A 144179-nucleotide genomic window follows, 5' to 3' on the forward strand; every position below is an offset into this window, starting at 1 on the left:
GCGTCTCAGTGGCGGGTCAGCCAGAGCGGTGCCTAGGACAAAAGTCGATACAAATGAGGTTTACAAACCATGGACGAGGTTTTATCTCAGCACTCATTCCTCAGGAGCAGTCTTACTTCCTATGTGATTGGAAAAATCGATTGTGATAGTGTAATGACAAAAGTAAATTACAACAGGGATCTAACTATATATCCTGAATTAGTCATGACCTCAAGGCACTCATCGAGTGCTCTATTATCACGATTCTACCTTCAGATTAGCCGTGCCGCTTTGCACAATAATCATGTTTTTAATCTACGCTACTTCTCTGCTGCATGATTTGTTCTCTGCTGCTCTATTTTATGCTGCTTCTCGCATCAAAGCTTTGCACTGTCTAGCAGCTAGAAGACTTGCACTGGTGCACAGAGCACTTTTGGTGTATGTTTTTTAAGAAATTTGAATTTTCCTTTATGGTCAAGGGCTGTGTATTAAAGGCGCTGATGGGTCAAACGTGTTAATAACATTCTTTTATAGCAGTAAGCACCTTGTTTATCTATCACTACACAAGCATTGGCGAGGGGTTCAAAATCTCTGGAAAGTCGGAGCACTATGCTATATCTGCTACAATATTACACTTTCAATATATTTTTATTATTTCTATGACATGGACATCGAGGGGCAGATTTACAAGGAACTGACGCATCTGCATGGATGCGCCAGTTTCCCTGCGCCAGTGCCAAATGTTATGTTATGTTATAAAGTTTTTGTATAGCGCCTATCACCGCCGGTCTCTAAGCACGTAAACAGAAAGAACATAACATGCTGTCACCCCAAAACCCTCTGCCATCTCTGATTAGGCCGGAAGTATTGCCTTTTTAAATAGTTACGTCTTCAATTTCTTCCTGAAGGAAAGTCGCTGTGAATCTTCCTTCTTCCTTCCTGGCCGGTAGCTCATTCCAAAGTTGCGGAAGAATCACCGAGAAAGCTCTGCCTCCTTTAGTTTTTAGTTTAAATCTGGTTTTTAGGGCTCGGGCGGAGCTCCAAGATCCTATTGTTAAAGAAAAAAAAAAAAAAGTTTCTTTAGGGCTCGGGAAAGACACATTCCTTAGTGCGCAAGTTTTTTTGTATTATCTGAATGGTGATTGGTCCTCGCGGTGATGTATTTTTAGTAGTCTTGATGCGATTGGGCAGATGTAATTGTCGGGCGCCATTTTGGGCATTTTCTGTGCGGTTACGTACTCGGCAGTGCATTAATTTTAATTAGGAGCTGTCAGGGTGCCTGTGTAATGCATTCCAGATGGTGTGCGCGCGTTCACCATAGAGCAGTGCGTTTGTCGGGCACGCGTCCTCCTCACGTGCACACAGGCATAGCGAATCAGTGTCTCAAACACTCTTGATTTAACCAGGGGACTCATGATCTCTTTATAGTCAAAATTATTTTATTTTGTCTTTCTCCTTGTTAAATCTCTCCACTCAATACATGTTAAGAAATTAAATTGCCTCGATGTTATTTACCACATTTCAAAGGTTATCATTTATGAATTTCTTTTCATCTGGTGTTTTCGTAAAGCACTACACATACCTCCCAACAGTGTCCTCAGGCGATGTCTGCATTGCTGCTGCTGGTGGTGTTTTTTGGAAGGGGAAATAGCGAAATATAGACATTTTGGGATCGCTTGCTGAAAGAGTTGTAATCTGAGTGTGATGGTTTCCTTTTCTTATTGACTTTTTATGGCGGGAGCCAAAAAAGGTATCATTAAATACAGAAAAACAATGGGGCAGATTTATGTTAACTGGCGCATCCCCAGGGATGCGCCAGTTAATGTGCGCCACAGTGCGCCACAGCTCCGCCACCCATGGTGCGCCGCATTTACAATGCGGCGCACCATGGGGCAAAAACGGCACAGATGCGTGACGCATCTGTGCCGTAAAGGTGGCGCATTGCTGGAGTTGCGTCGCAAGCGCGACGCAGCTCCAGCAAGACTGGGGGGTGCCCCATCTTAACAATGCTGCGTCAAGACCTACGCCTGCTTCAAGCAGGCGCAGGCTTTTGACGCAGCATTGGCCTGAAAGTGACTGAGTGAAATCTTATAGATTTCACTCAGCCACTTTTGCGAGGCGCACCTGCCCCGGAACGCCCACCCTGCGCCGGAACGCCCACAAACGGCGCAGGGCTTTACAACGTGACGCATCTGCCTAGATGCGTCACGTTGTAAATCGTTCGTAGGGATGCGCCACGTTTACGCCGCCTTGCGTGACGCAACAGCGGCGTAAACGTGGCGCAAGGGCCTCATAAATCTGCCCCAATATATCAAGGCGCGCAAAATGTGCACCTCTGGAGACCCCAGCTTGTTCTCAAACCCCCAATATTTATTCAGTATATTGTGCACAGCCCCAGCTCTGTGTGGCACACGTCTCCCAGTCTCCGCAGGCGCTGGGACTTCCTTTTGTTATGAACTCGCTTTCCAATACATCCGGCTGCTAGCCCGAGGCGCTCCTGCGCGAGAGTCACCTGTCAGACAAAATTGCGGCTCAGCTTGTATTTCCAAATGAAAATTATTGGGAACACCTTTATATTAAGGTTTCGGGAAGGAAAGCAAGAACCGGTTTAACATTAATTGCAAACCTTCCCACCCCACTGACCCCGGCCCCCGGCAATGCCCGCACAAACACGATGACATTGGGGCGCGCACACACATGAAATATCGGCACACAGGTACATGCACACATTTTTTTTCGTTTCATATCCCAAATAAATGTAGCTCACCGTTTTCACCCCAACACAGTGGGTCCCTCAAAACATCCCATTTTAAAAATAGATTTTCTCAGATTGACAGGGAACAAAGAGGTCCCTGGGATTTTGCCTCGCGTGGTCAAGTCAAGACATTGTGTTGGAAAGCGCTGTTACTCGGTACCACACAACAATGTGAGTGCAGAGTGAGTGTGCAGAGTAGTGAGTAGTGAGTGCAGAGTAGTGAGTGCAGAGTAGTGAGTGCAGAGTAGTGAGTAGTGAGTGCAGAGTAGTGAGTAGAGTAGTGAGTAGTGAGTGCAGAGTAGTGAGTAGAGTAGTGAGTAGAGTAGTGAGTGCAGATTAGTGAGTAGTGAGTGCAGAGTAGTGAGTAATGAGTAGAGTAGTGAGTAGTGAGTGCAGAGTAGTGAGTAGTGAGTGCAGAGTAGTGAGTAGAGTAGTGAGTAGAGTAGTGAGTAGTGAGTAGAGTAGTGAGTAGAGTAGTGAGTAGTGAGTAGAGTAGTGAGTAGAAAGTAGTGAGTAGAGTAGTGAGTAGTGAGTAGAGTAGTGAGTAGTGAGTAGAGTAGTGAGTGGAGAGTAGTGAGTAGAGTAGTGAGTAGTGAGCAGAGTAGTGAGTAGTGAGTGCAGAGTAGTGAGTAGTGAGTGCAGAGTAGTGAGTAGTGAGTAGAGAGTAGAGTAGTGAGTAGAGTAGTGAGTAGTGAGTAGTGAGTAGTGAGTAGAGTAGTGAGTAGAGTAGTGAGGTGAGTAGTGAGTAGTGAGTGCAGAGTAGTGAGTAGTGAGTAGAGTAGTGAGTAGAGTAGTGAGTAGAGTAGTGAGTAGAGTAGTGAGGTGAGTAGAGTAGTGAGTAGTGAGTAGAGTAGTGAGGTGAGTAGAGTAGTGAGTAAAGTAGTGAGTGCAGAGTAGTGAGTAGTGAGTAGAGTAGTGAGTAGTGAGTATAGTAGTGAGTAGAAAGTAGTGAGTAGTGAGTAGTGAGCAGAGTAGTGAGTAGTGAGTGCAGAGTAGTGAGTAGTGAGTAGAGTAGTGAGTAGTGAGTAGAGTAGTGAGTAGTGAGTAGAGTAGTGAGTAGTGAGTAGAGTAGTGAGTAGTGAGTAGTGAGTAGTGAGTAGAATAGTGAGTAGTGAGTAGAGTAGTGAGTAGAAAGTAGTGAGTAGTGAGTAGTGAGCAGAGTAGTGAGTAGTGAGTGCAGAGTAGTGAGTAGTGAGTAGAGTAGTGAGTAGAGTAGTGAGTAGTGAGTAGAGTAGTGAGTAGTGAGTAGAGTAGTGAGTAGAGTAGTGAGTAGTGAGTAGAGTAGTGAGTAGAAAGTAGTGAGTAGTGAGTAGAGTAGTGGGTGGAGAGTAGTGAGTAGAGTAGTGAGTAGTGAGCAGAGTAGTGAGTGCAGAGTAGTGAGTAGTGAGTAGAGTAGTGAGTAGAGTAGTGAGTAGAGTAGTGAGTAGAGTAGTGAGTAGTGAGTAGAGTAGTGAGTAGTGAGTAGTGAGTAGAGTAGTGAGTAGTGAGTGCAGAGTAGTGAGTAGTGAGTAGAGTAGTGAGTAGAGTAGTGAGTAGAGTAGTGAGGTGAGTAGAGAGTGCAGAGTAGTGAGTAGTGAGTAGAGTAGTGAGTAGTGAGTAGAGTAGTGAGTAGAGTAGTGAGTAGAGTAGTGAGGTGAGTAGAGTAGTGAGTAAATTAGTGAGTGCAGAGTAGTGAGTAGTGAGTAGTGAGTAGAGTAGTGAGTAGTGAGTAGAAAGTAGTGAGTAGTGAGTAGAGTAGTGAGTAGTGAGCAGAGTAGTGAGTAGTGAGTGCAGAGTAGTGAGTAGTGAGTAGAGTAGTGAGTAGAGTAGTGAGTAGTGAGTAGAGTAGTGAGTAGAGTAGTGAGTAGTGAGTAGTGAGTAGAGTAGTGAGTAGAGTAGTGAGTAGAGTAGTGAGTAGTGAGTAGAGTAGTGAGTAGAGTAGTGAGTAGAGTAGTGAGTAGTGAGTAGTGAGTGCAGAGTAGTGAGTAGTGAGTAGTGAGTAGAGTAGTGAGTAAAGTAGTGAGTAGAGTAGTGAGTAAAATAGTGAGTAGTGAGTGCAGAGTAGTGAGTAGAGTAGTGAGTAGAGTAGAGTAGTGAGTAGTGAGTAGAGTAGTGAGTAGAGTAGTGAGTAGTGAGTAGTGAGTAGAGTAGAGTAGTGAGTAGTGAGTGCAGAGTAGTGAGTAGAGTAGTGAGTAGTGAGTAGAGTAGTGAGTAGTGAGTAGAGTAGTGAGTAGAGTAGTGAGGTGAGTAGAGTAGAGTAGTGAGTAAAGTAGTGAGTGCAGAGTAGTGAGTAGAGAAGTGAGTAGAGTAGTGAGTAGTGAGTAGAGTAGTGAGTAGAGTAGTGAGTAGAAAGTAGTGAGTAGAGTAGTGAGTAGTGAGTGCAGAGTAGTGAATAGTGAGGAGAGTAGTAAGTAGTGAGTGCAGAGTAGTGAGTAGTGAGTGAGTAGTGAGTAGAGTAGTGAGTAGTGAGTAGAGTAGTGAGTAGTGAGTAGAGTAGTGAGTAGTGAGTGCAGAGTAGTGAGTAGTGAGTGCAGAGTAGTGAGTAGAGTAGTGAGTAGAGTAGTGAGTAGTGAGTAGAGTAGTGAGTAGAGTAGTGAGTAGTGAGTAGAGTAGTGAGTAGAAAGTAGTGAGTAGAGTAGTGAGTAGTGAGTAGAGTAGTGAGTAGTGAGTAGAGTAGTGAGTGGAGAGTAGTGAGTAGAGTAGTGAGTAGTGAGCAGAGTAGTGAGTAGTGAGTGCAGAGTAGTGAGTAGTGAGTGCAGAGTAGTGAGTAGTGAGTAGAGAGTAGAGTAGAGTAGTGAGTAGTGAGTAGTGAGTAGTGAGTAGAGTAGTGAGTAGAGTAGTGAGGTGAGTAGTGAGTAGTGAGTGCAGAGTAGTGAGTAGTGAGTAGAGTAGTGAGTAGAGTAGTGAGTAGAGTAGTGAGTAGAGTAGTAAGGTGAGTAGAGTAGTGAGTAGTGAGTAGAGTAGTGAGGTGAGTAGAGTAGTGAGTAAAGTAGTGAGTGCAGAGTGGTGAGTAGTGAGTAGAGTAGTGAGTAGTGAGTATAGTAGTGAGTAGAAAGTAGTGAGTAGTGAGTAGTGAGCAGAGTAGTGAGTAGTGAGTGCAGAGTAGTGAGTAGTGAGTAGAGTAGTGAGTAGTGAGTAGAGTAGTGAGTAGTGAGTAGAGTAGTGAGTAGTGAGTAGTGAGTAGTGAGTAGAGTAGTGAGTAGTGAGTAGAGTAGTGAGTAGAAAGTAGTGAGTAGTGAGTAGTGAGCAGAGTAGTGAGTAGTGAGTGCAGAGTAGTGAGTAGTGAGTAGAGTAGTGAGTAGAGTAGTGAGTAGTGAGTAGAGTAGTGAGTAGTGAGTAGAGTAGTGAGTAGAGTAGTGAGTAGTGAGTAGAGTAGTGAGTAGTGAGTAGAGTAGTGAGTAGAAAGTAGTGAGTAGTGAGTAGAGTAGTGGGTGGAGAGTAGTGAGTAGAGTAGTGAGTAGTGAGCAGAGTAGTGAGTGCAGAGTAGTGAGTAGTGAGTAGAGTAGTGAGTAGAGTAGTGAGTAGAGTAGTGAGTAGAGTAGTGAGTAGTGAGTAGAGTAGTGAGTAGTGAGTAGTGAGTAGAGTAGTGAGTAGTGAGTGCAGAGTAGTGAGTAGTGAGTAGAGTAGTGAGTAGAGTAGTGAGTAGAGTAGTGAGGTGAGTAGAGAGTGCAGAGTAGTGAGTAGTGAGTAGTGTAGTGAGTAGTGAGTAGAGTAGTGAGTAGAGTAGTGAGTAGAGTAGTGAGGTGAGTAGAGTAGTGAGTAAATTAGTGAGTGCAGAGTAGTGAGTAGTGAGTAGTGAGTAGAGTAGTGAGTAGTGAGTAGTGAGTAGAAAGTAGTGAGTAGTGAGTAGAGTAGTGAGTAGTGAGCAGAGTAGTGAGTAGTGAGTGCAGAGTAGTGAGTAGTGAGTAGAGTAGTGAGTAGAGTAGTGAGTAGTGAGTAGAGTAGTGAGTAGTGAGTAGAGTAGTGAGTAGTGAGTAGTGAGTAGAGTAGTGAGTAGAGTAGTGAGTAGAGTAGTGAGTAGTGAGTAGAGTAGTGAGTAGAGTAGTGAGTAGAGTAGTGAGTAGTGAGTAGTGAGTGCAGAGTAGTGAGTAGTGAGTCGAGTAGTGAGTAAAGTAGTGAGTAGAGTAGTGAGTAAAATAGTGAGTAGTGAGTGCAGAGTAGTGAGTAGAGTAGTGAGTAGAGTAGTGAGTAGTGAGTAGAGTAGTGAGTAGAGTAGTGAGTAGTGAGTAGAGTAGTGAGTAGTGAGTGCAGAGTAGTGAGTAGAGTAGTGAGTAGTGAGTAGAGTAGTGAGTAGTGAGTAGAGTAGTGAGTAGAGTAGTGAGGTGAGTACAGTAGAGTAGTGAGTAAAGTAGTGAGTGCAGAGTAGTGAGTAGAGAAGTGAGTAGAGTAGTGAGTAGTGAGTAGAGTAGTGAGTAGAGTAGTGAGTAGAAAGTAGTGAGTAGAGTAGTGAGTAGTGAGTGCAGAGTAGTGAATAGTGAGGAGAGTAGTAAGTAGTGAGTGCAGAGTAGTGAGTAGTGAGTGAGTAGTGAGTAGAGTAGTGAGTAGTGAGTAGAGTAGTGAGTAGTGAGTAGAGTAGTGAGTAGTGAGTAGAGTAGTGAGTAGAGTAGTGAGTAGAAAGTAGTGAGTAGAGTAGTGAGTAGTGAGTGGAGTAGTGAATAGTGAGTAGAGTAGTGAGTAGTGAGTGCAGAGTAGTGAGTAGTGAGTAGAGTAGTGAGTAGTGAGTAGAGTAGTGAGTAGTGAGTAGAGTAGTGAGTAGTGAGTAGAGTAGTGAGTAGAGTAGTGAGGTGAGTAGAGTAGAGTAGTGAGTAAAGTAGTGAGTGCAGAGTAGTGAGTAGAGAAGTGAGTAGTGAGTAGAGTAGTGAGTAGTGAGTAGAGTAGTGAGTAGTGAGTAGAGTAGTGAGTAGTGAGTAGAGTAGTGAGTAGAAAGTAGTGAGTAGTGAGTGCAGAGTAGTGAGTAGAGTAGTGAGTAGAGTAGTGAGTAGTGAGTAGAGTAGTGAGTAGTGAGTAGAGTAGTGAGTAGTGAGTAGTGAGTAGAGTAGTGAGTAGAGTAGTGAGTAGAGTAGTGAGTAGAGTAGTGAGTAGTGAGTAGAGTAGTGAGTAGTGAGTAGAGTAGTGAGTAGAAAGTAGTGAGTAGAGTAGTGAGTGGAGAGTAGTGAGTAGTGAGTAGAGTAGTGAGTAGTGAGCAGAGTAGTGAGTAGTGAGTGCAGAGTAGTGAGTAGTGAGTAGAGTAGTGAGTAGAGTAGTGAGTAGAGTAGTGAGTAGCGAGAAGAGTAGTGAGTAGTGAGTAGAGTAGTGAGTAGTGAGTAGAGTAGTGAGTAGTGAGTGCAGAGTAGTGAGTAGTGAGTAGAGTAGTGAGGTGAGTAGTGAGTAGTGAGTGCAGAGTAGTGAGTAGAGTAGTGAGTAGTGAGTAGAGTAGTGAGTAGAGTAGTGAGGTGAGTAGAGTAGTGAGTAAAGTAGTGAGTGCAGAGTAGTGAGTAGTGAGTAGTGAGTAGAGTAGTGAGTAGAGTAGTGAGTAGAAAGTAGTGAGTAGTGAGCAGAGTAGTGAGTAGTGAGCAGAGTAGTGAGTACAGAGTAGTGAGTAGTGAATAGAGTAGTGAGTAGAGTAGTGAGTAGTGAGTAGAGTATTGAGTAGTGAGTAGAGTAGTGAGTAGTGAGTAGAGTAGTGAGTAGAGTAGTGAGTAGAGTAGTGAGTAGTGAGTAGAGTAGTGAGTAGAGTAGTGAGTAGAGTAGTGAGTAGTGAGTAGTGAGTGCAGAGTAGTGATTAGTGAGTAGAGTAGTGAGTAAAGTAGTGAGTAGAGTAGTGAGTAGAGTAGTGAGTAGTGAGTGCAGAGTAGTGAGTAGAGTAGTGAGTAGAGTAGTGAGTAGTGAGTAGAGTAGAGTAGTGAGTAGTGAGTGCAGAGTAGTGAGTAGTGAGTAGAGTAGTGAGTAGTGAGTAGAGTAGTGAGTAGTGAGTAGAGTAGTGAGTAGAGTAGTGAGGTGAGTAGAGTAGAGTAGTGAGTAAAGTAGTGAGTGCAGAGTAGTGAGTAGAGAAGTGAGTAGTGAGTAGAGTAGTGAGTAGTGAGTAGAGTAGTGAGTAGAGTAGTGTGTAGAAAGTAGTGAGTAGAGTAGTGAGTAGTGAGTGCAGAGTAGTGAATAGTGAGTAGAGTAGTGAGTAGTGAGTGCGGAGTAGTGAGTAGTGAGTGAGTAGTGAGTAGAGTAGTGAGTAGTGAGTAGAGTAGTGAGTAGTGAGTAGAGTAGTGAGTAGTGAGTAGAGTAGTGAGTAGAAAGTAGTGAGTAGAGTAGTGAGTGGAGTAGTGAATAGTGAGTAGAGTAGTGAGTAGTGAGTGCAGAGTAGTGAGTAGAGTAGTGAGTAGTGAGTAGAGTAGTGAGTAGTGAGTAGAGTAGTGAGTAGAGTAGTGAGGTGAGTAGAGTAGAGTAGTGAGTAAAGTAGTGAGTGCAGAGTAGTGAGTAGAGAAGTGAGTAGAGTAGTGAGTAGTGAGTAGAGTAGTGAGTAGTGAGTAGAGTAGTGAGTAGAGAGTAGTGAGTAGAAAGTAGTGAGTAGAGTAGTGAGTAGTGAGTGCAGAGTAGTGAATAGTGAGTAGAGTAGTGAGTAGTGAGTGCAGAGTAGTGAGTGAGTAGTGAGTAGAGTAGTGAGTAGTGAGTAAAGTAGTGAGTAGTGAGTAGAGTAGTGAGTAGTGAGTAGAGTAGTGAGTAGAGTAGTGAGTAGTGGGTGCAGAGTAGTGAGTAGTGAGTAGAGTAGTGAGTAGTGAGTGCAGAGTAGTGAGTAGAGTAGTGAGTAGTGAGTAGAGTAGTGAGTAGAGTAGTGAGGTGAGTAGAGTAGAGTAGTGAGTAAAGTAGTGAGTGCAGAGTAGTGAGTGGAGAAGTGAGTAGAGTAGTGAGTAGTGAGTAGAGTAGTGAGTAGTGAGTAGAGTAGTGAGTAGAAAGTAGTGAGTAGAGTAGTGAGTAGAGTAGTGAGTGGAGAGTAGTGAGTAGTGAGTAGAGTAGTGAGTAGTGAGCAGAGTAGTGAGTAGTGAGTGCAGAGTAGTGAGTAGTGAGTAGAGTCGTGAGTAGTGAGTAGAGTAGTGAGTAGTGAATAGAGTAGTGAGTAGTAAGTGCAGAGTAGTGAGTAGAGTAGTGAGTAGTGAGTAGAGTAGTGAGTAGAGTAGTGAGGTGAGTAGAGTAGAGTAGTGAGTAAAGTAGTGAGTGCAGAGTAGTGAGTAGTGAGTAGAGTAGTGAGTAGTGAGTAGAGTAGTGAGTAGTGAGTAGAGTAGTGAGTAGAAAGTAGTGAGTAGAGTAGTGAGTAGTGAGTAGAGTAGTGAATGGAGAGTAGTGAGTAGTGAGTAGAGTAGTGAGTAGTGAGCAGAGTAGTGAGTAGTGAGTGCAGAGTAGTGAGTAGTGAGTAGAGTAGTGAGTAGAGTAGTGAGTAGTGAGTAGAGTAGTGAGTAGTGAGTAGAGTAGTGAGTAGTGAGTAGAGTAGTGAGTAGAGTAGTGAGTAGTGAGTAGTGAGTAGAGTAGTGAGTAGTGAGTGCAGAGTAGTGAGTAGTGAGTAGAGTAGTGAGTAGAGTAGTGAGTAGTGAGTGCAGAGTAGTGAGTAGAGTAGTGAGTAGAGTAGTGAGTAGAGTAGTGAGTAGTGAGTGCAGAGTAGTGAGTATAGTAGTGAGTAGAGTAGAGTAGTGAGTAGGACATCACAGGCAGCAGCTGTGCAAGCTTCTTACACTCACAAGGAGACCACAGGCAGCTGAGGTGCAATCTTCTCCCACTCACAAGAACTACATCACAGGCAGCAGCAGTGCAAGCTTCTTACACTCACAAGGAGACCACAGGCAGCAGAGGTGCAAGCTTCTCACACTCACAAGAAGGACATCACAGGCAGTAACGGTGCAATATTCTCACACTCACAAGGAGATCACTGGCAGTACACACCACATGAACACACTCCATAACACATAGCAACAATACATTGGCATTTACAATGCCATTAGCTCAAACTCAAATAAATCCGAGCCCGATTGCATTTCTAATGCTTGTTAGTTTAAATGTCTTTGTGCCACCATGGATGCGCTGTATTTACAATACAGTGCTCCATGGCACAAGGGTTAACAGATGCGTCAGAAATACTGAAGCATCTGTTGGCACAAAAGTGATGCATCGCTGGAGTTGCTTGTGAAAGTGACACAACTCCAGCAATGTGCCGCAACAGATAGGTGAGTCCCATACAACAAGCCCTGTATCATTCCTTACGCCTGGTCTGAGCAGGCGTAGGGATTTTTACGCAGTGAAGGCGTAGAGTGACGCAGTGAAATGTAAATTTTACTGCATCAGTTCTACATGGATTTTTGCGTGGGAACACCTAGACTGCATACATTATACCTGGCGCAGGTATAATGTGACGCAGGGCTTTACAACGTGACGCGTCTCCCTAGATGCGCCACATTTTAAATTGTCCGCATAGTTTGTGCCGCCGTTGCGTCAAAAAAGTGACGCAATGGCGGCGTAAGGAGGCGCAAGGGCTTTTAAATCTGCCCCGGAGTTCTTAACTCAACTCCCTTAGGGATCAAGTCTACATTTTTGGATCCCTTTAGGAACTGATAGCTGCATACTATGGGAGTAATTTAAAATATATAGGAAATGTAAATTATTGGATGTCTATGGGGGTTGAGCTGAGAGCTCCATGTCATAGGAGTAATAAAAACTATTTGGGACAGGTAAATAATTGGACCCCAGGGCAGCTGAGCTGAGAGCTTCATGTCATGGTAGTGATGAAAATTGCTAGGAAGGTGTAATGTGTCAGCGGTTGCACCTTGCTTATCAACAGAATCTATCACTTACTCTCATTTGTGGGTGGTGACTGATCCGCGGGCTAGGTGAAGTCAGTCCTTGCGCCTTTACCACCAGGTTGCAGATGGGTTTTTCTTCTGAGAGCTTATATTATGGCTGGGCTTCGGGTACACCAGCTTCCTCCTGGTATACATCTCTAAGATTTGTGATTGGTACTGGGTTGTTGCATGTGAAATAATTTTTACGTGTATATATTTACAAAAGGACTGAATGTGGCAATGGTATGTGATTTTCAAGCTGCACCCTATATTGTGGTCTGTTCACTTAAAGGAAGTGGTGGCTTTTGTTGCTTTTGGCCACCTGCAGCTTCCCTCCAATGGGCTGAAAGGTACATTGATGAGTTAAAAGTTCTAAGGCAGGTCAGACAGAATGGCTCCTGGTGGCATCAATTACTTTTCTAGAATTACTTGAATAATGTAATTTCCAGGTAAAGCTATGTGGCAGATTTATTACAAAGTAGTACTGCGCAGCAACCAAAGTTATACTAGGTGAACAGCGCAGAGCCGTACCTACTGAGATAATGTGTGGCTACTTTCTTCCGTAACACTGACACACATAAAGGCAACCTAGCACTATACGTACAAATGTACACCATAGTGCTGCTAAGGTGTGTGCATGATGTCTAGCATATGGTATGTACTGAAAGGGTACAAACAGAAACAATTGTACACCTTTAGCATTGTCTTACCGTTTCACACATTGGCTGTTGACTGTATCGTGCAGCATACACTCAATGATTGTAATGTTTAGAGATTTCCGTCCCACAATTCAAAATTCTTTAATAAAGAAATGTTATATGAAAAAAAAGAAATGTTTAGAGAAATGTAAACATTTCTCCTATCTAACACCTGTTTTAAGGACGTGTTATTATTTTTGACGCAAAGTCAGGTCTATCAATATCTGGCCTTGAAATCAAGAACCGTGGGTGGTAGTGTGGCAACACCCAAGTACCACCCATGGAGCGCTCCCGTGACTTAATGTAATGCAAAAGTGTACAAACCACAAAAAGCGCTATTCGCTCTACTTTAAGGGCAACTTTCCAATGCAAACAAAGTTTTTCACAGGAAGTCAAATACTTTATAAGCAATTTACACTGCTTTGTGTCACTTTGTGGCATCACAAAGTGTTGATAAATCTGCCCCAATGTGTTTACTCCAAGTAATGACACAGCAGATATTTCTACAATGAGTGTGAGTGCTTTCCATGAACAGACATAATGGGGGTGGGGGTTGAATGTAACAATAGCTACATATTTGAACTAATATTTTTCTAGTGTTGGGTTTTAGGAAACTATGCATCAAAAAGAGGAGGGAGTATTCAAGAACAAATTAATGGGTGCAATTGTGCTGAGCGCAACAGGAATTCTTTTCATGGTACAATTGACGATTGTGAGTATATGTCAGGTTCTTGACCAGAAATAAGTTGAAGATCAGAGCTTACCAGACTTTGTGCAATTTTGTATTGGAAGCTACATGCTGCTGCATGCCATACCATGGTGAGAGCTGGACCTTCTGATCGATGGAGTCGATCTGTCTCCTCCGCAGTGGCGGGGAATCAGAGGGGTGTTATATGGGTAGAGGAGGGCACAGAGAGCAGTCATTGTGGTCCTCCTTCTGAAAGTTGTATGGTGTGTGAAATTTCAAAGTTGGGCTTCATCCTGGAACCACAAAAGTTTTTGAACAAGGGCTGAGTTTGGGCAACCCAACCAAAGATAGTGGTCTCTCCACTGGAAGTATTTGGAACCTCTCAATCCAAGATGTGGCAGAGTCTCATCCAATGAGGTCAGCTGCTGATTACGCTGCGTACAAAAGGCAGCATCAATAAAGGCAAGATTGCATTTTAGTTCTCTTCGCCCCATTGCTACACATTTTGTCAGTGATTTTTCTCAGCAAATTGATTTATTTTTTTGGATCTATCTTCTTTCATCTGTTGACTTCCATAGCTTATTTTGCCACTGTTGCCATTTTCCTCCAGGAGTTTGGATCTTTCTTGTGGGTCTACTGGATTTGGACTTGTTTCTTGTTCGTCTCCTCTCTCTTTCCTGACGTCAGAGGGAGTTTGATACCTCGTTAGTTTCACCAAGGTAGTCTACATCTTTGTGCTAGAACTGCGTAGATTGTCAAAGATGTTTTTTTCCATTTGTGGGCTTTTACCTCTATCTGTGACCATCTAACAGAGACACGTCACCTCTTCATGTATAATATTCTGTGCAGTGTGGCACCATCACTACTGGGAGGGATCACATTTTCCTAAGTGAGTTACAGGTAAGTATTAAAGTATAAGGATAGTGGTAACTAACGTTAATAAATAATAAGGCTCAAGTTAAGGTAAGATAGGGTTAAGTGTAGAGTGTAATGTTAAAGGAAAAGAGGCATTCAAGGGTTTCCCTTTAAATAAATTAATTAGTAGCTCACTGCTGGAGCAAAAATAATGCAAAAATAAGTACTCCGGCATTATTCTCCCCAGGATTAACAACCCAAATTTAATCTCAAATGCGTATTGACCCCAAAAATTACAAAGAGCACTGGATGGGTATTATATTTTATACTGCGCACATTCAGCCATTGTGTGGTAACCTGAAAGCCTTAGGTTCCATCTGTAGGTAAATAGTAAAGAACTTTGATGGCTTCTCTCCTAATCTCTTGATTTCTCCCTTTCTCTCCTTAACTCTGATTCTGGCTACAGTTCTCTCTCTGAACTCCTAATCTTCCATAATTGCAAAACAAAATTTCTTTTTTTTAAAAAAGGCATCTTTGGGAAAATGGTCTTTGGGCAAGACAAGTCCAAGGAGAACCTGAAGACCAATGTCAGATTCAGATTTCATGACATCCAGAATCTGTTGAAACAAGTGGTCTACCACTTGATCCCATTGTTCAGCCAAGGATTCTTATTGATGGAGGCACAAGCCAGCTTACTAGTATCCTCTACCATCTTTACTCTAATTTGGTAAAAGGACTGAAAGAAGTCCTACCAAGCTGAAATTTCCAACCAGGTTATTGTAAGTGAGAAATATGGATCCAACGGGCAGAAAAGAGAGATTTTATTTGACAGCAAACCATACACGGGCTTCCTGCTTTACAACTGAGTTTTACAATTGTCACCCTTAAAACCTTTGTGTCAGGATCTCTTATTGAAGAAAATGAACTATTATCTATAAAGATATTTTTCATTTATATGAGGTTTTTTATAGAGCTAGTAGGTCTAGTCTTGCAGCCCTTTCAGAGTACTAGGATGTTACACTGTCGGACCACACCCATGGTTCTTCAGGTTGCATTGGATAGGCAAAAGGCTGTGTTCTACTGGTGTTGGTCACCTGCGAAGGATTGGGCACAGGGACTGGCTAGAAGCCAGGCCTTGCGTCAAACCCCCAAAGTGCTTGGCTGTAGACTTTGTGCAGCTGGGGTGGGCTGCCCTAAAATGTTCATCCTGGCACTGCAGCCAACCCCCTTCGAGCACAGCCAAAAGGCCATGGTCTGTGTCTGTTGGCCACACATAAAGAGTTAAAAGCATAGGCTGGCCAGTGGTCAGGGCCTATGGCAACCCATAGCTGCGCTTAGCTGAAGGCCTAGCACAACAGGAGTTATTCTTCAGAAGAGTGTTGGCCGTAGGGCCACTCAGCAGTGCACACGCTCAAAGGTATGTGCTGCAGATATTGGAAACTTATGGAGAGCTTGAGCCCTGAAGGCAATTTTGCTACACCAGCCATACACAGTGGGTTTGGCCACTTACAGAGTTGTGGGCACAGGGCTTGGACAGGGGCCATGGCCTGTGGCCCACGTTTACTTCTTATAGCCAAAGGCTATGCACTGTGGGTGTTGGACAGTTGGGCACAGGGGATGGGCAGAGGCCAGCTCTCTGGCCAGGCCTGGGTCCAACCCTGTGGTGCAATGCCTAAGGCGGTGCCCTGCGGGTGTTGCCTGCTTGCAATGAGTTGGAGTAGGGGCTGGCCGGAGGCCTCTCTCCGATGTCTAACCCACTGAACATGGCTGTTTTTGGCTGTCTCCAGAGGTGGAACATAGGACCTTAAGGCCAGGTCCTGTGGCCAATTCCGCTGCACTGTAGTGCACAACAAGGCTTGGACACCCATGGAGTATTGGGCATAGACCTGACCTCTGGACAACCTTCTGGCCAATCCCCCTGTTGGTAGACTGTGGAGGGTTGGACACAGCACCAGCAGGAGGCCAACCACTTACGGCACCAGCCAAAAGCACCAACCATGCGCAGTTGAGGATGGTAACCTGTGTAGTACAAATACAATGGGGTGACCCTGTGTCCCTCAGAACCTGGGTATTCATCAGAAAAGCTACAGCAGTTCTGTTGGGTAAAAGAATGATTTCTTCACAAAGACACAAACAATTTCAATGATATCATTTAATTTTGATACCGATGGAACACAAACCAAAGCCAAAAATTATGCAAAAAATTCACTTCATACAATGTCAGTTTCCCTTTTTAATGAAAAATGCAATCAGAATGTTTATTTTAACGTTTAAGGCTGTCAAGACAAATAGTGACATATATTACAGTGAAATGAGTGCTCAATGACTGTGGTGATGTGAACGCATTGTATACAGGTGTAAGCGTAAAATACTTACAAATTATCAGATTGGATTTACAATTGAGGAAAAATGGTCAGAACACAATAAATCAATGTCTCAGGTAGATGGCAAGCCTGCTCATTAAACCAAGAGACTTATTGTAGCTGTAGCTTTTCTGGTAATCTGTGTAGGGCTGGCCACAAGGAACTTTTGGATGTTGTACCTAAGCAAAAAGCTCCAATAATTCACTGAAAAACAAACAAACGTTAAAGGAATGTTATGGTTTGCATTAGTTATAACACCGTATGGTTAGAAATTAAAAGCAAACAACAGAAGTTCCCAAGTTTCGCTCAGGACTATAATCCATAACTTGCACAACAGCCATGCAAATAATCACTCACAAATGCAATGTTTATGATCTCACAATACACCAATAAATAAAACCTAATAGCAACATTTAATAGAATAACAGCACATAATCAAAACAATGGATTATACTACATTTATAGTCATCTATGTCAAAGTAGTAAGCTAATGTGTGTTCCTGCGGATACCTATATTTTAATCTGTAATATGATTTAAAACATTTGTAATTTCATCAGATTGATTAAGGGTGAGGTCATAAGAATTGAATTTGGTTTGTGAGTTATGGTTTGCATGACTGTTTGTGCTATTAGGTATGGATTGTGCTCCTAGTCATAACATGCATATTTCAGTTTTAATTCACAGCCAAAGTAGCTGTGTTGCAAAAAAGTGGGAGGGCAGAAGAGTACCATATATACAAAAATATGACACTCTTTCACTCCCATCCACACCCTTCCATTACAAAATACTATGCTATGACACAGTTTAACAGTTTTAATATGTGACTGTTATACACAGTACAGCACATATGCATTGATGGTAAAGTTAGTAGAAACGAAAACATTTCTCCTTTTTAACGCATGCATCAAAGAGGCATTCTTTTTTTGGTGCAATACCTTGTGTACCATTTTTAGTAGATAGGACTCTGCATCAAAGCCTATGGGTGGTAGCGGGAAACAACCTTTACAACGCAACTTTTACCATGCAGTGCCTTTACGACGCAACTTTTACAACGCAAACCATTACAACGCATTGCGCTGGGGGGCGCTCTAGGATAGGGAATACGTTTAATTTACTATCCAACACCTTCCCTAGTGCCCACGGGGACTAGAGTTGGAATAGTAAATTAAACTATTCACTATCCAGCACCCCAAAGCGCTATGCATTGTAAAGGTTTGCGTTGTAAAAACCGCGTTGTAAAGGCATGCGATGTAAAAGCATGCGTTGTAATGTCATACATCCGTGGTAGCACATGAAATCCAAAGTACTACCCATGGGGTGCTGCCTTGACCCAGAGAACTTCAAAGCAGTTCTAGTGCTACTCTGCATTATTTTAGGGCTACTATCCAGCACAAATAAAGTTGTATGCTGGGAAGTAAATCCTAAATCAACAGTGTGCATCAGTTTGGTCACTTTTGTGAGGGATACCCAGCACAAATTGTTAGTAACTCTGCCCCTAAATGTAAGCGTTTTTTTAACCATCCATGTGTAAAATTAATGCATTGGTTTACTTGTGAAGTGACAGTCAGCAAGTTTTGACTTCTTAGCCAACAAAGCTTTGCAGGTGTGGTAGTTTTGTTTTTATCAATCTGTATCTGCTTAAAAATCTCAACATGCAAAATGTTGCTGGCCAAGCACAACGCTCTGGCTGATCATACGGCACCAACTGGCAAGCTGTAGAAGTGTGCAATGGTGCCTATATACGATGCATCTATATGTCCTTCACGTGTATTTTATGTGAACGTGTATGCAGCTTATGAGTGTGTTTGTCTATACATGTGTTGGATATGTACTAGGGTGCTTGTATCATCAATGTGGTGTGTGCTTGTGCATGTGTGTTCATTCCCTTGGATGCCTGCATGTGTTAACCATGTGCATGAGTCTATGTACATGTGTGGCCATGTGTATGGGTGTTGTACCTATGGTTTTGTGCAACAGCCCCCCTGTGTCTTTTGCTCTTTATACCTGGGGGCCTTGTTACATAGCTTAGTCAGTGAGATTAAGGGAGTGGGTAGGTCTGAGATTTACAGAGTGCTGGTATACGAATTTTAAAAAGATTGTGCATAGAGTAATGGTAAATAGGTTGACTGACAAACCAATTGGAGTGGGAAGCTTCAGCTCATAGGGGTGCCAATGGGAGGGATTGGGATAGTCTGAAAAGTGATCATCATTTTTCTTGAAGCTCTTGATCTGATGATTGGGGGTTTTGTAAGAAGTAAGAATAGCTTGATGACAGTAGAGCAGATGCATCAATTGCACATTTTTGCATCTGATCCCAGTGAAATAGTTCACAAGGTTGCGTGTCTGCTCCAGTGATCTGTGATTCCAGTGTATGTCACACAAGATGGTTATTCTTATTTTTGTAAGGTATGTCAAAGTCAAAAAAGGCTTTATTTCGACATATAACAATATCTTAAAAAGCATACATACAGTAAGAAAAAATACTTTTCAGTACATTTAAAATAAACCGTAACTTTCTGCTATCAGAAAATGGTTCTGTAGGTTTTAAAATAAGCATTTAGTTTAAAACAGACCATGGTAAAAAGTGTAATTAAACAATTTGCCTAAGTCTTTTTGACCGGATTCGCCATGCCCACCCAAGGTACTTCGAGGTGGCACATGCGTAAAAAGTACGGGTGTCCGAATAGAGAATCCTTAAGGCCACGTTGCAATGCCTAGTGCCCAGAGTACGACACATAGGCTTAAGCCATTTTGACCGTGGAACTATGTATGCAGGACACTCAAATAAAAAGTGGGGGACAGATTCTCTGCGCTGTGGGCAGAAGGGACACCACGGAGCAGTCTGGTATGGGATTTTCCAATGACAAGTAAATTCCATTACAGGGAGAAGACCAGTTCTAAATTTAAAATACAAGGACCTTTCCCAAGGGGCTGAGATGGTGTCCAGATACAGTTCTCTATAGGGGGTATCTTTGGACTCCATGAAGTTTCTAGTCGACTTGCATATCGAGGTGGAGGAATTCCTTCTGTTTGTTACCCAATTCCAATAAAGTTGTTTAATTGTGGATTTGGGAGGGGCTGACTGTTGATGCCATGCTTCTTCCAGCCCCAAATTGGTAAGTAAGGCTTTAATGTCCGTTAGCCACTTTATTTTCGCCCACCCTGTCGATCTTAGTATCTCCCGTAGACCATCCGCATAACTTGAGAGTTCAGGAACTCTCCAGATGCGAGCCCACAGAAGCAAAGGGCGTAACTTCGCTAGGTCTTCTATGGCCCGACAGCCCATGTCCAATTGCAGAGGCAAGATGGGGACAGACGGGCCAAGGGACATCAGGCTTCTCAAGAAGGAATTCTCAGCTCGAGTAAGGTCTTTCAAGTTCGACATTCCCCATAATTCCGCCCCATACAAGGCAGCACTTACTCCTCTGGCCGCGTAGATGTCCAATACTGCAGCTATGGGTTTAGTTGAGGCTGCTCTCTGCTCTTTTAGCAGGGTCCCGGTTATTCTTTTTAGGTTTAACAACATTTTAAGCAGATGCTGGTCCCATTTCATGGAATCCACCAACCTGATGCCCAGATAATCGAAGGTTTTTGTCCTGTCCAATGCCACAGAGCCCAATGTTGGCGGAGGGCCCAGTTTTTGCGGAGGGTTCAAAATAAGGTACTTTGTTTTGTCTGTATTTATACAGAGTCCTCTTTGTTTACAAAAATCGTCAAAGCCTGAGAGAAGCTGTTGTAGGCCCATTGGCGATTTTGACAAGAGCAAAGTATCGTCCGCAAAAAGCAGGGTGGGAATAAAGCGACCTGCCAGACGAGGGGCATCTGCTGGAATCCTTAACAAGTGGTCCACCACCCCATTAACATAGAGCGAAAAGAGTGTTGGGGCAAGGACACACCCTTGCCGCACTCCTCTGTTCACATCTATTCTTCGGGTTTTTTGGCCATTGGGACCCCAGCGAATTTGGGCGTAGTTGTTTTCATGAAACTTCATGACCAGGTGGAGCAGGTAAGGTGGCAGGCCAAGATCATTAAGAACCTTCCATAGATTATTTCTGGGGACCAAATCGAAGGCCGTCCGGAGGTCGATGAAGGCCAAGTATAATGTACCCTTCCCAATTGTGACGACCTTCCAGTGGATCATAAGAAGCCTTAGTGATTGTTCAATTGTTCCAGTGCCAGCACGGAACCCTGCCTGAAAATCCGAGAGGATCCTGTTCTCATCTGCCCATTGTTGTATTCTTGTTAAAAGAACCTTGCCTGCGACTTTTTGTGAGCAGTCGATCAGGCTGATTGGCCTGTAGTTCCCTGGGTCATCTCTCGAACCTTTTTTGTGAAGGGGAACCACAATGCATTGGTTTACTTGTGAAGTGACAGTCAGCAAGTTTTGACTTCTTAGCCAACAAAGCTTTGCAGGTGTGGTAGTTTTGTTTTTATCAATCTGTATCTGCTTAAAAATCTCAACATGCAAAATGTTGCTGGCCAAGCACAACGCTCTGGCTGATCATACGGCACCAACTGGCAAGCTGTAGAAGTGTGCAATGGTGCCTATATACGATGCATCTATATGTCCTTCACGTGTATTTTATGTGAACGTGTATGCAGCTTATGAGTGTGTTTGTCTATACATGTGTTGGATATGTACTAGGGTGCTTGTATCATCAATGTGGTGTGTGCTTGTGCATGTGTGTTCATTCCCTTGGATGCCTGCATGTGTTAACCATGTGCATGAGTCTATGTACATGTGTGGCCATGTGTATGGGTGTTGTACCTATGGTTTTGTGCAACAGCCCCCCTGTGTCTTTTGCTCTTTATACCTGGGGGCCTTGTTACATAGCTTAGTCAGTGAGATTAAGGGAGTGGGTAGGTCTGAGATTTACAGAGTGCTGGTATACGAATTTTAAAAAGATTGTGCATAGAGTAATGGTAAATAGGTTGACTGACAAACCAATTGGAGTGGGAAGCTTCAGCTCATAGGGGTGCCAATGGGAGGGATTGGGATAGTCTGAAAAGTGATCATCATTTTTCTTGAAGCTCTTGATCTGATGATTGGGGGTTTTGTAAGAAGTAAGAATAGCTTGATGACAGTAGAGCAGATGCATCAATTGCACATTTTTGCATCTGATCCCAGTGAAATAGTTCACAAGGTTGCGTGTCTGCTCCAGTGATCTGTGATTCCAGTGTATGTCACACAAGATGGTTATTCTTATTTTTGTAAGGTATGTGATATAGACCATATTTGTGAGATCTTTCACCAGGGTTCTGAGGTGCTTATTTTACACTGAGGGCCCGATTCACAAAGGTAAACCTAGACCAGAAGTCTAAGTTTGGTATTCACAAAGGGACTTTCGAGTAGTATCTTTACAACTGCGGAGATTCCACTCAATGTGTGGAACCTTTGCCCCAAATGTAATTGTAACATTTATAGAGCGCATTAAACCAGGAGGCATCTAAGCACTAAACCCGAATTGAACCATGTGAAAGGTGAGGATACAAAGCAGAGACAACCTCAAAAACCTGGCCATTCTACGAGAGGGCAAATTAAAAAATAAATATGTTTTCCCCTGCTTACGAAAGATCAGGTAAGCGTTTAAACTCCTAATGTGTTCCGGGAGGAAGTTAACCTTGCAGCCGCCACTGTGAAGGCCGGCTCCCCACACCTGGCTTTCCTACAGCTAGGTACCACCACCTTACTACATCCAGCTGATCTCAGAGGTCTTGTAGGAACATACCAATTAAGCCCATTCTAAGACAAGTTGACCCCTATAGATGGAGAGCCTTATGAGCCAAGCAAAGGGCTTTAAAAGACACCCGCTTCTGCACTGGCTACCAGTGCAGGGATCTCAATCGTTCCCAGACTGATAAGTGTTTTGGTAGTCCTATGACCAAACATGATGCCGCAATTTGGACAATTTGGAGCTTATTTAGGGAGTACTGGTTGACATTTAGATAAAGGGCATTGCAGTAGTCCAAGTGAGAAGTAACAAGTGCGATGACGAACGACAAGTGTATGAATTGAGTGAGGAACCTCCGCAGGCATAAAGATACTACTCGTAAGTCCCTTTGTGAAACAGTGGTGTAACAAAACTTGAGTGGGCACCCCTGCAAAGTACATGGAGGCCCCTCCTTCCACCTGGACCCAGTCAGGAGCTCTAAAGCCCATGCACAGCGCTGAGGTGCCCCCCTGGAGAATGCCCCCCGCACCGTGGGCGCTAATGTTACGCCACTGTTGTGAATACCAAACTTAGACTTCAGGTCTTAGTTTACCTTTGTGAATCAGGCCCTCAATAACTTTGATATCCATTCAGTGCTTTACTTTAGAAATCTAAAATACTTTTATTAATATGTGAGTAAGAAGTTGTGATAACCAAATTCAGAAGGTTCTTGTGTCTTGTGGGCCTATGTTACATCCCCAAACAGCTCTGTTCTTAGGCTCACAACACGTTAGACCTAATTTTCTGGTTCTCATAATGGCCTAATGGCCAAAATTACCACATGTGGAATGGTTCTGGTCTATTGGCTCATACATAGATGTTGGGTGTTTGATAAATGTTGGGTGACAGTTACCCATATTTACTCTGATGTAGCCAAGTTGATACCGAAGGACAGTCAAGAATAAAAGGTGGTACTCTAAAAATAGACTAATTATTTGGACTTAATGTTTTGCTCAAAACCCAACCTGCAGGCAGTCTTGAGTTCTCTCAGAATACCCAGATGGCATGTATCCAGCCGCTTGTGACTACAAGGACCACAGTCCGTTCACTGGAGTTGAGAGATCAGATAAGTGCCCACCTTGTCCCTTTTCTTTTTGTAGGAATGTTACAAAAATTGTGGGCTTATACCCACTATAGCTCTCATTATGTGTTCCTGGCCGAATCAGGTTTCCAGTTTGTGCAGCAGTTCCACACCCTGTGAACTTTCCAAGGGCAGATTACACCAGGTTAAACTTGGCAGAAAATGTACATTGATGAAACATAAGCTAGAGGGTAAAACATGCAGAGTTTAGTGTGGAAAAATGATTTTCATGTATATTCCTCATTCTCATGGGTCAAACCAGTTAATGTGTGGTAATACCATCTCTGTGGAACTTATGGACCCCTTCTGAAGATAACCACCTTGAAGTGGTGGGGGGCATTGTGGTTCTCAGTGACCTGGAGAGGTATGCAGATGTGAGCTTAAGCTTCCGGAAGGATTGCCCATGGCGGATAGTTCAAAGGGTAGGGAAAAGACAATGCACAATCCACTCGTCCTCCAGGTTGGGGGTTGGGCACAAGGCTAACACACTTAACCCATTAAAAAAATAGTAGTTGTTACAGAAACAGCAGCAAGAACCACTGAATCTTGAATACGGAAGCGACATCATAATGACAGAAGTGCTAAGTGTCAAGTGCAAGACCAGAAACGGATTCTTGAACATGCAGTCTGTGTATGATACAGGAAAGCTGGCTCAAGTAACATCTGAGATGAGGCCAAAGAACACATGGAGGCAAACTGTGGCAACAGAAATGAAGGCTCTACACTGCAGCTGGGGAACATACAGAAACATGCTCACGACAAACAGAAGTGGAGGTCCTTTCCTAGTGCCCTACATCCCAGCTGGCATAATGGGCAATAGTAGTAATAGTAGTAATTATTGTATGCAGTAATAGTGCAAATAGAGTTCATATGAGAATTCACTGGTTCTCATAAGGGTCCATTTGTCCCAAAGGAATGCTGACATCTTCAGATGCTTCAGTTCCTACTGGCCATGGTAAAGGTATTGCAGTTTCCGAGTATTCAAAAGGATGCATCACCCACAGCAGTCCAGGGATGCACAGGGAATCACTGGCCAGATGTAAATTAAATGATACTGCATCTTTAACCCCTTCCATGCTCATGACGAGCTCAGCTCGTCATGCAGTACACTGCTCGTGTGCTCATGACGAGCTCAGCTCGTCATGAAAATGGAAATATGAAGAGTTCAGCACCAGGGGAGAATAGCTTTAGCATTGAAGGTGTTAACCAGTAATAACTCTGAAAACAGAAGGTTTAGAATAATGAGTGATCAGTTATGGAATGAGCTATGCCTCCTCTGGTCCAGTGTATCCAACATCAGGGTTGTGCAAATCAGTTGCCTTCTGGTCCCTACAGGGCTGCGGAAAGGGGGGTAGAGGTGACACTGTGGCTTGAGATGGTGCATGTGCACCCTCCTTGGTTTCAGAAAATAAAGGAGCAGCTCTACAACATATATGATGTGTTTTCCCCCGCTGCAACTGGAGTAGGGTTACCTCGTGGTCCATTGGAAGTCTCAGTTTGTTGAGCTGTCCTCTCAGTCAGGTGGGTCTTGGGCTGCATTCTGGTGGAGAAGGCAACACTTTTCTAACACAGTCCAGCTCCTCACACAGTCAGGTGAGCCCTCTGTCTTTGCTATGGTGAAGGAGTAAGGCCCCTCCACAGGCATTATCAGACCTAGTCTAACCTGGAACTCAGTACAGGTTCCACTCCCGACACTGGCATTCCTCATTCCTTTCTTAAAAAGGTTTGTAAGACTCCGCGGTATCTGGTCAATGAAGATTAACTAAGCACCCTCTGAAGGCCATAATTATATTAGTTTGGCAGCCAGATGGGCTGCCTAAGCCAACCAAGGGGTATGCTACTTTTGAAAGTTGAAAGGCTACTCCAATCGAAATTTAAAGATTTCCTGCTGTTACTACTCAGATTTAGTGGACTCCCTGTCCAGTGTAGACCCTAAGACGGGCTTGAGCTGGCTCAACAGTGATGTTTATTAGCCATTATATGTAAAGCAGATGCAAGGGTAGACAGCCAGAACACAGAAAAGATGGAGGGTGAGTTTCACATAATCAGGGGAAACCTAAACTACTGACAAAGTGAGAGGCATCGAGATCTTCCCCACCCACCAGGTAAACAGGTTTTGGAGAAGGGAAAGAGGAATAGACATGGAATCTGAGAAGTTGACAGAGAAATAGACATGGATTCTGGGATGTCCATAATGGACACCCCTGGCCCCGCAATCAACCCAGCACCCACCAGTCCATTCACAACTTACACAGTCCCAACCATACAACAAGCATCCTGCATACAATTCCCACATTTGAAGAAGGCAAAGGGTCCCGCTTACGTGGACTGGATGAATCTTTCAAAGAGGAAAGCCAGGAGAAAGTTTCCTCAGAGGGGACCATTAGAAAGGCTTGTATCTCTGGCTAGACGTGATGCCGTCGCTGTCTGTGCCACGACAGCCTGAGTTAAAAGGTAGGTAGCAACTCTCACTCAAAATGTATGTGCATTTTTGAACATTGGCAACCATACTTTGGAAAAATACAGAATTGAATCCAAAAACGTACAAGGGCACTGAAGCACAGCATAAATCAATCAATCATTTGTACAGCGCACTAATCACCCGTGAGGGTCTCAAGGCATCACAAAGCCACGCCGAGCCCCAAGTACTAGAACACAAAATATGTATACAAGTGAAAATATCAGACATTAGAGCAGAAAGGGAAAGGAGCGTAGCTTTAAATATTACATTTTTTCCTTCATCAGAAAGTTTAAGAGCCATGAAATCACAACATGCACTAAGTGCCCTAATTGTTTATACCAGCCATGTGGTGCACAGTGTTGTGTGCCAGGGCCACTCGTGGCCATACCTGGTAGATTTCCCTAACCCTAAGTCAGGACCGGTGCTTCGGACTACCATTTGGAGCATGTAAAACAGACAGGGGTGTCCAATGAACCACTCCAAACATACCTGAAGGACATCCACATTAGGATTATATACCACCTACAAGAAACACAGGTGTTTTAGTAGGGCGCCTCCAACCCTTCCTCTAAAAAAGCACACTAAAGAAATTGGGACTAGCCTTTTATAAGGCTTTAATTAGAAGCCACCCAAGTGCGGAATGTGTTCAAGCGAACAATAGCAAATATTACAAGAATTTTAGCGGGCTAGAATGAACAGAAAGTGAACTATATATACTAGCCGACCTATTATTTCAGCTAATTCTCTTTCCTATGAAGTCTTTTTAGATCTGGAAAGCCTTTTTGCTGGGGCTAATACAGCTATGTACATGTTTGGCATAGGCAGGTCTGCATAGCCAGTCTCTGTCCCTGTGAGCCCAGTTTGTTATCATTTACTGGCCTTGACTTTAGAGAAACGAAGAAACTCACTGGGATATAGATGTACCTGTCTGTCTTAAGAATTGAACATGCTGTATTTAAATGTTTTCATATACTACAAAGAGAAATCAAGCTTGTGATTAGTGTTGTAGTGTGAAAAGAATCTCCTGGGCATGTCTACCTATTATTCATGTAGGTAACAGCCAGGCTTAAATTAACCATGACATATCATATGAAATATATGAAGGGGAAGCATGTTACAATAATTCATGAAACCTACACAGCACACTGTTCTACATGAATAAGCATGGATGCAGAGAAAGCACGCAGAGTTAAAAATTAATTTGAAAAAAAGAATTGAGGTCCTCTGGCCACATAAATGTATGCAGCTCTGTGGAATAGTGAGCACCGAGGCAAGCAATGTATAGACGCATGAAGCAGAACCAATGTGTAAACCAGCACTTCACAGACGTGAATAGACATGTGCGTTTGTGTGCATGGGAGGAGGCAGTCACTGCCGGCATGGCTCGCGGGTGGGGAGGTCACACATGGGGTAATTTAATAATAAAAAATAATAATTTAACTTACCTTTCTGCCAGCCAGGTCCGACGTCTTCGCTGCTCCTGCTCACAGGAAGCAGACAGCCAGGCTCCCTCCCCTAAGCCAATCACAACGCTGCAAGCAGCGCTATGATTGGCGGGACGCTGCCCAGCAAGCAGCTTATGGGGAGGGCATCTTCTCCATGCAGGCTGCAATGAGGCTTACATGGAGAAGGGCAGAGTGCATATGATTGGTTTGGACGGCACCAGGGGGGCGACCAAACAGTCTTTGCGCACTCAGGAGTGGGAAGGCACACCACTCCCCCCCTGCCTGCCCGCAGAGCAGCCCCTCCCACCCGACCGCAACCAAACATAAAATGGTAATAACTGAAAATTATTAACATTTTGTTTTAGCTTCTTGCACTTCGAGAAAGCAGTAGGTGAGGCTCCTCCGGGGTAGGAGAGGAGCTGCCCCTGGAAGGAGGAAGCTGTCTTGCTCTGTCTGTTCCTGTTTTCCTTGCACCTCATAAGACACTATTGCGCCGCCGGTTACGTTACGTGGCTTTTCATGGGCTTATAAATATGAGCCCCTTTCACACAGAAAAAATGTGTGAAAGGGGTGTTCCATGGGTGTTGCTAGGAGCGTTCCCAGTAACATACATGGCTTTTTGACACTGCCCCAGATTTACAAGAAATTGTAGGTCTAAGGCAGTGCCAAAAACGTACACCTCCGCAGGGAAGGCGTAAGCGAGGCACAATGAGGAGAAATATCTTCATTTCTCCTCTTTCTATGTGTGCTGCAATCTACAGCGCACATAGAAAGAGGAAAAAGACTCTTGTGACTGTTTTAGAGCAGAAGGGTTTCAGCCGCGGCCCATGCCCCTATTAAATTTTTCCTTCGGGTCGTTTGTCGAAGCCCCCCCTCAACCAGGCCCCACCGTTCTTGCCTGCACGGGCCACACCTAGAAGGTTTCTCTCCCTGCACAAAAATAATCATCCCCACCACACCGACACCCTTGCACTATGCTGCAAAGGTGCCTGCGATGGCGCCTGGCAGCCCGTTGAGCGCCGGCACATGGGAAAAGGACAGGAATGCGCCATATCGAATATATACAAGTCTAATAGATACGGGGCATTCCTTCCCTTTTCTTTTGTAGTGGGGCAACGCAGCAGCAAGGTCTGTGGCTCTGCCCTATGGCAAAAACCCCACAAATGAGGCACACGGTATACACAAAAAAACTCTGTTGGCTTTATCAGTGTTCTGCTCGGATTTGCCACTTAAGACCTGCAGATCTAGAAATAAAGCGACAAACCGCTAGTAGTGTAACCATTTTTATTAATTGAAACAATAGAATGTATATCACTAGTAGTAACCCTAATCGAAATTAATTCACTGTATAATGTAAATACAGTTTATGTCACGAGACTGACTGGGTGAGGTGGCGACGTGTTCCGCAGGAGCCACTTCAGATCTGCATGGAGACGTGACCACAAATTTAATCCGCATCACGGCGACAAGACATTAGTTTCAAGAGATGTTTCAATTAACTGCCATTCTTGTCCCTCGATCTGAAGCATGCTTGCTTGATTCCAATCTTCACAGTAAACCTGCAAATAAATCTCTGCAAAAACACCCGTCCGTCTCTGAAGGGCGGTGCCTTCTCTGACGTCATGGGCACGAGAGAAGCCCGGGGCGTCTCGTGCTGCGCGCATGGAAGGTGTTCTGGAAGTTTTCCACTGACGCCACGTGCAGTGCAGCAGCGTGCGTACGTGCCCTTTTACGTCCAATCAGAGCCCAGGCGGAGTGATTAGAAAGGGCGGAGAGGGAGCGGTTACTCACTAATTAGGCTGTCACCATTCAATTGATAGGCCGGGTGAGTTATGGCTGGAGGCTCTTTGAAACATAACCTTTAAAAAGCCTACACAGCAGAATCCATATTCCCCTTTGGGTCATAACACTTTTTTTTCGCGTTCTTAGATGACTGTGCGGCCGTCCCCCACATGTCGCATCGAAGCAGTGAGAAGGCACAGAATCCTAACAGGGTTTGCTAGTAAACTCCTTTCCATATATCATAAAGTCAGCACTCTAATGTGGCCTGAATTTGATACAAGTTATCAAAATACAGCATGGAAGATAGAAACACTGGTGGTCTCTCTTTGGCCTTGATTATGAGTTCATCATGGTGTTAATTAGCACATGCAAGAGTAAATATCACATTAATTTACCAACTCGTCTGATCATCAGTTAAAAAACACATATGGTATTTATCACATATGATAGATACTGCATGTTTGTGGCCCATACGTTTCAGTTACTGCATATAACATTTATCACAAGCAAAAAACAGGGCAGATTTACAATAACTGGCGCATCCCTGCATATTAGCAGGGATGTGCCAGTTATTTTGCGCGACTCAAACTACCCATGGCGCAAGGTTAGACAGATGCGTGACGCATCTGTCGGCATAAGGGTGAAGCAGTGCTGGAGTTGCACTGCTCTGGGGAGCCCTATACCTAATATGCTGTGTCACTCCTTACGCCTGCTTCAAGCAGGCATAAGGATCATCACTTTTACGGGGCTTCCTTGCGACGGAACGCCTACCCTGCATACATTATACCTGACGCAGGTATAATGTAACGCAGGGCTTTACAACGTGATGCATCTAACTAGATGCGTCACGTTGTAAATATGTCGCATAGTGGCGCATTGTTTACGCTGCCGCTGCGTCACAATAGTGTTGCAAGGGGCTTGTAAATCTGCCCAAAAGTGTCTCGTAAATAACACCCTATTATTGGTATGAGAGGTCTTTAAAAAACCAGTGAATACCAACTTAAAATACCTCCAGTGAAAAGCAGATGCTAAAAATTGCGGAAAATAGAAGAAATCGCAGTACAGTTGCAAAACAATGCAAAAAATAAAGATTAAAAGAATAACGCAAAAAGAAAAAAACAGTACATGTGCTGTTGAGCTAAAAAATAAAACCACCACCACCTCCATGGACAGATGAAGATTCACAGGTTGATTGCCATAGCTGCCAAGGTTCACATTGCTTATGTGTGACATTCCCATAATTTCAGTGTAATTACGAGTGACATTCAACAACTATGATTGACATTTTCTCGTGAACAGTGTAGTCACCCACTCTTAGTAGTAGCATGGCACAGCCAAAGCGTAGGTTGGACACCTGTTGCCCGGCGGGTAGCAGAGGAACCATAAATTAAACAGGGATTCCATGCATTTGCCAGCAGGCCCGGACTGGCCGTTGCTGGCACCGGGCAATCCCCCGGTGGGCCGCATGGGTGGGGGCCGATTTTGGGCCCCTGGGGGCCGTTTTTGTTACAGGGCCGTTTTTGCAGCATAGCTGCAAAAACGGCCCTGTAACAAAATCTGCCGAAAACCAGCCCCGGCAAAGTGCGCGGTCGCACTCCCAACCCCCCGGGGGGCGGCCGAGCACTGTGCCAGGGCCGGTTTTGGTTCCCAGTCCGGCCCTGTTTGCCAGCCTGCCCCGGACCGGGCCTCTTGGCTCCTCTGTGGCTGGCAATCAAGCAAATTAAAGGCATGCATAGGTGCCATAGTTTCAGCGTACTTATAAGTGACATTCATTGTCTAAATGTGTGACACTTAGACATTTTCCTGCAACCAAATCCATGCAATGAAGTCCATGGAAACAGACAAACATCAGAAATGACACCCATTTGAGCAACGAGAAACAGGAACTCTGCAGCAGGTGCCTTTAAACCTAATATTTCTAAATAGTCAGCACCCTCCACCCCAACCTCAGCTCCAGGTGCAGCTAAATCACAAGTAACAAAGGGATCCCTGTTATAAAAGCAGTAACCCACTGAGCTATCCACACAAAATACAGTTCTGTAATATGCTGGCATTTTTTTTTTTGCAGTAGCGGTCTTGAGAACTCTGCGTTTTAAAGACACTAAGGGGCATATTCTTAAGAAATTATTGCCGATTTGTTGGCACTTTAGCACCGCAAAAGTGGTGATAGATTTATCGCCCTATTCTCAAGCTGGTGCAAACTGTCGATATCGCCAGTTTTCCAGCGAAAGCTGTTGCAAAAAACATCGCCATGGATGAGAGCGACAACTAGCGCTAATGATATGCAGAGTAGGAATTCCCGTGCAAAAACACACGAAAACACACTTCGCGATATTCTCATCGATCAGCCAGATCGGCGATGTGATCCAAATACAGGCGATAAGGCGCGTTAGCAGCAGGGATTTAACACCTGCCTTCTACTGGTGTTAAGCAGAACGACAACCTGCAGTATAAAAGGGAGCCCAGCTCAAAGCCACATCTGATGACCAAAACATGTCATGGAGCTACTGATCATGCAGCTCGGAGACCCAAGAGGGCCACAACACCCACCGCCACCACCCCCAGCCCCCCCCCCGGACCACCCTCCCCTGGACTACCACAGAGGCAACGCAGAACAAGACAGCAGACCTTCCAAAAACGTACCAGCCTCACAGACTGAACGCCAGAGGATGTCATTGCCCACTACAGGCTCAAAAGACAGCCATCCTCCGCATCCTGACCCACATTGCCGACAGGCTGACGATACCAACACAACATCCCTCCGCAGACAAAGATGCTGGCTGTGCTGTACCTGTTGGCCTTTGGTACCTTTCAACCAACAACTGCTAGACTCGGAGGAGTCTTACAGCCAGCCCTATCAAAGTTCCTCACATCTGTCTTGGATTCCATCAATCAGCTTGGTAGCTCAGCACCTTTACTTCCCCCACACTGTGCAGGAATAGCTGGAGACCAAGCAAGGCTTCTACGCCATAGCTGACTTCCCGCACGTGTTGGGGGCAATTGACTGCACACATGTCCTACTTGTGCCCCCTGCCGACACTGCACACAATTACCGCAACAGAAAGCACACGCATTCCATCAGTGTGCAAGCAATAGTGGACCAACAGAGACTCTTCACCAATGTCGTCGCCAACTACCCTGGGCAGTGTGCATGATTTCTATATCTTCTGACAGTCCATCATCAACCAGCGCTTCCAGAATGGCACCTATGGCAATGCACTGCTCGTTGGTAAGTACCAAATGAACACACCACACACCTCAACTCCACAATCATGCAACTGACAACTGTGGGAATACACAAGTTACAAAATCACATACAAAATGCCAAACAACATGCCCGCCTACCAGACACAAGTAACTGTGGTAACCATGGCCAGCCATGTAGACAAACCATCCAAGTCATGGCACCTCTGCCACACAATTACTGGATGTGGGAAGAGATGGGAACCAAGTCTGTGCGAAGGAGGCAAGTGATCCATGAATAAGAATGTACAAGCGTGGCGGTGATGTGCTGGACAGACTTCAGTATGCAGAGCACAGACATGTCCATGTGGACATATACTGCTGGTGTTTGTAGTGTTGTGGACAGTGGACGAAACCATGCTACCTCAGGCAGTGGGGAAGACCTTGGACATGTAGCTATGTCGTCCCCCCTGTAAGCATAAGCGGAGTGGGCTGGGCCGGTGTACGCCAGTTCAGCGTAGGAGTGGGAGTAAATAGGCCTTGGCTCTGGGCGTGGTTCACTTCCGGGATGGCGTGTGTCTCTGTGTCTGCCATTTCCTGACCATAGGCCTACACACACGTCGCCGACCACCTTCAACTGCCAATATCACAGTGTTGTTGTCAGGCTTGTGGACATGCACAAGCAGTCATGACAGAGGTGTGTCTTAGGAGTGCAAGTGATGCAACCGCACAGCGCACACAAGTAAATAGGCTCGGGAAAGTGATGAGCAGCTATGAGGCAATGTAATACACATGGATGATGCTCATTTGCCACAAGCAATACATGTCAAACATGAATCCCAAAGTCGAACACATCACACACGAATAAACTAATAAGCCTGCCAACACAGAATGCAGAACCACTGATTGACACATATCTCTCTCCCCTGTTACAGGTTATCAAGGATATGCACCCTGCCCGTGGATGACGACACCCCTGAGAGACACGAACACCCAGGCCCAGAGGGAGTACAAGCGGCCCACAAACTCACCAGGGGCATTGTGGAACACTCATTTGGCGTGTTAAAGTCACGTTCCAGGTTCCTGGACATCACAGGTGGAAAACTCCTGTACAGGCTGGAAATAGTGTGCATGATGATCATTGCATGTTGTATGTTGAACAACATATGTGTACGCACCAATGCCACATGGATCCAAGTGCCAGATGCACCGGACGATGATGATGAAGAGGAGGCAAGTGGACCACACCCCAGTGCAGCTGCAGCTGGAATAGCCCGAAGGAACACAATCATTAACAATTTCTTCACATGAGCATGTCACATTGTGACTGTCCTCAGCAATCATGGGACAGGACAAAATTACCACAGGCACAGCCTGTGCAAATAAATTCATTCCAACACACATTCCCTGTTTGCATGTCACTCCTCTGCATAAGCACATCACTCTGACAAGCGTGAGTGCAACATTTAGTGCTAACAATCTCACAAATGGCAATTAGATGGTGGATGTGGCACCTCTGTACAAAGAGCCTGTTTAGGGTGTCATGTATTCAAAATGCCTTTTCAGGGTGTCAAAGATAGTACGTAATCCCACTTAGCAGCGTATCACGTGTCCAAATTCATGACAAAGGCTGTCATTTGTGACCACGAAAAGACAACAGGGCGTCATTTGGGCTCAAATATGTACCATCGTGATGCAGAGTTTCACCCTGTGACTCAAGTCCCACAACATTAGCAACATGGATGTGAGGGGGAATCACTGCCCCTACATTCATCCATACGTTCATACTTGATTGATCATAGACATGACACATCTGTGTGAATTAGAATGTTGTATTCACATTCGGTGGAGTGTTGAGGCTGGAGCAGTACAGGGCCATGTAAACCCCACTTTACATTGTTGCCCCGTGGAGGGCCAGCCAGAGTCCTTTAGGGATTGACAAGTTCATCGGCAGAGGAAGAGTTCAGTCCTCAGTCTGATTGCTGTGTCCTTGGTAACCAAACAGAATATGGCTGTCCCTGTCGAGGTCCAAGGTGAGTGTTGCAGAGTGTATCGGGAGACAGTGGAAGGTGATGATGCAGAGGGCAGAACCAAGCAGAAACAGGCCATATGGCGGAGATGAATGCTACCACGTCCTTCTTACCATTAAGGTAAAATCATCCGCATCTTCGTCCTCTGATGTTTCATGTGCCCCACATGTGGGTGGTGTTGTTTTGTCCGCATCACTGTGTGGCAGTGACACATCAGTGGACCGAGGTGGATTTTCTGCAGCACTGTGTGTCATTGACACTTCAGGGGGCGGAGATGTGAATGGAGTAGTAGCAGCAGCAGTAATCCGCGCCAGGCCTTGTGGCAGCAATGCCATGATGAGGGTCTGCAGGGCATGGAAGAACCCAGCTACCTCTCGCTGGTGTGCGGCCGTGACAGCCATTCTTTCCGCCTGCGTCCACTCCATGTTCTCCTTGATCCTCCGCATGTATCCCACCTCCCGGCTGACATCGCTGTAGCCACTCTGACTAGACAGTTGTTCTTGTCTCAGAGTCAGGACTCCAGCGATGTCAGCCATGGATCGTTGGAGAGCATGGAGCGGACTGTGGGTGTCCGTTAGGGACTGTGAGTGGTCACTGATGGGACTTGGATACCCACATATGGCATCTAGTTTGGTTGCCATGAGGTTGAACCCCACCCGCACCTGATCAGCCATCTTCTCCCGGCGCCCCAACACACAGCGTTGGAAGGCCATGTGTTGTTTGGGGGGGTCGTGGGAAACAGCAGTGGTGGTGGGTGCTTCCAGCTGTGTGGCCTGTGCAGGGGGTGGGGTCTCCACGATGCAGCTGGGATGCCCTGCTCCTGGAGGTAGGGTGCCGAGGGTGTCCTTGAGCTGTTGGAGGGCGTCGGGGTCGAAGGTGTGGATGTCCTCTTCGTCATCAGTGAAGAGATGTTCGGTCTGCTCTGCAGGAGGTGTTGATTTTCCCTCTGCAATGTGAAGGGGAGATGCAGTTTAACATTGTGTTCACATCTATGTTGACGCATTGTACAAGTTTACATATGGACTGCATGACAATGACAATTGTGACTGTATGGGAGGAGCTGCCTATTTGATGCGGGACAGTGGACATTTCGACAACATCACGGATGTATGTTTGTACTTGTACATTATCAAGTCACATTTCCCTGCTATGTCAAATGTGATTGGCCAGTTTTGACACACAAGCGGCACCAGTTGTGTCCTCTGTTCTGTTGTGAATGTGTTGCAGTTTGTACCACATTGTTGTCAATGTTGATGTGCTCTGCATGTTATATGTGTGTACTGAATTTTGGGAGAGTCGCCCCTGCAGCTCTGATTTTGCTGCCCCTTATCCCTCTCAGGCGGTGTGCCTTTGACTTCCGTGCTTATACAGTGCTGAGAAGTTGCCTACTTAGGTAAATTGGGCTCTTGGTGGGAGTTGGGAGTCTGGGGCATTGTTTGTCCGCAAATATGTTGTTGACATCAGGGGTTGTTTGTGCACGTGGATCTGTCTGAGTGTGTAAACTTAAGGACTACTATATGGAGATTTTTGTAAATCTCTCAGCGAAACACAAATAATTGACCTGTCTAAAATGCTTGGGGGCGAAAAAGGCAAGAGGTAAGAGATCCTAGTTTAAACGGGATCACAAGCTCCCACAGTTTGTTATGCTGTCTTGTCACAATTTAAGCAAACAATGAAATAACAAGGCTGTTATCAAGAGGTTTTTTGTGAAAAATGTATACAAATTTTTATTAGTATTACATACAATTTGATTTATCAATGGGTTAAAAACATAGATGAATACACATCTCAATATTTTTGACAGTTAATGCAAAATTTTTATAAAACATAAAACAATACATATAAAACACCTTCTTCAGGACAGATTCTAGGTTTAAAAGAACACAGAATTACCAAACATTGATTATCACATTGTCGTCTTCGTTTACATATTATCACAACTTTCCTCTTATAAATGAAGCTATTTGGTTCACAAGCCCTCTTTCTTTTTAGATGTACACACAGTAGATATAATTCAACATTTATAGTCTGTTACCTCTCCCTTTTTCCCTCGTTCTTTCTGGTCTATAGCTATATAGACAGGCCCCTATGTTGTTTTGTCATATTACTGATTCCAAGGTGTCACTCACCTCGAGCTTAAAAAATTGCTTTTATGAACTCAACGGTAAATTGAAGTTCGTACTGCATCAGGATCCCTTTGGGTATATGGGTCTGTTGGCAATCAGTGCTTCTTTTGAGGATAATAGAAGCTGACTGTAAGGTAAGAGGAAAATAGACAATATATCATCCGCCCCGTTTCTATATGACCTTCCTGTCAGGTGGAAAAACGTATATTACCTTAAATAATAATAAGTGCGACGATACACACTGTCCAGGGGAGCCACTGATTTGAAAGGGAATGGTTCTTCATGGTATTTCTGTAGGTGAGAAGATGGGAAATGTTATTGGGTGGTCTTTTCTATATTATTTTCCCTGTATGTCTATTGTTAAGGTGCAGGACTCACCATTCATAGGTTAGCGAATCTCTGAAAACACAGACCTTCTTCTGCTGCATTCAGTGGCACATAAGGACTCAGGGGTTGACCTCCAGTCTTTATAGAAATTCAAAATCAGTCTGTAAATTTTTTTACATAGGGTATTACCTCCCTGTGTCATGTGGGAATTGACCTACTTAATTGGTCCTTATTATCTATCTTTTTGATATTCTTAGCATTATTAATGAAATTAGTTTACTAGCTTGCTCCTTGGATTTGGGTGGTTACAAAGATAGAAATGTCCTCATTTGTGGTTGCCTCCCTTCGTTGCAGATTACCCTTACTAAGTATATATAATTTTCAACTTATGGTCCTTTCTATAGGTAACTGTCCTGCTCTAACTGATAGTATCAGAGCGGCTAATATGTGGACAGTCTACTATGTGTCTTGATCTCTCCATTCACAGTAGCCATGTGATTTAAAGGACTCTGGGGCATATTATCAAGGGGCTTTATCTCCGCTTTTTTGGCTTTAAAAGCCAAGAAAGCGGAGATAAAATTATCTCCCTATTACCAAGCTGTCGCTAACACCAGTTAGCGACAGCTAATAGGAGATAGTGACCATCTTGGGCCCCGCTTTGCATGTCAGTGATATTTATCACTAATGACATGCAAAGTGGGCGTGCCAAGATGTTAGCTACTGAAAACAGTCGCTAACATCGCTATCTCCTATTACCAACTTTTGGAGATATTCGCGCTAAGCGCGAATATCTCCAAAAGCTAACACTTGCCCAGGAGCAGTTCTTAGCCATGTTATCCAATGGGAGGTGGATAACATGGCTAAGAGCATTTGCTCGATAATGCATGAATATCGCTGACTTTTCAGCGATATTCATGCATTGCTTCCGTTTTTTATCGCATTTGCGATAAACCTTGCTAATAGCAAGGTTTATCTGCGAAAAAAATCGCCGATTTGCGGCGATAATTTTTGTCTCTAAATAGGTTAGAGACAAAAATTATCTCTATTGGTTGGTAATATGCCCCTCTATTCTATGTGATAAATTGTTTCATGCTGCTTTGCTCTATGCCCTTACATCTATACTTAAAGGTTAGATTTGAATGATCTTATACATGATTTTATAAACCTCATCTTGTTATAATCATTCTTGATCGTATGCAGGATAATTATCCCTATCGCGTGTTCTTAATTTAAAGTAGAGAAAACAAAAGGTATCTGTAGCCATGATCGCTTTCCTTTTCACTAATAAAAATAGATATACACTGGATATTGTAGCTATCTATTCTTTAGTTATAGGAATGTCGGCATACCTGCTAGTTCTATTTAAAATATTCAGGCACTCTTGGAGCTTCGTGTTGACTGACCTTGAAGCTGTATACCGGCCTCCCTGCTCCTCACTCGGACAGCGTCGCACGTTTTGTCTTCTTGCTGTAAAACGATACGAATGACATTCCAGCTGTCAACGTATCTTTTATACTAGCGAAGTTCTAATGAGGCTATCTCCCAAGGTTCGCGATTGGTTGGTTCATAGTCAATCCGAAAGCTGTTGCCCAGGTTACATTAACGCATATTTTCTGATAGTGAGTCTGCTTCTGAGGCTTTACGATTGGTTGCTTACTAGCCAATCACAGGCCCGTTGCCGCGGTTACACTAACGCAATTTCTGTTTGTAAAGCTGCACAGGTTGTTCTGATTGTATTTTTTACTGTTTTTATTTTCCCGTATGAATATAGGGAGGTTACAGGATTTGGCAGTTGTGATAATGCCCTATTATCGATTAATCGTGTAGAGATGAAGCCCTGGTTTGCCATCACGAGTAATTCCTAATAGTTAGTCCGTTTTTAAAGCTAAGCGATTGGTTGATTTCTAGCCAATCACAGGCCAGTTGCCACGGTTGCACTGACGCGATTTGTATTTATTTGGCTGCACAAATCGCTCTGCTTACACTATTTTCTCTTTGTGCAATTGTGTGATTACTGTATGTATATGGGGAGATTACAGGAATTGGCGATTGTGAAAATGCCATATTATCGATTAATCGTGTGGTAATGGAAACCTGGTTACGCTGACGGGTAATTCCCAATAATTCGTCCGCGTAAGGCACTTTGCGATTGGTTCATTACTAGCCAATCACATATGTACTTCCATTACAAATTTTATGTAACTTACCTTGGACTCCTCTGACCTTGAGACCATTCACCTCTTCCACTCATGACATGTTGAGCATGGTCATAAATATTTCTTCCCACAGCTGATGTGGAACATTTCAAGGTTTGAAAGCTGTTTTTAATGTTCTCAACATTACGTGAATATGTTGATACATTAATATTTTTTAAGCTTTTTTTTTTTTAACAATTTTTATGTATTGTTTGAGAAAACAACCAAACCATCAGCAGGTACGTCTCACATTTCACAAATTTGACAACATGAGTAATAGTCATCATTGGTAGGAATACAGAGTTTGTAAAGTAGCAGTTCTTCCTCGTAGATCCCACTCCTCCACCCCTGCTCAGCGTAAAGCATGTCTCAGTCATCTCATCTAGTCGTAGAACCTAAAGAATTGTGCCCTTCGTTTATAGGTCTCTGTGTGTTAGGTTGTGTCATGTCCATTTCCTCCTCTACCATCTCTAGATTGTAATAGCTTAATCATGGCTGCCAGACTTTCCTGAGCTTCTCAGGATACCCTCTTACTGTATATTCTGCTTTCTTGGCCTCCTTACTAGCCTGCCATTCTGTCATGGTGGGCAGGTCCGCTCTCCTCCAATATCTAGCTACGTCCCGTTTTGCGACTATGAGTCCTAGATTACTTAGTAAGAGTTTGTATTTGGGGATGTCAATGTCTGTGTGAATGCCTAGGAGGATGTATTTTGAATCCATTGGAGTCTGTGTTTCTAATATATTGTTTAATTCTTTTACTATCCGTGACCAAGATCTATGTATTAAGTGACATTCCCACAGGGTGTGTATATAGGAGCCTCAATCCATTTGACAGTGTAGGCACTCTGGTGTCTCTGCTCTGCCCATCGCGTGGAGTCCCACTTTGTCACAAAACACCCTATGCAAAACTTTGAACTGTATCAGTCGCAGCCTAAGCTTAATCGCCACCTCTCTGGGGTGTATCAATGGCGTTTCCCAGTCAATGTATTCCAGGGTACCTGTGGTTTCTTCCCATTTGCTCCTAAGCGTTACTAGGTTGTCAGGAATATTGCTTATTAGGGTCTTGTATGTCCAGGAGACTGTCTTTGCGAGTATCTCCTCTTATACCAGTCGGCCTTCTAATGGTGCATGTTCGAGAATGTCTATAATTTCGGATTTTTCGCGTTCTCCAAGCATGTTGGAATCTAATGTATTTGTAGTGTTATTCATTTGACAGACTGTATTTGGCCTGGAGATCCACAAAGGTAATCAAGTCTCCTTTCCTTATTATATCTCCGAGCGTCGTGATCCCAATTGTGTCCCATCCTTTAAAACCCCTCAATTTCGCTACCTTCCCACAGTGGTGTGGACCTAGTTAATCTTTTTTCCCATTTCATCTGTCGTTCCGCCCCTTTCCAAGCTTCAATCGCCCTCTGTGTTGCTGGCAGCAAGCCCCGTTTTACAGAGCCCCTGTAGTGAGGCCTGAGCCTGGGTGCACACATTGCTATGTTAGCATAGGCTTATTCGAAAGTTTAAACGCCATTTTACCTTTTGCTGCTTTTCCACACGACACTGCATATAACTGTTGTTGTAACTTAGGCTGCGTGAATTGCTTCACATGAGAAAGGCTTGTATTCGGCATCTCTAAACTTACATCACGACCCTAGCCTGCACAGTGAGTGCTAAAGCCTCCAAGGTTATCATAATAAAGTGGCTGTTGTTCGGGCTGATCGGCTCACGTTTTAGCCATAACATACATGCAGCTGCAGCCAACGTGATTCTGGTGCCTTTAATATTGCACTGTAAGCATGATTTCAGAGAGAAAGAGCTGTTGCAGATCCTGATGTGATTCGTTCCTGCTGATCTTAGAGGTATGGATTCCCACACAAGCTTAAGAGACCTTCTATATTTTATAAAACATAGTTCCTAGCAAGGGAGGGTGATATACTAGGCACTATAATACCTGTGTTCAACCATCATTGTAATATGATTTCTCCTTTTGTGTTTTATGGAGTTGTAACAATGCTGATCATATTAATTCTAATCATATGTCTGCTTACGTTAGCAAAAATACTGCATCTTAGTGCAAGTTGTTAAAATAAATATTTTAACCTTTCCCATGTCTCTTTTTTACTCCTGTTGTGGACTGGTATGAGAGTATAATGAAAGAGGGTTCTTGCTTCCCACCATTCCAGAGTATAACCTAAGGCGCATGTTCTGGGTTGTCTAATCATTGGTTCCTTTGCTATAGGACAAAGAGCTAATGTGACACTGATGCTAGCTGGTTAGGCTTTCTAGGTACTGAGTTTTTTGGTCCACCACAATTCACTGAGGTCCTGGGTCTCTGTGCACAGTTCTGTGTAGGAGCAGAATCCCTACAACACCCCCATATATATAGTGCAAATAAGAGTGTTTTCGGAATTGGAGCCTCTCCAGGGCATATGTAGGGTGATCTCTAGGCACGTGTCCCCATTCATTATTTTACCATTAGATGTACCGCCCTATAATAAGCCTGAATATCCGGGAGTACAATTCCCCCATTATACTGGCTACGCTGCAGTGTTTGTAATGCCACTCGAGGTTGGCCTCCGTTCCATAAGAATGTGCGCACTTCATCACTGATTGTCCTAAAGACCGCATCAGGAAATATGTAATACAGGTTTTGGAGGATATAGAGTAGTATGGGTAGGGTTATAATTTTATATATGGCCGCCCTCCCGAGTAGCGTCAAGGGGAGGCGTCACCATCTGACTACATCCTCGCAAAATTCCGCCAGAACTCGCTTGTTATTATGAGCGAGGTAGTCCACCTCGGTCGTAGAGATATATAGTCTTAAGTATTTGAACACCTCTTCAGCAATGGGAAGGTGTTCCGGTATGGAATGTGTACCTATGGAGCCTCCGACAGGGTACAATGTTGATACATTATTGATTTTGTACTTTATCTCCTCTCATAGGCACATTCTTATTTGTTTATTTGTTTTTGTTGGCATCTTCAGCTTCATATGGAACATTAGAAGATCATGTCAGAGGTTAGTTAGTCAGTAAACTCACCAGATTGACTAACCCGATATCCTGGGTCCAGCGGGAATGATGAACGGACGGCAACATGTTAAGAGTGCATATTTTAGCTTAAGACTAATTGTACTGATCTTAGCATTTTCTTTTGCTGGTTTCGTATTGCCGGAATCGATGTAGACCAGGGATGCTGAATGCTGTCAGCTGGCATGACTGGACAATTGAGACTGAAGTCATTCCAGGAAGCTAGATAGGATTGTGCAAGTAAGTCTGACAGCCAAATAGCTTGCTTCTGCTGCTGCTGAGTTCCCAGTTGCCAAGCAGGATGTGACAGACGGATGTGCCTTTTATAGACTCTGGATCCAAAATGCAAAAAGAACAATTGATGGTCAGAATGCAGAACAATGTCATACGTTCACCCCAGTACAGAGATCTGGGCCTAAATCCATCGGTTTCTTGCTCACCATGCCATTCCACTTTGGACCCAGCCATAGCCAAATCAGACTTGACCATGCACCGAATGGGAATAGTCCAGCCCAAACTGCCAGGCCAGGTCCTCCCTGGACTGGAAACAAGCATCCTAGGACGAGTTTCGGGGTTTCACCCCTCATCAGCCAGGATAGCTTGACTCCAGTAGCATGGAGAGGAGAGGACCCATGTCTGGGCATAACCGGCCCACTCGGGGTGACAAATGCAAAAACAACAGCTGATGGACAGAATGCAGAACAAAGTCATACATTCACCCCAGTACAGAGATCTGGGCCTAAATCCATCTTTTATTTGCTCACCATGCCATTCCAGTTTGAACCCAGCCATATGCAAATCAGTCTTGACCCTGTACCCCATGAGAACAGTCCAGCCCGAACTGCCAAGCCAGGTACTCCCTGGACTGGAAACAAGCATCCTAGGACCGGTTTCGGGCTTTCAGCCCTCATCAGCCAGGATAGCTTGATTCCAGTGGCATGGAGAGCACGGGACTCACGTCTGAGCATACCCGTCCCACTCGAGGTGACAAATGCAAACACTTGATAACTTAAATGCTATGATGTTAGGCCTGGCCACTGTGCATTCTTTGATCTATACATGTGACTACTGAGTTACTGACTGCTCTGGCTGGTCGTGATAATACGCTCTTGTGTTGTGTATGAATACGATGTTTCAGGGGGCTCCAGGTGATCTTGCAGTGATAATTGTGTATCAGGGCAGAACAGAGATGTTATGATGAAATCCGTCTGAATGTGGCTCTAGCTGTTTCTGCTCTCTAGGAATTAACTTTCTCACTCTGAGAACTTCCAATGCATAAAAATGGGCATTTCCTGCTGTTTTGTGCATGTGCTACCAATTGGGCACGGTATTTACTACTTGCGGTAAATAGCACACATAGGACCGAGTGCGCTGGTGTATTCTGACCCATCTGTAAACCCCATGTTTCTGCATGGGTCAGAATTACGAGTTGGGAGCTATTCATGGTATTCAATAGATATTGGATGTGTTAAATACCTCAACCTTCGCTAGATTATGGCAGGTCAAACCTGCTGAAATTTAACAGGAGAAATGCATATGGAATTTATCGTACCATACAGATTGTGGTGCGTAATGCACCAAGATTTACCCTTTATTCCCCGAAAACTCCTAATAGGCACTATGTAGTGCACCCGGTAAATAATGTACCCTGTGGTACCATTATTTATGAGGTGCGAGACAGAACCTTCCCATGAATCAGGGCCATTCGGTATTTAGCATATGCCATAAATACTGATACTGATGTACACTGTAAAAACTGTAATCTCTGTAATTTAACACGTGTTATGAACCAAACTCCGTAGAATTGGTATTTAGCCATTATACAAATTTGGTGGTTTTTACCACCAAACTCAAAATCAATGCCCAAGAGTGCTATATGTTGTGAGCACAAGAAATCCTCATTCAAATGAGCCGGATATTGCGTCATTTTTTTCACCCAGTTTCTACTCTAATTAGTGGGGAATAACATGCTACAACAACTTTTTGTGCGCATGGAATGGTTTTACCCATGCCCCACAGTTTTCCTCTTATTGAAGTTCCTTCAGGTAGTAATGACCAAGGAGAGAGTTGGTTTGTGCTAATCTGGTAACGGGTTCAAAGTGAAAACCAGGCGCCCCAAAAGTTTGTTCTCAGTCCCCGCATTGTCCCCCCTCCCCCACTTCAATTCAGAATGAGACATTTGGTGTAACTTACTAGAATACATCTCAATGGGATAGATGTCACTGGGGCTGCACAAAAAATTGAAATTCTGTTGTTTCAAAATCAAATGATCCAACTTTTTAATTATTGTTCGGAAAAAGTTAAGAATTTTCCGATTTGACCAACATCTAGACAACTCACGTTGACTCCTTCCTATACTTTGATTGCTGTGTCCAGTCATTCTTTGCCATGTATCCTTCCTTACCGGCCAATCCCTTCCTACCCTGCCCCACCTTATGTAAGTCCTCCAATACAGTTTCCTTCTACACTTCCTTGCTTTTGTGAAGCAGTACCTTCTCAGGCTCCCTACTTTATCTTTGTTCCCTTATGTTTCATTCTACACTGTATACATCCTAAGTCTCTATTCAAACTCCTCTTTCCTCCTTCTGTCTACTTCTTTTTCTGCATTCCGTCCATCAATTGTATGTCTTTTACTTCTTCCTACCTTTCCTGTTACTGTTGCTCTTGATTTTACTTTATGCCTATATTTGCCTTTCCATCCTTATCTTCTTGCTTCTTTTGTATCTACCTTTCTGTACAATATCATTCCTATGTAATGGCAGTCCTTCTCTTCCTCCTATTTCTTTGTTGGTCCCCACCTGGTTAACTGCTTGCAGCTTCCCCTCGTCAAACAACATTTTTCACCTTAATGTTGGGTGTAGAAGTGTCTGCAACTTCTTTTTCTGCTTAGGTGTAATTTGGTGTAGCCCTCTATCCCTATTGTTTTGTGTACCATGCATATTGATACCAGTGCTTCATTTGAGCTGGTAGTTGCAGGCGAGGCCCAGCGGCACTCAATTTTGGCACTTATTTTTCCTCATCAGACTTTCGCTCAGAGCAAGAGAGTGAAGAGCAAGAAAGGGGCATAGGAAGAGGAAGAGAAAGAAGGAAAACAGTGATAAAGGGAGAAAGCAGGGATGAAAAAGGACCCGCAAAAGTAAGATATAGGCAAATGTTTACGGATAACAAACAGTATTTTTCTAACAATGTTCCAAAAAAGAGCCACAGTCTTATATATTGTTTTTTTTTATTATTATGACGACGATTTTTAAGGTTAAAGCACTTTATGGAAAATAGAACTCGAACTCGAGTTCACCAGATGTCCAATAAGGATCTATGCTTTTAACTTTTATTAATGATTTTTACTAGGATGTTCTTTGTATGTAAAATATATTGTTTTGGTGTAATGGTTTTAAAAGATCAAACACCTGAATACATTTCTACTTTTCTACTGTGAGTGTCTAGTTATAGAAGAAACAGGCATGACGTGGAATCAAGGCTATGCAGTATTGGCATTCAACACCTCAATATTCGTATCCAACAATCGGCTTCGGAGTAAAACTTTGGTGCCCAGCCACTTATTGTTTTACAAATTAAGCTTTGTTTGATACGCTTAGGTTGAAGGTATTTTAAAGAATGTGTAAAAAAAAAAATACCGCCCTCTGCTACCCTAGTGCCTGGTTAGCAGTTCAAGTTCAGTGAGATGAAAGCGCAGTGGCAAAATATCTTACATTTAAATAGACCCTCATAAACAGCTGTGTGGCACAACTTGACAAGGATACTAGGACAATGCTTGGTACTCATCGTCAACTAACTGCAAAAAGAAATGTTCACAGCAGTCACATGATTGCTTTTATCTTTACCCCAGGCCTGCTTCAGGTCCTCACTTTGCACATAAATTGTTTCAAGCATAGAAGAGTTTGTATCCCTGCATATAACTTCTGTATAATGATAATGATTCTCAAAATAAGAGGGTATTACATTTTCAGTGTGGGTGTGTCACTTATGGCTGCAGAGAATAAATAAAGCATGCAGAATATTGTGCAGTTGTAAAACCTAATGATGAGGATGTAAATAGAATGCGAGGAGTGGGCAATGTTGTTATTACCCTCAATTATATCTGCATCTCCAAACTACATCTAAATGAAGCAGTCTTAAATTGTGTAGTAAATGTAGGAAAGCATTTGCATCATTGCCATTTTCGAAAAGATGTAGGCTAGGAATATGGAATTCCAAATAGCGACGGAACAGAATAGCATTACAACAATATAGATGGATGAAATATCAAAAGGTAATTTTCAATACCTAACTCCACCTATAGGGATCTTGGCAGTGAGGACTTCAAAGATGGAAAATTATTTGGTGGATGAAGAATAAAAGAAAATAGTAACTTCAATTTCACAGTAACCTAACTCTATTCCTGTAGAGTTTTTTGCAATGGAGAAAATCCTCACACACAGGTTTAGGGCAAACAGACAGAGGCCATAGACCCTTAGGTCATAACGCCTGTTACTTACAGTGCTTCCAGCATAAGAGAGTTACAAAGTGCTATATTGAAAACTATGTTATCATTGTTAACCCCTTCCACGCTGGGCTAATTCCAGCGCGGTGCGGGGGGAGGGGCCACGCGCGGCGCCGCGGTACTCATGACGAGTCCAGCTCGTCATGCTGCACAGTGGAGCTGTGCTCATGACGAGCTGGACTCGTCATGACTCCGCCCATTCCCTTAGAACGTCTGCGGGGAATTCGCCACACGTGGGAGGGCCGCGGCAGTTATGAGGAGCGGAGCTTGTCATAAGCATGGAAGGGGCTAACAACTCATAGGCCCAGGTTTACAAAGATGTCCCAGTACGCGGAACAGCACTCCAATTTGCTGCACTGCTTTGCTTGATGGGGAGAGAGCAGGAAAGCACCATACCTACAGATATATGGCACTGTCCTGATCTCTCACTAGTACCGGCACACAATCAGGAAGCTGAGCACAACGCACACACCTTTGCACCATAGTGCCAGGGTGTCTGCGTGAGTCATGCACAGGTTCCTTCACTGGAAGGGTACCCCTTCAGTACAAAACACTATGCTTCGACTAACTTCAAAACTTTTCCTACTTTGTATGTGTGTTGTACAGTGCAGCACCTATGAAAAGTGGGACAAGTTAGGAGAAATAAAAGCATTTCTCCTTTGAACGCCTGTTTCAAAGAGGCGTTATTTTTGAGCCACAAAATAATGTGTACTATTGTTAGTAGATAGGGTTTTGTGTCAAAAATCAAGGATGGTTGCATCCGAACGCTCATGTACCACCCATGGAAAACCCACTTGAAACTGAGTAACCCCCTCTCAGACAGCTTTCAGCGCAAAAATTGAAGAACATTTTTTTTTTGCTGGTTTGCGTCACTTTTGTGACTCAGAGTGCATTTTTGTAAATTTGGTCCATTTTTTAAATTTTTTTATTATATATTTTTATTGGTATTTACAGGTTACACGTTACATCTACTGACAGACATATAATTGCACTTCTTGGTTACATTCTCAGTTTGGCATTCTAGTGGTTATTTACTTATTTTCTGGCACAGGCACAGCGTAGACTGCTCAGATAATTCTAAGAAAATCTAGGCCCCTGTCTTGCTGGACATGCGCTCGGTAATGCAGCTGATTTTTCTAAGGTCGTTCGAGTGGAAATGAAAGAGATAAGTGCCCGCAGCACACAGCGCGCTAGATTTAATCAGGTCAAACATTTATCACCTCTGGGGGGCCTCTGTCTCCAGACAGAGCTGTGGGCGCACGGCTAAACTCGAGGACAGGCGAGGGAGCGAGAAAGAAAATGCAGAAACGGTGTTATCCTAATTGTGTACCACTTGGGCTCGAGCCAAGCACGCTTCCCTAATTGGCTCGGAGGATTAGCAGGGCTCGTGAGCGCATCATTAACTGGAAGACACGACAAAGATGATGAGCCTCATAATTTGCAGATTTCTGTGTAACTTTTTAATCTTCGTGCAATGTGATGAGAGTCTCGTGAGCCCAGGAGACAAATGAACATTTCATGTTGTCCAGACAAATTAGTAAAAAAAAAAAAAAAATGTATTTAAACAGAAAAAAGCCCAGTAGGGAAACACTGTTCAGTTTAAATAAACTTAAATTTTTTCAAGCAACATTTCTAGACAATCCGAGCTTCTAGGCGCCTGGAGATAAAACATGTATACACTTAGCAAATAAATGAAGCAATAGAAATTAAAAGTAACATGCCCGAGCCATGATTGAGGAGGTCGACAGAGCCCCCGATGAGTCTGTTCGGAGGAGGCACCCTTTAAGTTTTAGTTGGATGTAGTCTGGTCCTTACCTGTCTGATTTCTCTTGGTAGAAGGTTCCATTGTTCAGAACCCTCACATTTCAACAACCACCTCCTCCCAAACTTTCAGCGATGCCAGTTTGGGACATGTAGTGTAGATTCTTTGTTCGTTCATCACAGTCTGGGCGACTGATGGTAGGCAAACACATCAGAAAAGCCTAATGTGAGGTTTAGGTCAATTTTTAAATGATAAGACCCGGTCACCATTTTATGAACTTTTTATACCAATGTAATTATTTATTTATTATCTGCACTATGCACTTTCCATCTATGTATTCTTGCCTATGGTCCAGTCCATTCTACTTACGATGTGATTAGCCATTCCATACTATCAGGATTGTGTATTGTTGTATGTTTATTTTTACTTTCTTGTACCCATTGATACTCATTTACAGTGTTGCTTTTACAAAAATATGTAACTTAATTGTGAGGTTATTTTTTTATCCCTTGTATGTATTTTTGATTGTACTTTTGAGGTTATAACGACCGAAATAAAGTTTATAATGATGATGACATCAGAAAAGCAAGCAGCTTCTTGGCTTTCGAAAGGGGAACATCCTTTACAACGCAACTTTTACAACGAAGTACCTTTACGACGCAACCATTACAACGCAACTTTTCCAACGTCTTGCGCTGGGGGGCGCTCTAGGATAGGGAATAGTTTCCAACACCTTCCCTACTATCCACGGGAACTGGAGTTGGAATAGTAAATTAAACTATTCACTATCCAGCGCCCCCCAACGCAAGTCGTTGTAACGACTTGCGTTGTAAAACTTGCTTCGTAAAGGCATGCGTTGTAATAGCATGCGTTGTAACGTCATACATCCTCTTCGAAAGCTTTCCAAACAAGCATTAGACATGGGTGCTGTATGTGTTTTCCGTCTATGAGCCAGCCCAGCTCACTTTCTCCTTGTGTGACATGGTCCTGTTTATAAAGTCCAAAAATAATACATGCACCTCTGTTTTGAATTTTTGGTAGTTTGAAGATTTCCTTTTTTGGGAAGACACTGATAATAGCAACACATTGAGTTGGGTAACAATAAACAGCTGTTGTTGTCTGCTAAGATGGCCCAAGGGATAAACGTGGTCTTTACAAATACATGTTATACTTCGTATGCTATGTTATACATTACTACATTCTAGAAAAGACAACAGCTTGAAGTAATAGTTAAAGAGTAGTCTGCAGATCATAAATGAGAGGAAAGCGGTTTATGAAATGGTGTGGTTGTGGGACGTCACCGTGTAATAAACTCACAAATCCGTCTTCGGTCCAGTCAGGTTCGTTTGCAAAACCTTAACTCAATCCTGGATAGCTATGGCTTCAAGAGATCAGGCTTAAAGGTACAAGTGCAAAGCATTTAAAAGTACTAAAACAGTAGAATAAGAAAGAAACACAACCCAAAGAAAATACAACACCAATTTATAAAAATATCTCTTATTTTTATGAAATTTTAGACACCAAGACAAACAGGATGAAGTGTAGGATTCTGAAAATATAAATTTGAACTCATAAATCAATGCTTTTAATTTAAATCACTAAAACGCATTTTCAACTACTGTGGGTAGCGATTACTTAGAAAATGTGAAAAACATTTACAAAGTTGTGTTTGATTGCTCCCTTCCACTTTGGGCAGCAACTTTGACAGAGAGCAAGACACAAATGTCAGTAATGCTTGGCAGGACAATTAGCTTGCAGTCAAACCAGTCTCCAGGCCAGTTCCAGGCTCTATGGGCGAACTGCAATAGACTTCAGTGGAGTGGTCCTGATGATACAGGATGCAGAAGATGTTGAAAGATGCTGTGAAAGCTGATCCATTGATGGGGGCCTTCCTGTGACCACCCCCTTGTTCTACAAATATGATGGGGCAATTTTGCCCACATGGGTTGATGTCCCTTGAAGTCCGGTTGATGTCCAGAAAAAGCCAGTTGCCACTGGTCTCTGGTTACAGCGAAACCAGCGGTTCCCTTTAACTGATGCTACTGTCCATCTTGGGTGAACAAAGTGCACCCAGGCAACTCTCCCAGGTCCAGCAGAGTCAGGTGCTACTTTTGAGGTTTGAACTTGGTCTCCCAGACTGCATTTTTGGCAGTCAGCAGTAGTCAAGCGATTGCGGCTGCCAACTTGCCAGGGCAGGCTTTGTTCAGCTTTTATGGCCCTGTAGCTGTACCAGGAAGTCAGCCAACAAACCTTTGAAGTTACTCCTTCCATCTGGGACTTGGAGACAATGTGTCCTTGAGCAGGGCACCACTGGAACAGTCCTCTGTTTTGTAGCCCAAGGGTCAGGCGGTGCAGTACAGTCTTTGTGCAGCCTGTCTTTGGAAGGTGCAGAGAACAGCAGGGGAGTCCTTCTGATGTATTTTGTTCAGTCAGACACGATGTCAGGTCTGGGTGTCACTTTTATGCCCACAACTTGCTCTCAGTGGATGCGGTGACTGCTTGCCAATGGGCTACCAGGTCTGCTCCCCACCTGATGACGACTTCCAGCAAAGTGTGGCATCTAGCTATCCCAGAATGCAATATTTTGCCCTCGTCCAAGATGGCAGGACCCTTATTTTGGTGTGTGGGGTTTGGTAGCCCACCCTAATTGTGCGGCTACCTGAGGGATATACACCTATAGGAAAGCTAGTTTGGCAACTGTTTCCCCTGCACTGTCCCCAATGCTAACCTGTCTATCAGAAGAAAAGAGCAGCCTCTCTTGTGTGTTCACCATTTGCCCCTCAAAGACGGCTACCCCATTAAAGCTCACCTTTTCGGCTCACACCCTGTTTGACTTTCCTGCCAGGGAGATGTGACACATCTTCCAATGGGAGCCTTTTGTTTTCGGAGTCGTTCACATCTCCCCACATAAGGGCAAAAGGCTATTTTGTGGCTAGCAACCGTAACCAGTCACTAGAAAACTTTGGGCCACAGAATCTCAACTTTTTAAGGTTGGCATATACTCAAAAGTTACATTAAGTTCAATGTTGGCATCAAGTCGAATTTAATGTAATAATTCTTTTGATACCTTAAAGTACCAACTTTCATAGTCCCATTCAGAGGTTAGCACAGCTTAGTTGTCAGCATGTAACCATGTACTCGCCAATGAGGCTCCTAGCCTTTCTACAGTAAAAACAACAATTTGGGGGATTTACTGTAGGAACATGTAAAACGCATGTTAAAATGTTTAATATATAGCACACTGCCTTGGTGCTAGGTAGCTTGTTTCCTTTCCAGTGTAAGAATTGGCTTTGTAGTTTGGTTTGCCCTGTTCCCATCATGCACTGGGACAGGAACAGACTAATTTGCATACAGCCAGGTTCTGAAACTGGGATGATGCAGTGAGCTAAAAAACGGTGTTGGATCTAGCCCTGATCTCTTGACTGGGTGAGAGTTTTCTGCTTAATTCAGAGACTCTGTCCATCACCACCCCTTGTTGTTAATTATTATATTTTAAACAGCAGTCGAATTAGCTGTGAAAAAATGCTCTACCATTCTTCGCTGGCTGGCTGGGAGACCGGCTTTTGCTTTGTCACACTTGTGGTGGCACAAATAGTGCTGTAGTCCACAAGGGACACTTTAACGTAAATGCCCTGGGTACCCCTGGTACCATAAGCAAGGGACTTACAAATAAATTGACTAATGCCAATTGTGGATAAGCCAAACAGACATATATCTTTTTAAGGGTCAGAGCACATGTACTGAGGCCTGGTCAGCAGGTCCCAGTCCATTACAAATTCATTACACCAGTACCTACTAGTCAAAAGTGGGGTCAAAAGAGTGGGAATGAACCTGCAAAAAGTTATTTCCTCACAGTAATGACCAAACATTGGCCATAGCATACGTATCTTAGTTAAATAAGTTGACTGTGGTGGGGCGAATCAGTGTCAAGTAGGACTTTCGGATCCCATACTACACACACCAGAGCAGGGGCAGGGCTGAGGTCTGGTGGCCACTTAATAGATGGAGACTGTGCAATATCAATAGCAACGTCTTATTACCATTAAGCGAACGTCATTGTTTGGTGGCCAGACTTTTACACATAGAACAGCATGAGCCAGAATTGCCTTTCATCAGTCATTGCAGATGATGATTTGAAGTTGAGCCTCATTCTAAGAGAGTTTGCATATGATGCCCTACTTTTTACTGAGTTGTACCAAGGAAAGCTTAACTAAACAGCAAGGGTGACAGGGCAAAGACCTGTATGAGGGTGAAGTCGTCTAACCCTTCCTGATTTGCAAAGTGAAGTCACACTTTTTAAATCTTTAAATGTAATCTAAGAGCACTGAAGGGATTCTAAGATGGGCTCTCCTTTTTTAGTGCTTAATTCTTTATTTCACTTTTCTGTCAAAATACCTTTGGTTTGACTTTTGTATTCAAATACTAAAAATGAAACAAAATCAACATACAAACTTGCAATTTGAGTGGTGATCAATCCAACACAAATAGCCCCTTGGGTTCACATAATTAGTTTTTCTCTATCTCAGAAAATTAGCAATTGTGCAGTAATATACAAAGTTAGCAGGCATTGCAGTTCATATTTTAACTAATTCTGCAGAAGTGATTTGAATACTACTAAGTAAATCCCACAATGTCTGCTCAATTATTTAGAACTAATTATGAGGAATAATGTTAGAAACGACATTGGCAATCTGATGTCTTTCCAGTAAAGAGACCAAAACACATTTGAAAACATTTTACAGATTTCATACCAGACTTAAACATCTAGGGGCAGATTTACAAGCCCCTTGCGTCATTTGTGTGATGCAATGGCGGCGTAAAAATGCGGCCCATTTACAGTGTGACGCATCTATGGAGATGCATCACGTTGTAAAGCCCTGCGTGACATCATACCTGCGTCAGGTATAATATATGCAGGGTGGGCGTTCCCAGGCAGAAAAGCCCCCTAAAAGTGACGCAATTAAATCTAAAAGATTTCACTGCGCCACTTCTAGGATGCCACTACGTCAAAACCTTACGCATGTTTAAAGCCGGCTTAAGGAGTTACGTAGCACAATGAGAATTGTCCTCAACATGCATTGCTGGAGTTGCGTCGTGCTTGCGCAGTGACTCCAGCAATCCATGACTTTTGCGCCAGCAGATGCGTCAGAATTTCTGGCACATCTGTCAATCCTTGTGCCATGGTGCGCCGCATTGTAAATATGCAAAAAGAACAATTGATGGACAGAATGCAGAACAATGTCATACATTCACCCCAGTACAGAGATCTGGACCTAAATCCAGTGTTTTTTTGCTCACCATGCCATTCCAGTTTGGAACTAGCCATATGCAAATTAGTCTTGACCCTGCGCCCAATGGGAAAGTCCAGCCCGAACTGCCAGGCCAGAACGATGGATTTAACCCAGATCTCTTGACTGGGAGTGAATGTATGATTTATTCAGCATTCCATCCATCATTTGTTTGCGTAGCACTTTTCACACTAAGTGGAATGGGTATGCCCAGATGTGGGTCCCATGCTCACTGTGCCACTGGATTCAAGCTAGCCTGGCTGATGAAGGGTAATACCCAGAAACCGGTCCCAGGATGCTTGCTCCGGTCCAGAGAGGACCTGGCTTGGCAGTTCGGTCTGGACTGTTCAAATGAGGCACAGGGTCAAGACTGATTTGCATATGGCTGGGTCTAAACTGGGGTGGCATGGTGAGCAAAAGAACGATGGATTTAGCCCAGGTCTCTTGACTCTGGGTGAATGTATGATTTATTCAACATTCCATCCATCATTTGTTTGCGTATTGTAAATATGGCGCGTCCATGGTGGCGCAAGGGTTTCTCAGGGTGGCGTAGGGAAAGTGACGCATCTCTACACATGCGTCACTTTCTTGTAAAACTGCCCCCTACTATAATCTTTGTGAGAAATGATCATTTTAAGCTATAAAACTGTGTTCCTGGGTTTGATCCTTGTTGAATTTCCCAATACGCCTAATAGACCTCGCACTCTAAAAGTTATTAATAAACTAACTTTTTCAGTCTTAGCCAGGTTGGGACATTTATTTTCAAATAGAGATTTCAAGCAGCCAAATACTCTTTGTGAAAATCTGGGGAAAATAGGGAATTATGGGGGAAATCAGTGATCCAAATACAGATGCCCTCAGTAATTTTTCATTTTAAGGGGGCCCTCAGGGTCCCACTTGCAATGACCCAGGTGTTCTCCACCCCAAACTTGCCAATACCACCAACATCTGTACTCAGAGGGTGGGAAAAATCCAGGCCATTTTTCGGGTCACTCATAATCAGGTGTTCTTCATGTAAGTGGCTACTTGCTTGTAGCTTAAGAGATTCTCAGCAAAATAGTATTCAGTATAGCTTACTAAGGACTCACTGTGCCCCTGTGATGGTGCAACATAGCAAAGCACCAGGCACTTTATTCTGTTTTGCACATTTTATACTCCTGAGAGAAGGCAATTGCTTCGGCCATTACTTTTAGCAGAGATAATCAGGGATCATGAGACCGCTCTGGCTTAATTATTATCCCTAGAAAACATTGATAATATATATATGTCGTTCTCAACTATGTTTTAACTGTACTTAGGATACGTAGCAAATACTAAACATGTATCATGTTCATTTTCTTTTTTAATGAAAGCAATATGTATTTATTTATGAATTGTATATGGAAATTAAAGTAAATGAACTAGTTAGTGCACACTTTATGGTTCAAATAGAGCTGAATAAAGTATTTTTGACAGTTTCTCAGATTTTGCAGTTTGAGAAGTAAGGCATATGTATGTTTATATTTTTGCAAAAATAAAGTTCTTTCTATCTCATTTCAGAAATACTTCACCCCAAAACAACTTTCAGATAATCTATTGAAATGCCAGTAAGTCTGGCTCATACTTAAAGAGAAAGAAAGAGGCAGAGAGAGAGAAAGTAGAGCGGGGGAGAGAGACAGTGTCATATTGGTGAGTTTGTGTGAGTGGTATTATGGATTGGCGAGTGGGTGAATGCAAGAATGACTATGGATGCATAAATAGGTACTTCATTCATACAGTCACTCAGTCATCCGACCATGCACTTGGTCATGTATCCTTGCCTTTATGCATCCATTCGTCTACCAATTGTATCATTGTTGTATTCACCCAATTTCCCATCCAGAATGCCACTGACACGACCTCACCAATGAGGAGCCTCTTTCTATTATAAGTCAGACCTATATGTTTTGCCACTGCTTGTTTCGTTTGCTCCCCTCGCATCTACCTTTTTACTTTTTCTCTCTTCTTCAAGGGTACTGGCACATGGAGACAACTAAATGACAGTATTAAGGTTTATACATTTAAAAAAAAAAAATCTTTTGTGATTCAAGCTTTTGCGCTGCAGGCTTTTGTGAAATTAAATGACTAAATAATATTAATTGTCATTTAGAAAATGAAACATATTTATCATAAGCAATTAAAATATGTGAGCAAAAAAGGTGTACCTGGGGAAAAATAAAAAAAAATACATAAAATATTGTCAAAATAAAAGTATTAAATAGGTGGGAAAGTATATAAAGCACCAACAAAAACAGCACGTGAAACATAGGATTTTTGTAAAAAAATAAAAAGAAGATTCATTGCTAAGAACACGGTTATAATTTGAAAACTTCTGCAATCGTTTAGTGTGATACTTTATGGTTTGAAATGGGGCAGATTGTTTTATGCACAGTTGTACCATTACCATACATATTGTGAAGTGTGGTAGTAATGCACCCGGTACCAAACTGGGCCATCAAGAGTTTCCAGAAGCAAAGGTTTGGTGGAAACTAATGGCAATACAACACGTGTAAAATGCAATAGCTGTGCTATTGAATGTTTGCATATTTATTTGAACCAAATTCCTGGCCCAGTTTCAACGCTGAGTTGTAATGTTACTATTTCTGCAGGGTAGGACCTCCATATGTTACAGGAACATTAACTCCTGCCCTGCTGGTGACGGAACCGCTCCATCATCAGACATGGCCGCGCTGTGCTGATGACGGAGCGGTTCCGTCACGGCCCGCTCGGAGCACCTGCGTGGCAGCAATTCCGCACCTGCGCTGAACGTTCATAAGAGCGGGCAAGGTCGTGATGGAACTGCTCAGTCATAAGCACAGCGCAACCGCGTCTCGTGACGGAGCGGTTCCGTCACGAGTACGCGAGTGCCGTGCGGCCGCCCCACCCCCTTAGCGCTGCTGCGGAATTGCCGCCGCAGCGTAGGGGTTAAATGAACTACTAATTGTGTAAGTAGTAAATAAAAACAACAGCAATCGCTTGGGATTTCGTGTATTAGAAAGATGGTAAATAGCTTGAATAATACACAGAAGAGTTAGCACATGGGTAGCAATAGTGGAATCTCATTTTCAACAAGCCAGGTGCTAGATTTATCACGGTTTTGTGTTGCCCTTGTGCCACGCAAGGATACAGGAGGACAACGTACAACCTAGGTGAGATTTATCAAGCCAAGCAAAGCCACCTTGCGTGGCCCTGCATGGCTTGATACGTTTGAGTAACGTCAGTGCAAAATGCTGCTTTGCATTACTCTTCCCCAGGGAGGCGTTCCATGGGTGGATCGTGTGTGTTCTTTGGCACATTCCCAGATTTACCATTACTGGTAGACCTGGTAATGCGTCAAAAAGCTACGCCTCCCTAGTTGAGGAATAATGACGAAAAATATCTTTATTTCTCCTCGTGTTTTCCTCTTTCTGTGTGTGCTGCATTTTGCAGCACGTATCAAAGGCGGAAAATGCTTCTCAGAATTGGTTTTGTGTAGAAAGGTGTCTCTCATGGCCGAAAACTACCCCGCCTACAAAGCAGGTAACCTTACACCATGACGCAAGGGTACCTGCGTTGGTACTAGGCAGTCAAAAGAGCACCAGCGCTAGTAAAGGACAGGAATGTGCCTTATAATGTTAAGTATGGCACATTTGTGCCCTTTCCCTCTCACACAGCACTGCAAGGTGGCTTGCTGCATTGCGCTGCCTGAAAAAATAATAAATATAGGCCTGGGACTCTTAGGTTGCTGTTGGTTTCACTTTCTGTTTGTGAGGTTGCATACGCTGCTAGCACACGCCCACTAGGGTAACATGCAATGCTGCTTCTAATGCTGTGTTTTATTATGGATGTGAGGTAGCATAGGGTGTAATGAAGTGGTAGCACAGAGTGTACGATTGTGGGACTGCAGAGTGCAATTGGCAGGGAAATCAGTACCACAAGGTGGTGGGAGAATAGTGTTCAACGGGATGAGAGCACAATGTGCAAGTAAGGGGAGAGCACAAGGATCAAGTGGGATGCCAGAGGTCAGAGATGGATGCAAGCTTCCTTGAAACACAGAACAAGTACAGAACAGCATTCTGTTTCCCCATTCCCCCAACAGAAAAAGAACAGGCGCAACACATGCGTCAGTAGGGCAGGTATATACTATATGTGTGTGAATATCTTTATTCGGTAAAAAAATTGATCACCATAAAAGACAACAAATACATTTTTAAAATACATTTCATCAGTTAAAAATAGCAAGAACAAGGGATAACCATGATTAAATATAACAGGGCACAGTCAACAATTGATTAAGACCACAGGCGATAATACTCAGGAAACTCTAAATAGAAGGTTTCAGTTAACTCCACTCCAGTTAGTTAGTGGCCTGGCATTCATTCCCATATATATATATATATACATATCTTTTTTCCCCATACACAGTATTGACATCAGGAGTGCAAGTGTGTCGCACGCACTGAGCAATGATCCCACATTTGCATCAGCAGCGCACTATTCCTTCCTTCACACACAGGCCTGGTACAGCATGGACATCAGCAGTGCAGGCTACCCTCACAGATATACAGGCAGGCAACTGAGTAGGTACCACATGTTGATCAGTAGTGCAAGGTTTTCTCTGTAACGCACACACATTAGCACTGCAACTTTCCCCTGCAAACACTGGCAAAGTACCACATGGGCATCAGCAGTGCAAGATTATTTTGCATATATATAGCAGGTTTATTAAAAGCAAAACAGTGCAAGCTTCCCTCCAAAACACATTGCACCTCAGGTATGCAAGCGTCCCTTGCACACACAGACATCAGCAGTTCAAGCTTCCCTCAAATACACAGAACACATACAACATTAGCATCAGCTTTTTTTTTTATAGTGTAAAGGAAGCCGCCGCACTTCAAACCTCCCTGATAACAAGAACCGGTACCACGCATATGGCAGCTGCAATAGTGCGTGCGTGCGTGTGCGTACACACACACGCACACGCACACACACACACACACACGCACGCGCACACACAGAAGAAATGAAGCACATATTCATAAAATACTCCAATGGGTCATGCAAGACCATCTGAAGTTCTGACCACATTAATCCATACCTCAATTCCACAAATCACCCATGCTTAGGACCCCTGCAATTTTGCTTTACTTGAAATAAGCTTCCACCCACTAAGCAGAGAAGTCACCGTTGGCATGGCTGATAATCCAGACTTGTAGGGGCAGATTTACCACTTTTTCACACAGCGAAGTGCAGCAGCTGGCTGCTTGAATATGAGAGAGGAGGAGAGTGACAAATTTACTGAAATATGGCACCCTCCTCCCCATTCCCTAGCACCGGCGCTATAATCAGCTCCTGTGCCCCACGGAGACACCTTTTGCGCTTTGGTGAAAGGATGACTCTACGGGTCTAGAATAGGTTTTTGACAGGAAGGGTATCCTCCCAGTACAAAATACTATGCATGAACTCACAAACCATTTTCCCTCTTTGTATGTGTGCTGTACAGTGCAGCATACGTACAAAGTCAGAAAAGGGAGGAGAAATGAAAATTTCTCCTTCCCTGCGCCTACTTCAAAAGGGCGCAGTTTTCTGACGCTAAACTCAGTCTACTTTATTTAGTAAATAGTGTTTAGCATCAGAAACCTTGGGTGGTTTCATGGGAACGCCCATTCTCCACCCATGGTACGCCCCCCTAGACGCTAAGTAATGAAAAGCAGCGCCAAGCACTACTCGGTGTTACTTTCAGATTATTTCCAGCACTAAAACAAGTTTAGCGCTGGAAAGTAAATCGGAAAAAAAAGATTTTGTGCCGATGTGATGCAAACATGACATAAAATCTTAGTAAATCCCCTTGTCATGTCTTGTCTCTAGGACAAGGTCATTCTGTTATCTGATTGGCTGTAGTGTTTTATTATCCAGAATTTGTTGTTTGGAATGAACTGCGTGCAGACAACAGTCAGTCATCCTGGTTCAAGGCAGCAACTATAACGATAAGGTGATGACTGCCTTTCTTGGCCATTTAGCCCCATTATGGGTATAAATAAGCCTTCTGATACCAAACATGGCTGTTTGAGTTAAAATGGTGCACATCAGCCCTTTGTCCCCAGCATCCCCCTAAAAAGTGTATTTGTATTAGTTGGGTACGGTTTGGTAAGGTGTCTGTTAGATTTTACCCTGGATTTTTACATGCACACATAGACAAAAACACACACAGGCACACACTCTCTTCTCTGCCTTAAAACTTGTTTAGTTTGAATACAATTGTGTTTTAAGTACCCCTGACAATCCGCACTCCTCTCTTTTTTTCCTGCCTATTCCCTCCTTGTGTCATGCTTCTCATAATGTATTTTAGAAAGACAGTCAGCCTTATTTTTGGGAAATTTGAAGCTTACACCCCCAAGCTTACTGACCAAGATACGCCTCTGTTATTAAATGCTCTCTTTTCATAATGGTATTCATTTTTCTAAACTTTTCTTCTGTCTATTTTTTTTGTGAATTATTGTGATTGTGACATACATTCTCCTTTTTTTAATTTGAATTAATTCTAATTTAGGTGTGCGGACTTTGGTTATAATGTATGCTTTTATTTATCTTCTTTCTGATTCTTGCTACCTTTCCATACTTTCTACTTTGGATCGTGTATTTGTTGTGACATTTTGGGTGGTGTTATCAAAATATTTAGTCTGTTGGCCCTGAAGAAGCGATATTTGTAACCTATTAATCGCGAAACCCGTGTTGGGCATTTTTTTCTTTCCTACGGATAAAGATGACATTATCAAACAACAATGAATTCCTTTTCCTCAAGACTTACTTTTTTCCTAGCATGAAAACAACTTGTCCCGTTTAAGGTTATGTTATTACCTCTAGAGGCGTTAAGCGCTACATTTGTTTCACAAGGCCTAACAGTCTAACTAATTGAGCACCTCAGCCCCCCCCTTTTTGATTGGCAAAATAATGTCATTACCTTCTAAAATGATCATCTTTTGAATAATGTTTAAAGAAAGTCTAGATCAGGTTCCTCCAACAAGTAGCTCTTGAGCTACTGGTAGCTCTCCAGATCCCTGTAGGTAGCTCTCCAGTGCAATCGATAATATCGTTCCTAGGCAATATGCAATGTATCACAATGTGACAAACTAACTTAAAGTTGAGAAAAAGAGCACAGTGTAAAATACCAAAAACGTTTCTGTATTTATATAAATGTTTTAATCTCAATTAATTCAATACAAAAATTATCTAAACATGAATACTGTTTTAAAAACAATATCATATTAAGGGCACTACATAGTACATTAATTATGCTGAAAATATTTGAATTTCTCCATACATAAATGTCATAAAAATGCGATTAAAACTAAGGGTGGCAGAAAATGAATCTTCGACGCGCGTTTCGGAGCAAGTAGCGCCTTCGTCAGGAAATGCCACAGATTTACCTAAAAACAATAATTAAAAATACACTGAGAACTTATTTTCTTAATATAAATACATTCTCTTGATAACAACATACTAAACAGGCTAAACATGATATGTGTGCCTTCACTTTGACACCAAGACTAACAGAGTTAACTATTAACATAATATAGAGTAAGGTGTAGAAGAAAGAGCAGAAAAGGTGAGATTAGATAGTCCCACTAGTTAAACTAATTGTATACATTGAATATCTTTCGTTTTGCTTACTTTCAAAAGTAAGCAAAATGAAAGTTATTCAATGTATACAATTAGTTTAACTAGTTTGGAAATGGGACTGACTATCTAATCTCACCTTTTCTGCTCTTTCTCCTACACCTTACTCTATATTATGTTAGGATAGAAAAAGAGAGATAAAGGGAGATAAAAACCAATATGCAAATGCTTGGCCAGCACATTGACAGAGTTGAGGAGTTTATCTCCTTGGTGACAGAAACAGGCCACATTGAATCACAAGTGTCCTGGCTGGCAAACAAATGCAAAGACTTAGAAAACAAATCAAGGTGTGGCAATTTCTGCATTTGGAATTTAAAATAAGGATCGGAAGGAGACTATATGACAAAATCCATCACAGAACAATTCAGAACGGTTTTACAAGCAGATGCAAACCCAACTATTGGCACAGAGAGAGCACACAGGGTGGGTTGTAAAACATCAGAGATGGAAAAAAAACTGCAGGACGTTATGGTAAAAACTCACAGGTTTTCCCATGAAAGAACGCATAATGGTGACAGCACGTAAATCACGGACAACTCTGTATAGCAACTGTGACGTTTTCCTGTTTCAGGCTCTATCTGTGACCACACTCCAAAAATGCAGAGCCATTAAACTGGTGACTGCGGAACTGAATAAGAAGCAAAGTAGGTACAGATGGATTATTCCGAAGGGCCTACAATTCATGTGGAAGGGCTACAAAAGAATGGTTAAAACTCTAGAGGAGGGCGGCAAATGCTGGGCATCCTTGTGGAAAGAGAGGAGAGCAACCACGAAGAGAGACCACTACAGACTATGAGGAAGCAGCAAGAGAAACCAGTGATGAGCGGCGACAGAAGACGGACACCACATTGACATTTTACAGGAACAACGTGGAGAGTGGCCACATGACAAAGGGCTACCACACAAAGGAAAAGAAAGGAGGATATAACTAGAGTAATCACGAAATGAGGTCATCAGATGGACTTCCAAATGCGGGAAGTAACAAGCAAACTGATGGAGGCACTGAGGACCACAAAGAGGGATGATATGGAAGGAATGATGAGGAGTGAAGATCCAAAAGGTATATTTATATGGGACTGCCACACCAACATGTAAAGCCGGGGAGACTGACGAGATAGTGCGGGAGGAGGATACCAGGGTGGGGTGGGAGGGAGAAGGCATGTCATCACTACCCCAGATGACCAGACACACAAATACACACTATGCAACCCGGCCTCTGCTTGCAACATGGAGGTCGAGAAGATCAGACAACTGATTGCATCTACATAGGCTTAGGGGTTTCCCCTATTCATAAAGGAAATGTTTTTGTTAAGTGAATTAATGTAGTTATGTTCACAGGATTAACACAATACATTCTACAAGATGGGTCACAATAGAAGGGCTGCTGCCCCCTTAGAACGTCTACCACAACAGCCACCATTAAGTACATCATTCTGCATGTTAGGGGTCTTCACTCACCATACAAAAGGAGCATGGTCTGTCGCTTTCTAAACCAACAAGCGGATTATATTTTTACAGGAGACGCATCTCTTGAATCAAGACCAGTTTGGAATGATGCATAAGGGCTATCCGACACAATACTGGCCCTCAGGGGAAACTGAAACAGTGTGTATGGCAATTCTAATCATGAGAATTTTTTAAAAATAGATCCAACATCTGCAGAAAACATGGAGGGCAGGAGCCTGGTGCTGCAAGGCCTAATAGATAACACTCCTTACATAATCATCAACATATTTGCACCTAATACCAGTCAAGAAGTGCTTTTAGAATTAGTATTATCCACACAGGTGGGACCGGCAGAGGGGAGTATCCTCATGGGTGGAGATTTTTATTTTATTTGGCATCCAGAAAGGAATAGGTCACCGCATAACAAGTAGGCCACAAGACCGGCTTTCCGCAAGTTGAAAGCACAATGGGGTTGATAGATGGCTGGAGATCTTTCCACCAACAGACCGACGAGTACACATTGTACTCTCAGGTTCATAAATCATATACTAGAATGGATATGTTTTTCCTTTCCCAGGACCTGATAATTAGAGTCACTGACATTCGCATTAAAAGGGGAACTATATCACATCATAGCCAAGCAGATATATGGCTGGGAGGAGAGGGGCGATAGGCACAGAACGTGGAGGTTCCGGCCTGAACTTGTGCGGTATGAGGTCCATAGGAAACAACTGGCCTAAACCATACGTTACTACTTTAATGAAAACAACCCAAGTAATAACTCTCACACGACCCACTGGGATGCAGCCATATCATTAATAGCCTGCAGAAAAACAATCAAAAAAGCAATCAAAGGCAAGTGAACAGCAGCTCATAGTGGAGCTGGAAAAAGTAGATGGCACACATAAAAACCGCCCCACCAGGCCAACAGAGAGGGAACGTAATAAATTGCAAGGGCAACATAGGGTCCTAAGAACTGAAAAGGCAAAGATAACACTTCTAAGACTGAAACAGATGTTTTATGAAATGGGGAACAAAACAGATAAATTGGTAGCCAGTAAACTCCGGGCACAACGAATGAAGGAATACATTCCCTCACTGCACACACCAGAGGTATAAGATAAGCAAGGGTTTCAGGGCTCTGGGTTCTCTCACCCCCTTGAGAGTGGTTTGTGCCTTTGGATACCGGGCAGTCGAGCATATTGCCTTTCCTCTGGACCTGCAGGTCCATTCAGTCACTCAAATTTAGTCATTCTTTGTGGCCCATGCCCATGCAGGCTATTCACCCAGCAGTATTGTAAGACATTGTCTCATGTTATTCTTGCAGGTTATCCACCAGGGCCTTGTAATTTTGGCCCAAGATAGTGAGGACACTCTTTTCCCCCGAGGCCCCTGATCCTGATCATCTAATGTGTTCCTCACTAACATCTGAAATCTTGCGAGGCTTCCTTCCATCACATGGCAGCAACAGCCATTTTGGTGCAGTATAAATTCCGTGCCCAAATACGAGACTCTGCTTGGCTTCGTTTTGGTTGAAGGGAGTGTTTCAACATCGTCCTCGCCTATTTCTGTAGCATTTCTGCAACCCCGCCCTGAAGATCACCTCCCAGCCTTTGGCGCCCTACCCTTAAAAACTCCTCCTTACCTTCTGCTGTCCTGTGTCAATCCTGCATCCGCGGAAATTCCAGCATCCATGATCCTGAAAGGAAAAGAACAAAGACAAAGCATAAGCATCATTTTTGAGTGAGCCAACACATCGCTACAAAAGACAGACACAGGTTAGTGCTCTAACAAAAAACACAAAAACAAAAGCGTAACACTTTACTACTGATAAGGATCTCAAGATACCAGTTATCTCATTCTTTGGACTAACCTCGCAAACCTTTCCTGCCATCTTTCGAACTAACTGGAACTTTTGCTGAAAACTCTTTGTGTACCAAGCCAACTAATAAGCTCTTTAGAATTTGGCACGGAATTTGAATCTAGAAGATTCAGTCAGTCACCAGAATCCCTGATTGAAAGGGTCATATTTAATTTGTGAGATTGTGAGTATTGTGTTAATGCTAAACTTGTTAACAAAGGTGAACAGCAGTTAATGTACAAGATTTATTAAGAGTTATCTTTCTCCCTCATGTGCATAGTAATGAGAAACACCTCTAGCCTGAGATAAGCAGAGGTCTGACGGAAGACCTTCAGCAATCAGATGGGGAGAAGCTCTCCAGGAGGTACCAGCAGACAACTTCACATGAACCTTGTGAGAAGTTGGCCTGGTATATGATGCTCACTAGTTCTAGTGATCACCTTGTACCATGCCAAGCAACCCTTATGGTGCAGGTTGTAAAGTCAACCTTATAGACAAGCTATCCTAGGGGTAGCATGGACTAAGCAGTCTTAGGCTAAACTCTGTAAAGGCATGTGAAGCAAGCTGTTTTACCATACACAATCCCTTGAATACCAAATGAAAGGACAACACACAGATATATATTGAAAATATATATAGGTTTATTTCTACAAATAACCCTGATACTCTTTATGAGCACAGAAGCAAATGCGTTAAAACAAAACACAGTTTAAATACACAAAAGTTGCACAATTTTGGATGAGCCCTAGGGGCCACCTAAACCATATACTAAAATAGTGGTATAAGAACCACTATGGGGAAAGTGAAGAGGCCTAGGGCCTGGGGAATCGCTGGAGCTGTTCGGGACTAGCAGTGAAGAAGTCGGGAAAGGCCCGCGGGACTCGGGTGCAGTGCGGAAAGTGCACGCTTTACCAACGCAATGTCAATGGTGCGTAAAAGTTACAAAGTTAGTTAAAAAGGAACCTTCCGAGTGACCTAGAAGGATGAAACTTTAGACACAGACACTAGAGGTGTGTACCAGTGTGGGAACACCGGCGGAGCTGAGTTACCTCACCCACAGGAAGTGGGTGCATAGGGTCGAAGTAGTGTCGGGTTTCGTCACGCAGGTCGATGGTGCTTGGAGCTGAAGATGCTGCAGGCGACTCGATGTGAAGAGTTCCAGTGGATCCAAGGGTGGATCTGAAGAGGTGAAGACCTGAAAGCAGAGGGGACAATGTTCAAAGTCACTAGCCAGTGACTACCGTGGAACCAGAGTGGAACCAGGCGATGTCGGGTGCAAACAGGCGTCGAGGTGTAGCTTCTCTCTGCAGCCACGTGGACACGAGGGGTCGAAGACGTCCAGGAGTCGGTCACGAGCTGTCCCACGCAGGCTTCTCGCTGTTGGCGGTGTCGGCAACTTGATTGGAGCAAACAGACCTTGGCTAATGCAAGCCACGCAGGAATCATAAAAGGCTTGTTACTCGGACCAGCAAGGTCAGAGCAGGTGCTCCTTTTTACAGGAGCAAGGGCAAGTCTGGAGCAACCAGACCCGCAGTGTAAGTTGAAGGTTTCGTCGCCAAGATGGCCGCTAGCCAAGTGGCAAGTGGCCGGGATGGCGCATCGAGTGGCACAGTGCAAAAGGGCCCCACGCAGATCGTGGAGATGCTGGGGGGCTGATCTTCGGTGCAAGGGCTGCTCGAGGTTGGGGCTTCTCAAACCCCAAAGCACAGGGTGCCTCTGATGCTGCGCAGTCAGCGTTTCAGGGGTCTTCCAAGAGGTCCGGTCCCACGTCTCTCGGTGCCTCCACGGGTCCCTTCTTTGCAGGGACTGTGGATCGGGCTGTGAGATGTCTGGGAGTCTGGGTCTTGTCGGGCTCTGGGCTCGGTCTCCGGCGGGAGGCGGCGGCAAAGCAGATGTCGAGTTGCTGGTTGGTGCCTGTGTTCACAGGGTGGTCACTCCTTGGCCACAAGGGAGATTCTCTTCCGTCTTCTGTGCAGCAGAATGTCGAAGTCCAGTCTTCTTCTGTATTTCAAGTTGATTCAGGATGATCTGAAGTCTCAGGACACAGCTCCCACTCTTATTCGAATCTGGGGGGCCGGATCACCTACTAGGTCCCTCCTCTGGGTGGAACCAGGAAGGGGGGGTGGTTACACCCCCTTTCCTTTGTCCAGTTTCGCGCCAGGACTGGGGCTGGAAAGCCCCAGCACCGGTTTGAACTGGCCTATGCACAGGGACACCTTGTGTGCCCCAGGCATGTCTGATTCTATTCAGCCCTGTCCTACCCAATACACAAAATCCTGTCTGGAGTGGTGCTAGCACCTCCCCAGGCAGGAAACCCTTTGTCCAAGCTGCCCTCGCTGGAAGGACTCCCAGCAGCAGGAGGTCAGACTTGTGTCTGTGGTGGCAGCATCCATTTTGGGATGCTAAGGCTCCGTTTAACTTTAACCGGGGTTCAGGCTAGGTACATGTCGTGTCCCTCTAGAAGGGTGCAATGCTACCCCCGTCGCCAGAACTGGCGAGGGGGTAGTATTCCAATTCGTATGACACCTTACTCGACATGCTTTGATAAAGCCAAACCCAATATAGCATTTAACCGCGAGGTTCATAGTGCACTTAAGAGTATATGGTATGGCAATATCATGAAACAGCTAAAGGACATGGTTCCGAAAGCTGCAGACAGGCTCAGCTCATGCCAGAGCACCATCTCACATATTTCCAAGCACTCTGCCTCCAGGATTGATGAGGCCTTCCATAGGAGTGACTGATAGGAACATATGTGTCCATTTTAGGTTAGGTATAGGCATACTACACCTAAGTAAGGGGTGGTTACACCGACTTACCCCAGCTGAGTGATCAGCCAGTTGTGTCAAATATGGAGGCCAGGCCAGGGGTGGCACAATACATGCTGCAGCCCCTGGTAGGCCTTGGAAGCACCTATGCCCTGGGTACCTGGGTACACTGTTACAGGGGCCAATAAGGTGAACTAGTTCCAATTTCGTTATGCACCTAAAGTACATGGGTATCAATTTAGAGAGAGAACAGCAGGCTGTGGGTCTGATTAGCAGGCCCACAGCCACATTAAGTCATAAACCAGTGAAGCAAAAAGCAAAAATTTGGGGTGACCATAGGATAGCAGACCCTACTCTCCTACACAACCCCCCCAAACGCAGGGACATTAGACTAACCTTGACCAGTTGTGTCTTCATGTTCTAAGTGGAAGTACCTGGAGAGACCATCTGCATTACCATGGTCAGTCCCTGGGCGGTGCTCCACTATAAAGTCCATCCCCTGTAGGGAAATGGACCACCTGAGCAGTTTGGGGTTTTCACCCTTCATCTGATTAAGCCATAAGAGGGGCTTATGGTCGGTCTGAATCTTGAAGTGAGTGCCAAACAAGTATGGTCTCAACTTCTTCAGGGCCCACACCACAGCAAAGGCCTCCCTCTCAATGGCTGACCAACGTTTCTCTCTGGGGGTCAGCCTTCTGCTAATGAATGCAATGGGCTGGTCTTGACCATCTACATTAAGTTGTGAAAGCACAGCTCCCACTCCCAACTAAGCATGGGCGGATCTAGCGGATCTCGCGTACGCGAATTTGCGTATTTACGGATTCGCAATCCGCGACAATACGCGAACTCTCGCGGATTTGCGGATTTTCCCGTTTTTTGTGTTGGCGAGCGTTCGCGCGGATTTTGGCTCGCAACGGCCGCGACTATGTTGTTTCTACGTCTGGTTTATCATCACAGGTTCACAGCACCCTCTGTTTCACCACTGCCACCCTCTGGGACACCCATGCCACCCTCTGGTACATCCTCACTGCCACCCATTAGGTTTGTTTATCACTGTAGTTTATGGGGGTTGAAAAAAGCAAGCACACCTCCCCTACTTCAACTGCCATGAATTAATTTGGGGTTGATTAATGTGTCAGTTATTTTGAAAGTTCCAGTCTGGCTGGCACCTGCTTCCTTCCTTATCTGTAATTTGCTTTCTGTTGCAGTGCAATTTTTTTTCACAGGACCTTTATGGTCTACTTGTAGCTATTCTATGAGCCTGTTGTTTGGGTCATAGCAGGGTCATAGAATAGTTGCAAACTCTGGAGGGGCCCCTCAGGAAGCACTAGAGTGAATGTTACTAATGTTAAGTTTGAACTTTTGCACCTGCTCATTGCTTTCAGTTTAGCAAAAATCGTTTTTTCTGCCATTTCGCGCGTTTTTTGGGGCGCGAATCCGTGCGAGATCGATTTCGGAAGCCGCGAATGCTTGCGAATACACTAAGTTTTTCTTTGCGACGTGTATGTTCGTGTGATTTTGTGCGTGTTCGCGAGGCGCTTGTAGCTATACGTTTGCCAAGTTACCCTAGCGGTCGTACACGGGCGCGGCCATCTTGTTTGCGTGACGTAATTCCGTTTCCGGCCGCTATGTGTAATCTCGCAAACTGTGCTGCTCGCTAGTACAATTTCGCGCGTGCTCGCGAGGAAAATCTCGCGCGAACTTACCCACGCGGTCGTGAACGGGCGCGGCCATCTTGTTTCTCATTCATTGCTATGGTTCTGGGCATGCTTTCTGTATCCTCTCTGAATCTCTGCCATCCTTTGCTTGTTTGAAGTTTATTTGATCTATTTTACTTATTATCTATCCCTCTATTTTTCTAGCTCTATATTTTTGTGTTTTCTGCTGCTTTTAGTTACTTTTAAACTACTTTTTTAAACTCTTTTCTTTTCTTCTTCACTATTCTATTTCTTCTTTATCATTTAACTTTATTTCTGCCCAGACCATGGTAAAGGGAGCCGGGAAGCACCCTGAGAAGGGGAAGGGTCCCGCACCCCGTGCCCGGCTCCCGTGTGGGCGTTTGAGGGGGGAGCAAGTGGTGCCACGGGAGATCTTTAGCGCGGAGGAGGTGGCCGCACTCATCTTCCACGTCCAGCGCCGCCTCCCCAAGACGATCCTGGGAGGCGGCAAGATCGCAACCGGCTATGGCATCCGGGAGCGCCGGAAGCGGTGGGAGAAGGTGTGCCGGGCCATGTTTAAGCTCTCTGGGGTCCGGCGCACATATAACCAGGCCACCCACCGCTGGACAGATGTCATGGACCGGGAACGGGACTTGCTGGACGCGCTCGGCGTAGAGGTCCCCGGGCTTGGTGAGTAGTAGTAGCTATTCATCACTACTCTGTTTTATCCGGCTCTGTCATTTGCAAATCTTTGTTCTTTACCAAGAGCAATAATGCTGCCGATTACATTGTAGGTAATTTATATTTCAAAATCTTCTATTCATTTCAGGTGCACTGCTCTCCTTCTCAGTAGCCTTGCTTGCTACTATGCTTATTTGTTTTGTATTTTGTGTTCATTTCATTGGCCTGAGAAATGATGTATGAGTGTAGTGTAAAGATAAGAACTGCGTAATGCTAGACACTAAGGGTCATATTTTCAATTACCGGCGCATCCCTGCAAAGTAGCAGGGGTGCGGCAGTAATTGTGTGCCATGCCACCACCACCCATTGGCCCAAAACGTCACAGAAGCCTTACGCATCTGTGCCGTAAAGGCGGCGCATTGCTGGAGTTGCGTGCCAACGATGGCGCAGCTCCAGCAATGCTCTGGGGTACCCTATCTCCCCAATGCTGCATCAAGCCGTACGTCGGCTTCAAGCGCGCAGGGTTTGAGTCATGCATCATTGTCCTAAAAGTGACTGATTGACATCTTGTAGATTTCCCTCAGCCACTTTTAGGATTTGTTCCTGCGCAGGTACGCCCTCCCTTGCGCCGGAACGCCCCCTGATGGCGCAGGGCTTTACAACGTGATGCATATATACGCCGCACCAACACCATGGCGAGTCTTTTGTTCTGCCGCTGCGTCACAAAAGTCACGCAACAATGGAGGAAAATGAGCCGCAGGGGACTTCTAAATCAGCCCCAACAGACTGAAGTCCAGTCCTTCCTTTAGACACATGGCTATAAGAAGAAATAGTGGCGGTGGTCGGTGGATTGATAGTTTGAGTATTCACTGATCTGCAAGCAGGATGGACTTTGTCTGTCACTTCGCGTGCTGCGGACTGCTGCCTGCCAGGCCTAGGCAAACCTCTTTAGTAGTCTGTTTATTGAGTTACATAGGAACTTTCTAAGTCAACGGTCCGCAAATCAGGCAATACGAATAACGTAGTATACCACATGAGATAGATCTCGTGGAATAGTTGTCTATCTATTTGCTATTTCTCCAAAATATTTTGTTATTGTTCTTTTGAAATGTTTGATTTGGTTGACAAATCTCATCCATGTTTTCTGGTCTTTCTTTCTTTCATGTTGTACATCAGCTCCCCCCAAGGGCAAGAGGAGTCGGACACAGGAGGAGGAGGAGGGTGCTGTTCAGGAGGATGCAGGCCAGGATCGGGCAGGCGAGGGCTCCTTTGCTGGCCCCAGTAAGTTTAAATTTTAATAAAGAGTACCTATTTTTTCCTAGCGTTCCTCATTCGATTTTTTCTAAATCGTCTTTGATCTTCTTGTAGACTGGATATAAATTCTTATCCTGCCTCGAATATGACTCCATGTGGTATTACTAGATTATTCTTATTAGTCTGTCTGTGTAGCTAACTAAGATTGGACATTTGGCAATTCCATTGTACTCCCATTCTATTCAGCAATAGCTCTATGCACTGTCTCCTTACTGACTAGATAGTGTGGCAGAGTCATTTAGCTCCCGAAGTCACCGATGATTGATCCCCAATGATCTTTAGATTATCCTACGCAGGACAAGAGTACGGAGTCATAGTCAAGAAGTGTCAGAGGCACTCATGCTTGCAAAAATTCCAAAACCTTTAGCTCATCCACTCTAGTCTGGAGGACCAAAAACCACAGAGTCTATTTAAGTTTAATAGCTTTATTAAAGGTAAACACATTTATTAAAATCAACTTTGTCATAAAACTATTTAACTGAAAACGGAAAAGTGCTTAGTGCTGACGATTAATTGGACACATTTCTTGTGGTCGAGCCGAGCTCTCACCTGGTTTGAACTTGATCCTGGACTCGTGTTCTTAGAAGTCAAGCTTCTGTCTGTTAGGAGAAAAAGTGGTGCGTGTTAAAAATAAAAAGCAAGCATTCATCAGTTGTGCATAAAAGTGCAGCAAGACAACAGCCTTCCCTGGAAAAAGGGACATTTTTACTTTAGAGTAGACAGTCACAAATTATTACATTGTATTCTGTTTTTTTAACATTTCTTTATTACTCCTAGACCAAATATTATATAGTAGTGAGTGGTGTATTCTAGCATTCTTAAATGTACTTTGTAGGTGGAACATCTGGTGGCGGGGCCAGCGCGGAGGTGGCGGTGTTGGGCGAGGACTCGGAGGACTCTGGGGAGGAAGCGGTGCAAGAGCCGGCGGACGGTCCTGTGGGGGTTCCCACGGTGGTGGCGGGAACAGGTAAGCTATATATTCCTTACTTATTGAGATTGAAGACTGCATAGTGTGCTTTCTGCACAGGTGTATTACAAATCAACCAGGTAGTAGCCTCCTCGAAATGTACTCCGACTTAGCTGTGAAGTTTTTGGTGAGAAGAATCCCAATAAGATCTTAGATGATCGTGATGGATGGGATGAACGAAAAGCGAAAGAAGGGTGTAAGTAAGTGGGACGCGAAATTTTATGATGGCTGGCAAAGAAGAACGATATGTGTTTGCTTGGCCCCCGAGGTGGCTGGGAAGGAAAGAATATGGTATGGTGCATGGCTGGGTCAATGATGAAGCAAGGATGGGTGGAAGGACAGCAGCCTGGGTGGGTGAAACAGAAACTGTATGTGTGCGTATACTTTGAATGAATGGATGCCTGGAGCATGGTATTCTCTGACTCTTAGATAGCACATGTGTATCTAGAGAGAGTAGATGGTCGCTGGATGAACTAAGTGTTACCTTGAAGAGCATGTACCACCGCACCCGCACGTCCGTTCCAGTGTAGGGAAGGCAAGGAAAAGAAATTGTAAATGTATCCAATACTACCATGAATAGTAGCAGTACTTTGTATTGCAACTGCAAGCACAGCATATATCCGGTTATTACGGTGGACACTCCGTACCTCTCTTAATAACTTTAGTTTAGTTGTAGTACGTCATTCATGTGTGGGTGTATGACTGTTCACTCAATATTAAGCAAAGCACCTAAAGTCATTCCATATGTCATCAAATACGTCCCATGTGAAGTGATAGATAATCAAATTATTTAGCTTCTTCATTTTCCTTTTCTAGTACTCATTTGCACTGTAGGGTGAAAGGTAAATTAATTAAGCAGTAGCCCTTGTAACAGAGTATTCTCAGTGCCACCCGTAATAGAAAAGTAATAGCTTCACCACCTGCATGTACTGGACCGGTACAGTAACGCCAGTGTGTCTCACTCATCATGGTGTGCAACTGTTTTTCTCGGGTGCAAGTTCACTGTGCTGCCATTCTGCCGGCTTGCATAAGATAACGTACCAATTTTCCTAAACAAGAGAGAAGAAGAAGAATAAGACTGGGGTACTGTCATAGTCGACTGTAATGGAAGTCCATAGTGGTCGTAGAATTTGTTCATTAAACTACCACTAATGTTAGAGCAAGGATGCAGAAGTGGGAGGTTACATAGATACTGTCCTCAGTAGTTATGTACTGTGCTTTCAATTTGCTACTTCTACTGTGACCCAACTTTCGGCTCAATCACTTTGTGTTATTAATGCTAAGGAGCTTTGGTTACAGACTATGTCTTTCTTTCTTCATATAGTTGCTCCTTCCAAATCGACATCACGGAGGGAGCAGGCTCGAATGGCCCGGCAACGGAGGCTGGATGCCACTGTCGCCGAATATCGGCGGCTGGTGGCCCTGGGGGAGGAGGAGGACACGCAGTCGACCGGTGCAACCACCACAACATCCTCGACTGGGACAGCTGCATCCTCCTCCGTGACCCCACGGGCCGCCAGCATGCGCAGTGCTCCAGCGGTCGGAGCCGGGCTAAGAAAGCCAACCGCCACCGCCAAGCAGCAGAAAGACCAGCTGCCCCCCACAGGAGCTGCAAGGCACGCCAGCGCCGCCTAGGAGTCCGAATGTCCTACCTGGAGCAGGAGGTCCTTAGGTACAAGAACTTGGTGGAGGGCCTCCGCTTCGACCTTGCCACCCTCCGCAAGGAGTATGATGCTCTGGCCGCAAAATTCACCAGCACCCTCCAGTAGTGGAGTGTCCCTCCCTTGCCCTTTTTTTAGAGACTTTTGGGGGGTGGGATTTGGGAGTTGGGTTCTTTTTGGGACTTTTCAAAGACAATCGTTGGGGTTAGGGAGGGTCTTGAGGGAGATTATTTTGTTAGGGCTACATAAATATACTTTTTTGAACTTTATCTGACCATACCTGTTTTTTACTGCTTTTCAGTCTGGTGGGTGGGGGACGGGGGTGTAACAGTAAGTTTGTTTTCCTGAACAGTCGTAGGACTTTAGTAGTACTACCGTCAATCTCTCGTCTAGTCCTAATACTCCATTATACTACCTCCCACCAAACGCTTATCTTACCTGTAATTTGTGTTAGAAATTAGGGCTAGGCCCAGGGCTGGCTCCACGTGAAATGGGGATTAACGTTGGCAATCCTGGGCGGGTGAAATTTCCTCATTGCGGTGGTACTAGTGGTGTGACACAGTGGCAGTTGCATGCCTATGGAAAAAAAGAAAACGTTTCCTGGTTTGTCCTTACTGTAGCATTACAACAGTTACGGTACGATCGAGAATATAGCAGGTGACAGTACACTAGAACAGTGCCATAATGTAGCCTAACAAATGGTAAAGTATTTGCTTGCAAGTATAACTAGTACTTGCGTTGAATTTATTTGACATTGGCTCCTACTACTAGAAGAAATAGTACTGAAGCTGAGTAAGTCTAGAAGATATCCTCGTATTCCTTCGCCAGCCTGTTGCTATGACCTTATCCTCCCCAGCAAGTGTGTGGAATTATTGATGTCATTTTAGTCAGACATCAAGCAAAACAACACAGCCCGGGGGAAGAGGGTTAGGGTTTGGAAAATGGATGGGAATGGGGGTTTCTTTTTGGGTAGGTTTTGTGGAGAGAAGAAAAAAAATGCACAGCCTGGACAAACAATAATTGAAGATAAAGAAATCTTTTGGTACAAACTAAAGCTAAGCACATGCAGTCACACTCATAGAAGAAAACAATGGATACTGTATCTGTATTCTGTATGTTGTTGGAGTTGTCCTGTTGAATTTGGTAAGTAAGTTGCATGCAGCAAACAATTCCTCTTATTAGCGGCACTCCTCCATTCCAGCTGACGCTTCGTCCATCAATGTTGGTGACCACTGACAGAAGACACCCTGTCCACTGCCTGCCTGGCGGATGTTGACTGAAACCCGGCCTGTAATTATTGAACGGAAAACAGGAAGTGCTATTACAATACCACTGATAAATAAATAAAAGGTATGTACGCTGTGTGGTGCAAAAAGTCACACTTTGATTTCCCTAATAGACAGTACAATATTTTTGAAATTGCGTGCTCTGTCTGAGTCACCTTTTTAAGGATAAATAAGTATGGCCAAAATATTATAGCGGATCTTTCCCCTCAAGGTAGGTGTACTGTAAACTGTGTTTTAGAACACAATTTGACCTTCCCAGCAATGCTCCCACCAAGACCCTTACTAAAGCCAGTCGCAAAAATGTAGAAGACCCCCAATCAGATCTCCAAAAACGATGCCTAGCAGAAAAATGGTGACAAAACGTACTTTGAAAGTAACAGTAGGCCCAAATACACCCTTACCGACCGTGGATTGTATTCAAACCACTTGCAAGCAAGCAAAAGTATCCATAGCCAGCATCGCTCCAACAGTGCTCTAAAACCCCAGAACTGCGTTGCAATAGAACACCCCGAAACACATGCAATCCTGCTGCTAGGGCTAACCCTAACGAACCCTAACTTACAAAAAGTGCCAAAAGGTGTTTCCTTATGGATTTTGTCCAAAACACTTCTATCCGTTATTAGACCTTCCCAGGAATGCCCCAGCCAAGACCCGCCAACCCACCCGCAAAAAAGCACGCGACAACACCCCCAAACAGCGAAAAAGATAAATCTCATACTTACTATATCTCTCGGCCTTCGGTCCAAACGCGCTGTGCAGCTAGGTCATCATCATAACTCCTGTTTTCCACCACGGATTTCCTGAAAAGCAAATGCAATCAAGATTAGACTGTCGCAGCAGTGCTTCGACAGAGACCACGGCCGCAACCCACCCACAAACAGCAGGAAGCCCCCCAAAACGCTACATTGAGCAAGATGTCAGAAGAAATAGCAAGAAAAACGCTTTTCCTTAAGGATTTTGTCCAAAACACTTCTATCCGGTATTAGACCTTCCCAGGAATGCCCCAGCCAAGACCCGCCAACCCACCCGCAAAAAAGCACGCGACAACACCCCCAAACAGCGAAAAAGATAAATCTCATACTTACTATATCTCTCGGCCTTCGGTCCAAACGCGCTGTGCAGCTAGGTCATCATCATAACTCCTGTTTTCCACCACGGATTTCCTGAAAAGCAAATGCAATCAAGATTAGACTGTCGCAGCAGTGCTTCGACAGAGACCCCGGCCGCAACCCACCCACGAACAGCAGGAAGCCCCCCAAAACGCTACATTGAGCAAGATGTCAGAAGAAATAGCAAAAAAAACGCTTTTCCTTAAGGTTTTTGTCCAAAACACTACTATCCGGTATTAGACCTTCCCAGGAATGCCCCAGCCAAGACCCGCCAACCCACCCGCAAAAAAGCACGCGACAACACCCCCAAACAGCAAAAAAGCTAAATCTCATACTTACAATATCTCTCGGCCTTCCGTCCAAACGCGCTGTGCAGCTAGGTCACCAATCATCATAACTCCTGTTTTCCACCACGGATTTCCTGAAAAGCAAATGCAATCAAGATGAGACTGTCGCAGCAGTGCTCCCAGACCCCAAAACTCACCCACAAACACCCGGAACCCCGCCAAAGAGCACCTCAAAGGCAAGCAAGTCAGCAAAAACTGCAAGAAATTTCCACCTCATATTTGGTCCTAAACACTTTTATCCATTATTAGAGCTTGACAGCAATGGGCCCAAAGCCGTCAACTCACCCGCAAAGAAGTAGAACACCCCCACAAGTGCTGAGTCTTTCTTCATTGGTCGTAATCCAGCACTCTGCTTTGAGAGAAATCGCAGTCTGGAGGAGGAGGATAGAGGAGCATGTTCTTCTGAACTTGTGAACCTGAGGAATGTAGACTGCGGCACCTTCAAATCAATAAGCAAACAAGTGAAGACAGTTCTGCTGATGGGCTTGTTTTTGTGGTTAGGTGATTAAAGTTTGAATTAAATTAACTGTGCAAAACAAAGAAAGACAGACACACAGGAATAAAAGTGAATAAGGACGAAACAGAAAGTTATTGATTCATTGTCTCATTTTCAGGGCTCGGTGTCAGGGAATAAGAATAAGAGTTCGTCATCATACTCTGCGAATTCAGGCAGGATGAGGTCAGCGTCACCGAACAGAGAACAAATTCCCTCATCTACGTTGCTGTCCTCCTCGTCTTCATGCGGCGTGCTTTCTCGTACTTTGTAATCTGGTGGTATGAGGTGCTGATTCATCTTGATCATTGTTAGCCTCTCCACATTTTTGGGCGAGAGGCGGCTCCGTTTGGGAGTTACAATGCCACCAGCAGCACTGAAAACACGTTCAGAAGACACACTTGCGAGTGGGCAAGACAAGTAGTTTATAGCCAGGTTGGAGAGCTGTGGCCACAATTGTTTTTTGCCATGCCAATACTGCAATGGCTCATCATTAAGAAAGACCTCTGTTGAGTCATTCAGATAGTCCTGCACCATCGACTCAAGGTCATCAACGTCAACGGTTCCTCCACTTTGCTTACTTTTTGCTGTGCCTGTGACTTTTTTTCGAGAACCATACCCAAGCAAACTTAGCCAATCCTCTACAGCAGCCACTGTTACTGTTGTGTGTGGTGCAGATGATCCAGTTGCCGGTGTCTTTAACGGCTGAGAGGTCACTTGTGCCCCAGCCACAGGTGCAGAAGTAGATTCTTGTGACTGGGGATGGCCTGCTGATGCTGATGTACTGCCTTCTCCTTCAATAACCTGCCGTTCTTTTTCAAACCTCTTGGCTGACCAGGCTAGCCAATGTTTGTACTTTTGAACATCTTCATCAGTAAAAGGAAAGAATGCTTCGCCTGCCAGCGCCTTTTTGTAGCGTGGATCCAGAATAGTAGCACAAATGTAATGCTGTTCTGACTTGATCTTTTGAAGACGTTCATCACCACGTAGGCGCTCTAATAATTTCTCAGACAAAATAAAAGGGTCTTTTTTTTTTTACATCTTTTTCAAACTCAGAAGACACCGCCATCAGTTGGTGCTCCAGCATGCACAACAATGGGATAGCTTTTCCCAAATTAAAGTCCTCCTGGCTGACTGCACGCGTGAAGAACTCAAAAGGATGAAGCATGTCTGTCAGGCTTTTAACTATGTCCCATTGCGCCGCAGCCATCCGCAGATCCTCCTTCTGAGATGTACCCTCTGTTAAGAAATAGTGATCGAGTACCGTATACTGCTCATACAGACGCTCAAGCATGTAGAAGGTTGAGTTCCAACGTGTTGCCACCTCCTGGATGAGTGCTTTCACTGGCATTCGACGTTCAAGTAGCAGCCTCCTCAGATGCTTCCGGGCCTTAAAAGAATGGCTGAAATGGTTGCACATTTTGCGGCAGGTGGCCATTACCGCGAACGCTGCACTGTCTCTATCACTCAAGAATTTTTGAACTACCAGGTTGATACAGTGCGCCAAACACGGCACTCTGAAATAGCCACCCAGCGACATGGCCTTAACTACATTGGCGCCATTATCCGTGGAAACATAACCAATCTGGCGTTTTTTTGGGGATAGCATTTTCGAGACCTTTTTGTTAAACTCGTCCAAAATGTTTTCGGATGTGTGACTTTTCTCCAAGCCAAACATGGCTAGTGTTGCATGTTTCCGAGCAGCTTTGAAAACTTGGTCCGGGTCAACACCTGCGTTTAGCTTTGCTTTAACACCTGAAAAAGAGACCCAGTGTGCAGTGATGCACATGTAATCAGCGCCTGCGCCACTGGTCCACATGTCTGTTGTCAGATGTATTGTGTGAACAGCACTCTTCTGCAAAGCTGCCCCAATCGCCTCCAGCACATCTTCATGTAGTGCTGGAACCGCAACTCTGGCAAAATAGAACCGGCTAGGAACCTTCCATTTAGGGCAGAGCGTTGCCACTAATTCTAGAAAACCTACCGCTTCTACAAAAGAAAAAGGGAGAAGGTCCACAGCTAGCATTTTAGCCAGCTTAGTGTTATACAGACGCGTCAGTGGGTGGTTGCGTTCATATGGCACGTCTGAAGAAAACATGGTTCTAATGTTGCCCTGGACCAAGCATTTACGGGCTGATAATGACTTCGTTGACCCAATTTTGCTCGCTGGTGAACTTTTGTGCGTTGGTGTCTCACTCGCTCCAACACTCTTAGTGTGCTTCACATTGGGTGTGCTGCTGACAGGGGTACTGGGTGTAAGGGAAGTGTTTGACACGTCTTCTTCCTCCTCGTCATCATCAGATGCAACATCAACGTTTTCTTGAATTCGGGCTTCCTTGATCGCATCTAGGTGCGCAAACCATTGGACAGTGTGCTGTCTCCTAAGATGACCTCTCTGGCCTCCGGTACCATAGTTGGTACCTGACTTACCATGACTAACTGCAAGCTTACAAAGGGTACAAATGGCAAACTTTGGATTTTTTTGACAAACAGTAAAGAAGTCCCAAACTGGGGACTTGAAGTGTCTGTGGGGCCTGGAGGAGGCGGCGATACTGGTGGTGGTGGTCATGAAGCTAATGCCAGATGAAGTGGAGGATCTGGATTGCCCAACTTTTGTACGTTGTGCACTTTCACCGCCACTAATTAAGGTCGAGGTGGATGGAAGTCCCTTCTTGCCAGAAAGAAATATGGAAGCGGGACGAGTTGGTGTACTACTTAACTCCAATGATTGTGGTGTTTCCACTGCCTCCTCATCGACAACATCATCATCATCATCACGCTCAGCAGCTCTTCGGGCTAGGGTCAAAATGTCTGTTTGCTGCATGCCCGCTGGGGCTGCAGTGACCTTTATGATGACTGGGTCGTCGTTGTCAGAGTCTTCATCAGCAGCAGTATCCGCCACTTCTTGTTGAGCCTCATCACACTCCATAACTCTGAGACTTTGGACGAGCTTCCTTTTACGCTTAACTACCTTTGTCAGATCATGGTGTGCCTCACTCTCAGACGGCAGTGGTGCTGGTTCCCAAGTTTGATCCATATCATCAGAAGGAGGTGTGCTTGAAGAAGATGTAGACACCACCCTTGATCTCTTCCTTGCTAGGGGTGTGGAAGACAATAAATGATCATCAGGAGGAGTGGCTTCCTCAAATGATACCTCGCCTTGATTGTCGATTTCCTGATGTGCCCCTACTTCGGGAGGAACAACTATTGTGGGCACTTGTGACCCTCCATGCACCTCTGCTTGCGCATCTCCCAGCTCGTGAGGTTCCCGGATCAACAATAGCGGGTAAGCGCATCGCCATCATTGTTGACATTGCTCGCACTCACGCGCACACGTCAATCGGGGCACTGTCCTTGTGTTGTGCTGTTTTGACTTTGTGCCGGTGACCGTGATCACCACGCAAACACCGACCTCGAGCAAATGACAGAGTGTCAGACTGGATATGAGCGTCCTGAATTCATATATATATAGTTTGTGTTTATATCTGCGTTTTCTTTTCTTTTCTTTTATGAATACACGGGCCGCCCTTACCAACTCACTGGGTTAGGGCGTTACATCACTAATGGCCCGGCATATTGGGTTCACACCGGACTTGGCAAGTTGCATAGTCTTGAGTCAAGCCCTTTGCACTGAGATGCATGCTTTAAGACTTACAGCATGACTGCTCACATACAGAGCGTGTTCAACTGCGCGCACTGGTTTTATCAATCACCTCTCTCACAGTACCATTGAATTTGCTATGGCATAGCGTTTGTATTCACGGGATACGCACGGTCAAGTCACCTTAAACACAGGCACCTGCTGATGTAAACTGTCACAACCGTACTCTAACATCATGTATGTCTGTTTATTCAATTGTTTCAGTTTCCAGTAGGTCTCTCGCCTGGAACCATTCCAGTACGATACTATTCAGGTCGTATATGGGGGTCTTCTCAATCTAGCAGACACCCAGCAATTATATGAGCACTAAGGTCCTGACGAATTGCCCTTACGGCAAGAAACATGTCGACCATTTTCACATGAAGGGTTGAATAAGGATTGGTCTCATTGCCTATCACTCCTTAATACCCCTTAATTTTAACAAAGCAGCGAGCCTGAGCATTAAAGTTATTCTTAATGGACTCGACTGACTTCTTTTAATTCTACACACACACCCCCTTGCTCACTATTGCACCCCCTAGGCCCCTCACACACATACACCTGCTGGCTCGGAATAAAAGATCTCCATCAAAGTGCGGCCCCTCGGGCTGCCCGACGGGCATTGCACCGCCAGCCTGCCGCAGGAGCAGGATACCAATGATGACGCTGGACGGCCACCGATTGGGACAACAGGTGTTGGCCTGTCGGTGACCTGTGTGAGGTATCCTAAAATTCTGAAAAGGGTCTACACCATGCACTTGTCCCGCCACCATTACTGAGAGAGAAAATTGACTGAGCTATATCACTAGCTCTCACTGGGGAACTCTGTACAATACTCTTTGCTTGCTGCTGCCTCTCCTTCCACATGTACTTGGGCTTGTACTTGCACATGTGATTGTTGTTGCGGCTGTGGTTGTTCAACACTCGTCAGATGAGCTACAACAACCTGTGTTGATTGAGGGACATTGCTGCTCCTTTCTTGCGATGAGCCAACATCACTGGTCGATGGTGATTGAACAAGTAGATTGGCTGCCTCTGCAGCACTCAAGGGCTTGGACTTAAGTTGGCGTGGTGGTGGTGGTGGCACTTAGCCCAATGGAGCGGGGGTGCTGCTGCCAGCTTGGTCCCCAGCAGATCCCGCTGCTGCTGCAGGCATACTTTTTTTTTTACTCCCAAAAAAAGGGGCGGGCGGCACACCAGTCTCCTTGGTAACTTGCTTCTTCTGCTCCTTACTGGCACCTTTCTTGCTAGAGGAGCTACGGGTAACTTTTTTTGGGGCCATCTTCTTCAGAGCAGGTCAGAACAGCAGGCAGCAGTTGCACGAGTTGCAGAGTTGTCTGTGTCCAGACGTGACGTCGCGTGACGTTATGCTGCACACACACACCGCTGCAGGACTTCTTCCTGGCACTGGTGGTTCTCTTGAGTCTTGTGCACCTAAAAGCAATGGAAGACAGAGGAACATCAGTTCAGTTATACACCCCAAAAAATCGACAAAACACAGAAAAATCAGCACAATCCCATGCCATCCATGATGTTTACATTGAAGACACCCCACAGAAAGACTAGGGCCATGCAAGTATGCAACACTCACTACCCCTGGGCATAATGGATGAAAAGTAGGCAAAATAAGTGCAGGCCTCAGACACTGCCTCTCTTCAAAATGGCCCCTTACACCCCAAGCCAGTCCACATCAACAGTACACCCCAAAAAAACAGAAAAACAGCCAAAAATCACCACAATCCAATGCCATCCAGGATGTTTACATTAAAGAGAGTGAGACCACACTACATGCACACTCAGTCCATGCACCACTACCCCTGGGCAAAAGGCCCCACCAGCAGCCCCAAAAAAACGACAAAAAACAATAAAATCAGCACAATCCCAGCCCATCCATGGCCTCAATGGTGTTTAAATTCAAGAAGACACCCCTCAGAAAGACTAGGCCCTTGCAACACTCACTACCCCTGGGCATAATGGATGAAAAGTAGGCAAAATAAGTGCAGGCCTCAGACACTGCCTCTCTTCAAAATGGCCCCTTACACCCCAAGCACATGTTGCCTGTACCAGCCAGCACTCAAGATGGCCACCACCACCACCCACATGGCCAGTCCACATCAACAGTACACCCCCAAAAAACAGAAAACCAGCCAGAAATCACCACAATCCAATGCCATCCATGATGTTTACATTAAAGAGAGTGAGACCACACCACAGGCACACTCAGTCCATGCACCACTACCCCTTGGCAAAAGGCCCCACCAGCAGCCCCAAAAAAACGACAAAAACACAAAATTCAGCACAATCCCAGCCCATCCATGGCCTCAATGGTGTTTAAATTCAAGAAGACACCCCTCAGAAAGACTAGGCCCATGCAACACTCACTACCCCTGGGCATAATGGATGAAAAGTAGGCAAAATAAGTGCAGGCCTCAGACACTGCCTCTCTTCAAAATGGCCCCTTACACCCCAAGCCAGTCCACATCAACAGTACACCCCAAAAAAACAGAAAAACAGCCAAAAATCACCACAATCCAATGCCATCCAGGATGTTTACATTAAAGAGAGTGAGACCACACTACAGGCACACTCAGTCCATGCACCACTACCCCTGGGCAAAAGGCCACACCAGCAGCCCCAAAAAAACGACAAAAACAACAAAAAACAGCACAATCCCAGCCCATCCATGGCCTCAATGGTGTTTAAATTCAAGAGGACACCCCACAGAAAGACTAGGCCCATGCAAGTCACCACCCCTGGGCAAAGGGCCCCACCAGCAGCCCCAAAAAAACGACAAAAAACAATAAAATCAGCACAATCCCAGCCCATCCATGGCCTCAATGGTGTTTAAATTCAAGAAGACACCCCTCAGAAAGACTAGGCCCATGCAACACTCACTACCCCTGGGCATAATGGATGAAAAGTAGGCAAAATAAGTGCAGGCCTCAGACACTGCCTCTCTTCAAAATGGCCCCTTACACCCCAAGCACATGTTGCCTGTACCAGCCAGCACTCAAGATGGCCACCACCACCACCCACATGGCCAGTCCACATCAACAGTACACCCCCAAAAAACAGAAAACCAGCCAGAAATCACCACAATCCAATGCCATCCATTATGTTTACATTAAAGAGAGTGAGACCACACCACAGGCACACTCAGTCCATGCACCACTACCCCTTGGCAAAAGGCCCCACCAGCAGCCCCAAAAAAACGACAAAAACACAAAATTCAGCACAATCCCAGCCCATCCATGGCCTCAATGGTGTTTAAATTCAAGAAGACACCCCTCAGAAAGACTAGGACCATGCAACACTCACTACCCCTGGGCATAATGGATGAAAAGTAGGCAAAATAAGTGCAGGCCTCAGACACTGCCTCTCTTCAAAATGGCCCCTTACACCCCAAGCACATGTTGCCTGTACCAGCCAGCACTCAAGATGGCCACCACCACCACCCACATGGCCAGTCCACATCAACAGTACACCCCCAAAAAACAGAAAACCAGCCAGAAATCACCACAATCCAATGCCATCCATGATGTTTACATTAAAGAGAGTGAGACCACACCACAAGCACACTCAGTCCATGCACCACCACCCCTGGGCAAAAGGCCACACCAGCAGCCCCAAAAAAACGACAAAAAACAATAAAATCAGCACAATCCCAGCCCATCCATGGCCTCAATGATGTTTAAATTCAAGAAGACACCCCACAGAAAGACTAGGCCCATGCAACACTCACCACCCCTGGGCAAAGGGCCACACCAGCAGGCCCAAAAAAACGACAAAAATCAGCACAATCCCAGCCCATCCATGGCCTCAATGGTGTTTAAATTCAACAAAACAGTTGTATCATGCACCCCTAACCAACCCTGGTCCTACTGGATACTGTGGCTACCCACAATATAATTTATTTAATGCTCTGAAAAAGTTCCAAAATTGTACTTGCAGCAACTGTAATGCCCCAAACAAACTTACTTGTGAAAGTTGATTTCTAATCCAAAAGTGATCCAAAGACAGTCAAAAAGGCCTAAAATCCAAATATCCAGCAGCACCCACAAAAAGTAATCCTTCCAGCTCCAGATCCAAATGAAAGTGACCAGGAGATGGACAAAGCACTGGGAGGAGCCTGCTGGACAGGAACAGGAAGTTGGAGACTGTGGGGCACTTCCTTCCTCCCCCCCCCCAAAAATGGACTCCTTGCAAAAAAAAAAGGCCATGCAAATGTCAACCTGAGGAGTGATTCTGATAAAAATCATAATTTTCTGAAGGTTTATCCTGTTTGCTGGTGATTTTCTTGTGCAGAATTGCTAAATCTCTATTTCGCGAGTGCGAGATTGTTCCTTTCCGCCGCAACTACGTGTTCGCAATTGCGAACTCTCGCGAGGTGTGCTGTGCAAGGTGGCAAGCCGCGATTACGTATTCGCGGGCGCCAAACTCCCGCGGGATCACGCAGCAAGATCTAAAATGGCGCGGCACTAGAAAAATATGATCGAGAAAAACAACTCGGCAAACGCTTAATGACGGAAAGTGAACGCCGTGCACCACGCCGCGCGCCGCAACCAAGCAAAAATCCGCCGCGAGCGGATTCACGGATTTTCGACAAATTCGCGAGAGTTCGCGGATTGCGAATTTGCCGAAAATCCGAAAAATCCGCGAGCGGAGCGGATTTTACGCCCATACTTACTCCCAACTCAGAAGCATCTGTTTGGACAATAAACTCTCTTGAGTAGTCAGGACTCTTCAGGATAGGTGCAGAGCACATGGCCTTCTTCAGGTCATCAAATGCCTTTTGACAGTATTCTGTCCACTGAACCTTTTTGGGCATCTTCTTGGATGTCAGATTATTAAGAGGAGTCACAATGGACCCATAGTTCTTAACAAACTTCCTGTAGTACCCAGTCAGGCCCAAGAAAGCTCTGACCTGAGTCTGGGTAGTTGGAGGAGTCCAGTCCTTTGTGGTCTGAATCTTACTCTCCAGTGGTTGAACTTGGCCTCCACCCACAAGGTGGCCCAAGTACACAACCTTACTCTGCCCTATCTGGCACTTGGTTGCCTTGATAGTGAGGCCTGCCTTTTGCAGAGCCTCTAGCACTTCCTTCAGGTGGACCAGGTGATCCTCCCAGGTGGAGCTAAAGACAGCAATATCATCCAGATATGCTGCACAAAAGTCATCCAACCCAGTAAGGACTTGATTCACCAACCTTTGGAAGGTGGCAGGTGCATTTTTCAAACCAAAGGGCATCACCACAAACTGGTAATGCCCACTGGGGGTAGAAAATGCTGTCTTGGCCTTAGACTCCTCAGCTAACCTGATTTGCCAGTAGCCAGCTGTCCAGTCAAATGTGCTCAAAAACTTGGCAGAAGCCAATTTGTCTATGAGCTCATCTGCCCTTGGAATTGGGTGTGCATCTGTCCTGGTGACAGCATTGAGTCCTCTGTAATCCACACAGAACCTCATCTCTCTCTTTCCATCTTTGGTGTGAGGTTTGGGGACCAGAACCACTGGGCTAGCCCAGGGGCTCTCTGAAGGCTCAATGACACCTAACTCCAGCATCTTTTGCACCTCAGCCTTGATACAGTCTCTGACATGGTCAGGCTGCCTGTAAATTTTGTTCTTCACAGGAAGACTATCACCAGTGTCCACCACATGGGTACACCAGTTAGTCTGACTGGGTGTCAGGGAGAACATATGTCGATATGACTGCAGAACCTGTCTACAGTCATGTTGCTGATGTTCAGTGAGGCTGCCATCTAAGGCCACACCATCAACTGAGCCATCCTCAGGATTCTGAGTCAGCAGGTCTGGGAGAGGGTCACTCTCTTCCTCCTGCCCCTCATCTGTAGCCATGAGCAAGCCCATGTCTCTCCTGTCAACATATGCTTTCAGCCTGTTAACATGGAGCACCCTGTGGGGGCTCCTGGGAGTTCCAAGGTCCACCAAGTAGGTAACCTCTCCCTTTTTCTCAATGATTGTATGGGGTCCAGACCATCTGTCTTGGAGTGCTGCTGGGGCCACTGGCTCCAACACCCATACCTTCTGTCCAGGCTGGTACTCAGTCAGGACAGCCTTTTGGTCATGCCAGGCTTTCTGTAAGGCCTGGCTAGCCTCAAGGTTTTTGGAGGCCTTCTCCATATACTCAGCCATCCTGGAGCGGAGACCAAGTACATAGTCCACTATGTCTTGCTTGGGCTTTTTGAGAGGTAACTCCCATCCTTCCCTCACCAGACATAGGGGTCCTCTTACAGGATGTCCAAACAACAATTCAAAGGGGCTGAAGCCAACTCCTTTTTGTGGGACCTCTCTGTAAGCAAACAGAAGGCAGGGCAGAAGGATATCCCATCTTCGCCTGAGCTTCTCAGGTAATCCTTTGATCATGCCCTTTAGGGTCTTGTTGAATCTCTCAACAAGCCCATTGCATTGTGGATGATAGGGAGTGGTGAACTTATAGTTAACACCACATTCCTTCCACATAGCTGTCAAGTAACCTGACATGAAGTTTGCACCTCTATCAGATACTACCTCCTTAGGAAACCCCACTCTGGAGAAAACTCCAAGTAAGGCCCTGGCCACAACAGGAGCTGTTGTGGTCCTAAGTGGAATTGCCTCTGGGTACCTGGTGGCATGGTCCACCACCACCAGTATGAATCTGTGCCCAGATGCTGTAGGGGGATCCATTGGTCCAACAATGTCAATCCCTACCCTTTCAAAGGGCACACCCACCACAGGTAGTGGTATTAGGGGGGCCTTTGTGGTACCACCTGCTTTGCCACTTGCTTGGCAGGTTACACAGGAGCGACAAAACTCCTTGGTATCTTCTGACATGTGAGGCCAGTGAAAGTGACAGACAAGTCTGTCCCATGTTTTGTTCTGGCCTAGGTGTCCTGCTAAGGGAATATCGTGTGCCAAGGTAAGAAGGAAGCCCCTAAATTGCAGAGGTATGACCAACCTCCTGGTTGTACCAGGCTTGGGGTCTCTACCCTCTGAATAAAGGAGCCCATCATCCCAATAAACCTTATGGGTACCTTGAGCATTCCCAGTAGCCTCAGCAGCAGCCTGCTGTCTGAGGGGTTCAAGAGAAGGACAGGATAACTGAGCCTGCCCCAAGTCTTCCCTAGAAGGTCCCCCTGTCCCCAGAAACTCAACCTGATCAGGTTCAAGCTCTATAGGGACATTTCCTTCAGGGGTCTCAGAATCATCTTCCTGTGAAGGCTGATCCTCACTTGTAGGCATTTGGGAAGGCACAGCCTTTGCCCTCCTGTTCCTTGTCTTGGGAGGTACTTGGTCCATTGTTCCAGGATCCAAGACCTGAGGTTCAGAGAGGCACTTTTTGGCCTGTGACCTGGTCACAGCAAGGACATGTGATGATATCCCTAACATCTCTGCATGAGTCCTGTACTCAACTTCTGACCATAGAGAGCTCTCCAGGTCATTGCCCAACAAACATTCTACTGGGAGATCAGCACTAACCACAACTCTTTTTAGGCCAGTTACCCCTCCCCAGAAAAAGTTAACAATTGCCACACTATGTGTAGTAGTGACATTGCTGGCAATCGTCACCAGGTAATTATCACCTGGTAGGTACTGTCCAGGGTCCACAAAGCTAGGTGTCACCATAGTGACACCGGCACATGTGTCCCTGTATGCTTGAGCCACTTTTTCATTAATTAAAGGTGTCTGTCTGTACTTGCCCAAATTATTGGGACTGACAGTAGGGGAGAAATCAATCTCCCCATCACAGATCAGAACAGCCTGTGTGGGGACTCTGACTAGGTCAGAATCTCCATCAGTTCCCAAGGTGATACCCACTACCCCCTTAGTCTGTGGTCCAACACTGCCAACTGTACTAGTGGGTGCAGGTGCCTTAGGGGCTGCAGTGTTGGTGGCTCCACCCTTTTTACAATCACTTGTCCAGTGAGTGGTGTTTTTGCAAAAGCTACACCAGGGTTTTCTTTGACCTTCTTTCTTCTTCTTCTTAGAAGTTTGGGACCCACCCTCAGTATTAGTTTGGGGCCCTGTTGAAGACTTCTGGTCTTTAGCTTTCTGCTCCCCACCCTTCTGGTCTGTTTTCTTTTGGTCACCACCCTGGTTCTGGTTCTGGTTCTTTTGCTTAACTCTGGTTCTAACCCATTTGTCTGCCCTCTTTCCCAATTCTTGGGGAGAGGTTAGATCTGAGTCAACCAAATGTTGATGCAACTGCTGGTTCTGACAGTTATTTAAAATCTGTTCTCTCATAAGCAAATTGTACAATCCTTCATAGTCTGTAACCTTACTTCCCAGCAACCAGCCCTCCAGAGCCTTAGTGGCACATTCAACAAATTCAGACCTGTCCTGAGTCTGTGTTTTCTGGGTGTCTCTGAACATTAACCTGTACTGTTCAGTGGTTAAGCCTAACCCTTCAATCAGAGCACTCTTCAGGACCAGGTAGTTTTTAGAATCCCCATCACTAACTGTGAGGGGTCTGTCTCGGCCTCTACCTTCAAAGGAGAGCCACAAGATTGCTGCCCACTGCTCCTGAGGGACCTGCTGTACTTTGCAAGCTCTCTCAAGTGCAGTCATCCACTTGTGGATATCATCCCCAACTTTGTAGGGGGGCACAATCTTACTCAGGTTTCTATTGTCATAGGACCTGTCTTTATCCTTAGGGATAGTGCTGCCACCAGTGGAATCTAATCCACTCTCTCTAGGCTGCCTTGCTCTAGCAAGTTTCTCTTTGGCCAGGGCAACTTCTAATTCTTGTCTCTGGATCCTAAGTTCAGCCTCTCTCATTATGGCCTCATGTTCCCTTCTCTGAGGGCTAGTGAACTCCCTTCTGGAGTTACCATGGGAACCTCTAGAAACATGGGAAGTATTGGATTCACCTGAGTGATTCCTCCTCCTCCTCCTATGCTCCTGGTTAAGTCCATTTGGGGGTCTGAATGGGTTGGACCCACCTTCAGTCCCAAATAAGCTTAGGTTAGCCTGGTTAAGCCTGCTGACTAACACCTGGCTATCTCTATCATCATCAGACTCACTTTCTTCAACCTCCTCCCCCTCTTCTTCTTCCTCAGGCTGAGAATTCCCAGGGGTCTGGTCTTCCTCATCTATGTGGATGACAGGGGCAGGGGCATCAGGGTTATCATCTTCAGAAGGAGAGACTTCCTCACCAGTCCCTGAGGTGCCTGGCTTGGAGTTCTTTAGAACTTCAGACTGGTCTAACAGCTCTCTGAGGTGTCCTGCTGTAGGAGTAGGACCTGTTTTGATTCCTCTCATGGAACACAGTTGCCTCAGTTCCTTAAATGGAAAATAGCAAATTTGGATGGTGCCCTTGGAGGGTCACTCTCAACAGAGGTGGTTCCAGTGGATCCCTCTGCTCCAGACATTGCTCTAGTGTGGTGGATGTGTTGCAATCTACCTACACTTGTGTTTTCCTACAAAACCTATCTAGTAGTTGTAGTCAGGGTGTGCTACTCCCTATCCTCTACAACAACTAAGTTCAGTAGAACTTAAGTATATCTAGTCTTGTTTTAGTGTACCTATCAGGTACCTGTATGATCTTTCAAATGATATTTTCAAAGATTGTAATGGTAAAACAACAGCAAGCTCAAATCCCAATCCGCTGCTCACCAATGTGAGAAGTTGGCCTGGTATATGATGCTCACTAGTTCTAGTGATTACCTTGTACCATGCCAAGCAACCCTTATGGTGCAGGTTGTAAAGTCAACCTTATAGACAAGCTATCCTAGGGGTAGCATGGACTAAGCAGTCTTAGGCTAAACTCTGTAAAGGCATGTGAAGCAAGCTGTTTTACCATACACAATCCCTTGAATACCAAATGAAAGGACACCACACAGATATATATTGAAAATATATATAGATTTATTTCTACAAATAACCCTGATACTCTTTATGAGCACAGAAGCAAATGCGTTAAAACAAAACACAGTTTAAATACACAAAAGTTGCACAATTTTGGATGAGCCCTAGGGGCCACCTAAACCATATACTAAAATAGTGGTATAAGAACCACTATGGGGAAAGTGAAGAGGCCTAGGGCCTGGGGAATCGCTGGAGCTGTTCGGGACTAGCAGTGAAGAAGTCGGGAAAGGCCCGCGGGACTCGGGTGCAGTGCGGAAAGTGCACGCTTTACCAATGCAATGTCAATGGTGCGTAAAAGTTACAAAGTTAGTTAAAAAGGAACCTTCCGAGTGACCTAGAAGGATGAAACTTTAGACACAGACACTAGAGGTGTGTACCAGTGTGGGAACACCGGCGGAGCTGAGTTACCTCACCCACAGGAAGCGGGTGCATAGGGTCGAAGTAGTGTCGGGTTTCGTCACGCAGGTCGATGGTGCTTGGAGCTGAAGATGCTGCAGGCGACTCGATGTGAAGAGTTTCGGTGGATCCAAGGGTGGATCTGAAGAGGTGAAGACCTGAAAGCAGAGGGGACAATGTTCAAAGTCACTAGCCAGTGACTACCGTGGAACCAGAGTGGAACCAGGCGATGTCGGGTGCAAACAGGCGTCGAGGTGTAGCTTCTCTCTGCAGCCACGTGGACACAAGGGGTTGAAGACGTCCAGGCGTCGGTCACCAGCTGTCCCACGCAGGCTTCTCGCTGTTGGCGGTGTCGGCAACTTGATTGGAGCAAACAGACCTTGGCTAATGCAAGCCACGCAGGAATCGAAAAAGGCTTGTTACTCGGACCAGCAAGGTCAGAGCAGGTGCTCCTTTTTACAGTAGCAAGGGCAAGTCTGGAGCAACCAGACCCGCAGTGTAAGTTGAAGGTTTCTTCGCCAAGATGGCCGCTAGCCACGTGGCAAGTGGCCGGGATGGCACGTCAAGTGGCACAGTGCAAAAGGGCCCCACGCAGATCGTGGAGATGCTGGGGGGCTGATCTTCGGTGCAAGGGCTGCTCGAGGTTGGGGCTTCTCAAACCCCAAAGCACAGCGTCGAGGGTGCCTCTGATGCTGCGCAGTCCGCGTTTCGGGGGTCTTCCAAGAGGTCCGTTCCCACGTCTCTCGGTGCCTCCATGGGTCCCTTCTTTGCAGGGACTGTGGATCGGGCTGTGAGATGTCTGGGAGTCTGGGTCTTGTCGGGCTCTGGGCTCGGTCTCCGGCGGGAGGCAGCGGCAAAGCAGACGTTGAGTTGCTGGTTAGTGCCTGTGTTCACAGGACGGTCACTCCTTGGCCACAAGGGAGATTCTCTTCCGTCTTCTGTGCAGCAGAATGTCGAAGTCCAGTCTTCTTCTGTATTTCAAGTTGATTCAGGATGATCTGAAGTCTCAGGACACAGCTCCCACTCTTATTCGAATCTGGGGGGCCGGATCACCTACTAGGTCCCTCCTCTGGGTGGAACCAGGAAGGGGGGTGGTTACACCCCCTTTCCTTTGTCCAGTTTCGCGCCAGGACTGGTGTTGGAAAGCCCCAGCACCGGTTTGAACTGGCCTATGCACAGGGACACCTTGTGTGCCCCAGGCATGTCTGATTCTATTCAGCCCTGTCCTACCCAATACACAAAATCCTGTCTGGAGTGGTGCTAGCACCTCCCCAGGCAGGAAACCCTTTGACCAAGCTGCCCTCGCTGGAAGGACTCCCAGCAGCAGGAGGTCAGACTTGTGTCTGTGGTGGCAGCATCCATTTTGGGATGCTAAGGCTCTGTTTAACTTTAACCGGCGTTCAGGCTAGGTACATGTCGTGTCCCTCTAGAAGGGTGGAATGCTACCCCCGTCGCCAGAACTGGCGAGGGGGTAGTATTCCAATTCGTATGACACCTTACTCGACATGTTTTGATAAAGCCAAACCCAAGATAGCATTTAACCGCGAGGTTCATAATGCACTTAAGAGTATATGGTATGGCAATATCATGAAACAGCTAAAGGACATGGTTCCGAAAGCTGCAGACAGGCTCAGCTCATGCCAGAGCACCATCTCACATATTTCCAAGCACTCTGCCTCCAGGATTGATGAGGCCTTCCATAGGAGTGACTGATAGGAACATATGTGTCCATTTTAGGTTAGGTATAGGCATACTACACCAAGTAAGGGGTGGTTACACCGACTTACCCCAGCTGAGTGATCAGCCAGTTGTGTCAAATATGGAGGCCAGGCCAGGGGTGGCACAATACATGCTGCAGCCCCTGGTAGGCCTTGGAAGCACCTATGCCCTGGGTACCTGGGTACACTGTTACAGGGGCCAATAAGGTGAACCACTTCCAATTTCGTTATGCACCTAAAGTACAGTGATCCCTAAACTAGGTGAACCAAAAACAGAATGTAAATCATACAGACTCACAGCACCAATAAACACTGCTGTGAAGATGTTGACCAGAATTCCAGCTGAATGGTTAGGCAAAATCCTACTGGTACTAGTGGAACCTGGTCAGGTGGGATTTATCAGAGATAGACAAGGCACGTATAATTTATGGAAAGTCGCACATTAAGGGGCTGATTCTGATGCAGGTTGGAAATGCTTCCCGACTGAATCGGGATGGAAATGGTTTCCAACCCACTCGGATCGGGACAGTCCGACCGACGGAGTACAATGCATCCGGATGCTTCCCGATACGATTTGGTTGGACTCCCATTGACTTCAATGGGAGCATATGTTCCTAACCGCATCATAATTGGCCCCTGGGTCATTCCCGATCCAATTTGGAAGGAGCAAATGCTGTTAGGAGGCCTTCCTAACTGCATCAGAATCAGGCCCTAGGTGGGAAAGCTTTCCAACCCGCATCAGAATCGGGCCCATAGTAGAAATATTTAGTAAATGCTAGATACTGGCCATTCTGGAATCCCTTGACTCAGATAAAGCATTCAATAGGGTGAGCTGCAACTACTTCCAAGCCATACTTGACAGAATAAACCTGGGCCCAAGTTTTAGCTCTTGATTTTGGCGCACTATGTGCAACCCGAGTCTTGCATCCAAGTCAGTGGTAGGGCGCCCAATGTATTCTTACTCCAGCGGGGAACACGACAAGCTCCCACTTAAGAAAAATTTACACATCTTCAAAAAGCCATGCAAGACCCAATGGTTGAACAAGAAAGCCCCAAAGCCTCTTTGTGTATTAACTGTGTAGTGTAGTGTAGTGTGTGTCGTGGAAAGTGTGTAGCGGAGATATGATGCTTTGCAAAACAGTGCTAAAGCTAAATGTAGCCAGACCTACAAAGGTCTGCAACAAATAGCAACTGAGCAGCGGTACACGCAATAAAACAACCAGGATGAATCAGAATGAACTGGATACCTATAGGTTGGAGACTACATACTATTTATGCAGAAAAATCGTTTCACAGAATTAAATGGATACCTCAAAGAACTGAGAATTTGTATTAATAAATGACACAAAAACACATTGAAGCAAATCAATGCCTGGATGACCCTGAACTCATACAAATCACTTGCACCGCAGAAGTACTTTAATCAGGTCTATTCCAAAGAGTTAAAAATGAGAATTCTTAAGGTACAGACTTGGCATTCTCCCATGCACTCAGCATCTTCCACAATGGCTAAGGGCCCCAACTCCTAGCACGTGCAGGCTGTGTAACAACAAGCAAGGAGACATTTTACACCTAATCTATACCTGTAAGGATTTATATCAAGAATGGCTACTGCTATTAAAAGCTTCCCTCAAGCAATTAGGAACCTGCACTAGAAGACAAGCGGTGTTGGCTTGCTTTAACCCAGGAAACACACAGCTGAATTGCAGATTAGTAAAATACTTAAAGCTGGCCAAACAAAAAACACCTAAAATTGTCATAGCGGAACGACAGACAGACAAATGAGAACCATCTATGGAGCAACTAACTTAAAATTCAGAACTGGCTTTCTCCGAATGACGGAGCACTTGCTCTTTCGTTAAATAATAATCGTTTGTATAGCAACTGTTCTTTGTTTTATATGTATAATAATGTTACCTACTCATTATGGTTTTTATTCATTGCAAAAGGAAAGAGCACTAGCACTTTTGTTAAAAAAAACTTAAAAAACATTTGTCTGTACAGCTACTGCTTTTTTAATGCACAACAACAATAGCTTCTGTTTGACTTTTTTTATTATTGTATAACAACAATTTTATTGCATCTTTTTAATAGCAAACACTGCAATGGTTTTTAATAACTATGCAACATAAATAAACTTAACTTAACATTGAACCAACTCAAATTTTGATCAGAAAAGTAATCACCAAATATTTGTCCCAGACAGCCGCGGAATGCAACAAAGTTTTCAGTGCAAAAGGATACACAGACTTGATATTAAAATATTTTATGATATAATAATCATATATATATATATATATATATATATATATATTCACTGAAAAAACCATAGGTTTCAGGCCTTATATAGTTAGGAATTAGCTTTTACAAAACCTTTGAAATTCACTCAAAAAACTATACGTTTTAGTGGTGTTATAGTTAGCTGGACATTTTACTCATACAAAACCATTGAAATTGCTCCTATATAGTTAGTTGTACTAACTATATTTCGTGCACCCGCAATCCACTGCTGATGATGTCACATATTAGATCATTCATGACATGGTCAGTGACATCACTGATGACATCTCAAATGACATCACTGATGACATCACTTATGACATCATCCAGTGAATGTGGTTTGCTTCGTTATTTATATATGCATTATATATATAGCAATTTGCATTGAAGAATGAGTGGATATATGTAAATAAATATTTGGATGGAGGATTTAGTAGCAGTGTAATTGACTGTTTACTTGACCAATTTATAATGTCTCACTAAATATAGTGGATAGTGACTAAACTGTGTGAATATCTGTATCACTTTGTCAGTTGTCAGTTGTTGTGTAAACTGATTCTACAGTTGGTTACTAGCTATGTGAAAGTCTATATTAGTTATTGATTATTTAACTGAGTCAAATACAGGTCCAACAAACTAGAAAAATAAAAGGCAGTGTATGTGTCAGTTGTTGTATATAAATAAGTATACATAAGACACAATGATTGTGTGAGTGACTGTATGGATAACTGTATACTTGTAATAATGATTTTATAATTCACTAAGTATGACTTACTATCTAAATGAATAGAAGAAGTGGTGTTTGTATAAGTGTTTTGCTAAGTAAATATGTAAGTATGATCCATTGTTTGCATAAGTGAGTAGGATGACTTCATATGTGAATAGGATGTGTGCTGTTGTTTAATGTCGATATAGACGTATAAGTATTTTTGATAGTGTTCTATTGTTCATTGACAGCATGTATGAGTGAATCCATAGTAAGTGATTAGATGTGTGTATACATCTATGAATCACTGAGTGGATTTTAAGATACTTGTATTGCTGTGACAATGGATTTAAATATGATACTCTGTATTTTACAAAGAGTGATGAAAAATTGTAATAGTGTATGAAAAGGTGTATGTGATTGTCACGTGGATGATGTCATCAGTGATGTCATTTGAGATGTCATCAGTGATGTCACTGACCATGTCATGAATGATCTAATATGTGACATCATCAGCAGTGGATTGCGGGTGCGCGAAATATAGTTAGTACAACTAACTATATAGGAGCAATTTCAATGGTTTTGTATGAGTAAAATGTCCAGCTAACTATAACACCACTAAAACTTATAGTTTTTTGAGTGAATTTCAAAGGTTTTGTAAAAGCTAATTCCTAACTATATAAGGCCTGAAACCTATGGTTTTTTCAGTGAATTTGCAAGGTTTTTTAAATGCCAATTCCTAACTATATAAGGCCTGAAACCTATGGTTTTTTCATTGAATTTCGAAGGTTTTTTAAATAACAATTTTTAAATCTATTAGCGGATAACGTTTAAATATATTAATATCCTAGTGGGACCACCTGAGCAGCCACTTATACACAAAGTGAGACACAGATAGGGATATTTAAATATTTAAACATCACTCGCTAATATATGTATTCACTAAGATACATTTAATAAGTCAGTTAACCAATCAATTTTAAACAAAAAAAATCCATTTAGACATTTATTTACCCATTTAATCTTCCATCAACCTTTAGATATACATATATAAAAAATATTTATTTTTCAGAAAGATACACATTCACTGGATGATGTCATCAGTGATGTCATTTGAGATGCCATCTGTGATGTCATGAGTGATGTCACTGACCATGTCATGAGTGATGTAATATGTGATGTCATCAGCAGTGCATTGTACGCGCAAGTTATAGTGAGTCCAACTAACTATAACGTGGGAATTTCAATGGCTTTATGCGAGTACAATTTCCACTTAACTATAACTGGTGTGAAACCTATGGTTTTTTCAGTGAATTTAATAGGTTTTTTAAATGCTAATTCCTAACTATAACTGGTGTGAAACCTATGGTTTTTTCAGTGAATATATATATATATATATATATATATATATATATATTTATATATATATATATAAAAAAAATTCTATGGCAAAATGAAACCCCTCATTTTGTTCCTTTTCAAATTAAATGTATTAAGTGTTACCACTTTATTCCAATCAAGATGACTTCAGGTGTACCATACTTTTGTCATAAGTAAGACTGTTAGCGTTCTAGTTGTTCTTTAGAACACTCTGGGACATTCTGTCATTGGGCTATAGTTGGGCTACATCTGGCTGATATTTGGGCTACATTTGGGCTCTTTTGTCTCTGGTGGCCATCTTGGGAGACTGCATATCAGAATTGTTTTAATGAAATATAAGAGGATTTGAGAAGTCACTCAAAATGTGCCCTAATTTTTCTTTCTTCAGCACTAATCATAATTTCTATGGCAAAATGAACCCCCTCATTTTGTTCCTTTGCAAATTAAATGTTTTAAGTGTTAACACTTTATTCCAATCAAGATGATTTCAGGTGTGCCATACTTTTGTCATAAGTAAGACTGTTAGCGCTCTAGTTGTTCTTTAGAACACTCTGGGACATTCTGTCATTGGGCTATAGTTGGGCTACATCTGGCTGATATTTGGGCTACATTTGTTTTTTTTTGTCTCTGGTGGCCATCTTTGGGCTACATTGGGCTACATTGGGCTACATTTGGGCTCTAACATATATATAGCCCAATGTAGCCCAATATATATTTTTTCAAAGTTAATTTTTGTAAAAACCTCTGGAGCACATATCTTGAGACATAGCAAAGGCACATCGGGGTACCAGTCCCTACAATTTTGCCAAGTTTGGTGGAAATCCATTCAGCCGTTCGGGCTAAAAGTGAGTCCAACCGCCCTATGGAAATTAACATGGGGAAAACACGTTTTGGGACCCCCCTTTTATCTTGGCCCCCGCTTGACGGATCCCCCCGAAACTTTCAGGGAAGGAGCCGAGCGCAGCAAGGCAAAGTTAAGGAAATTTACAGGCAGATCCCTCAACCGGCGCCAAAGTTATTCCCAATAGAATGTTGCGATTTCCCTATGGAAAACAATCCTAACTATATATACATACTGGGGACCGCCAGTAGGTAATATATATATATATATATATATCCAAAATAAATGAAGTCCCACTCACGCTCTCAGAGGAAGCCAAACTCAGTAATCACAGGATAGTACAAGCAAATTGGGGGTTTATTATTGTCATAAACCCGCCGTGACGCGTTTTGCGACCGAAGTGGCTTGTTCACACAGCGATTGTGTACTCAACAACCATTTACATACACAATGTTATTGCCATAGAAAGAGGACTTCATGTCAATACAAAGCCCTGGTATTGGCCGCCATCTTGAAGTATGTCAGACGTTCAACAATTATGCAGCACGGTATAGTAAAATACAATTGTTACATTTCAAATGTTGTAATATTGTATTGCAAAATTCATAAATAAAGATTCAATATGTGTGCTCCTAATCACGGAGATCGGTATCGTCCCATATCATCAGTGGGAAAGACACGTGTAGCGCGCATGCGCGACTGCTCCAGTTTCCCGTGTGCCGCAAGGGAATGTAGACTATGTAGTCACTCTCGGTTGCGATTGCTGAAACTGCTGGCATTGATTGAAAATAACAGGTCTCAGCAGATTGTGAAACAGAGTAAGCTGCAAGTGCTTTTACTAGGTGGTAACGTAAACCACGAAGTTTGACATATGACCCTGCTAGTGGGTAAAATACATAAATACTCGCTATATAAAGACGAGAATACAGCAAAATGCTTGATAGTGGGTGACAATTTATAAGCTGGACCTGTGATTTGTGGATGCCTCAGTAAATGGTTGCTTTTCTACCCCCAAGTGTGTTGCTCCTTGTGCTCTAAAATACAAGTAAAGACAAAGGGGCCGATTATGATGGCGGACGGACCTGAGTCCGTCCGCCACCATAGAGAAGGAGGGACCGTCCGCAGGGGCAGCGGTGGTCCCTCCGTGCAAATTAGGATGTGACCGCCACCCTGGAGGTCACATCCTGTATTTTTATCATTGCGGCGGGTGCTGCTTGAAGCAGCACCCGCCGCAATGATAAAAAAGTAAGTTGTGCATTTGCATGCACAAAGCGGCAGGCACCTCGCGGTGCCTGCCGCTTTGTGCAGGCAAATGCAGGGGGGTACCATAGGTACCCCCCATGTGCACCCCCCACCCCCCCTTCACCCCTGGGGGCCCGCAACGGGCCCCCAAACACAATTCCGTATGCCTTTACACGGCGGAAATGCCGCAGTGTAAAGGCATCTTTCCGCTGTCATCCTAATATGGCTGGCGGTGTCTGATAGACACCGCCAGCCATGTTAAAGCTTTTCCGCCGCGGGCGGAATCCGCCCGCGGCAGATTAGCGGCGGACAGATAGTAAGACCCACCAGCCATCCTAATATGGCGGTGGGTCTTGCAAGGCTCCCCGGCGGATTTCCCGCATCCTCCGGGCCGGCGGTGGCTTCCGCCGGCCCGGTGGATGCGGAAAATCCGCAATCGTAATCGGCCCCTAAGTGATAATCAATCATTTTAATCGAATTAAGTGTTTCATAAAAGTCTTATCTGTTGGACGGAGTGCAAATTTGTGTTAGGATGAACCGAAGAAAAAAGTAGGGATCCCGTTGCCACCGGCTTGAGACGTATTCCCTTCCTTTCCTCCTAAAGGGAAGAGACATTTACAAAATAAAATTAAAATTGATTCGGATACATATTTAACATGTAAGGCAAATCAGGTGTTAAGCACATGTGACTCATTCTTTTTGTAAATGTACAGTCATTTCCTCATCCATGTTGTGTCCATTAGGGAAGCGTGTGCACATGCCTATAATGTGTCTTGACTGTTGTTGTCTGAGTCTGAGCACACGATTGTCCCCCCTTGGCTTAGGTAGCACCTGTTCAATGGCACAGTATGTTAGTTTGCTGTAATCTGAGAAATGATGGCTGTCAAAGTGACGGGCGATCGGATATTGTTTGTCTTTATTTGTGATCGCCCTCATGTGTTCTAAAACACGTTTCTTTGCCATATGTGTGGTGCTGCCTACATACCTGAGCTTGCACGGACATTCAAGCACGTAGATGACGAATGTGCTGGTACATGTCAGAAACTGTGCAATCTTAATCAAGGTATTTGTGCTCGTATTCCAAAATTCAGTGACCATTGTGCTATTGCCACATGCTTTACAATGTATACACAGGAAGAAACCCTGAAGGCCTATTCCCTTTCTGGTGGATTGGGTCAGTTCACTGTGGACCAAGAGATCTTTGAGATTCCGACCTCTTCTATACGTAATGCTGGGTTTCTCTGGTAGGTTCTTACCTATAATGGGATCTGTCTTGAGAACCCCCCAGTGGTGATTGACCATCTTCCTAATCTGATTTGAATTATCATTAAAGGTCAGGATCATGCTTTTGGTATCCTCATTCTCCTTCTCACTTTTGGTCACATCCTCGTTGTTAAGTGTCTCTGATCTCGCTACCGCTCTTGCTTTTTCGGTTGCTTTTTTCAGTACCCAAGAGGGATAACCTCTTTCTTTGAACCGTTCAGTCATCACAATGACTTCCTTATTTTAGTCAAAAGTGGTGCTTTAGTTCCTTTCTGCCCTGAGCAGTTCCCCATATGGAATACTCCATTTTAGATTATCTGGGTGACTGCTCAGGGCATGTATATTTGTGTGTGTGTGTGTCAAATCAGAATAAATTAATCTATTTAACGTTATTTCCTGTGGATTCCATTTTAAGTTCCTGCCTCCGTTAATTTCTATGGAAGACTTCTGCAATACCAGGGGTTGGCCATGTGTGGTGCTGCACTCCACGACAGAGACAGAGTAAATTTACCAGGGTTCTGAGTCATTTTTTGGCTGTAGTAGCCTTACACTCATAAATGTGGCTCCGCCTCCTGTTTCAGGGATGAAGAGATGTACGTCTGCACGTTTTATTTAATTTACACTTGGAAATTTTGAATAGCCAATACTAGTAAATTTACTACAAAATGTAAAAGTTAATTTACATGTGTAAATGTGTAAATCTGCTCAAGTGTAAATCTCCCTTTGTGAAATGACATCTAGGAGTGAAAATGTAGTCAAAACTGTAGACTTGCATGTCCCGTTCCCTGAAACGGGTTGAAGTTAGTAAAAACGGCATATACAACCTTAAAGTTACCAGTAGCAGTGACATTAGGTCCGTATTTGATGTTCCACACACTTGGCAGAGACCTCTGCAATTGGGATGGATATTTCCCTATGGTAATGTATAGGCAAATTTTGAAACTTTAATTAAAGTTGAAAAAACCCAAAATATTTGTAAATTAAATGTTAATGTAAAGTAAGTTAATATGTATATTTTTTAAAGTTGAATATTTGTTAAATGTTACAGCACTATTGAATACATTCTAAAATAAAAATTTATTTAAAGTGTAAAAAATTTAATTAAAATTATGTTTGGAAAATAATTAAAAAAAATAGCACCCACTTAAAGTAAAATTTTATATTTATTTACTACATTTTAATATGTATTAAAGGTTACAAAAATGTATGTGTTGAATTAATATACATTTTATTTTATTTATTTTAATAAGTTATATTTATTTTTAAATTAGAAAGGCTGTTAAAATATTTTTAATAAAATAGTTTCTAATTTAATTTAACGTTTATTTTCTAACATCAAAATAAAACCTATATATATTAAATTAATTTGTTTTACCATTATTTCCTACAGGGTTTTATTTTAAGTGCCTACCTCGATTATTTACAAAGTGGCGTTAAGCCACTTTTTGTGGCTTAACTCTACTTTGTAAATATGGTACCCTTTCATGCCGTTTTCGGCGTGAAAGGGGCGTGCAATGGGTGTTGCTGTGGGCATTCCACCACAAGACCCATTGCTTTTTGACGCTGCCCCAGATTTACAAGGATATGTAAATCTGAGACGGCACCAGAAATTAACTTCATGCAAATGTGTTAGAATGGCGCAACGAGGAGAAATACTATTGTTTCTCCTTATTTTTGCAGTTTCTATGTGTGCTGAATTTGGCAGCACACAAAGAAAGAGCAAAATACCATTAATGATTGCTTGTGTGCAGGAAGGTGTATCTTCCTGTTCATAAACAATCATTAAATAATGACAATTTGCTATTTCTATGTGTGCTGCAGAATAGAGGTAAGAAATCGCCATTATTGATTGTTTATGTGCCGGAAGGGACACCTTCCTGCACATAAACAATCATTCCTTGGAAAGCAGGCACCCTTACACTATGGCTCAAGGGTGTCTATGTTTGCGCTAGGCAGCTATTTTTATGCTAGGGATAACACGGGTGTGCACTGTATTATTGTAAATACGGCGCATCCCTCTGTTTTGCAAATGGCGGAACGCAGCGCTGCAAATTTTCCAGCAACTCCGCAATATCCTTGTAAATATGCCGTCTGGAGCAGTTACAGAGAGCTGCCCTTTAACTCAGCCCCGGATCCAGCTCCTCTGCAGTGCCTCTTTCACTTGACAAAATGAACAGTTTCACCGAAATGGAATACCAAGCAAAAACTCCAACACGACAATGCAACTCCAATCCTAATTTAGAAGGTTTAGTTTGTCAGTTTCTAAGATTTCTAGGAAACTTCTTCCTACACCTTCAGAGATGCACAAAGACCATGCAGAGTATTTAACTAGCTCCTGGAAATAACAGGAAATGACCATCAACAGTACAAAGGTTTACACAGTAAATCAGATGTTCATTCAGCAGTTTCTAAAAATGAAACCGGCCACTGAATGCAGCGACGCTTCTGGGTTCAAGATTGGGTTTGCAAATGCAAACTCTAAGCACAAAGGGTCCGCACGGCAGCCTCGAACAGAGCTAACATAAAAAGGTAAAAGTACAGTACACACATTTATTCCTGGCAATTTTGAACACACAGCAATTATGTGACCAGCACCTTCTATAATTGGAAAGTTTTCTCAGGGAGGAAACATGCTCCCGTTTCAATTGAAGTCAAATGCATCATGGAACCATTCAGCTCTCACTTCTGTGTTTTTTGTGTGGTTTTTTTTTTACGATTTGTCCTAAAGTGATTTACCAGTTCACAACTTTTCCAGTTTTCTGTTCAGTAATTATTCTCGCTTCTACATTTTTTTACAGACACCTCATTATTCTGCAATTATCTTGGAGGATATTTTATTTCTTGCTCCTTTGCTCAGCTGCTGTTTGTTGCTAACATTTGTAGGTCTGGCTACAGGGAACTTTGAGTTCATTTCGCCACTACACATTTTGAGCAACACAACACCGATTACACAGAAATGGGTTTTGGGGCTTTCTTCTTCAGCGATTGGCTCTTGCTTGGCATTCTGAGGATGTAAACACTTTTCTGCAGTGAGAGCTTGAAACAGTGATGGGGCCAAGAAGTTCCTATTTTTTTATTATGTGCTTTACGTTGTTACACGAGATATTCTGGATCTTTTCCACAGAGAAGTCGCTAATTTAATTGCCATAGCTGTAATACTACAAAGTGAAGAAGTAATCATAAACAAAAAAAAACATAATTCAACTTCTCTTCAGAGTGCTGATCACTTCTCTTCAGAGTGTGGGTGCAGCTCACATACTTACGCCGGTCTAGGGCACAAGTCCTAAAAAAAAGAAGTGGGGGGACGCTGTCACCGGAAGTGACGTCAAGACAGGAAGTGAAGTCACGAAAGGTGGAATGAACCATCGGGCTCATTGCCTCCCATCGCTCACCCCTTAGATGCGATTGCATCTGAGAAGTCAGCTCGTGCGCAGCTTGTTGTGAGCTCCGAGCTCCTCGTCCCAGAGAGGCCAAGGAGTGAAGTCCAGCTGTTTGGCAGGGGGGACGGCGTCTACCCGGTAAAATAAGTGGGGAGACACCTTCCACCCGCGTGGTGCCCCGACTCGAGCCCTGCACCGGTCACTGTTCGCGTTCGCACCCATTGGGCCTACCACTGCTACTTCTTGGCGCTTCTCTGGTGTCAATAGCACAGGCTCATGCCAGACACTCTTTTTGTTTGCACACAGGCAGTTCTCCCTCTGCTTTTGCTATGCAGTCGTATTCATACATATCAGGAGCTTGGCTGATTCTGTTTTTTGTCTCTAATTACTTCAATGCTACATGTAATTATGTTTTGTCGTTATATTTGCAGTATTACTACAAAGACATTACCCTTAACTAAGGCATAAATTGTAAATATCTCGGAGACCCTTTCGTGGTATACAATTTTTGGTGTCACGTGGCGGGTCGTGGCTAGTTCTAATAGAGTCTACTCCCCCGTCCCCCACCCCCCGCAAACCATTCCTTACTTTTTTTTAGGTTGAGCCTAGCGGCAGCTCGCATGCGCTGCTCGCTCTACGAGACTGCTGTTGTAGAGTATGGGAGAGAAGCTACGCCCACTCTCCTCCCATATTTTTCATTGGCTTGTGTCATTGTCTTTCGTAAATGCTGCCTTCAGATTCGTTAAAAGGCTTGTTAGTCCCTCCTTAGTACGGCCTTGTCTTCATTTGTACCCTCCCATGGCGACTGGCCCTTTTACTTCAGTTGTTACCCGGGACCTGTTATTTAGTCTGTAAGCATTATTTACTTTATTGAGTTTCTATTACTGCAGGCCGGACATGTGCTGCTTCAGCTGGAACTGCTCGAGTTTTTTTAAGCAGCATGGCCACCCTCATAACATGGGCGCCTGCTTTGAGTCAGTTTAACCCGCCATTATCTCATGTCTGTTTCAACCCCCCAAGTAAAATAGATTTACAAATGATTAGCAAATTAAGTCATGTGAATACCAGGTAGCACATAATCCTGTGCTTAAGGCCTGAAGCTGACGGCACATCTGTGTTACATGTCATCTGTACTAAAGCCACGTACCAGGTTGTTTTCAAAAGCCTATTTTATTAACACCACCACCATACCACAAATACCACCACTACCAATACCACCACCTCTATCAATACCACCACTGTCAATACCACCACCACTGCCAATACCACCACCACCATCATCAACACCAATACCACTACCACCAATACCACCACCAATACTATGAATACCACCATCCAACACCACCACCATCAATACCACCACCACCAATACCATTACCACTAACAATACCACACCACCAATACAACCACCACTAATACCACCACCACTAATGCCACAACCACTACCAATACCACCAACACCATCACCACCAATACCACTACCAATTCCATCACCAATACCACTATCAATTCCACCACCACTACCAATTCCACTGCCACCACCAATACCACAACCACCAATACCACCACCACCACTAATACCAACACCAATACCACCACCAATACCACCACAACCAATACCACTATCACCACCACTAATACCACCACCAATACCACCACCAATACCACCACCACCATTAACACCACCACCAATACCACAATCACCACCACCAATATCACCACCAATATCACCATCAACGCCACCACCACCAATACCACCACCAATATCACCATCAATGCCATCAATACCACTACCACCAAAACCACTATCACCACCACTACCTCCACCACCATTAACACCACCTCCAATATCGCCACCATCAATACCACAATCACCACCACCAAAATCACCACCAATGCCACCATCACCAATGCCATCACCACCAATACCACCAACAATATCAATACCACCACCAAAACCAATACCACCACCACCAATATCACCACCAATACCACAACCATCCAATATCACCACTAATACCACCACCATCAATACCAATACCACCACCAATACCACCATCACTAATACCGCCACCACCAATATCACCACCAATACCACCACCACCACCAATACCACCACCTCAGCGCCTCTCGCTCACTATTAAAAGGAGGAGCACACTACAAGGCCGGAGCTGCAGCCGAGACCATCCCTCCCTCAATGCTTGCCATAAAGCACAGCCCCCCCTGCACCAGGAGGTGAAGCCAGGGCCCTACTACAGCTGGAGTGTTTTTCATTAGGCCAAAGATAGCAATGACATTACGCAATGCCACACTGCACACTCAAATCATGGAGAGGGCAGGAAATAGCTCCCCGCTCTTCCTCCTGAGCAGCTACAGTGTAATCACAGAGCAAAAGGTGTTGGAGCGCTTTGTTAGTGTTTATAGCTCAGATCATATGTAACTCTCACTTCACACTTTGAGTCTGTGTAATTTACAACGCTTACACATCTTCTTTACTGCACTTTTGTCACTACTTTGAAGACGTCGCAGGCCGGTCTCTTCGTCTGATATTTACAATCTAACCAGCGTTCGAGAAGGCCCTTTATTGCAATGCAATAGGTCTCGCATTTGTGTGAGTTTAAGCTATTAGTATTGTAAATGACAATGCCTTTTATTTATATTTTAAAACCCAAAGCATAAATAAAAGGCATTGTCATTTACAATGCCAAAACCTCAAACTCACGTGAATGCGAGACCTATTGCATTGCAAATGCTCGTTGTATAGACCAGGCACAACTGGGGTGATGTTATGCGCTGTAAAATTGTGGTATGTGCATGGCTACCTCTGCATTGATTATATGTAGGGCTCCCGGTTTTATGGTATTTTTTTTTCTACATTTTCACTGCATTTATCCATATTTATTTCGGGCGATTTTATTTGTATTTTGTCCATATTTACTTTATGTTTTGAGAATAAACTAATATGTAAAATGGTATATTTCCACATTTAACTGATAAACATGCATTTGTACTTTGATGCCTGCCGTGTTTTAGCCAATTAAGCAGCTAAAAATAACAAAACAATGCACATACAGGTAAATGTTAGCATTATATAAAAATATATGTTAACAAATGCCTGTATTTAAGGGAATCTAGCCCTGTATTTAATTCCCCATGGTGTCTAGCTGCTTAGCAGTTGGTCTGGAATTCATGAAGGAGATTCACTTGCAAGAAGCACAATTTTATGGATTTTTCCGCTTCTAAAAATGAATCCAGACAGGAAATAGATTGTTTTCTGTCTGTATTTATTTGTAAAAAAAAATGTTAACTGAAAATTGAAAGCCTTAATTATATGTTGTGTCTGGGGAAAGCAGATGTACTTTCTTACTGGGGCTCGTGCAAAGTGTCCAAGTATCAATGCTTTTATTCATAAACAATGTAGGTGTGTTGAATTTAAGATGATGACTCAGTCAATAAGAGTGGGCTTAAATGAAGACCATACAAAGCATTAAAGGGCTCTTGAAAAGCATTTGTTATTTACCCATTATAGCCTTGTCATCGTGGCACTGTTACTACCCCCTTGTAACCGACCCTGTTTCCATGTTATCCCATTTTTGGAGCATCCCCATATCACATACACAGTTTGCTCTTTTTGTTTGGTTTCATAAATAAGTGAGCTATTTATATTTGGCTAAGGCAAAATGATTAGCTTCTTACTGAAAATGCAGGCCTGATGTATTGGCTTGTCCAATACTTATTTGAGGATGGTGGTACTCTGCAGCACTCACAGAGGCTTTCATCTCTTGGCAGCATGTTCACCAGAAGCAGACAGAGCACACAACGTAAAAGTAGTTTCAACCACAGATCACCCCTTTCCCCTCAACACTGTGTCTTTAACATCAGTTCTTTGAAAGATGTCTGGCCTGTCCCGTCAAAAAATTGATTTGTATACTAGTGCCACGAGGGCAAAGAACTGCTTTAGGGAAGTATGCATTCTTCACCTTCCACATAATGTATGTATAGTATTTATATAGCGCACTTCTACCCGGAGGCCTCGTAGCGCTGTATTCATACCGCTGTGGAACCCATCCTGGCTTTCCTGTGAAATGTCCACTCCTGGGCACCCCCAAGGTGAAGCCAGGCATCCAAGCGCTGCTGGGGCCGTTGTGGAGATTAAGCAAGCTATTGCCCAGAGTGGGACCCATGATTAGACTAGGCACCGAGGCGAGAATTATCAGGTCCGGGGAAATTGAGTCCAAGAGCCGCCGAGGCGGGAATTGCACCCTGGTCCCAGGCCAGACCTCTGCATCAGGGTCTGCCGCTCTAACCATTGAGCCACGCTTCTCCACATAAGACACTGCTTTTCTATATTTCTATATTTTACCCTTATAGTTGGTGCCTTTCGTGTTGCAGGCGCTGAGCCAATAGACACAGGTGAGGTACCATTTATATCGGGAGAAGAATGGGAATGCAGAATTTTACCAATCGAATATCCACCCATTGCTGGCTTCCAAATGTAAGCATGTTTGCAATAAAGAAGACATTTTGCAAAATGCCATCAGAATCAGATGATAGTATGGAATACACCATATATAGAGATGTACAAATACCTACTGTTCCTAAAATCAGTATCTTGTTCCCATCTCCAAAATGCATAAGGTCATTTCACTAGATTTTACCAATGAATTGCTGCATAGTTGGTACTCAATGAAAAAAAATCCTCACAAGTTGCAGCTCAGTTGTTCATTTGTGTTTTTGGACAAACACTATATATCCCTATGACCAGAAGGATCTGAAGGCATTATGTTACTTTTGTAAATCAGCCATCCAGGTAAACAATGAAAGATGAAAATGTTGTCAAGCATTTTTATTTTTTCCTACTTTGTTTCATTATTTGTTTTGTTTCTTTTGGTAAACTATGTACAAGTTCCACAAATGACCCACTGCTGAATTTAGAATTTGGTCTAATTTTCAGAAACATATAGCTTTTCGGTTTCACACCGGAGAAGTGTGGCTCACTGGTTAGAGGAGGCAGACCTGGAAGCAGAGGTCAGCCCGGGACCAGGGTTCAATTCCCGGCTCGGCGGGGTCTTGAGTCCTAAAATGTCCATGGACTCGACAATTCTTGCTCCGGTGCCTACTCGATTCACGGGTTCACACTCTGCGACTCTGGGCAATAGCTTGCTTAATCTCCACAACGGCCCCTCGCAGCGGGATGCCTGGCTTTCACCTTGTGGATACCCTGCCGGGGCTATCTCACAGGGGAATACCAGGACGGGTTCCCTAAGCAAGCGCTTAGAAACCGCTTGGTGATTTGCGCTATATAAATTCCTGTACATTTACATTTACATTTACACCTGTTTCCAGCACAAGCTACAAGTAGGATGAAAACACAAAAAAGGGAAAATACACTACCAGTTAGAAAAAGGCAAAAACGGTGGTAAAAACAATCGTTTTTGTTTACAAATATGCCTGTTCCTGAAAGCTAGGAACATTGGGATCTTAGCAAAGCAATTCTTTTGTTGATGCCATTTTTAGATGGAAAAAAACATACACTTTGTTGCACAGTACCTTTTCCCATCGTTGCAACAAAAACAAAATATTTTTGAAATGTTTTTCTGTTCCTTTCAGGAAAATCCACACACCCTCTGTTCTTTTAGAATATCCAAAATGTGTGTCTGGGCGGTGTGGTGATGCAAGTTTGGGTTAGAAAACATTCGTGGATAAAATGTTATGAAGGCTTAAACTCAAAGGGCCACAAAAATGTGCTTAGCACCATGGTGGGATAAGCTTCACCAACTAAGTGGTTAGCTAGCCAATCCTTGTGAACACTGTTTATCTGTGTTACATACAGAAATGCCGTTTTTACACTACCGCCTGTTTTACCGACTTTGTCAATGCAGTTGAAAAGGTAGCAAAAAATGATTGCTTTCTGTGCACAATGCCTACAGGAAATAAAGAACTGAATGACACACAGCGGGATGATTGAGTGTGTAATTCAGATGTAAAATGATCCATCTTGCATTCCAATGGAGCCTTTCTTGGAGAGCAGAATGATGCACCAAACAGTGAACAGCATGAAGTCATGAAGAGTGACACTCCTGTGGATGAAGACAAGGCCCACTATGTCAATTTGAAAGATAGTGAGAGGAAAGAGTTTGTGGGGATAGAAAGCAGACAAGAGAGATGGGAGAGGAGGAAAGGAGCAGGCTGGTTTGCACATTTTTGCCAGGGATGTTCTTGGTTCCCAGTCCAGCCCTGCATTTGCTTCTAACAAATGTGCTGTTTTGGGAGTCATGTATTTAAATTCCAGCAAGGCAAACAGTACCTTTAGACCAGTGCTTAATTTGTAAAAACCTTAGTGCCGGAGCCCTCGACAGGAGGACACTAGAGCTTGCACCATATGTTGCTCCTGGCAGCACTGCCAATGACAGCACCAACATTCTACTAATCATCACACAAGTGTGACAATTCATACTATTACAGGCTCCCAAAGCTATAAGAATGGCATTGGAGGCAAATACTACTGGAAATTTGAAACTTTGGGGGAACGGAAAACCAAGATGGCGGATTAAAGACGCCGCCGCGGTGTAGCCCGTAATGCCGCTCCCATCATTCACTGACTGTGGCTGCTCGGTGGAACCTACCGAAGTCTGAATCGGCTGAGAAAAGAAGCGGATGTTTTTCCAGTAGAGACACAGCCGGCACACAGCCGATGTAGCCGATGCAGCCAAGAGATCTTTGAAGCAGCTCCCGCTTGCAACCGGCAGAGGTAACGGGCTGGAGGCGGGGTCCGCATACTCGCGCTAACTTGCTGGCTCAGACTCTGAAAGCAGACGCGGCTCAGACGCAGCTCCGTAGCGGCAGCAGCAGCGATGACTCGGGGCTGAGACCAGGTGTTTGATACACGGGCTGAGGCCAGGAGAGACCGGGAGAGGATGGCTACCTGCGGGGGGGGACCGCTGAACTCCGCTGAGTCCTTTGAAGTTTGTTAACCTGACACGAGGCGTGTGAGACACGGTGAGGCAAGACGTGCAAACAGAGACTCTGCCTAACACCAAATAAGAGCTACAGCTAAGGGTGCAGCAGAAAATTCACTTTACCAAATGGTGGAGACGGATTATTACACTGGAAAAATTGTTTTGTTTTTTTACTTTTGGATGCAGCTAAGCCTATAATTGAAAACTGGGATCAGGAATTGGATGCGGCTCCTGCTGGCAAGCGGTGGTAGTGGGAACCACGAGGCTGGCTACCCACGTTGGGCTCGTTGGACCCTGCTAACCTGGCTTGGCTCGTCAGATCTGGGAATTGGTGTACTAACCACCGTGAGATACGCAACCAGGGCTTGCTGCTGCACTGACCAAGAGGCAAAAGGTTCCCTAGCCACGAGAAACTCCGTCTCCCCAAAGAGTCTAACCACTACTATGGCACCGAAGAATCAACCAAGAAACACTAGGACAACAAAAGCGGTCTCGGTCTCGAACCCCGAAGTTAATACAGCTGACAAAGGGAAAACTCCATCCAAGCCTCAAGGGAAAGATGGCGCTACCGCTGAACTGCAGAAATTGGTTGCTACCGGGAGACAAGACAAAGCAGCAACATTGAGTGGTAAGCAAGTGCAATCGCCTGTAGCAACTATTGCTAATAGAAATAATGACACTCAAGGTAAAGGGACCGATATAGACTTAACCAAAACGGTCATAGAAAAACGCACTAACACTAAGGTCAATACGCAAACCAGCAAGGAGAATAACACGGCCATGGTGTCGGATACACGGAGTGCCATAGGAACTGATATTAGCGACGCTAAGATTGATAAGATCAAGGAGGGGACCACAGGTTCAGTTGTTATACTCTCTGATACAGATATGATAGCTGCTCAAAGGGATAAGGTGAAGGATAAGGATACAGTAAGAGAAAATTATAGAGACCAAGTTGAGCAACTAGTACAAACTTTAGATCTAGCAGTCACTGAGCTAACCAGCAGCCCGCTTATTGCCAAAGAGAAAGGGCTAAGCAGGAACGTAGTTACCTTACCTATTCAGTTGACATGTGATACTCTGGTGGATACCTCGTTGGTAGAGGCTACAGACACAATTAATTTGGACTCTACTAATGGGAAACAGGTAGAATCCAATGATGAATATGAGGAATTGAATGATGAGGAAGGGAACAATGAGGGCAGTTTCCCGCAGGACAAATGGAAAATAGTGGCACGAAAAAAAGGAAGAGGGAAAGCTAAAACTAAAATAAAAAATAAGAAGATCACTAACCACTCTACTCTCTCCTCTGCCATAACACATGCCAATACTAGAGGTAAACCTATGTTTGATGCCAGTCCACTACGTAAATGGATACAAGCTAAAGGGGGAGTTAAATCAATGGCCTTACGTCTGTCTGGAAACAGCCCACCAACTTCATTACAAGAGAATCAAGAGAATCTGGAGGGAAATAATGCAACTCTAGCTATATCCCCTAGTCCCTCAAATCAGATTCTGGGAGCACAGAGCCTTCAACAACAAAAGCCTGAGGTAAGAGAAGAGCCTAGTGAAGAGACTATTAGTCTAAATGATCCTGTGGGCTCGGCAGAAAAAGAAACAGACTATGACACGCTACATACTAACGATGTACATCGAGAAGCGCCACCTTTGGACGTTTCACTGGGGACCCCTTCTCTTGCGCTAATCCTGAATATGCTTACTGAACAGAGACAAGAAGCCCAACAACACTTTATGCAATTGAAGGAGGACAATACTAAAATCCAATCATACTTACATGAAGTTAATAGCAATATGAGTATGATAACGCAAGATGTGGAAGAACTACAGCATCGAGTAGCACACATAGAAGAGTCATCGGTTAAACATGAGCAGAAAAGCTCCAGTCATGAGGAGGAGATCCTGGCTCTACAACTCAAGATTGAGGACATGGAGAACAGACAGAGAAGGCAAAATCTTAGGCTCTTTGGGGTCCCTGAAGGGGCGGAAGGGGCAGATCCCAAGAGCGTACATAGTCAAATTATTACAGCGTGTATTTCCGGACCTCGCAGACTGGGATTGGGATTGGGATTCTCAGCTTCAAAGAGTCCACAGGTTACCATTAGCTAATAGAAACAGAAACAATAAGTTTCCTCGCCCATTTTTGATTTACTTCGGAAACTTTTTACTCAGACAAACAGTATCTTTAAAAGCCAAACCTAATACTCCTATAGCTACAGAAGATGTTACCTTTTTTGTTCGGTCTGATTTATGCAAAACCACCATGGAGAGACGTTGGAACCTGTGTCAATTAATAGACCCATTTAAAGCATTGGGTGCCCAGGTTTTCCTCCAAGAACCTGCATGTTTAAAAGTTATTAAAGCTGGGCATACATATTACCTTAATCAGGTTAAGGAGGCAGAAATAGTCTTAGAAAAATTTACCAAAGTATAAGTCACTAGGTATATAGCTTTAGAATGGTCAATTCTATGTGATTGCTATTTGTAAGGACATGACCAATTTGATTTATTTTGTATAATCTTGTTGAGCACCAATGTGGGGAAAGATACATCTAAGGAGGGAGGTGGGAGGTAGGCAGGTGGCTACACCTTCAAGAGGCTGTCCTATCAGCGACAGTAGGTATTAAGGGTGGTGTTTTCCTATTTTACGGGGGGGAGGGTCTGCAGAAGAGAGGAGCGAGGGTGGAAGGGAGGGGAGGGAGAAAAACAAAAATGGCATGGCAAGTCAAAATGAACTTATACTTTTTTTTAGCAATGAAGGTAACTTAGAGAGTGATAAGAAAGGGAGAGAGTTTTTTGATTGGTCTTATATAAAATGACGTACTGCAGTTGTCTAGCCTGGAACGTATCGGGCCTGAACAATAAACTCAAGAGAAATCTAGTTTTTCAAGAACTGAAAATGTATGACGCACAGCTGGTTATGTTAACAGAAACGCATGTTTGTTATAAAGATAAGATTTTTTTGAAACAGCTGGGGTATGATTTAGTAGTTTGTACTACTCTAAACTCGTCTATAAGAGGGGTTGCAATTTTAAAGAAAAGACATTGGCAAGGGGAAGTTATTAAAACTGCAGCAGATAAAACTGGACGATGGGCAATAATGCAAGCTCGGCTAGAAAATAGGTTGTATGTTTTCTGTGCCTTATATGGTTCTAACAAAGACGAACCACAGTTATTTGACTGGTTGAATATGGAATTATTATCATGGGAAGGAGAACTCATATTAATGGGGGATTTTAACTGTGTATTAAACTATTCTCAAGATGCAACAAAAAAAGGGACAGGGCTACGTATGCGTAGAACTAGAGCAGCTATATTGGAGTTAGAAAAAATACATAACATAAAAGATATATGGCGCAGTCTCTACCCAGGTATACCCGGTTATACCTATTACTCATTTCCCCACAAACTTTGCTCTAGGATAGATCTGGCTTGGGCCTCAGATGAGCTAATTAGTCAGGGATCTATGCAGGTCATGCCAAAAATCTCTTCTGACCACAATCCCATAATGTTTACTTATGGTATAACTTCAAGGGCAAAAGAGAGGCGCCCTTTCTCTTTTCCAAGATACTTGTTATCGGATGGGGCCTTTGTGACTCTTCTTAAAAAACATATTAAGGAGTTTATTGTACATAATATGGACACGGCTAGTGTTCTTACAGTCTGGGATGCTTGCAAGGCCTCTATTAGAGGAATAGCACAACAATATGTTCTCAAACGAAATGCAATAAAGAAAAAAGAAGCAAAATTAACGACTAATAATATCTTACATGTAGAGAAACGCCTAGCTGACTGCCTAAGAGAGGGGGGTAAGAGTAGGCCTGATATATTATTTCTGGAAAATAAACTACTGGGTCTACGCTCAGACATCAAAAGTTCTCTTAGGGAAAAACACAGCTGTAAGATACTTAAATATAAAATCTCGCAATATGAATGCGGGGATCGAGTAGGAAAGCTCCTGGCGTATAAAGTGGCCGAAGATCGGGCATCAACATTGATTAAGTCTATAAAAGGCCCCAACGATATTATGTATACACAACCCATACATATTATGGACCAATTTGCCTCTTATTACGAGGAATTATACACTCCAGAGATCAAGATTAGTTTAACTCAGATTCAATCTTACTTAAATGATAATCTCCCCGTAAAACAATATGTCGATCAGCTTACACTAGACAACTTGGAAGTGGAATACACAATTGAAGAACTACGATTAGCAGTATTTTCTCTCCCACCCAATAAAGCGGCAGGGGAAGATACGCTTCCTATTGAAGTGTACAAAATCTGTGCCGAAGAATTACTCCCCCTTTTGTGCCTAGTTGTGAATACAATAGGCACAACAGGTAAGGCTCCGGAATCCTGGAGAACCGCAAAAATTATGTTTTTCTTGAAAAAAAAGAAACCTCCAACGCAATGCGGGTCATACAGGCCAATTTCCTTAATAAATATGGATGCTAAGGCTTATTCAAAGCTGCTAGCATTACGACTGGCACCTCTTATGCCCCACCTAGTTAATGAACAACAACATGGCTTTGTGGCTGGTAGGGATACTACAGCGCATGTCAATATGGCAATTACGGCATTTGACATAGCTGCTACCAATCGCACCCCACTCGGTATGATACTTCTGGACGCAGAAAAAGCATTAGACCGGGTGGGGTGGGATTTTTATGGGAAGTGCTAACCCAGTTTGGCTTTAAAGATCGCTTTCTTAGAGGCATACAGGCTATCTATAGGGAACCCAATGCTAAAATTAGTTATGCAGGGCTACTATCACCAACTTTTGCAATATCAAGGGGGACTCGGCAGGGGTGCCCACTTTCACCCCTACTGTTTGCTCTCTCCATGGAACCTTTTATTAATGCCCTGCAGAATCAAGAAAAGATAAAACCACTAGATCATGAGCATAAAATACTTAAAATCACTGCATATGCAGATGACTTAGCCATATACACTACAGATGTAATAGAAGCTTTAATTGGAATTGTAGAAGAAGCGAATAAATTTGGGGCTATCTCAGGCTACAAATTAAATTTTGACAAAACTCAAACTTTAATGAACTATCAAACCAACCAACCAGTGATGGGGTTATGTAACACAGCAGTGTACTTAAGGGTGAAAATTTCTTCGAAAACTAGTGAAATCAATAAAATGAAGTATGACCCTCTACTTAAACACACTTCTAAGGTTTTGAAAAAATGGCATAAGATTCCATTGAATATCCTGGGCCGAATTAATCTGATTAAAATGAACATTTTGCCCAAAGTTCTATACTTTTTTTGTTCCATTCCCCTTCGAGTTAACAGTATATTTTTTAGGAAACTGGAGGGAATATGCAGCAGTTTTGTTTGGAGCTACAAAACCCCCAGGAGATCTATGACGATACTAAAACTATCCCTAGAAAAAGGCGGATTGGAATTTCCGGACTTTAAGTCTTACTTCTATGCATCTTTTCTAGGACGGCTTAGGAGCTTACTAAATAAAAACGAAACCCATTTCTTTTTTTATCAATTTATGTTAGCCACTAATTCATCTCAATTTTTGGCAAGAGTACAGGACCCTAATTTTTTCAAACGAGTAAAATTCAAGATAGCAAGAGACTCGGTAGAGATTTTCAATCAGATCATGAAATTCTGTGATATTACTTTTTTTCATACAGACTTACCATTATGGGACAATCCAGGATTACCGGGTATCTTTAATGATAAAGCTGGGAGGGATTGGGCCACCTATGGGATTAAGACACTGGGAGACTGTCAGGTTCGCGCTCCGCAGGATCAGCATGCAGCAACAATGCTCCACCTCCGGACCCTCCGACCACCCTGAAGTAGGTATACACAGGGTGGTCAGACAATACGGCGAGGAAAAAAACCCCAAAAGGGGAAAAACCCAAAAGAAAAGAGAAGAAGGGAAAGGGCAGCAGGGAAAAAGAAACTGGAAAACAAAAAGGGAATGGTTAGCAATGCATCAATCACTACACTCATGTAATTCTCACTATAGATCAGCCTAGCAATCACCTGTAAGCTTTGTAAACCGGCACCATACCGCAGTCTCTCCAACCATCCTTCTGACCCCCTATGCAACACAAGAGAACATATTAAACATGTGCCTCCTATATACAATCATCTAAGTAGTAGGTGCATATATAGCAACCTACCCTATAGCCTCCTTCAAAACACCAGAAGTTGGTTCCAGGTTTCCAGTAAGATACACAATGGATAAGAAGCAAGGAAACAGTCACACCGTGAAAGAAAAAGTATTCCAAAGTTTCTTTGTTGAAGGCACAAAAAACTCCTTAGATAACGCTAGTGTAAATGACTCCTTTACACTGTAAGCATGTACATGACAAATGTCAATAACCAATCCAAACACGGCATGCCGTAGGTTTAACTACTGACATCCGCTTTGGTAATTACAATCCTTTCCAGAAATCGAAATGGGCAACCATGGTGATTCATGCCGGTAGTGCGGAGGTCCTCATTCCCCCCCTGCACTCCGCCACTTGCACATAAATGTTAACATAAGGCCTCCGTAACCCTGATGCAAAGAAGCTGACAGCCTGCCAAGTATCTAGGCTTCGTACAAAGCGTTTTGCTTTCAAGGCAGCAGCAAGGTCAACAACAACACAGCAGCCCGCTCCCCGTTTGCAGTCACGGAAAACATGTGAACCACAAACCTGCTAGTCAGCGAACGCTCACACGATAAACAAACAGCAGTCCCAAACCTCATGGACGAGATTCAAATCCGGAAACAGCACCCAAGGCGCCGGGCTCGAGGAGAAGCAGCCGCGTCCTCCTCGTGTACAAAATCGCAAGCCTAGAGCGCCCAACTCCGCCCAGGGATATCTCGTTCTGCGCCGAGGATGCTGGGAAACGTAGTCCAACCCCCGGCGTTGCTGGGAACTGTCGTTTTTTGGCAGGCGCGACGGCTAAAACCTGACAGAGACCTTTATGGCTCTGATGGTTTTCTTCAGTTTTCGTCTTTACAATTGCTTTATAAGTTACCAGGGGAAATGCTACTTAAATATATGCAAGTTAGGGACTACTTAATACGAAAAATGAAGCTGAACAAAATCATAAGCTCGGATATATGGGGTCTCCTGTATAGTACAAAAAAGAAATCGTTAATTAGCTCTGGATACAAACTTTTAAGCCAACACAATGTGGATGATTGTCTGAGATTGTCACAAAAATGGACTATAGATTTGGGAATAAATGTGACACCACAGAACATCTCCAGTGCTTTTGTTAATATTAACAAAATAGTTCACTCTTCGAGCTTAAAGCTTCAACTATATAGGACGGTCAGCCAACTCTATTATACTCCGCAGAAAATTTCTAAATGGTCAAAAAATAGCGATCGTACTAAATGTCCTAAATGCGATCTGGTGGCAGCAGATCTCATTCATATGATTTATTCATGCCCTATTTTGGCTACGTTCTGGCAAGAGATAGAAAATACCCTATTCCAAAAACAACTAATTTGCTCTCCACTTACTGCACCTATGGTCTTACTTGCTTTAAATACAAGAAGTAATAATAACACCGGCTGGCTAAATATAGCACTATCTTGTGCTAGACTGGTGGTAGCTAGAGCATGGATTTCACCGAATCCACCATGTAGGGCAGAATGGATGACCCTAATTCATGAAATATACTCTATGGAAAAGGCTCTTGCCAAGAATAGTAGCCGAAAGGCAATAGAAAAAATGGAAAGGATATGGGTTAATTTTGTATAAGTCCTATATGTTATAAAATGTACTGTCACGGAGCTTCGAATTTTGAACTTTGAAGATTGAATGTTTTCTGTCTACTCTGATTTTTTATATTCAGCTTTTCTGTCAGGCCGACGTGGTATAATGCATTAGAATATTTTGTGTTAATTAGTATTTTTGATATTCCCCCGAAATCACTCTGGAATTTGTTTTCGATATAATGTTTTTTGTATTGACTTGCTTGCCAAAATAAAAATAATAAAATAAAAAAAAATAAAAAAAGGAGGCAAATACTACTAATTGGAAATTTAAATTAAAATAATAAATAGAAGTTGTTGTGCTGGTACCTAAATTGGCAGACACCACTACCGTGAGGCAGACAGTCATAAGCCCCAGTACTGGTGCTGAGCACCGGAAAGCACCGGCACAAAGTAAGCACTGCTTTAGACCCTTACGGGTGAGTAATCTTGCTTTACAAGTAACCCGATTGAATGATTGATTGATTGGGCATTCTGAACTTCTGAGGTGGGTACATTGAATACCATTATTTGAGCACTAAAATATTATCTCCTAAAGCACTTAGAAATGGTAAATGTGTGATATTTACGTCCTGATTCCAAGTTCATCGGAATGAAGGTGCTGTTTATTGTGCCCCATAAATAACGATACAGCAGGCTTCATCTCAAGTTTTTGGGGAATAACATGCATGATTAGCACCCCAAAATCTGCATGTTACTGTAAATATAGTATACTTTTTCTCTGGTAAATTAGGGCGGGTTTAACCTGTCGAAATTTAACAAAGGGGGAGATATTAAATAGACCCAGTGATTTTTGGGTGTGTTAAATAATGCTCAACTCGTAATTACTACCCAAGCATAAAAAGGAGTTGCCGCCGGGGCAGACACTACAGACCCATTCACAATCAGGATCTTGGAGTTATGTAGAAAACAGGTTATTAGTATAATTAGAATTCACGTTTATGTGGTTTTTGTTTAATAATCACAGTATATCTAAACCTAAACTGGTTTTAAAAGCATTAACATGTGTTGTTATCATTGATAAAGACTGCTGCTCTTGCACATTGCAAGGCTTTTGTCGGCAATCACAAGCACATATTGTGAGTGGCAGATAAAGGTGCACTGCTATGCTATCTGGTGAATTTCGGTGGTTTTAGGTTTATGTCATAGACAATGTTATCTGGTAAAGTCAATCAAGTGCTTGTAAGTCAAATAATTTTTAGAAAAAGAAATGCCGGCCCTGTAGTTTATTTCATATGGCTACTTAGTTAAAGCAACAAACCAAACTTATGTTTTGATTTGTATGGTCTAATTTATTTAAACCATTCACTTTTTTTATAAATCTCATTAACTTAAAGCATCAATTGCATGAGAAAAACACTACATTTACACAATACAACATATACATATTTATAACCACATTTAGCAGAAAAACATTCTTTTCGATCCTTTTCGTTCAATGTACATAAAGATGTAATTTCATTAATACGAGAAGCATTTAGTCTTTAAATGATGTTTTAACAAATAAATTTTGAAAGTGAAGCTATTCACAGAAAGGAAAAGAAAACAAATTGACTGCAGCAAATGTCTGGTTAGTACACCGATCAATTAATTCCTTCCTGCTCTTGCCGACGCGTTTCAAACTTGCTTTTTCATTCTGCAAGTTCTCATCAGGGCTTTCTCGTTTTAATCGTCTTTATTTTCAGGTTGACAGCGAGTTTCCAAAATTCATGTATTCTTTTTGGTGAAGCTGGGTACTTTCTTTAAATTATTAGTCTGTCCCTCGACTAGATCTCTTTGCACCTCAGTAGCGCGCAGATAAACAACTTCATCCCAACCGCCAGCCGGCGGTGGTACTGTCTTTGTTCCTTGTCCTCGGCGCTCGGTGTGTTTTCACTGGGCTCCCCCTTTAGACTGTCGACCTCTAGCGTGTCTGACGTTTAGTGTTCGCGATTCTTAATGTTATGGCTCGCAACGCTGTAACTCGCTCCCAAATAAACAACAATCCGCTCCAGACGGGAGAGTCAAATAAAGCAACTATTTTTAAAAAATGTGAGGAAAATAATATGTGGAACCTCTGGCTGGTGATGAAGCCCTTGGGGTGACTTGGAGGCAGCAACTTACATATTTGTACAACCTCAAACATACAGGGCTAATACTAGGTGGAAACCAGTGATCACAGAAATTGGAGGAATATCATATTACTGGAAATGAGAAGATGTGGACAGAGAAAGAAGATAAGTAAGATACTGGGTAACAGGAGTGGATCAGAGTAAGAGGTGGGATGTTATATTGGCCTCTGGAATACAACAAAAATCTAATGCCACTGAGAGCAGAATATTATGAAAGGATCATGGCAAGCACTAATGGGACAGGACTCCAATGTAATAGAGGAAAGCAACTAAAGTCCTACTGTTACCTGATCTGGAAGGAGACTCACCAAGGAGTCATCCAAGTATGGAATAAATGCAACAGGAGTTAACTTGTACTAAACTTAGAGTGAAAGCAGAGTGAGTGAAATCAGAGTGTACAGACTAAACAAGTATGGGGAGATAAAGAATACGTGTGAGAAGACACCACTGAAGGCATAAAAAGACCAAGCAATAACTGGTTGAACCACCTCATGCATTGAACTATCTTGTGCCTTAGTAGGTGAGGGGCAGATACAATAAAAAATATGTGTTCATTAGTACTTCATACAGGGGCACAGCTATCAATGGTAAATTATGAGCAGTAGATCCAAGGTTGAGGGGTGGGTGAGACCCACTGAACTCTATCTATGGTTGGTTTTTACTGCACAACTTGGAGCAGAAGGTACCACATTTTCCTTGCTTACATTATGGCGGGCAACACTCTAGCTGCATCGCTGCCTTCATACACACATCAAGCATTTCCAAGAATGGTATATAACAAATGTTACTATTACCCAATTTAATGAGACTGTTTAGTGACCTCGAAAGGATGGAAAGCTGAATTTGCCTTGTTGGATTTCAAACTTGTGACCTTAGATAACTGTATATTTTAATAATGGGTGTTACCTCAAAGGGGTATCTTTTCGCTGGCAATCAAGAAAACAGACACATAGATGGCAATGGGGGACTCCATAGATGTTGCCAAAGTAGTGAATGCAAAGACTTGGGGCTCTCATGAATGACAAGTAAGAGGAAAAGTTGAAGGGTCGCATCACTGACAAAGCAGTAGCAACAATGCTGGCAGAAAAGTCACCATCTCTGGAAGACAGCGCATCTAATGAAACAATGACCTTGTCAGACTTGACCTCAAGAAATGCAGAATTAAAACTACCAATAGACAAGCCTTCTCAAGATATGCATCTAGAATCGAGAGCGCTTCCATGGTGGTTTAGGTCTGCCTCTCTTCTGGTTCAGGACAATTTCTCTACAGGTGCCCAGGGCTGTCACAAAGGGGAACCCAGATGGAACAATATGCCTGTTAGGCCGGCAATGTCCCCTGATTTAGCAGGGCACAAGATAGAATATTAGGACAGCTTCTCCCAGAAAGTGGAAGTGCATTGCCTACATTCCTGTGGCTAGAGGATGGAGCCATGGACACTGAAAAGAGGAAGACTGAGACTTTAGAAATACCATTAGCTCCTTGTTAGCAAAGGGCTTGTAACTAGTTCTTCCTAAGCACAGTCATTTGATAGCTTGTACGGGTGAAGGGCAGGACTGCAGTCTGTGTTGCTTCTGTTTCTGTTCTAGGTAAGGAAGTTTCTAGACAGGGCTTGTCCTTTTGTCTGTCTCTGATTGCTAGATAAGGAAGGCTGCTGACAACCAGGTGCAGAGAGAGCTCACACCTTAGTGTGCAGATCTTTTGAGTACTCCTGCTTGAGCCAGCCCCATTGCTACCGCTGTGCGAGCCATCACTTTGCACAAATCCACAGCTCCTATCTGGAAACTATGTATAAACGTGTAATCCAAGCCACTCTACTAAGGTCTTTTTAACCAAGGAAGGGAGTGTGCCACGGAGTACACAATGCTCAAATAACGTCTGTGCACCCAGGCCTGGGGCTTATCGGATAGCCCGTCTCACAGATGTGAGAGGCCACCTCCTGAATTCAACACTCTGTTGGAGAAGCTGAGGATGTGCCTAAGAAGCCTAGATGCTTGCCTCCATTCTGAGAGATGTCTGTATCCACTGCCAGAGATGGGTATGCGGGTGGAGTTCCACCTCAATGAGTCTGTCCTGCAAACATTATCACAAGCGAAGCTGCTGCTGCAGTCCCCATAATACAATAGTCTTTGTTGTGAGGGCAGGAGTTCAAACCACATCCACCGCACAGCCCAGACTGCACGAAGAACCAGCAAGTAAACCATAGGGTTTAGCGTGCCAGTGGCAGCTCCTCCTTTAAGGTGGAGGAGCATCACCCCACTGTTTTTAGAGCAGTGAAAAGGGGTCCAATAAATCGATAATAAGATTATTATTGTTCTCTTTTTGGTTTCTGCAGGCTAGGTTAGGGCAGGGCGGGACTGGTGGCTCAGGGTGGGAGAAGGAGTTGACAATGCACACTAAGTGCGCATGACTGCTCAGTCAGCCGTTTTGGCTGGCCAAGCAGTCATGCGCACATTGCATATTCCCTACAAGTTGTGATGGACAGCCTGGTAGGGAATACGCACAGGCTCCCTTTACTGCTCGGAGCACTGATCCATGGCTCTCAGACCAATAACAAGGCTGCATTGCAGCCTTATGATTGGCTCTGGGGAGCCAGTGTGCCTGGGAGCTTGTGAAGCTTCTTCCGGACTGAAGTCAGGAAGAGCAGAGAAGGAGTAGTTTCTGTCCTGTAACTCCAGTTCTGTAGTAGGGGTATCTCTGTTATAGTCATAATCTAGTGAATAGTCCCGCCCATGTGCGTGGACCCCGGAGCAATCAAAAATAATCTCTTACAGTGTCAAAAAATGCAGAAAATGCATAGACACTTAAGAGAGAATTTAAAGACAGATAATGCAGCCAAAAAAGGCTACACTGTCCAGTACTTCAACTAGAAATTCCACCATAAAATCCACAAAACAGCAAAGCCTGTACAGATTTCCCTTGCTTAACAGCAAAATCCCTCAGGAATGATAGAGAGAAGAACCTGGACAGACAAGCCCCATAGGCTGCCATTATGTGGCTTAATTAGGATACTGTGCCTTTAAGGAACCTTCCAGAACCTTCTCTCAGTATCCCAGAATGCATAGCAGGTCCAACTTAGCCTCAGTTCTTTTTGAAGGCGTAGGAAACGCCAGACCTGTAGCATTATGAACATGAACAACACTCCACCGGGGAGGCGGGAGGGCGCTTATGACTATAACAGAGATACCCCTACTACAGAACTGGAGTTACAGGACAGAAACTACTCCTTCTGTAGTAGGGGATCTCTGTGTATAGTCATAATCTAGTGAATAGAATGGCAAGCCCATCCCCACACCAAGCGGCGGTGGAGAGTAAAATAACGCCACTACTGTGCGAACAGATTCCGCAGCGAAGCCTGCCCAACCTGAGCGTCTGCCCTGGCATCAGAGTCCAGGCAGTAATGCTTAGCAAAGGTATGGACCGACTTCCAAGTGGCCGCCTTGCAGATCTCTGCAATGGGAACATTACGGAGCATAGCTGTCGTAGCAGCCTTGCCCCTGGTGGAATGAGCCTTAGGTTTGCCCCCTAAGGTCTTATTAGCTTTGCAGTAACACAACTGAATGCAGGACACAATCCACCTAGAGATGGACTGTTTAGAGGTAGCAAGACCCGTCCTGACTGAACCATAATTGATGAACAATTGGTCTGACCTACGAACATCTTTAGTCTTATCAAGATAAAACTTCAGCACCCTCCGCACATCCAGGGAATGTAAAGACCTTTCCGCCGGAGACGAAGGATTCTGAAAGAACGTAGGCAAAGTGATAGTCTGATTGATATGAAAATCAGAAACAACCTTGGGAAGAAACTTAGGGTGAGTACGCATAACAACTTTAGCATTATGAAATACAGTATAAGGTTCCTGGCAACACAATGCCTGAATCTCACTCACCCTGCGGGCCGATGTAATGGCCACTAGGAACGCCGCCTTCCAGGACAGGTGCTGCAACGAAGCCTTATGAATGGGTTCAAAAGGCTCCTTCATCAATCTGGACAGCACCACATTCAAGTCCCATGAAGGCGAAGGAAGCCTGACAGGAGGGAACACTTTCTTCAAGCCTTCCAAAAAATCTTTGATCACAGGGATCTGGAAAAAGGAAGTCTGTGAAGGGCCTTTCCTGTAGGCAGTCAAAGCAGCCAGATGAACCTTAATGGAATGGACATTAAGGCCCGACTGCGCCAGATGAAGCAGATATGGAAGGATGACATCTTCCTTGCATGACGTAGGGTCATAGTTCTTAGACTTGCACCAGATGCAAAACCTCTTCCACTTGTAAGCATAGGAAGTCCTAGTGGAAGGTCGCTTAGCCTCCTTCAGTATGCCCATACAATCCTCTGGGAGATTCAGATGGCCATATTGCACTATTTCAGGAGCCATGCCGCCAAACTCAAAGACGAGAGGTTGGGGTGCACCATCCGCCCCCCGAACTTCGTGAGAAGGTCCGGCCTGCACGGCAGCTTCATGTGAGGAAGGAGAGAACGGTGAAGCAGGTCCGTGAACCACCACTGTCTGGGCCATTCCGGGGCAATCAGAATCATTCTCGCCCTGGACTGGGACAGCTTGATGAGAACCGCCGGAATCAGGGGAATTGGTGGAAAAACGTACAGAAAGCTGTTCGACCAGTTGATCCATAACGCGTTCCCCAGCGTCCCTGGTTGGTAGTACCTGGAGGCGAAGCCTCGGCATTTGCTGTTTTCGGCGGTGGCAAACAGATCTACGTCTGGAGTCCCCCACCTTGCGAAGACTTCTCCTAGTACTTCGTCGTTTATGACCCATTCGTGGTTTTCCTGCACGATTCTGCTCAGTTCGTCTGCCTGAACATTCTGCACACCTGGCAGATGGGTGGCCGTTATCGACAGTCCTCGAGCCAGAAGCCAGTGCCAGATCGCCTGCGCCTCCTGCGACAGAGTGCGCGATCTCGAGCCCCCCTGCTTGTTGAGGTAATACATCGTTGTCGTGTTGTCCGTCTGAACAAGCAGAGAGTTGGTCTGAAAGGACGGATGAAAGGCCTTCAGTGCCAAGTGAACAGCTCTCAGTTCCAGGAAATTGATGTGGTACGTGGACTCCGTCGGGGACCACGTCCCTTGAATTTGCAGGTCTCCGGAATGCGCCCCCCAACCTTGGAGAGACGCATCCGTCACGATGGTCTGTGTGGGAATGTCCTTGTGGAAGGGAACGCCTCTGAGGAGATTCTCCTTCGAGCACCACCACTTCAGAGACTGAAGAGCATGTAGAGACAGTCGTATCCTGTCGTCCCAAGAGCCTCTCCTCTGGTCCCACTGATCCTCCAAGCACTCCTGCAGAGGTCGCATCTGTAGCCGTGCGTGAGGAGTGAGAAAGATGCAAGAGGCCATCGATCCCAGTAGAGAAGACACGGTCCTCACAGTCGTAGACGGAGTTTTCATGAGAGCCTGAGCCTTCCGAACGAGTGATAAACGTCGCTCTTCCGAAGGAGACACGCTTGCTGACAGCGTATTGATGGAGGCCCCCAAGTACTGGATGCACTGCACCGGAATCGGGACCGACTTGGACATGTTGATGTGCAACCCCAGCTTGTTCAAGAGAACGCACGTCTTCTGGAAGTGTGCTCGAGCTTCCGAGAAGGAGGAGGCTTTGATCAACCAATCGTCCAGGTACGGGTAGACAAACACCTTGTTCTTCCTCAGGTGTGCCGCTACCACTGCCATACATTTTGAGAATGTCCTGGGTGCAGACTTCAGTCCGAAGGGCAGCACCGTGTACTGATAGTGATTGGTGCCGACTTGAAAGCGCAGAAATTTTCTGTGTTTGCATGCAATGGGCACGTGGAAGTATGCGTCCTGTAGATCTATGGCACACATCCAGTCTCCCCGTTGCAGCTGAGGGTAGATCTGATGCAACGACAGCATGCAAAACTTTTCTCTGCGAATCCACTTGTTTGCCTGCCGCAAATCCAGAATGGGCCTGAACTCGTTTTTGTCCTTCTTGCGGACAAGAAAGAACCGAGAGTACAGACCTCTTCCTCTTTGAGACAGAGGTACGTCTTCGATCGCCCTTTTCCTTAGCAGAACGTCCGCCTCCGTCTGAAGCTCGCGCAGTTGATACTGCGAGCTGACGGGAGGAATCGATGGAGGAGGGCTGGTGAAACGTAGACTGTATCCATTGCAAACAATATTCAGCACCCACTTGTCCTGAGTAATTTTTCTCCACTCTGCCAGAAAAAATTGAACGCTTCCCCCCACCGGAGCGTGTAACGGACGAGGGGGAAGTAACAGCTCAGGGACGGGACCCGGCCGGGCCCTTGGTCGCGGTAGAGGACTGTTGACGACCTCTACCACCCTGTCGCTTCTGGAAGGGCTGCCTGTACTGCTGCTGCTGCTGTCGCTGTTGATGTTGACCAGCAGACTGCCCCCTTCCACGACCCTGCGCCCCAAACCGACGCTGGTACTGTCGGAAGGGTTTCTTTTCCTTGGGCTTTTCCAGGCCCACTGCCGTCAGGGTCTCCGCTTCGGCCTTCATCCTGGCCATCTCATCATCCGCGTGCTTCCCGAAGAGGGTATCTCCGGAAAACGGGAGATTCGCCACGCGTTGCTGTGCCTCCGGTTTCAACGATGTCAACCTGAGCCAAGCATGGCGTCTCTGGTGAATCCCGTGGCAATATCCGTGCGCGGACAGCAACGATATGTCTGCTGCGGCGCCGATGGCCTGATTAGAGACCAACATCCCCTCCTTGACGATCTCCACAAAGTCCTCCTTGCGGTCTCGAGGGACGAGGTCTGCGAACTGCTCCATCGAGTCCCAAAGGGACCGGTCGTAACGTCCCAGCAAAGCCGAGTCACTGGCTGCCTTCATGGACGAGGCGGATGTCCCACACGCCTTGCGACCAGCAGAATCGATCCACCGGCTCTCCTTGTCCGGAGGCACCGTGGACGCAGGGGAGGTGGCATGAAGCTTCCGAGCAGCAGTCACGATGACTGAATCCGGTACCGGGTCCTTCCTCAAGAAGGCTGGGTCTGAGTCCGGAGCCCTGTACTTTTTCAGTATCCTGGAAGGTACAGATTTCACCGTTGCCGGCGTCAGGAATAGCTGTTCGGCGGGCTCAAGGAGCCCCGGCACCAGAGGTAACAGGGGGCGAGACAAGTGCCTCTTGTGTAAAGTCTCAAAGATTACCGAGGTAGAAGCCGTAGGCGCTTCAACCTCAATGCCCAACTTCGCCGCACCACGCAGGAGAACCTCCTGAAATGTGCTAATATCGTCTATCGGAGACACCCTAGTCTCCGGCGAATCGGACAGCGTGGGCGAGTAGGAACGGGTCCCAGACGGAGAACGTGACCTGGACCGACGTCTCTTGTGATGATGCCTGGATCGTGATGAAGATCCGCGGCCACTCCTCGACTTGTCCCGTCTCCCCGAGCGAGACCTCGACCTCTTGGGCCTCGGACGCTCCTTCGGCCTCCCAGGGTCAGGAGCTCCAGGCTTCTTAGGAGTCTTCTTCGGAGGCGTCGGGAACTTAGGCATCGACACCCCCCTCGGTGGGATCGGGGGTGGAGGAGCAACCGGACGCGGGTCCCGCGGAGCCGGCTTCGGAGGCGGGGTAGGGGCCTTCGGAGGAGGACCCTTCGGCACAGCCGGCCGCGGAGGAGGCGTAGACGGCTTCATCGGAGTATCCACCCCGGAATGCGCCGGTCCCGGCGAGCCATCACCTCTACCAGAGAGTGGGGAGCCCCCCACAGTCCTGGGCCTGTCCTTAGGACCTCCAGACGCTGAAGACCGGTGTCCAGACGACGACCGATGTCCCCTCGACGTCGAACGGTCCTTCGGCGTCGACCGAATCACACTCCTCGACGTCGAACCGTGTCTCCGTCTCGACGTCGACCCCGACCAGATCGACGAGCCACGAAACCTCGACGACGGGCGATGGTGCCTCGACGGCGACCTCGACCTCTTCGCCGGTCTCGACGTCGACTTCCTGGATCACTTCGACGGCGAACCTTTGGACCTTCTCGACGTCGACCTCTCCGACCTTCTCGACGTCGATCTCCTTGACCGTCTCGACGTCGGCCTTTTGGAATGCTTCGACGTCGACCTCTTCGGCGCCGGAGATGCCTTTCGTCTCGACGGCGACCTTGACGACGAGGATCCCCTCGACGACGATGTCCTCGACGGCGAACGGCGGTGTCGCCTCGACGGCGAGCGCCGACGCCGGGCCCTCCGATGTCGATCACTCGACGCCGACAGCGACGACGAGGATATCGACACCGGCTTCGACGGCGGCCGGAACACGTTCCTCGACGTCGACGGGCGACGTTTTCTCGACCCAGAGCCCTGGGGAGACCTGGAACTGGCCGTTGACCGCCCCCTCGACGTCGTGGTCAGCGCAACTGACCCAGACGGAGACCTTGGGCGAGGGCTGGTCTTCCTGCCCCTGGGGAGCCCCCCAGAGGCCTCAGCATGGGTAGAAGGAGCCCCTCCTGACCCACCTCGTGCCTTCAGCTTTCTCTCCTCAAGTCCCTGAAGCCTGATCTTCTTCCTCTCCTTCAGGGTCCTTCCAGAGAAGCTTCTGCAGATCCTACACTCCTCAGGGATGTGGGAAGAGGGAAGGCAGAGAATACAGACCTCATGGGAGTCTGTCTTGGCCTTCTTTCTTGAGCACTCAGGGCATTTGTCGAATAATGCAGGCATTATGGACAAAAAAGAGTGCAGAAACACAGAAAGAAAGTCACCAAAGTACTTTAAAAGTACCAAAATCGAAATCAGTGTAAAACACTAACAAAAACCCTTGAAAGGGAGAGCTCAATGCTCCAGGGTCCTGCTTGCAGGAGCCGGAAAAAAGAACTGAGGCTAAGTTGGACCTGCTATGCATTCTGGGATACTGAGAGAAGGTTCTGGAAGGTTCCTTAAAGGCACAGTATCCTAATTAAGCCACATAATGGCAGCCTATGGGGCTTGTCTGTCCAGGTTCTTCTCTCTATCATTCCTGAGGGATTTTGCTGTTAAGCAAGGGAAATCTGTACAGGCTTTGCTGTTTTGTGGATTTTATGGTGGAATTTCTAGTTGAAGTACTGGACAGTGTAGCCTTTTTTGGCTGCATTATCTGTCTTTAAATTCTCTCTTAAGTGTCTATGCATTTTCTGCATTTTTTGACACTGTAAGAGATTATTTTTGATTGCTCCGGGGTCCACGCACATGGGCGGGACTATTCACTAGATTATGACTATACACAGAGATCCCCTACTACAGAAGCGGAGGAGCGATGTGGCTGGTGGAGAAAGGGTAAGTGTGTTTTAAAAAATATATATTTTCAAACCCCTCCCCCTGTCGCCGTCTCCCCCCTCACCTCATTCCCTACTAGCCGCCACTGTAGCATGCACCTGGGGATGAGCGACTGAGGTGCAAGGGCGAGTCTGCTTGAGACTATTTCCTAAAAAGAGTGAAAAATACATTGAACTGAGTTGCTCCTGAACTAGTGATAAAATGTGAGCCATCTGTGGCCGAGTCTTATCCCTGCCTAAGATCATAGTATTGTTTACTGGAAAGGAGGTGAGTGTAGTGCTTCATTGTTTATAAACCCTGTATAACTTACCCATTGGGTTGTGTAGTACTTAGTTCTGCTGTTGGATTAAAGTACTTTCTGTATTTAATTAAAGAGAAGAGCACTAGACATTATGTTATTGTATCGGTTGGGTGGCCATTGAGTGCTGAGCTCTTGCCTCCCTGAGAAGCCTGTGACTGCTTGCTTCCACTACCCTGAGTGTCAAGCGAGACAGTCATGTACTTGGCCAGTTTGCAGAGCTGAGCTCATCATGAGCACCGGGGCACTGTGCGCGCCCCCCCTTCCCCCAGCATGGCAGGGGAATGACCCCAGCAGCCAAGGGGTTAAGAGGCGACGGTGCGTCTCCCTCCTCTAGCGGAGAATGTGCAAGGTGGATGGCCAGGGTTTAAGGACTTGGGGCTGCCAGTCTTGCACTCCGGGGCGGCCTGGGCGCTCCTTGCTTTTGTAAACAGTCAAGCTTAGCGTGGCTGGATAATCACTGCCCGCAGGCAACTTCTGTCCTGTACTCTCAAGGAACCCACGGCAAGCATTGAGGGGTTCTTTCAGCCAACAATGATGCCAAGAGATTTCCTGCCCATACCTGACAATAATATGTTGTTTTCCTTTCCCTGGCGAGTGCCTTGTTCAGCCCCCCCGCCAGAAGCCCTCGAGGGAAAAGGCCTACGTCACTTTACTTCTAATTATGAAGTTGTGTGCCTTGAAGAACAGGCTTAAAAACACTAACCACAGACAAGGGCAAGTGACCACAGTACCGAAATAGCACCAAGGAGGCAGATGGGTCTCAGGAAGGATGAAACTCACACGAACTCCCCGATCCTATTATTTTAATCATCTCTTTATTGTACCGCGTTTTTAGTCGAAAGTTCTCTCGTTAATGCCCTGGTTTCTTCATATGAAGCAAAACAAGCCCGGGAGTTAGGTGCGCGCACAAAAATGAAAAAAAAAACACTGGTTTGCCTTTGCCTTCTTAACATTATACAGAACCTTAAAATGTGGTTAATGCGGACACCTGACCTAATTATAAGCATTTATGGTTGGTGTGGCATTATCCAAGTGTTCTGTTGCCTATAATGGAAGTGGAACATCCTTGTAATAAAATCAAAATATGTTACTAATATTAAAGATAAAGGGAGCAGGACTGTTTTCCTAACAATAGGCACACAATAACATTACTGGCGCCGACAAATAGCAGAGTGCACACAAGATTAAAAACAATAATGCCCCCGTCAGTTTGCTAGCAAAGAAAAGCAATTAAACCCAAATCACGGATCATACAAAAGCACTTTGACATATCTGCCAAGCGCTCTTACGCCCTGTGCTCGAATTGCTGCTTCCGCCGCAGAACACGCAGAGACCTACCACGCTGCTGCAGGTCATAGTCTTTTTTTCTCTCTTCCTTCCCTAGAAAAGTTAAAGAGGGGCGGGGACAAAAATCGATAGTACATGTCAAACTTATCGAAGAGGAGATGGTGTGAACCTAGGTGTCATGTAAAAGGGACAGCGGTGTTGGGAACAGGAGCTTTATTACGCGCATGGTAATTAGACCCTCGAAGTTCAAAGGGAAAGCACCAGTGGCAGGATTGCCACAATAAGCATTAGTGCATTTTCTGGAAAATTCCCTCATAGAATCTTTGGGCTTGTAGGCGATTTACAGAGAGCGAGAGAATAATACAAATGTAACAGTACAGGAATATGGGATGGAGAAAAAAGGAATGTGAGTTGATGATGCAAGTTCTCATTGAAATCAGTATAACACTACTTTCCACAAGGAAACGCGAGCCTCTGACAGTAATGGATGGCTTGAAATGGGCGTTGGAGGTCACAACCTTTACGATTATAAAGCTGACGAGGAGGGAGGGGGAGAAGGGAGGGGGGAGTGCGAGCAGAGGAGCCATTAGAACAAGGCTTAAAGAGATAAGAAAGGCAGATGGCTGCTGCGCGCGTTCACGCGCACATGCACGCAAGCTTTTGGCCAGGAAAAGCTTGTGGGTAGGACTTTGAAAAGCCCCTTACTAAAAGTCGAGCAGCGGCGCATGAGCTGCTCTAGGCTCGACCTATAAGTGTATGCTAAAATGACATTGTTCAGGACACCTTCTGCCCTGCAGCTCCCACTCCCAGTAAACAAAGCCAGGGTAGGAAACAATGATCTACAGTCACTGCTCACAGCACCAGGGCCGAGCCTGTCCATTTGGCTGCCATTTCGTATCCATGCGCCACTCTGAGCAGTTTTTCCCGTCTCAGAACTTCACATGCACCAGAGTATGCCAAAACCTAGGCGGCTGATCACCCCACAGAAACCATTTGCATTCTCCAACCTGGCTCCCCAACTTCATACTCGGCAGGAGGCTGCGGATTTGACAATCGGCTAATAAATAATGCTTTTGAAAAGAACCACATCATCTGCCTTGTGAGCGATCAGTGCCCTGACCTTGAGACCGGAAGCATTTGTTTCTGATGTTAGCTTTTAAGTTGGCGCCACCTTGTGGTTCTATTGTTTCTCAGTCACTGTTCCAACTTCCTTTGTTCTTTCAATGTGACCCCGGCTGCTCCTGTCGCGAAACTGATGTCAACTCGAAGTGTTATTGTTTCCGCACGTGACCACGTCTTTGCTATGCTTTTCTTGTTCCAGAAACTCAGGAAGTGTGACATAAATTGTCTAGACAGCAGAGAGGAGCATCCTTGGCGAGTGAAAACGGGGCGGATTCCCTAATATGCATAATGAAAGATAAATGTGATATAAATTAATATTTGCAGTCAGACTAAAAAATAACAAAACATTACCGGATTCGAGGGCGCAGGGCAGGAGTAATCTGCAAGCAATAACTGGATTCACTGAACACATAAATGCAAAAAAAGAGACATGCTTCTCTAGAGAGAATATGCAGTCACCTTGATAAGGATTTTTATTTGGCATTATATTACATGTGTAATATATAGTAGGAAAAATTCAGTAAGAAATGTCGGTAATTCTGCCCGTGAGAGTCTGCCTCCAGCTTTTCTATTCAGGAGCAGTTCCCGCATGGTATACTAGCGCCATCTACTGTATAAAGTGTGTATTGTCAAGCATGACCAGTCATACCGACCAATTAATAAGAAAACATTGGAACAGAGTCGCAAAAATGTTTAGTGGGGGGCAAAAAGTATCATCTGTGAAGTCAAACGCGGTTTTGCAGATATTTACGTTCATAAATTTACTACAGTAGACTCTGGTAGTGGGCAAACGGCGTCTTTTCTGCGATCGAAAGCTTCGAGGTAGAAGAGTGGGAACATAGGTGCTCTAAGAACAAGCATTTACAATGCAACGGTCTCGCCTTTGCAAAAGTTAGAGCTATTGGCATTGTAAGTGACAACATTTTTATTTATGTGTTGGTTTTGAAAACAGATACATAAATGGCATTGACATTTACAATGCCAACAGCTTAATCTCTCGCAAATGCGAGACCTATTGCATTTGCACCCACACACACACAGAGAGCCACACACACCCACACACAGAGCCACACACACACACAGCCACACACACACACACACAGCCACACACACACACACAGAGCCACACACACACACAGCCACACACAGAGCCACACACACACACACACACACACACACACAGAGCCACACACACACACACAGAGCCACACACACATAGAGCCACACACACACACACACAGACAGAGACACACACACACACACAGACACACACAGAGCCACACACACACACACACACACACACACACACAGAGGCCATGTGCGTCCCGGCTATTTCCTCTGTAAAACGATAGAAACTCAGTCTGCACGGCAGTAAGCAGTGGTTTCTCAAGTTGATTGCAGGTTAGTGTTGTACTAAGGTCCAGTTTGACCTTTGCGCTGAAAAACATATATACTTTTATTAGCACACGTCTTGCATTTATATATTTCCATTACTATGTCATAAATATAACATGGACACACACATACCACTATGATCTCCCCAATAACCTCTCTAGACTCTTCACTCCCATACCCAACCTTTGAGTCTTCCCAAACTTCATTTTACTACTATGATCCTCAAAATAACACTATCTAGATGCTCCCCTCCTTTATCCTATTCAAACTAAGGGACTCACATGTCCACCGTCCAAAGTAACAACTTATATTTCCCTACATTAATGCACCACTAATCATTTGGGTTCAGAAGTAGCGTGCTACTTGCCAAATGGTTTTCAAGCCTCGTCAGGGGTAGATGGCGCTATATAAATACAGTTACAATATTTATATATGGGAACGAGGAATAACAATTGTGAATTTGTGAACCACAGCAATCCTTTGAAGCCGACTAGATGCTGCGACTTTCAGGCAGAGACCGGCTCTATTGGTTATCTTTGAAAGCCAAGCATTGCATTGCTCACCAGATACATAGATACTCTCAATATTTAAAAACCTATTTGAAGACAAAAAGTGTGCACCTGCGCTGTGTGTAAGGTAATGCACGTATGACGTCTCTGGCTCACGTTCCAGGGTGGTTCATTTCGCGGTTTGGCCTGCCCGATAATGGAATAACAAGGTTAGCCCCCGCCGAGTTGGCGCATACAGGGTATTGCTGTATTTTGGTATTTTCCCTCCGAGCGATTTCCTATAAATCTACAGTAAACGTAGAAAACAAGGTGCTAAAATGTCAGGTTAATAACAGATCACTGAAATACTCTGACACAGTGCCTCACCGAGGTCCCTCAACCCCCACCCTTTTTTTTATAGTTTAATTTCTCAACCTCTGAAGTTTTAGTTCATTTTTTTTTCCGCGTGCAGTAACTCTTATATATCTCCAGTTATGATTTGTAAATTTAGCAACATCTGTTTCTAGGTGAGGAAAACAAGCTGGCGCATTGTTTGCAAGTCCAAGCAGATGCGCAAATAGAGACAGAAATCCCTGCTGATGTCCCTAATTTGGAGGCAGGGGACGAGCAGGGAGTAATTACACCAGGGGTTTAAAAAGGGGTTTAACCTGCTGTCCTCGAAAAGGTGCAGTTAAGTCATAAAAGCAACCGTAAACGGCTTTAGGTCCTGGTTACGGCTAATCTTTATGACAAATATCTGATCCCAGCAAGGGTGCCCGGAACCCGCAGCTCCCCTGAGAGTTTATAGGGCGAAGGGTGACAGGACAGGCCCCTCCACATTGTGGTAGGTCATCCCATGAGTTCATGGTAACAAGTGGAAACACGGGGAAGATTTTGTGGACCACGTTGGGGGATCAGCTTACTTGCACACTGAGTGAGGACCTGTTTGGGAGACCCACGGTGCGCGTGATGGGAGCGGAGAACGTGAAGGCGATCCTGCTCGGGGAGCACAAGCTGGTTTCGGTGCAGTGGCCGGCTTCGGTGCGCACCATCCTGGGAGGGGGCTGCCTATCCAACCTGCACAACTCCTCCCTGCACAAGAACCGCAAGAGGGTGAGTACTCGAGACTGCAGCCAGACCCAAACTCCGTCTCTCTCTTGTACGTGCAGTAAGTCAGACCAATTACTTTCCCTCCGTACTATTCTATAAGCAAAATGTATGAATGTTAGTGATGTGCTGACTCCGATATAGGTACATTAAAACGGTCCCCAGCCTCTTGTTAGTTCCCGGCGGCTTTTTTAAACGAGTACTTGCGTGCAGAGATTATCTCCATAAAAGGGCCTGCAGCACCATCCTGTGGCAGGCCCAAGATTACGCCTGGCGTTTTGTCCAGATTTCAGTGGTTTCCTCTGGCCCGAAGGATGTGTGTTGTTTACACAAGTTCAATTTAAGCCCTGTGTTTTTTCAGATTGGGAGGTGTGTTTTGGTTTGATGACGTCACGGAGAGAAAGGACCGGAAAAAACACGCCCCCCCAATCCGAAAAACACGGGGCTTAAATGGACAGACGCCCCTCTCCTCCAATGGCTGGCCTCCGTTTAGGAAGCCAGCCAATGGAGAAGAAGGGCGGGTTTAAGCCCCACACTAAAAAACAAGATCTCGCCGGCGAGACTGCGCAAGCGCAGCCTACGTAGGCTGAGACCTAAAAAGTTGTGGGGTGGCCATTGGGATTTTCAGGAACCCCCTTAAAGCCATAAATATTGATGAGAACCAACATTCCCAATGGTTCATCACGCTGAATTGTCATACTTAACTTCAGTGCCCAAAAAAACAGACGCATGAATATCCAAATGTAGTGAAATGTAAGGTGCCTGCGTCGTCCACAGGGCTTTAAGTGGGATGAAAAACTGGGGTGGGGGTGTGGGGGTCTCCCAAAGGGGCGTGGCCGATGTAATTAAGGACGTGGCTTAAAACGCATAAGCTAAAAATCACTGTATAGCATAGTATGGCGCTCAACTTGTATTTTGCAGTATCTGTCATTGCATCCAGATATATGATACAACAAATAACATCATACCTATAACAAGTCAGGACTATTGGCTTTGTCAATGGTTGTTGCATAAGATAAATAAGTAGCAACTATGGCTTGTATATAATATTGAAAAAGCTTCCACTCAAAGACCTGGTTGATGTTGCTACTCTTGCATTTCAAAAGAGAAGGGAAATCCAGAGAGAAAATGACTATCTTTGAAGGATTTCCCTTCCCCTACAACGCACACCTGGCATGACGTCATGCTGTAACTTCTCCATTAGTGAGAAGTGAGCAGTGTGAGCATGCGCACATTGATGTGCCTGCTGTCCCTGCAGTCAGGGAAAAAATGGACCGCCTGTGCCAGGGCACAAAACAGAACCAGATAGAGACCCCTTTTGAGGCCCCCTTTAAAACACTGCCGGTGCTCAGCATCGGTGAGACTTGGTCCATTTAAAGCCCTGCCCATAGGGTGACAACAGATAGGCAGCAGCTTAACACTGCATTTCCCTGCTGTATCGCACTCTTCTCCCTCCCCTTGCTTCCACCCCGGCCTCCCTTGGCTATAGGCCCTCTCCCATCCATTCCAAAGTGACCTATGGGGTGGAGGGGTGAGGGCCTATTTCCAGGGCGGTAGGACTAACCCCTCCAGGAGAGGTCACTTCTGGGGCCGGTGGGGGACCTTTATATGCAACTCAACGACCAGGGTCCTCTTCTTTGTACACTTCTGTGCAGCGAGCGAGGAACGGATGCTGGGGGTCAGGTTTTTTTTTTTGCAAAGATACAAGGTGAGCAGGGGACAATATAGGAAACATTTTTGTCATGTACCGGCAGTTGCCACCCCTGAGGCTTGGCTGAGTTACCCAGCACTCCATAGGATTTTGGTGCAGAAGCAACCACAAACAGGAGCCCAAAAGGGGGTTTCATGCCAATGCCACCGGAGTCCTTACAGCTGGTCCCTGGAGGTGAAAGCGGCGGTGCCCCGTTATTCCCAAGAGCTGTTGTAAACCTGAGAAACTGGGGGCACTAGGACCCTGTGGGTCATAGGGCAGTGACCAGGTCACTGTGCACCACATCCTGTAGGGACAGGAAGTGGACAGAGAAGCCAAGGACGACGAAGAGGACAGACGTGCTATGACACGCTCCCACAAGGACAATAAAGAAAGTGAACACACTCACCTGCTGTCCTGTGTTTTCATGCGCCGACTGCGACCAGCACAACACATCTGGCGACGAAGGTAACGAAATCACACGTGTGAGGAATTTACTGAGTGTTCAAAGAAAGAATAACTGCAGCGGTGGAAGAAAAGACGCAAGGGGCTACACGGGAGCCCACCCCGACAGCGTCCAACGAAGCGCAACTGACTGCGGTAAGGAAGCGCTCAGCTAGCAGCGCGAGTGCAGAGAATAGAAGCGCGAGGTTCTCGCGCTCGAAAATTAAAGCACGAGGTCTCGCGAGAGGACAACATCTCGGCGGCCATAACTAAATCAGGCGAAGCAAGCCAATCAGAGCGCAGAAACAAAGCGGCGGCCATTTTGAAGACAGGCAACGAGCGATTTCGATCGCGAAGTCTCGCGTGAATTCGGCAGCCATTTTGTTTGTGACACCAAGGAACTATAACATTGGAAAGTGCCTGGCAGCCATTTTAGGGGCAGGCAAAACGAAGAATAGGTGAGAAATAAGAGAAATAAAGAAGAGAAAGAAAAAGGGACACAAAAGGATCCCTACAACAAGGAGTAACACATATTAAAGAGAGAAATAAAAGGAGAAAGTGACAAGAGCACTACAAATACATCAGATAAATAAAAGAAATAAAGGGGCACCAAAGTAAAAGAAACCAAAGATGCCTGAAACAAAACAAAGTGCACAGTATCGCAGACCAATGCCATTCAGCGTATCAGAGCCACAAGTGGGAATAAGATGGGAGAAGTGGATTGTGAAGTTTGAGCGATACATGGAAGCAACAGATGTAGTCGAAGAAAAAAAACTAGGACTATTCCTGAATCTGGCGGGAGATGAAGTGGATGACCTTCTGCTAACACTCCCGAAGAGCGAGAGAAGCACATACAAAGGACTAATAAAGTGTCTAACAAATAAATTCGATCCTCAAAGAAACATTGATTTTGAAAGATATAGCTTCAACATAGCTTTTCAGCAGCCGGAGGAGTCAATGGATGATTTTGCAACGAGGCTAAGGAAATTAGTAGCCCATTGCGAATTTGAAAAATACGACAATGAGCAGGCCATCCGCCTAAGATTGATAGAAGGCTGTCGTGACACAGACTTTCGCACGAACATACTGAAGGAACCGACCACGCTACAAAGAATTCTGGATCTAGCGAGAGCAGAGGCAAGGGCGATGGCGCATGCAAGACAAATGGACCGAAGAGAGGAGCAAGTCCACAGAATGACAGACAAGAGTCGAACTGGAACTGGAAGAAAGGATCAAAGGACCAGGCGACAAGAAAACAAGAGTCCCAGTGCTACAGATGCGGGTTGGAGTTCCCACATCGAGGAGCGTGCCCAGCATTTGGTCAGATATGTCGAAAATGCAACTGAAGCAACCATTTCGCCACCATGTGCCAAGGAATGCAATTCAAGAATGAAAGGGGAAGGCCAGGGAGACCAAGAACAACAACAAACCGACATGTGCGACACATGGAAGCGACCACAAGGAGCTCGTCGCTGGAGTCGGGAGATGGAGAAGAAGAAACAGCAGGTAAAGTGGAACGCCTATACCTCATGTCCACGGACAAAGGGCACAAGGAAGAACACATCAGACTGGTGGATAAGCAGTCAATAAAGAAGACAGACTGGGTGACCATCGACGTAGGGCCACACCAAGCAGAATTTGTGCTAGACAGTGGGGCCACGTGCAACATCATGTGCGCCACCGAATACGAAAAAATGAAGAGAAAACCACACCTGCAACCATCAAGCGTACGAGTGTTCACCTGGGGTGTACAAAATCCAGTGACAAACATGGGAAAATTCACAGACACCATGACGCACAAGGGCAAGACCGTCACAGAAGAAATTCATGTATTACGAGGAGACATCCCCGCACCATGTTTACTAAGCGATGTCACAGCGAAGGTCATGGGCCTATTACAGATGACATATCACGTATCTGACAAAGGAAGCATCTTAAAGTAGTACCCGAAGCTAACGAAAGAACTTGGAAAGCTGAAAGGACGACAGATCATACTGCACATCAACGAATCAATCAGACCTGTCGCCCAGCATCACCGACGGGTACTCATCCATCTACAACCGCAGGTAGAAGAAGAAATAAAGGCACTGTTAGAACAAGACATCATAGAACCGGCTGAAGGGCCAACGCCATGGGTGTCCCCAATAGTTGCTGTACCAAAAAAGGACAGTGCACAAATAAGAATATGTGTGGACATGAGAATCCCCAACACAGCCATTGAAAGAGAACGACATCCGGGGCCACATCTAGATGACATGATTAGCTGTTTGACAGGAATGAGAAGATTTTCCAAGCTAGACCTGTGTAAGGGGTATCACCAACTAGAGCTGGACCAACAGTCAAGATACATAACGACGTTCTCAACACACCTAGGTCTGTTTCGCTACAAGCGGTTAGGCTTTGGAATATCGTCAGCAGCAGAGATCTTCCAGGAAACAATCAGACAGATCATTAGACCAATAAAAAACAGCCTGAACTACAGTGACGATATCCTGGTGTTTGGCAAGTCGGACGAGGAACATGACACAGCATTGAGAAAAGTATGCTCGCAGCTGGAGGAAGTGGGCCTGACAGTAAACGAAAAGAAATGTGAATTGGGAAGAGAAGAACTGGTGTTCTTTGGACACATCTTCTCGAAAAAAGGAATGAGACCTGATCGCAGTAAAGTGGACACCCTAGAAAAGGCAAAAGAACCAAAAGATGTAGCTGAAGTGCACTCATTCCTCGGCCTTGCCAGCTACTGTGCGCGATACATAAAGGATTTCGCAACAGTGAGCACCCCATTGCGAGAACTCAGGAAGCAGGGCCAAATATTCGAATGGACCACAGAATGCAGCAAGGCATTCGAAGAGATAAGGGCGTCAGTAACGGCAGTAGACCACCTGGCATATTTTGACCCGAACTTATGCACCGAATTGACAGTGGACGCCAGCCCAGTAGGTCTGGGCGCAATACTGGCACAGCACAAGCATGGAAGAGACTCGCCACGACGGATCGTAGCCTATGAAAGCAAGAGCCTGTCGGACATCGAGAGAGCATACTCTCAACCAGAAAAGGAGAGTCTGGCGGTAGTATGGGCATGTGAGCACTACCACATGTTCATCTATGGGAAGCCATTCACGATTGTAACAGACCACCAAGCACTAGTTACCATATATGGAAACCCAAACGCCAAAATACCACCAAGAATTGAACGGTGGGGGATCAGACTGATGGACTACAACTTCAAAATTGTCCACAAGCCCGGAAAGGAGCACAACCCAGTTGACTATATGTCACTGGAACTATCAGAATCCCGAACGCTGTAGACGGAGGAGCAGGGAGGCCAGCTCTCTTTATCCAGATGTAATAGAAATCGCGACTATCACAAAAACAGCCTATGAAGCTCATTTATCAAGCGGCTGTAGCGATTACGCAAGAATTGCCATTGTGCATACTTATCCAATAGTGCACAAATCCTCTGGTGGCCCCTCCGATACAGTGAAAATTGATCAAAACTCACATCTGAGCTAAAGGTTTTTATCGTATCCCGAATATATGGGACGTCATTATCTTCACATGTGGACCCAAACCAGGACACATCTAGGCTTTGTCACCACAAAAGTCGGTTATTGAATAACTGTGACACCAATTACAAAAATTGAAGAAACTGTCCTGATGAAGGTTTTTTAAACCGAAACACCGCGTCGACCTGTGTTCCCTTGAACATTTTTAAAAAATTTTTGTGTACAATTATTATGTATTTGTAGTACTTGTTGTGTATAACATATCTGTTTTTAAAATTTAAGAAAAATGTGTAATAAACATATGTTTATTTTTTATAATACAAAATTTTGATGTGGAGTGCTTCTTGTCACATGAAATCATTAACATACTCATATGCTAATATGTCCATTATTGATACAATAGTTTGATGTTGTGTGAACTTACTCATTTGCAACACTGAGTGTGAGCTCTAGTGGTTGTGTCCAGTAAATGAATTTGCTTAGTGGGCAGCCAACTTTGTAGGAACCCACTTTTCTGTCATTCTCCAACTTGGGGACATTGTAATACGTTTTTTTGTTATATGTCACGACACCCACTACCCCATCGAGAAAATGGCACCACCATGGCAGAAGAATACCTAAATTTCATCCTAAAACAGAACACTCCGGCGTCCATAACGATTGCAGAACTAGAGCGAGAAACAAAAAGAGACCCGACAATGCAGGCAATAGGGAACGTAGTGTGGCAACAGAGATGGAGACACATCAACAATAACAGCCCCGCAGGAGAAGGGGTCATAAAAGAAGAACTGCTGGCCTTCAAAAAGATAAGTGAAGAACTATCTGAAACAGAGAACGGAATCCTAATGAGAGGGTCAAGAATTGTGGTACCTTACCGACTAAGGAAAAGAGCAATTGAACTAGCTCACGAATCGCATCGAGGCATTGTAGCGACAAAGAAGATGTTGAGAGAAAAAGTGTGGTTCCCAGGATTGGACAACATAGTGTAAGAAGAAGTAGCACACTGTCACGTCTGTCATTTAACGGGACCGCCTTCCAAACCAGCACCGTTGCAAATGTCAGAACTGCCACCAGCGGTATGGACTGAGCTGGCAGCAGACTTTTATGGACGACTAGAGACTGGAAAGTACCTGTTAGTGGTCATTGATGAATTCTCAAGATTCCCAATTGTGAGAGAAATATCATCGACATCAGCAAGCGCCACATTACCAGCGTTAGACGATATATTTGCTGCCTGGGGCTCCCCACAAACACTAAAAACGGACAATGGCCCTCCATTTTCTGGAGAAGAATTCCGTCGATTTATGGAATATTTGGGGATCAAGCATCAGAGGATAACACCCCTGTGGCCACAGGCCAACGGAATGGCAGAACGATTTATGGGGACCATAAAGAAAGCCATCCAGCGAGCAAAGCTGACACAAATATCGATTGGACAAGCACTATGTCAAGTGCTGAGAGACTACAGAAATACCCCTCACAGCTCCACAGGTCGATGCCCAGCGGAACTAGTGTTGGGAAGATCAAGCAAAACAAGACTGCCTCAAATAGATGCAAAGGTAAGCACGGACCGAAGTGACATAGTGGAAAGAGATCATGAAGCTAAGAGAAAAATGAAAGAATATGCTGACAAGAGGAGACACGCATCAGAACGTCAGTTAAACGAGGGAGACCTGGTGGTGGTGAAACAGAGACAACAACGGAAGTCGGACAGCCCATTTTCAAAGGATCCGCTAGTAGTGACCAAAGTAAAAGGATCAATGGTGACGGCAGAATCTGACCATCAAAGAATAAAGAGAAACAGTTCCCATTTCAAGGAGCTCAAGGTGGAAGATGAAGGGCCAGTGGCAACACTTCCGAAAGTGGAAAACAGAGAGCAAGAAACCAGCAGAGATACAAGACCAAGCAGAATGTGCAGGAAGCCACAAAGACTCATTGAAGAGATGTAGAACAAAGAATCAATCAATCTCAATCTCTCTCTCTCTATATATATATATATATATATATATATCTCTCTCTATATCTCTCTCTATATCTCTCTCTATCTCCCCAGCATCAGCAAGCATGTGAACAAGGGGGGGACGAAAAGGAAGAACACTGATGTACAATGACTTTGTGCATGTGACGAAAAACTTTGTTTGTGACAAAGGGGGAGATGTAGCAGCCTTGACTGTAGGGTGACAACCGACAATAGGGCACTAGGACCCTGTGGGTCATAGGGCAGTGACCAGGTCACTGGACACCACATCCTGTAGGGACAGGAAGTGGGCAGAGAAGCCAAGGACGACGAAGAGGACAGATGTGCTGTGACACGCTCCCACAAGAACAATAAAGAAAGTAAACACACTCACCTGCTGTCCTGTGTTTTCATGCGCCGACTGCGACCAGCACAACACGACAGTGACCTTAAAGTATGAATGCAGAATTACTAAAAAAGTTTATAAAATAGGATATCCCATATCACCAACACATCGGAACATGTTCAATATAGAAATATTTGTTAGTCTTTTTTTCAATATCAATATCTAGAGCACCAGTTTTGGTATCGTTATAGATGTTTCTATATTCAGCATTCTGGCACTCCTGGAAATGAATTCATAAATCTTCTTTGAGGCCTGTGGAAGTGTATCTTTGCAAAGCAAGCAACCACCACACATTACCTTACCACGCTTATGTCTTTACCACACATGCCTTTACCACTCATGTTAAGTACATTTTAAGGTAAGTATACCCCCCAAACATCTATCTATCTATTGAAAGAACCAAATGTTAGAGATGTTATAGTTAGGTTCAAATTTTACACACACAAAACCATAGAAATTCAGCAGCTATAGTTATCTCAAGTAACTATAACTCGTGCCCTCTATAGTGCTTGCGCCTCCATGCACAGTTTTCTCATCAATCATTTTCTGCTAATGTTGCAGTGATATTTTCAATAATATCTTAGAAGATGTCATGAGTGATGTAATATGTGGGTCAGTTAGCAGGGCATGGCAAGGGTATGAGGTATAGTTACCTCAGGGCACAAATTAGAGTTACTTGAGCTAACTATAACTGCTGAATTTCTACGGGTTTGTGTATGTAAAATCTGAACCTAACTATAAAGTCCATGTAACCTTTGGGTTTTTTCCAGTGAATTTCTGTTTTTTTGTAATGCTATTTGCTAACTAGGAGCCAGATGTATCAAAGGGTTTTGCCCATTCTGTGTCTATGGGGAAATGTGTTGATACATATGGCCCTATAACTTTTGTGCAATCTGGGCGTGTAAATGGTTTTGTAAGTGTGTGGTGGGTGTGTGACTGGCTTTGTAGGAATGTGAGTGGTTTGTGTGTCTGTGAGAGGATGTGTCAGTGGCTGTATGGTAATGCGAGAGGGTGTGGGTGGGAAAATGAGGGTGTGGGTGGGTAAATGGGTGTGTGAGTGGCTGTGGGTGGTTTTGTGGGTCTGAGTGGTTCTGTGGTCTGTGAGTGGGTGTGTAGGTGGCTGTACAAGTGTGTGAGTGGCTGTATGGGTTTGAGAGTGGTTGTATGAGTATGAGGGTGGATGTGTGAGTGGTTGCGGGGGTGTAAGGTGGTGTGTCAAGTGTGAATGAGTGTGTTTGGACAATTTCTTGCCCATGAGTGGTCCTTCACAGACGGGGTCATTGTACTTCTACCCTGACCCCTTCTATCAGTTTTAAATTTTATTTTCCCCAATGAACAAAATGGCAGCCACAGCTTTCCTCACAGGTTGTGGCCAGCCAATCACAGC

At 44.6% G+C, this 144179-nt stretch overlaps 1 protein-coding gene across 1 annotated transcript; it reads right to left on the minus strand.

The window, feature by feature from the left end:
• Window positions 1-33629: 33629 nt before the first annotated feature.
• LOC144790759 (uncharacterized) lies at window positions 33630-99450 on the minus strand. Its single transcript, XM_078665461.1, has 4 exons — window positions 99338-99450; window positions 63791-63844; window positions 37663-37766; window positions 33630-34752 (listed from the first exon to the last, which is right to left on the minus strand). Exons 1-4 carry the CDS (start codon window positions 99448-99450, stop codon window positions 33902-33904), a joined length of 1122 nt encoding a protein of 373 aa, XP_078521587.1. The 3' UTR covers window positions 33630-33901.
• Between the last annotated feature and the right edge of the window lie 44729 nt (window positions 99451-144179).

This window comes from Lissotriton helveticus, chromosome 11 (genome assembly GCF_964261635.1).
Source record: "Lissotriton helveticus chromosome 11, aLisHel1.1, whole genome shotgun sequence".
In the NCBI taxonomy this organism is placed as follows: Eukaryota; Metazoa; Chordata; class Amphibia; order Caudata; family Salamandridae; genus Lissotriton; species Lissotriton helveticus.

What these genes read in the sequence shown, in the direction of transcription:
- LOC144790759 (XM_078665461.1), bottom strand. Translation starts at nt 99,450, where the DNA reads ATGGTCACTGAATTTTGGAATACGAGCACAAATACCTTGATTAAGATT. An exon ending in GAATGTCCGTGCAAGCTCAG is followed by an intron (nt 63,845 to 99,337) that starts GTATGTAGGCAG and finishes TTTTCCTTTCAG; the next exon opens with GATCATGGATGCTGGAATTT. An exon ending in TTGACACAGGACAGCAGAAG is followed by an intron (nt 37,767 to 63,790) that starts GTAAGGAGGAGT and finishes CTAGTATAAAAG; the next exon opens with ATACGTTGACAGCTGGAATG.